The following is a 144,179-nucleotide window of genomic DNA, read 5'->3' on the forward strand; positions in this document are numbered from 1 at the left end:
TCAAACATTTGTGTCTATATAGCATAATGGCTGAGAAAATGACACAGGGTGAAACAAGAATATACCTAAAGTGTCAGCAAACTCATCACATTTTTTAAGGACAGACTGTTTACTAGAGCTGAAAGGAACATGACTACAGCTACCACTTCCTTTTGAAAGAGACAAAACTGAGATCAAGAAATTTGGAGGAATTTACCGAACTGGTTTCAGAGTTTATTGAGAAACTGACTCTTAACTCCAAGTCTGCTGATTTTACCATCAAGACTTCATTCTAACTACTTAAGACACGAACAGGTGGAGAGAGAAAAAAGAACTTCTGAAAGGTGTTTCCTCCCATCAATCTAACATATTGCATCATTATTCCTGATTCTAAGTCCTCGGGCAGAATGATCAAGGCTTCTTCCCTCACCTACAAAGATGAGGGTCAGACCTGGTTATAGCTTTAAAGAAAGTTCAGTTTTAAACACTCTTCTCAAATGACGCGCCCTTCTCTTCTCTCCTGATGACTTGCACCTGCAGAAACACTCCAGCGCCCGCTAAATCTGCCCTTGGTCAGTATTCCTACTATAATGTGAAATGTGTTAAAGCACAATTCTGAAACTGCCACTCCGCTGCTCACTCAAAAAAGCATTCAGCCTGACCTGTGGTGGCGCAGTGGATAAAGCATCAACCTGGAAATGCTGAGGTCGCCGGTTCGAAACCCTGGGCTTGCCTGGTCAAGGCACATATGGGAGTTGATGCTTCCAGCTCCTCCCCCATCTCTCTCTCTCCTCTTTCTCTCTCTCTCTCTCTCTCTCTCTCTGTCTCTCTCTCCTCTCTAAAAAACATGAATAAATAAAATAAAAAATTTTTAAAAATGATATATTTTTTTTAAAAAAAAGCATTCAGAGGCTGCTCACAACTGCTTCCTAGCTCTGCAAGTACTTACTAATGTTTTGAGTTTTATTTTGCTTTTTCCTTCACCTAAAACCAAACCAAAACAAACAAAACAATCTCTCTCTCTTTAACATGATTCTCGTCAAAGCCCTTGAGTTAGTTTGCCAGGACTGCCATAACAAACACCACAGACTGGGTGGCGTAAACAAAGTGCTGTCTCCATTCTGGATGCTGAAACCTCAAAATCAAAGTTAGTGAATTTTCAGAAGTCTCCAGACGTCCCTCGGAGATCTGTGGGTTGGGTTCCAGATCACGGTAATGAAGTGAGGGTGGCGATAGAGCAAGTCACGTTTATGTTGGTGAAGGGCGTCGCCTCTCATGTGTAAGAAATGCAACACCTGTGAGGCACAACAAAGCACAGCGCAGTAAAAGGAGGTCAGCCTGCATTTGGCCGTCTGGTTCCCTCTGGGAGCTTTGAGGGACAATCTGTTGGAGGTTCTCTCCGAGGTCCTGCTGGTTTGCTGGCAATCATTAGTGTTCCTTGGCCAGCGCAGCACAAATCCAGTTTTTACATGGCGTTTTCCCTGTGTCTCCTGTGTCCCCCGTTCCCCTTTTCATAAAGCCACCAATCATATTAAATGAGGGCCCACTGTAATGACCTCATCTTAACTTGGCTACATCAGCAACAACCCTGTTTTCAAATAAGGTCGCATTGTAAGGTTCATGGGGACTTTAATATGAATTGGAAGGGGAGATACAATTAAACCCATAACAATCCCATTTGGGTTTCCTTATAACAAGACTCCTGTCTGTGAAATGTTTTTCTACCTCCAGGCTGCGGGAGTGTTTCCCCAAGCTGAGGCCTTTAGTGACAACTCCCTCTCCCCACTTTAGGGGCAACTTTCTTGATTTCTTGAAATCCGTATTTTTCTCTACTTGCTACTTATTCCCAAAGTCTAACATGCTGCTTAACGTGTAGTAGACCTCCCGATAAAATGTTGATGAACGGAGGAAACGGTCTGCACCCTCTCGGGTGACAGGAATGTTTACGCAGTTGGGAAACAGGCAAGGGCCCGCCATCTTCCGGTAGACATTTTCCCCAGTGCTCAGACACAACACCACACTGTGGTGAAAAGGATGGACTAGGTCCAAATACCAACTGTGTCATTTCTGTTGGTATGCAACCTAATGATGTTAACCATCTGCAAATTGTTCTCAAACTTCCCCATTTATAAAACATCACCTCTATACCACGAAGAATTTGACTCAAAGTAAAGGAAATCTGTGCAAGCTCCTCAATCATGGTAGCTAATAATATTGTTGTGTAAGACAGTTACCGTTTAAAGGACTGACACATTTTAAAGACCTGCAAGAACTTTTTAAAGAATTTAGCAGGACTACAGTTCTCATAAAGGCCTATATACACTCACAGAAACATTTTCTTTTTTTTTTTGAGCCAAATTTATGGAGAGAGAGCGAGAGAAAAGAGACACTTCGTATAACATTAAGGAAACAGTGGTCACTACTGGTCAAGGAGAACAGACAGTGACAATGCCGAATAAAGCTATAGATCCTACCTTTGACTTTTCTGTCACACCACATAGCCAGCAGAGCCGTTTTCAAATATCAAGGGCAATGCAAACAGAGTTATTTTCACCACTCACTCTTTAAAGCAGTGACCTTTACTTTAGGCTAGTTTCTTTGGCAAGGAAGTTTGGCATGAAGCTACTCAAGTAACCTTAAATAGCAAAAAAAAAAAAAAAAAAAAAAAAAAATCTGTTTTTGTAACTATGCCCCTTAATGGCAATTGAACAAGAAACACCTAACATCAGTCTCAGAGGTAAAAATACTTAAGATAACCCACCTGAGACTCTCGGGCAGCCTATTTATCAAAACGAGTTAAAGTCACCTTCTGAGTAATTGCTGTGGAGGCGGTTTAGCATAGCAGACAGGCACATTTTCTGTGGGTTGAGCGATTGATCACTAAGTTCTAGTAACAGGTGCATCTTGCTTCTGGGGCCCTGAAACATGACAGCCTGTAGAAAGACTATTAAAATTGCTTTGCTAACAAAGAAAAATCAATTGTTCTCCATGAGGAGGTGCCCGTCGGCATAATCAATATATAATAGCACAGTGCTGGGCTGTAAAGCCAGTGAACAGATTTAAGCTTTTGATTAGGTAAAAGCGAGAAAGTGTAGCTGTTTTTCATCTCTCTGTTGGGCTAAGAAAGATGTATTTTGCTGCAAATTGCATTTGGTTTTCTTTCAGTTGATCAACTTGTTGAAAGGATAGTTTGGGGGTTTTTCTTTTTTTTGTTTTTAGAGCAATTCTTTATAAAATATCATTTTATTTGTTTTTAGTTCAAAGTATTTGGGAGAGACTCAGAATTGGTAAGAGACATACTTATGAGGTTATTACAAGAATAAAAATGGAGAGACACGTGGGAACATTGACATTGTCAGTGCCATTGCTAGGAGCTGTAGTTAAATAGTACATATTTGTGATTTTTTTCTGCTATATGTTGGAGATATATGAGTTGAGATGTCAGTAAGGTCTTGATACATTTTGTGCCTTTTTCTACCAACAAATCAATAATCACTTGTCATTTATAGACACATTTCAAGAGTAGAAAAATGACATTTTTGTGGCATTTACAACCTCCACATATTTTTTTCATAGAGCTTTACCTGGGTGCCAACAATCTTTGAAGCAGGCTCAAAACTCCAAATAAAACTCAATTCAGGCTGTTCAGATGGGGGAAGCAATTCACAATCACAAAGAACTTTATGCTGAGAACATCAAGTGCTTTTTAACTCAAAGGAATGTTACAGTTGAATAGTGCAGACAAAACCCATTGAACAATTGTCAGCAACTTTTTACACTTATCTAGAGTGTGTATATGTTAACAGATTTGAAAGTTAATGTCAAAAAAATGTTAAATGGTCTTGGTGTTATAAAATCAGCGATATAGTTCAGTATCTTCATAGAAAATTATATGCATGGATTGAGCATAAAACAGAAATAAAAATATTTTTTAATTTGCCTAGTGTTGGGAAGTATGTACTACTTAGAGGGTAATTTTTGCTCAACATATGTCAGCTAATAAGTATCATATACTAGAACCTCCAACCTTGTGAGTTTGAGTTTAACCACATTAATCTCTAATCTTCTCTCTGTGAGGCTGTTTTGGCCACAGAGAAGTCAAATAACTTGCCAGAGAGAAAGCAATGTGGTTCTCAGTCTATGAATCCAAAATAAAGAAAGATCTGGAAATTTGACAGGTAGTGTTAAGAGGTGAAGCCCAAATTTAAAGACAACAGAGTGCACTAGAGTCAAAAACCAAGAGTGCTCTGTGAGAATGTTTGCTCTAACATGGCTGACTGCTGCCAGCTGTTCAACTGGAATGAGTTAGATATAGCTATGAATTATCCCTGACCTGCATCTCCAGAAGAGAGCTCATTCATCTCTGATCAGACACTCTCATTGTCTATACATCTTCATAAATTCTAAAGGAAGGTCTTTAGGCAGAGAAAATTGATACAACAGGAAAACATAGAGATGAAGGAACAATAATTGGGAGAGCAATATATTTAGAAAGTTATAGGCAAAGCTAAATGAATATTGACTGTATAAAACAAAATGATTTAAGTTTAGATGATAGATAAATAGATGATAGATGATAGATAGATAGACAGGTAGGTGGATGGATAAATAGATAGATAGCTTTAAGGTCTGTGTATTATCTGGAAAATTTTAAAAGTATTAATTTACATTTGACTTTAATCAGTCTAAAAAATGTTATCTCTGGAGTTAGATGTTAATATGTCAACAAATGTTATAATGGTAAAAAATAGTATAAGAATGTGTAACAAGCTAATGGGTATAGAATTTAATAATTAAAAACAAAAGAAAAAACAGACTTAGAAGGACAAAAAATACATAGAACAGATAGAAAAAATAGAAAACAAATTGTAAGATAGTAGATTGAAACACTGATATATTAGGCAATTCATTAAATGTAAATGAAATGAAATTGCAAGTAAAAGTTGAAGAATAAAACACTTTTAAACACTAAACTCCAATCAACATACTTTTAAACACTAAACTCCAATCAATCATTTAAGGGACACACTTTTCTATATTAAAATTCAGAAGAGTTAAAAATAAGTGATACAAGAATTAATGAGCAACATTAAAAAAAAAGCTTTTGAAATTACACCTGATACTAGACACAGCAGACTCAAAGTCAAGGTGCAGTATAGAAGATCAAAGAGATATTTGACGATGATAAAAGGGTAAAACCACTTGGAAAATATACCTCTAACTTTGTCCACACTAATAACATAGCTTCAAAATAAATAGGAAGAATTCCCAGAGCTACAAGGAGAAACAGTTACACCATTCTACTGAAAGACTTGAAAACATCTCTCAGTAACGAATAGGACAACCAAATAAATCAGTAAGACTACAGAAGAGTTAAGCAACCTAATTAACCAACTGGACATAACCGGCAGATATAGACTATCCAGACCAACAACTACAGAATACAAACTAATTGAAGCTAAGAATGAAGGGAATTCACTGGCTTGTTATCATTTATAATAACAAAGGGATCTTCAGGATTCAGACATCATTGGACTGAGGGAGGTAAGAATTTCTGTAGCAGACCTATTACAATCCCATGGAGCAGGAGAGGAATTGGAGAAATAAAATTGTTTAACGTGGCTGTGTAAAAGACATAAACTTCCATCTTCCCGTACTGTGAACCCAAAGAGCACCTTTGATGTTGGATCAGAATAGAAAATTCACAAGAGCCTGACCTGTGGTGGCGCAGCGGATAAAGCGTCGACCTGGAAATGTTGAGGTCGCCGGTTTGAAACCCTGGGCTTGCCTGGTCAAGGCACATATGGGAGTTGATGCTTCCAGCTCCTCCCCCCCCTTCTCTCTCTCTGTCTCTCCTTTCTCTCTCTCCCTCTGTCTCTCCCTCTCCTCTCTAAAATGAATAAATAAAAAAATAAAATAAAATAAATAAATAAATAAAAGGAAAAAAAAAAAAAATTCACAAGAAGCAGTATAATTGATGCATTTTGAAATACAAATTCATCGTTAAAAAGCTTTAGCCAAGGGAATAAAGTGTTGTTGTTTTTTCTCTTTTCTCTTTTTATTTGGAAATAATTTCAAAATTTTATTGTTTTCAATAACATTAAAAGAACTCCCTTATGTTCTTTACCCAAATTTGCTGTTAACATTTAGTCCCATTTCTTTTGTTTGTCATTGTGTGTATGTGTGTGTATTACATGAACTTATGTTTTTAACCACCTCGAAGTATGTTGCAAACATCATGGCCGTTACCCTTCTCAGCACTCATTTCCTAAGTACAAGGACATTCTTTTATATATCATAGTACAGATGTCAAAATTAGCAAACGTAATGCCTATACAATACTATTATATAGTGTACAGTTCATATTCAAATTTCTTCAATTGTTTCAAAGTATTTAACCGATATTCCAAACTTGGATATTTAGGTTCCTCTTTTCTTCCCATGCTCCTTTTGATCATCTACTTTCTGAACATGTGTAGCAGACCATTTACCTTGTGCCTCTTTTGTCTTGTCGCCCTGTGTTATTTTCTGTTCTCGCTCCGTCCCTGTGTTGCCTCCATGAGACCCAAGCATACAGTTAGTGTGTCCTCCTTGCTCCTGCCATACAACTAACTACACCACAGTGTTTTCCCCTTCTGATGCCAACAGTTAGGCAAATACTTTGGGATTCTATGAGTCTATGGACATGAGACATTATTCATCCTAAGAAATATATTTTTCTTCAGAAGTAGAAAGGAGACGATGTCCCCAGGTCTCTATCAGTGTTCCTCCCAAGTTAAGAGTATATTTACATCTTCCTGTAGCTGGAAATAAGTCAATTACGCTAATATTCAATAAACCACCCTGAACTTTCAGTCACTTACCTTAACTGAAACAAATTTCATTGATTTGTTTTTGCATGGTTACCTTTTGTGCAGGAATATGGCTTTTTTATTTTCTCTAAAATGACCTTGACATGTTTTTCTGCTGGTTGATTAAACTTCAGCAAAAGTTAAAATGATGGCACAACAGCATATCCTGTGACCCAGCACTTTCACCCCTAAGAGTTTAACAACAACAATAAAAGAAATCTTATGTGATAAAACTACCAAGATAAATCTAGCTGAAATTTATAATGCAAAACAAATGAAAAAAAAAACCCTAGAAGTGACTAAATGTCCAAATAGGAAAACTGATTAAATAACCTATAGAACAGTGCTAGTCAACCTGGTCCCTACCGCCCACTACTGGGCGTTCCAGCTTTCATGTTGGGCGGTAGTGGAGCAACCAAAGTATAAATAAAAAGATAGAGTTAACTATAGTAAGTTGTTTTATAAAGATTTATTCTGCCAGACTTAGCAAAAATCCAACATAAAGTACTTGGTAAGTAATTATTATTATATGCTTTAACTTGCCGTGACTCTGCTTTATAAATTTTATAAAGTAAAGTTACTTCCCTACTTTATATTGTAAATCACCATTACTGTGGAACTGGTGGGCGGTTAAAAATTTTTACTACTAACAGAGATACAAAAGTGGGCGGTAGGTATAAAAGGCTGACTACCCCTGCTATAGAACTTCTATACAATTAAGTATTATATAACTTTTAAAAATCACTACATGCAGTAGTACTCAAGATCTTAGAAAGCTGTCCAGGTCAATAAATTAGTTATGAATGATTATTCTAGGATTACTCCTAGATTAGGTAGCAAAAGCTGGGATCAGATAGATATTCTCACTGTGGAGACAAAAGGAAAACAGAGCCTACAGAAAAAACTGGAAATGTTCTTGAGGCAGACTGTCGATAACACATGAACTTCAAGAGACTTTCTGTTTTGGGGGGGGCTGAAATCAGTCCCGATACGGTGACCTGTATATTAAGACTCTTCCATAATACTATACATTTTTTTTTGGAGAGGAAAGAAAGAAAGGGAGATAGAGAGAGAGGCATCAGCCTTTTGCTCCACTCAGTTGTGCACCCATTTATTCCTCCCTCATGCTTGCCCTGACCAGGGCTCAAACCATAAAGCCAGTGACCTCAGCACTCTGGGAGAACACTCCATCAGCCAGGGCAATACTATCCATTTTTAATAGCTTCCTCAACTAATTCAGCCTCTGTGTTTGCCACTTAGATTCAACTCCGAACCTTACCAAACTCAGTGGGAGAGCCAGACTGTCTCAGTAGTGTGTATAGTGTATACTGCTCTTCTTTAACACATCACTTAAGCTCTAGCTATCCAACCTAAGTATAACGGTGAAACAAACAACCTAACACAAGTCTTTCCCTTCCTCCATCCAATATGCAAAGTTGGAATAAACCCTATGCCAAACAAAAGTGACTGAGTTCTCCTGAAGCAGAAAACAGTGGACATATCATGGGCTCTGCAGCTGGTATCCTGGGCAAAGTAAAGAAACGTCAGGTCTGGTTTGACATGCGCAGTCAACGCCGTTTATAATAATTCTGCACATGACCTTTATAGCTTTTATCTTCTGCTTCTAGATGACAGAGACAGGGGATAGTAACAGACTGGTCAGTGCCTTACCTGGACCACATGCAGAGGTAAAGCTTAGCTCTAGACTGCCCGCCTCATTTATACCCCAGCTTGTCCTTAGGTTTATGTACATAAGATATTCAAAATTCCATTGCCTCTGTGTCCTCCTGCGTGTTTATCAAATGAGCATTAGAACATGGTTATTCAGCCTGACCAGGTGGTGGCTTAGTGGATAGAGCGTCGGACTGAGACATGGAGGATCCAGGTTCGAAACTGCGAGGCCGCCACATTGAGCACAAGCTCATCTGCTTTGTGCAAGGCTCGCTAGCTTGAGCCCAAGCTCACTGGCTTGAGCAAGGGGTCACTCAGTCTGCTGTAGCCCCCTGGTCAAGGCACATATGAGAAAGCAATCAATGAACAACTAAGGTGCCGTAACAACAAAGATTTGATGTTTCTCATTTTTCTCCCATCCTGTGTCTGTCCCTATTTGTCCCTCTCTCTGTCTCTGTCACACACACACACACACACGCGCGCATGTGCGCACACACACACACACACACACACACACCATGGTTATTCAATGTTTGCTTACCTTTCATTAAAATATATCTTGTGGAAGGTCAAATTTAAACGCATTATCTCAATCACTTATGAGACACTAACACAGAAAACAGATAGAATAAGCAGGGAGATAGTGGAGTGTGTTTTAGATGATTTTCCAGAACAAATGTTTATAGGGTGACATCAGGAACTGGTGACAGGAAAGAAAGGTGTTTTAGAGGATAATTATTGGGTGATGTCTGGGACACATTAAACATGAGGGACATGTGGAAATACCCAGTTTGAGTTGTCCAGTAACAAAGTTGAAATTAGGATTTGGAACTGGGGTTAAGAGTTAGGTTTTTAGAATAAGTGCTGTAACCTTCAAAGGCTTCAAAGAGATAATCCAGAGAAATGCATACAGTGAGACTACCAGGAAAAGGTCACCAGAGCAAGAATAGTGCATATAGGGGATTGACGAGGTGACCAAAGAGTTAGGACAGAGCAATACTTGGAAGCCTCATAAAGACAGAAAAAGTAACCAAATGTTACAAAAAGGTTTTGTTTGTCTCTGAGGCCCATGTGGGTCATTGCAGAACTCAAACCGATGTAAATACTAGGAGTATTTTCATTCTAATACGCCCTCTCTGTGCGGAGGAGAAATTGCCTGTTCTGTTCGGAAGTATCTGATGTATAAGACGGCTCCTTCCAGTCTTCCTTGATGCAGCCTGTCTACACGTGCTGACTCTGGCTGTACTCAGACTTGAGGTCCTGTTACAATCCTTCCCGCTCCATCAGCCTCTGCTCGCCTTGCTGATGGGCCTTGGCCAGCTGCTGCTCTTGACTGTGGCATTTTGCTTCTCACTGTTCTCATTCATCCTACCATGCTACCAGACCAGTCTGCCACTTACCTGGTGTCAGTGGCCATCAAAAGTGTTCAGGTGTCCTGTTTCTCAGTGCAAATTTTTCTGATAGGCTCCAGGTGATGCAGGCCTGAGCTATTGAAGGCTACTTTTGTTCTTTTAGTTGGTTTTTAATCTTCTGCTATTTATGACCTATAACTGGGGATACTGGTAACAGAAACTAGGTTGATACACACATACACACTCTCTCTCTCTCTCTCTCTCTCACACATACATATATTCAAATATAGTGTGTGTGTGTGTGTGTGTGTGTGTGTGTGTATATATATAGTATTTTTCTGAAGCCGGAAACGGGGAGAGACAGTCAGACAGACTCCCGCATGCGCCCGACCGGGATCCACCTGGCACGCCCACCAGGGGCGACGCTCTGCTCCTCCGGGGCGTCATTCTGCCACGACCAGAGCCACTCAAGTGCCTGGGGCAGAGGCCAAGGAGCCATCCTCAGCGCCCAGGCCATCTTTGCTCCAATGGAGCCTTGGCTGCAGGAGGGGAAGAGAGAGACAGAGAGGAAGGAGGGGGTGGGGGGTGGAGAAGCAAATGGGCGCTTCTCCTGTGTGCCCTGGCCAGGAATCGAACCCGGGTCCCCCGCACGCCAGGCCGACGCTCTACCGCTGATCCAACCGGCCAGGGCCTATATATATATATTAGATATTCAAATCTAGTCAAAGACACTCTGCTCAATAACACAAAAAGGACCATATTCTTTGAGCTCTAATCTCCAAAATCTCAACTCTGGAATTGTCTACTAGAGAGAGCTGATGGATCATGATGGATAAAGAGTAGAGGAACACCTCAAATGCCCAATCTTCAAACCCATGCAGTACTGCACAATAACTTGCAATAGTGAAACACTGATTAAACAAACCTGTCTATCTAATCTAGTCTCTTCTGTCATTATAAGGAGACAAGATGCTATTATTGAGCTGATATTTGGGGTAAGTTTTAAAGAGCCTCCAGTCAGCTCTTTTCAGATCTGGGTATACGACCTCCTCCAGCATCACTGGGTATGTATTTAAAAGCAGTCTCTCCGCACCAGCGCCCCTCTGCTCTTATACAGACCACGCCTACATGCAGCATCTTTCCACACACCCTTCCTTGGTTTATTTCTCCCTGTTATCTGGGAATGTTAGATTTTAACATCCTGGAGAACAGATGTGAAGATGGTAACTGTGTTCTCCATTTATTTCCTTGTGCTTTTAATATAGAAAGAAGACAGCAATATTGGGTGGGGGGCACAAACCCAGGGCCCTTCTCTTAGGGTCTTCCCAGAGGAACCCACAATTTCTAGAAAACTAGGCTCCAGGGGCTAATTACTGTCCTCATCCATCTCTTGCCCCAACTAATTGCATCCTAATTCATCATCTTGTCTCCACTCTTGATAACCCCAGTATACGCTACACACATCTACAAAAATACATTTTTAAAACAAAAATATCACCTTTCACAGTTTTGCTTAACAGTCATTGAGGACTCACCTTAGCTAAAAGCTGAGTTTCTAAAACTTGTTTTCTATTAACAGTCACTTGAGACTCTTAAATTTATTTTATGCATTACATTAGCATACATTATAATTGACCTTTTTGGGGGGGTTTCACAGTTCTTTAAATTTTAATGCATGTTGTGGTAGGCAGACCAGTGGCCCCTCAAATTTAGAGGTTCCCCTGATCTCCTTATCTTGCCAGAGAAGAATGCCAGCCCTAATTGCAGTTTCTTTCGATAACCACAACCGCAGGCATAAAGCCTCCTATCTTCCAGTACACAAAAGTCAGGTCAGAGCATCATCTGTAGCTGAATGATACAGGATTAGGATTCCTGGACTCTATGGCAGGCTGACTAAATCTGAAACTCAAGAATTTATTTCAAAACAAACCTCAAGTGACTGTCATGTTAAAGAACCCGGCTCTGTTGGAACAAAATGTGAAGTAGTGATGTTCTCAGAGTTGAGGGTACCTTAAAATCACCTTGGAAGCTTTACCAGAATGCATATGCCTCCTGATTTTTCCTGTTGTCATTGGGAGTTGGGGGAATGGGGTGCCCAGTTTAAGAAAGTTCTCCAGAAGATTCTGACAACCCCAGATTTCTGTTCTCTCCCTCCCATCTGCCAGTCCCTATTATCAGCTTCAAATTGTCCACCAAATTTATAAGCATGGGTCATATATTATTTTATCTATAAAGACGTTTCCATATCCATATTGGAGCAAGATTAACTGCTTTCATGAACTCAAGTTCCTACTAGAGTTATAGTACAGAATTTCACACACTAAACTATAGAGTTGGTGATCTGTATATTTCTTGTGCACTAGCCTGAGTTCCTCATTAGAAGGAGCTCTGTCTTCATTTGTGTCATCTCCAGAGCCAGTACCATATATATTGAAATTATTAAGAATCACATGTTTTATTAACACAACAAAACAAAGACCTTAGTACCAGTAATAGGGAAGTAAGTGAGATGAGTATACCCTCTCCTCTCCAGAAGACTCTGTATGACCAGAGGCAAAGCAGTTCCGTTCCACGTTTTCCTAAAGTTGAGGTTTTTTTTTTGTTTGTTTGTTTGTTTGTTTGATGAAGGTCAGTGTAGTAATCATAATTTTCTTTAAAGTTATTATTTCCACTCTAGGAAACTTTATGATGAATTCAATACATTTCCCTGAAATTCAGAAAGACTGTTAAACACTGAAGGTAGTTTGTTGATTCATATTCAATGCCCTTTTCTGAAGAAAGCTTATATATGCCCACTCTCTGGAATTCCAGCATGGCCAGTTGACATTCTTGGCCAATGACTATGAACAGAGGACCTGGTGTAACTTCAGAACAGCTCCAAGAGCCAGCAGATGGAGACCATGTTCCCCTTCCCAATGCCATAACTACCACCAATGTTTTGGCTTGAGATTTTACCATTAGAAGTCTGAATCAGAAGTACAGCCAACCCATGGTAGATATGTAGACAGAGAAGGAAACTTGGTTTTGTAAGCCACTTAGGACAGTCTTGTATCTCCTGACAAGGGTCTCGTGACATTGGACTCTTGAACAACCATAGGCATCTTAGAATTCTCAAGCAGGTGTGACTGTAAATCTGAAATTGGAAACCTTAACTATTGAGCTGGCTATGGTGAGTATGTTTACAATTTTTCTGGAGCTTTTCTCAGGTAGAGGGATGCCCTTAGGAACACTTAAAGATATGTGTGTGTGTACGGTAGGTGCTATTTAATATCCTGGAGACTTACAGACGTAGTGCCTGGGGTCTTGAGATGTTAGACATGCACAGAGTCTTGTTCAAGAACTGTCTGGCCTAAACACCCGCTGCTCTGGCGGAAAGACAGAGGATCAAGCCACTTGAAACATGAAGATAAATGATCCCTTGAGGAAAGGAAAGAATAGAATGAAAGAGAGAGAGAATGAACATGCAGATTCAATAGTTATATTTATAATGAATATATGAAAAGTATATATTAGGATTTGAATTATTTATTTATTTATTCATTTTTAGAGAGAGAGGAGAGAGAGAAGGGGGAAGGAGCAGGAAGCATCAACTCCCATATGTGCCTTGACCAGGCAAGCCCGGGGCCTCGAACCGGCAACCTCAGCATTCCAGGTCAACACTTTATCCACTGTGCCACCACAGGTCAGGCAGGATTTGAATTTTTATTCCAATAGGTTCAATCTGCCAATTTGTCAAGATGATTCTTATGTTCTTGGAAAACCAGTTCAGAAAGCCATCACATTTCAAATTTTATGGCAAATTTTTAAGTCAATTCTTTAATCACAGGGTGAAATTTAAAGATTCATTCCCAGATAGTCTCCCCTTCTAAGACTTTAATTTTCATTAATGCGAATATAAATGTATTTATTTTCAGTTTTCCCAGGGAAGTGTTTTGTTGTTGTTGTTTTGTCCTATAGAAGATATTCTGTTTTGCTTCTTAATGGATGTTACACAATTGCAGACTAACTTTCTAGTTCCTTTTCCTTTTAATTATACGGTACACACTGTTATCTTTCATGAGTGGAACCTGCCACTTCATAATCATCCCTTGTTGCTATGCTATGCTCTGATTTTCCTTTGTACCTCTTCGTTATTCTAGAAAAGGATGTTTCCAAAGAGAAGTAACCCAGTCTTCCAGAAGGGGCTTAAGCAGCATATTTATAAACAGATAAATCGTCCTCAAATTCATCTAATAGATCAAACATCCTGTTACATTTCTTGGATGCAACTTTGGAAACTCAGAGGCAAGTTGTGTGTCCTGTCACTGTCCCTTTATTGCATCCTCAGGCATCGTTGCTGAATGTTTTTCTCCTTTTCCAAGTTACTCTTGTGCTTTTCATTTGATATATGCATTTCTCAGTTGTGCTGGGGTGCTGCTTAATTTTACTAACCTCACTGCTTTTTAGCAGAACCTCCCAACTGTAGTTGAACTATGAAATTCATTGGAATGCTTCTACCCCTTCCTATTTATTTAATTAGATATACTTAACTCACACTTTGAGGGCAGGATCTAACATGAAACCCACACACCATGGTGGAATTTGAGTTTCCTGGACACAAAAAAAATACAGGCCACCTGCTATCTTCTTCATGAGTCTTTAGTATAAGGCCAGGCAGATTGGGTGACTTAAAAGAATTGGCTTGTTCTGAGTCGCAGAAAAATATCAAATAACAGCATCAGAACAGAATCTTAGGGCATTAAGTGAATTAAATGATCCAGTGAGATAAGTAACTATTTGCAAAAGCATCAAAAATGTTTGAGGCCAAATCTATTTCCTCCTCCCTCTCAATCTGAATGGATTGTGTATGATGTCTGAAATCATGGGGTGCGTTCGGAATCTTTTATTCCATTTCTTTCATTGAGTCTGAGAAGCAGTGTGAATGTTAATATGTGCTGAATAAATCCTGTGATCACTGTAGCACCTTCTAACGATGTGTTCCCAAGCTGCCATATCACAGTCGATTATTACTTTTTTTTTTCTTTGCAATCCTTCATTTAATTTCCATGCCTCACCCTGGTGTGAATATTCCTGACGATTTGAATTCATTTTAAGAGTTCATGAGGTGCTGTATCAAATGCTTTGCTAAAATCCAAATGCACTGCATCTCTGACATTGCGTTCATCCACTAATCTTGTAATTCAATAAAGAAGAGCAATCAGATTTGTGTGGCATGATTTGTTCTGTGTAAACCCATGCTGCTCATTGCTCAATGGTGCTTAAATGATAAGTAGTGCTCAATGCAAATGTCCTCATCTAACTTCTCATTTTAGCTCAGAAAAGTCTATAGTATTTTTGTTCATAGATTTTTTTTTCCTGGCATATAGCTAGATTCTAGGTCCTAAAAACCAGAGAACAGAAAGGACACACTAGTTTTGTTATGGTATCATTTTTTTCTTAATGTTTTTATATTACTCATTTCCCCCAATTATTAGCTGTATATATTTTTTCATTTACATTTGTATTAAATTTATTTTGGGAGTGATCATTTTTATTCCCATTTCCCCATAAAATCTTTTTGGAAAAGTGTTTATTGATGGACAGACAAGACTATGAGAATAAAATTGATTTCAAACATCTGTATTGGGAATGTAGGGTAATGCCTTGGTTATATTAATCCAATGTTTTTCTCCTTATTTGTTCATGCAATATAATAAAGATACAGCTGTAATCATCTCTTGAGTCTGAATCTCACAAGTAATGGATGAGTCATTTCATTTTAACAGAGCCTTTCACTTTCACTTGATCATAATTTAAGTTCCTGTTCTAGGTCGAGTGTGTCCTCACCCTAAAACGGTATGTGGAATCCTAGCTGTAGCACCTCAGAATGTGACCTTATTTGGAGAAAGGATCTTTACAGTGATGAGTTAACAAGGAGTCATTAGGGTAAGCCTTCACCCATTATGACTGGTGTCCCTCTGAAAAAGAGAAATTGCATCCAGGGAGGACAGAGGAAAGAGGATGTGAGGAGACACGAGGAAAAGGCCAACAATAAACTAAGGAGGGAGGTTTGGAGCTAACCCCACCATCAGAAGGTACCAGCCCTGTCAACTCCTTGATTTTGGACTTCTCATCTCCAGAATTTGATATAATAAATACTATTTAAACCACCATATTTGTGCTTTGTTTTGGCAGCCCTAGCAAATGAATACTTTCTCCTATATGCATACTGTCATATTGTTTCATTCTCATTATTCCTCTTAGATAATACTTTTCTTGTTAACTACTGCTTTTACACATGTGTGCCACCTCAGTGGGCTTGAAGGAATCAAAACACTCTTGGAGAAAATAAAAGAACAAAAAGGATATCTTCATTCAGCAGTTTTCCTATTCTGAAGATAGATGATATTATTTTTAATCTGTAAGAAAGACTAAACAGGCAGCCAAGAGGCAATTCTTTTTAACTCACCAATTACTTAAGGGAATTACTTCCCATTTCATGCCAGGACTCGATAGGATTATAAGAACGACCCCATTCTCTTACAGGCAAAAAGTTGGGACATAAACCAAAGACAAATTCGTGGGTTCTCTTCTTCTGGGCTATGAATATTGAGTCAAGTGATGCAAGAATTGTAAGGTAGTTGGTAATTATTGATTTCAGTAAAAGACTGACGATTATTTCTTGATATAAGGATTTTTTGAAAAGCTAAGTCCTTTATTATTTCCACCAGTATTGCCATCTACTCACTATCCTTCCACAAAGTTCCTTTTCCACTTAAAACAATTATAGCCATGATCTATTCAATTTCATGAGAACATATCTAAAATTCATAAACCTGAAAATGTATCCACTTGAGCCTCACAAAAACCAAGATAGATGCCTATGTCCTTTATTCTTAGAAACTTGCACCATTCCTTGACTGTAGTTCTCTAAGTATGCGTTAGATTCACATGTGCTAGTCTAACTATTGTGGAGGAGGGGGGAGAGTAATTTGAATGTAGAACAAATATAGCAACTGACTTTAAAATTGTGTTTAATACCAACTTGTAGAAGACTCATATATAGGGATTTTAAAGGATTAGATCACTAGATTTTCTAACATAAAACAAATTGAAATAAATCATCCAAAGTCCATTCTGAATATGAGTAACTTAATATTCATTCAATGAATAAACCAGTGGGCAGTGCATTCTTTGGGATCTAAATTTTTCAAATATTTTTATATTTCCCTTTGTTTTCATTTTAGAAATACTGCCTCGGGGTTTCTACGTGATCACATTTTTTTAAAAAAAACACCAAACAGTAAATTCTGGAGAAGTCTTTTTTTTTCCCCAATTGATTCTATTTCATAATATTTTTGATACTGAATTTCAGATGGAAGCAAGTGAAATAAAATGACAATTTTAAGGGTTATCTGTACCATTTCATATTTATATCTGCAAAACCAGCTCTTCATGAGACAAATACGTAAAATTCAACAAATTCGGAATGTATCACATTTGGGCCTGGTATTTTTTACCTGAGAAAAAAATAACAGAAACTTACCTTTTCAGACGCTGCCTTTTCAATAATAAACCAAAAGTTTATTCCATAAGTGAATGATTCTAACAAAGACACCTTGATCTGTATGTGATTAAGTACCGTATTTCAAGGAACAGAATTTGAAAGGAACCTATAAGAGATTTGAAAAGTCACAAAAAAATATTTGGTTTGTTTTTAATTTAGGAAGTTCTTAGGTTTTACACTAAAATACGGTGAGTGGGTGGTGGGGAGTTGCCCAATATATCTTGACAACCTAATTTCACATTAATTAAATACTGTTATTAAACCTAGCATGTTTCTGTTTAGAAATTTTCTCCATAGAGGTTATCTGAAATTACCACCGTTTAAGCATAGCTTCTGTATGTGTTTGTCTTGATGACACATTAACAAAATTTCTCATCGAAACTAAATAAATATGAGTGCAAAAGATCAGCTAACTGACATAGCTTGTTTTAAGGGGCATTTTTATTTGTTAATATATTTAAATAACTGAATTATTTTTAAAACATTCAATAAATAATTACCGAAATTAACTTTTTTCCCTACAACAATCACTGGGGCTTTGTGGAAATAGTATTTATACATAATGTTTATTTTTCTTAAATAAAACTATTAAACTACACTATAAAATCAAGGTCAATCATTAATAAAGAAACCATAGTAATGTGAATTACTGGAAAACATAAAGTTCTTTTTTTACATTTCTAATTTTAATATACGAAAGTATCTCCTATAGCACTTTAAATAATACTTTAGGAATAAGGTAATCTAAGTGTGTTAGAAATAATGGTTATGGTTGCACAACATTATGAATGTAATTAATGCTACTGAACTGTATACTTATGATTAAAATGGCAACTTTTAGGTTATATATATTTACTATATTTTTAAAATAGGATACATTTAAATAATTTAATATTTAAGAGTAATTTTAAGTATAAGTAAAATATTTCTGTATTATCAGTATTAATAGGATAGATTTTACAGTTTAAAAAGTGTCACATGCATTACCATTTTTCCCCACATTTTTCTTCTGCTGTTAAATTTACATAAAACTTTCTATAGGACAAATCGCTTTACTGGCTATACAGAAAACTAAAAGGGGCATAAGATGTCACTGTTGACTTTGCAGCAATATGATCATTTTTAAAAATTAAGATTTCTTTATAAAGTAATTTTTATGCTTTCATTTTTACTTTAAAAATCCATCTGTTGTTATCTTCTCAATCATGTGACTTGCAATCTACCATGCTTTGAAAGTTTTCTGGGAAATTTGTTACTTTTGGAAGTCACGTCAAACAGTGTAAGTCGTGAGGGCAGTCTGTACAACATTCTGAAGAATTTGATCAGGACATATATCTTTTCCAGAATCATTAAGCTGTATCTTTCTCCAAGAGAAAAACAAAATGGCATTTCAATCATTTTGATTTCTAAATTCTTCAAGACTTAAGATGAAGAACTATAGACACATATATGTACCATGGTTTGATTCTGCAGTTTTTTAAATAGTACTTCATTTCCTCCGCAGATTTTCTATAAACACTATTCAGAATGGTTAACAAAATATATTTTAAGTCAGGCTTTAAGCAAAATGTGAGTCATTGTTACATACTTTTGGTTTATAAAAATCTAAAACTAGAAAGAGGCTAGGTCCAGTATACACAAAAGTAGGGTTTATTAGTTTGCCCGTGATCACAAGACATCCACACAATGATGTTCTGGTTGTCCACCCGCCTCAGCTTCTCAAACAAAGTCAATACGCTATATCAGCTGACATATGGGAGTTACTGAAATAATTTAGATAGTTCCTTTACCAAAATTTCTTCCTTAAGTATTTAAAGGGATTAGAACATAGAAGTGTTATCAGGTGTCCTGGGACCTTTACCAAAATGAGAATAATACCTGGGAATTGAGAGCAGTGAAGACATTACTCAAGAGCCTTGATCATAAATTAAATGGTTATGATGTTTCAGATGATTGAAGCAAGTAAAAAATTTAGACTACATTCATCAGTTTTTTTTAATTTTTTTTTTTTTAGATTTTATTTATTCATTATAGAGAGGAGAGAGAGAAAGAGAAGGGGGGAGGAGCAGAAAGCATCAACTCCCATATGCGCCTCGACCAGGCAAGCCCAGGGTTTTGGACCGGCAACCTCAGTGTTTCCAGGTTGACGCTTTATCTACTGCGCCACCACAGGTCAGGCTACATTCATCAGTTTTAAAATGTGCCATCTACCAGAGTGATCACGATAGTCCAATATTTTCCATTTCTGGGCTTTTATTTTAGATTTAAATTTTGAGCATATTTATTTTGCTATAATTACATAAATTTCATAGCATGTTTTCTCAAACCATAATTTTAATACATCCAAGTGAATTAAAAATATTTCCCATAGAAACAAATAGAAGTTTAGACTGGAATAAGATTAGAACCTATATGCAAAAAACAACAAAAAACAAAAACAAAAAAAATCCACACCCTATCTTACATATGAATTCATAAACCATAGCTATCCTATATATACTTTTAATAGAACATTCTAAAATTATTAATATTTCTATAAAGACACCCACTACTCTAATCAAATTCTCTTCTTAAACTATATTTCTCCATAAACTGATTTTTTTGTAAATAAATCTTTCTAAACAAATCATATATCTATGAAAAGAAAATCAAGTCCTAAAAGTACTAGTTGCATTCTGAGTAAATTGGGCCAAATTCTTAAGAATCATGTCCAACTGACACCTTATGAAAACTTGGCTTTTATGCCATTCTTATCACAACTGGTCAATATTTCCCCTTGCCTCTTTTAACTTCCTTTTATTATTTTTACCCAATTTCTATGTTGTTGTTTTTTACCTCCTTCATATCAACTATAAGTGGAAAATAGCTCACACTCACTTCTTTTAAGTTCTAGGTTTTCTTCTTTAAGATACAATAAGAAACATTCAAATGGTCTTTTCCTCTGTAATGTTTTGTCATTATAATCTCTGAAAATGTTGCTTCTGATAAAGTGGCTCATTTTAGAAACAGCTATGATCTAGCCAAATACTGCAATATTGGGTAATAGATTTCCTTCCTTGTCATATAAAGATAAGTTGACTCATATTTCAGAATTCTTTTTAATAACAAGAGATATTCTAGGTGTTACTCATACCTAATTGAATTCCATTGTGGACTTTAAGGTTGTGTAGTAACAACTCATACTAGCACCAAAAGAAATTTACTTTAAAAACCTGGCTTGGACAACAGCATTAAATGTGCTACTACTCTGTAATTGTACCTTTTCCTTCCCCTCTCATTACATGTTTACATGAAGGGGACTTAAATCATCTAAAAGCTTGATGTGATTAGCAGTTAATTTGAAGGAACAGCTGACATTTAATATAGAAGGCTTTCAGTACCATTTATGCAGAGTAAAGTAAGGCTATCTCTCTGGTAAACATAAAATGTTCAACAGTTTCTAATCAAAGCTCTGTCAATAGAACATTTGTCCACAGGTAAAGCCATTGGTATTTTTCTACACAGTGCCTTCATCTGTGGTCTGAATAACAGCACCACCCCAACCCCCATTTATATTCATGTTGTGGTCACAGGAACTTGTGAATGATAACTGATCTGGCAAAAAGGGGCTCTGAAGATGTGATATGTGATTAACTTAACGATCTCGAGATGAGAGATCATTGGGTGTTATCTGGAAGGACCCTAAATGTAATCACAGGTGTCCTGATAAAAGGGAGTCAGAGGGAGATTTGACTACATAGAGGAGAAAGCATTGTGGCCACAGAAGTAGAGGTTGAAGTGATGCGGCCAGAAGCCCGGATCCAGGAATGTCAGCAGCCTCTGAAAGTGGAAGATGCCCTGGAAACTTCAGAAGAAACAAGATGAGCAGACACCTTGGTTTCAGCCCCTTGAGCCTCAGTTTGGATTTCTGATCTCTAGAACTGTAAGAGGATAAATGTGTGTTGCTTTAGGCTAGTGAATGTGTGGTAATTGGTTACAGCATCTACAGGAAACCGATACAGGCATACCTCAGAGATATTGCGGGCTCCGTTCAGACCTCCGTAATAAAGCCAGGGACCCAATAAAGCAAGGCGTACTCTTTGTGCTGGCGGAGGGTCGCGCCTTCAGTTTGTAAAAAACCAACACCTGCGAAGCACAGTAAAGCGAAGTGCAATAAAGCGGAGGTCTGCCTGTCCAGTCTGCGACAAGGTTAATTATACGACCTCCAGGATCCTACTCTGATGTGAGAAAACTGCTCTGTACCGTCAGCTTTGGGGGGTTGTTTTTTTTTTTTTAAAGCATTTTTAATGGGCATAACTTAAGATTTAAAAATAGTTTTTCATTCATTATTTGGGATGCAGTGTTCTTTGCTGTCATTTGTTGGGTATTAGCATGTCATCAACAAGAGGCAGCAAACACTAGACAGATAGTTCTTTAAGTTATTCTTACAAAGTTGAAGGAAAATGTTATCATATGATTTAATTTCTGTTCGAGTAGCCAATTCAGTTAGAAATTCAGAACACAAGATTCTTGCAGAAATCAGCTGCCAGATTTATTCATCTATCTGAAAGTAAACACACAACCAAACAAAAAGGAGAATAAAAGCAGAACTTAAAAAAAATAATAAAACCTTAGACACATTTTCTAAGAGTTTATAATGCGATGTTTTAAACCCTTCTGTATCACGAATATCCTTAATGTTGGCCAATTCCGTATTTCGTTCAGTGAGTCACTACCTTAAACAGCAAAATATATAGCTTGTCCTTAAATATTACATAATGAAAACCAATTCTTCCTTTGATTCCTTAAGATAATTCATAGCCCAATTCTTCCCCAATGACAAATAATAGAATTAAAAAACTAAAATAAAAAGGAAGAAAAGAAAGAGAAAATAAAAAGGAACAGGCTCCTCAATACAATTTTCATTAAGATCATATTTAAAGACCCACTTTCAATTTCTACAAATATGTCAGTTCTCTTTCCAATAAAACTTTAGCTAAATATTTTAAAACCTGTTTTCTTAAATGGCCACATGAGCATACTGAGGGGGAGGGGATAGTTCTGATATTTAAGGCATACTTATTAGCCCACAATGGGCCTAATGATAATGATATATAATGTATGTATAGAACAACCATGGGACTTACAGGTTACATACATATGTTGAAATTAGAATTTTTGTAGGATTAAACGTAAGTAATATCAATTATGGTATGTGGATTTGCCGATGATTGTTTCAATTAGAGATGTGTGGGAAAATGGGTAGCAAGGAGATTACTTTTCAACTATTTTTCCTGTGCTCAGTGAAATGCTTTCAGAGGTTGATTTCGGATTTGTGTTTAGGATTTTCATTTATAACATTTTGATATAGACTCTTTAAAAAACATTTGTTCCTCTGGGATATTGATGGACTGAACAAATTCACGTTGCTTGCTTGTGTTGTTTAGCAAGCTTATTCAGATACTATAAAACCATTTACTTATGTTTTTCCACGGTGAATGGTACAACACATCCTGCTTTCAATATTTTCTCCTAATGCAAGACAAAAACAAAACAATCACCTTTGAAACTTTAAATCTTTAAATCTTCTTTCAAACAATCCAATCACATTTACACGAGTGTCCAAAACAAGATGAGGGATAATATCAGTGCCAGCACTATGTCATACAGCAACTTCCTCATATACTTTGACAGTTTGTAAATAATTTTCCATTTCACCAAAAGTTACAAAAGTTTCCACAGTTTCCCTTAGCAAGCTGAAGCTTACTCTTCATTTGTCAATGTGCATAAAAGCTGCTTATAGCATAGCATGGTGTAAGCTATTTTTTAAGCAATAAATGGTTTGAGTCATCTATTTTGTCCTGAAATGCTATCTGTAGTGAACTGCATTGCTTATAAATGGTCATAGTAAATTCAGCATGAAAGAGAATATTACAGAAAAGACAGCAGCAGAAGCATTAGCATTATCTAATATTTATATATGTTATCAACGTAACACAGCAGTAAAAGGTTTAATGCATATCAATGGGTACCATCTCTAAAAATTACTATAGTACCTATTTAGTGTACTGAATATTCTTCTTAAAGGAGTGCTTGCCTGCCGTTTTTGGAACAGCATAATATGTGATTTAGTACAGTTAATTCTTACTGATTAAATAATGTTTTTATGTACTGAAACAAGTGAAAAGACAGATTTTTTGCTTCATTGTGATTCCAGATTTAGTATTTAAATGAAGATCTCAAGGACCATGACGTTATCATTATTTAACTGAAATGGGCTTCAAAATATTGAAACAACAGTATGATTTCTGTCTAAATAGCAAGGTGGCACCAGATACACATAATGCTACTGGCCTGTGACTCAGTTTGGAGCCAGAGTCCAAAATTGTGCCCCTCATTTACAGCCATGGTAATTAATCAATTTCAGAGAGAATTACCCATATCGGGGCCATCCTCTGTGAGTCATATATAAAACAAAAACAACAGCAAATGCAATCTCTCTAAATACCTTTCTACAAGAGGTGCAAAAAACAGTCATTTCTAACACTTAAACTGCCATTTACAGTAGATTTTTTTTTTGTACACCTTGCAGAGACTCAGAAGTAATAGGGGAAGATGCCCAAGGCAAAGTCTCCAAGTGGATATTTACACAATGTGAATTAACTGTACCATAGATACCCAGAGAAATCGAACATTTCCTTATGTTGTTATGAAATCAGATAGACATGACACAGCTTTGTCATACTTAAAACCTGTAGGACCCCATCCCACGCCGAAGTAAAAAGTCCTCCCCCGCTCCCTCCCACCTGCTGACCCATTATCTTCCTGTTACACAGATTAAGTGTTTAGATTATCCCCACCCACCCACAAATAAAGTGCGCAGTCCATGGCAGACCATAGAATAATGCAACAGGAAAAGCCCCTTTTCGTGTATTATTATTTAAAAATAAAATACAAACAACAAAAGTCAAACAAAGATGGAAGAGAATTCAGAGATTTCTCTGCATCTTCCAAAAAAAAAGAGAGAAAGCGTGGGGAGGCCCTGCTTGACTGTCACGCGTGTTAGTACACATAGCCTTCGTTGTAGGGGTGTGGGTTGCAGCAGCCCCCTTCGGGCATGTAGGCCATGCTCTCGTCAAAGTGAGACAGCGGCACCGTGTCCTCTTCGTTGATGTGACGTTCCATGTCCGTCTTCAGCAGCGGGCGCTGGTTATCGGGAAAGGCCATGGAGAAGAGGGCTTCGGGATCACACACAAATTTGTAGACATATCTCTCTCCCGCTACCTGATGACACCACGGAAGAGAAAAGCCCGTCGTTAGGAATGCAGTATCTGATATGAACCAGATTTACGGTGGTGATCGCGGCACCATCTTTCCACATTGCGAATCATTAATTATGTAGTTTCAGGCATTATAACATAATGTTGTGGGTCAATTTTAGCTCAGTAAACACACACACACACACCTTCACTACCCCAGATGGAAGACAGAGAAGGAAAAGAACAGAAACGTGGTTTAGGATATCAGAAAGGATGGATAACAGAAGAAAAAAATCACCAAGTATTAGCAGATACATATTAAATTTTTTTTTTAATTTATGGAATATATGATGGTTAAATTGAGAGAAATGCAAAATGTTGACCCTGAATAACATTTACATCACTCCAGATTTACCTAGAAAGCTGAAGTGTTTCCTTGTTTTTGTGTTGTTTTTTTTCCTCTTTTAGAGAGAGAGAGGAGAGACAGGAAAGGAGTGAGATGAGAAACATCAACTTGTAGTTGAGATACCTTAGTTGTTCATTGATTGCTTCTCATATGTGCCTTGACCAGGGGGCTCCAGCTGAGTCAGTGACCCCTTGCTCAAGTCAGCAACCTTGGGCACAAGCCAGAGACCTTGGGCTTCAAGCCAGCAACCTTGGTATCATGTCGATGACCCCACACTCAAGCGGGTGAGCCCGTGCTCAAGCCATATAAGCTTGGAATTTTGAACCTGGGAGCTCAGCACACCCGGTCAGTGCTCTGCCCATTGCACCACCACCATCAGGCTTGCTTGTGAGCCTGCTGGGAGAGAGGCCCAGAGGTTGTCTCAAAGAAGCACGGAGGTTGCTGGTTTGATCCTGGATCAAGGCACATTCCGGAACAGATCAATGTTCCTGTCTCTTTCTCTCTCTCTCCAAAATCAATAAAATATACATTTAAAAAAATAATATGAATGTAGACTTATATTGCTATTTTGAGGGGTTGGGAGGAGGAAAAATCAATGATTCATGCAGATATCTCACATGGAATTTTTTTTTCTGTTTTAAAATATATTACCTCTAGCTTGTAACACAACTGGACCTTCAAGATCTAGTGTCTCCCTCTTAATACTATACCTGTGAAACTGTAAAAAAAAAGTAAACTTCCAAGCCTTAAAGAAAAATATGTGTTCCTAACAAGCCTGGACTAGTGATTCACTGATTTGCAGGGTGAACTGTTTTCTCTTTCCTCCTGTGTATCTTATCAAACGAAAAATAGATACATGGCCTTATTTAAATGAAAGATGGATCTAGGGATGGCATAATCCTGGGCACATCAATTTTAAAAATGAAGGCACGATGCATTAGACAAGTTAAGGATGTGTGTAAAATGTTAAATTGAAGTAAGAGGTGCAAAAAAGTGAAAGGAATTCAAAATGCACAATGCATAAGGAGGAAATGAACAAAAGAAATGTGACAGCTGCTTGAAATAAAGGAGTAGCATAATTTGTAGGGAGTGACATGTTCCAAACTTAAATTTGGAAGAGTGATGCTTCTCTAGAAAATTACAAAGAATTGAGTGAAACAAATATTCCCTACCACCACCATTAATAAAGAATACTGAGGTTCTCAGTCGGGGTGGTGGGTGGTGAATGGATCAATACAGTTCCTTACGCTATTAACTTTGATAGTAAATTTTTAGTGTGTGTATCTAGAGTTCATTCATTTTAGAAGGGTGAAAATTAATCACCTCTGGGTTCTTATGCATCACAAAGGCACTGCTAGTTGCTTTGTGATGTCAGGGAATGGTGAATACATGGTTTATGGACTATCTGTATATGTTCAGAAAACAAACAGAACCACCAGAGAGAACTGGACTCAGATTTAGAATAAGTTGTCCTGTGCTTGAAACCCTATAAGAGGAAACTATTTAGAAAATCCTAATAATCTGAATAGCCTTAGGTTTGAAAATAGTTAATACTGAACTTGTATGGATTTGGATATATTTCTTAAACTGCCCTCAGTTCCCTCATTTTTTGTGTGAAATAAAGCCGACCGTAAGAGTGAGATGGAAGTCGCTTGTACACCGCAGAGCAAGCAGGGAAGCCTGGCATAAATTTATTCATTTTAGTCCTTAGAAAAAGGAAATTAAGTTCATAAAGGTGACATTACCATGAAAATAAAAATAGGCAATATCAGAAGCAAAGCTAAGATACTAATCCTAGTTTTCCTTTTTTTCTCTTTTAAAGCAATTTAAGGGGGAAAAAATAAAATAAAGGGCTTACATATCTCAAAGCATTTAATAACCTGCTTTGTTTCGTTTGAGGCTGTGGAAAGAAAGGAATTTGCTTTTGGCTACTAGAGTTCGTTTTGCCCAACCTGTTGCTACTGGTTTTCAGTAGAAATGATTCAATAAATCCATGTGGGCAATAAAAGTGTATAACTTACAAACAAGATTATAAAATCTAAAAAAAAGAAAATTATAGAATCTATTAAGGACTTTGCCTTGACTTACTACTCTTTCTCATTTTCTTCTGAATCAACATTTTTAGGGCTATTACTATATTTATTAGACTATGTCTAATGCTGCAGAGTTTACAACGAGGGCTGATAACGAATGTAGGTAAATTGCATCTTGTATTATTACTAAGACAATTATAATATGGAAAATGCTCTACATGAATACATGATGTACACCCAAAGTGCAATGCTGAGATAGATAAAACATGAATTTTGCAGGACAGATGGACTGCAATTTTACAGATGATATCTTTTGAACTGTGCTTTAAAAGACTAGATATTTAAATTATGTATTAACTTTCAAATTTTTAGAAGTAACACAGGGATACTGAGGAGAAATTAAAAATTACAGATTAAGCCAAAAGAAATAGTGATCTATCATTATATCATCCAGGACTAACCACTGTTAAAACATTTGTATATACCTTTCTAGGCACTTCTAAATTTTAAAACAGAAGTACACACATATTCCCTTTAGAGGGTATAATAAACAATTTTCCAATGTATCTTATCTCTTCCTAACTACTGAAACAATCAGTGTTTTTCCCATGTTTATAACCCCTTGGTTATTTTTATTTTATTTTCTACTTTCCTTTTATATACCACATACACACATAGGCAAATTTTAAATATAAACATAATCTTACACACTGAAATATATAATTCTACTGGGGCTGATGCTTGGACCAAATGAGTCACTGGCTGCAGGAGGGGAGGAGGGAAAGCAAGGGAAGAGGGAAGGGGGGAGAGGCAGTCAGTGGCTTCTCATGTGTGCCCTCACAAGGGACTGAACCCAGGACATCCACATGCCGGGCCAGCGCTCTACCCACTGAGCAAACCGGCCAGAGTCACTATCTACCCTTTATCCGTTATACAATGACACCTGAAAAATTCTGTCATATACAGCATCATGCTAACTAACCTATATTAGCTGATGAATAAACACTGTAGTTGCAAATAGTTTCTTCTGGCAACTATAGCCTAAAAGGGAAAAATGTGAGGAGCAATATTTTTATCTGTATTTCAATATCTATGCCATTATTTGATTATCTGATAGCATCTTGCCTTATTAATTTATTACAATAAGAGAAAAACAAATGAAATATAAGATAGCTGTATAAGTAAATATGGACATGGAAGCGGTGGTATCTATGATAAGGAGTATAAGTTTGAACACCCTTAAGAATATTTAAGACTAAGCACGACAGCCTGTCACATGCTGTTTCTAAAAGTTGAGGCATAGTTAGAGATTTTATCACATGTTTTGGCTCTCTGTGAATGCTTCCTTTATAGGGGAAGAGGGTCAAGACACAAAAGCTAATATGCCTTGGCTTACACTGGCTTCTGGGTGTGAAACGCATTGAGCTTTCATTTGTTGACAACTTATTTTTATTCCAAGTATAATGCGAGTATCTCAAATCATTGTCTTTTATATATTGTAACAAGTCTATGAGGTGAGGATACACCAGTTAGCAGGAGAAGCAAGCTATCTGCTCAAAATGCTCTAAAGAGAAGATGCATGCAAAGCTAGAACATGATTGCATTTTCTTTTACTGCTGAGAAGGATGCCCAGGTGAACCGCTGAACATCTACTGTGCAGCCCACCTGACATGCAGGAATTGGGCAGATGGTGATGGATGTGAAAGGAATGTGATGTATCTGAATGGATTTGGCTGCAGGTGAATGAAAAAGAAGAATGAAAAATGACTCCTGGGTTGAGATGCAGAAGATGGAAGGAGCAAATAGTGAATGGTTATACATTTTGAAGGTGAGATTCAGGGATGTAGGAAGCAATTAAGAATTTAATTCAGCCTTATCATTTAAGGATCTTGGATTTTTTTTTTATTCATTTTAGAGAGGAGAGGGAGAGACAGAGACAGAGAGAGAGAGAGAGAGAGAGGAGAGACAGAGAGAGAGAAGGGGGGGAGGAGCTGGAAGCATCAACTCCCATATGTGCCTTGACCAGGCAAGCCCAGGGTTTCGAACCGGCGACCTCAGCATTTCCAGGTCGACGCTTTATCCACTGTGCCACCACTGGTCAGGCCAGATCTTGGAATTTTTAATGTGTAAGCTGGCAAACTCTGGATCATTGATTTCCTTGGGTACAGGAAACTCAGCAACGCTATCCTCCTCTGTTCTAGTACGTTTCATATAGCCACTGGTCCAGTTTTTTTTTTTTTGGTATAACTATGGTGACATAAAAATATTCCCAAATCTGTAATACATAGCTATGTTCATGTCCTTCCAAATGGACAAAGGATGCATTATAAAACTGCAATGTTCACAATGGATGACTTGCAGACTTAGTTCAGTCCAGACAACTGTATACACACGCACGGCTGATAATGTAGTAATAACAAATACCCATATATGTTTATCTTTACCTATTCATTTCTTCAAAAATTTTATATTATGTACTAAGTATAATCTATTTGTTTTATTCATTCTTTTTAAAAAAATCTACTTTCAAATACTAAAAAAAGTTTATTTGAAATAAAAAAAGACATTTAATTTCATTCTACCAATAAAATAAGGTCAAATGCTTCTTTTTACTAAATGGTTTAGGAAGTTAAGCTCTCTGGTAATGAAAGTAGGCAAGATTTCATGCAAGAAAAGATATTTTCAGACTGAGAATAAATGTCGTGAATGCATTAAGAATCAGAATAAGGAATAAAAGTAAGAATTTGGTTAGTATTAGACTCTAAAAGCTACAGTATTTCAGAATATAGATGGATATAAACTTCTGGGGATGAACACAGGAAATATTAATACAGAAACAATCTTTTTTTTACCAAATGCAGCAAAATAGAAACTTCCAGAAAGTCTACTACTTTCTGTATGATGTTATTTACACATTTCTCTATGATGCTCATAAATTTATAAATAGAAAGGCTTATAATACCAAAACCAAGTGCTAAGCGTATGTTAAAGTGAGTGAAAACCTTGCTTCAGCAATGCAATAATATGTAGCTTTTAAAGTATGACATGCAGATTATGTGCAACATTTCGATGAATTCTAATGCTGTATTAGCTGCTCACCTTTTGCATGATACCTTTCTCATAATAATAGCGGAGGGAACGGCTAAGTTTATCATAGTTCATAGCTGGCCTGTTTTTCTGAATGCCCCAACGTCGGGCCACCTGCCATAAAAACAGAATTACATTGTAGTGTTAAACAGTAACTTATTAAAATATTTCATGAATTATAGCTAATTCATTAACAGCTTCCAACCTCTCCAAAAACACATCCAAATCAAAGAAGCAAAAGCCATAATCTGAATTTCCTGTGTCCTGGTTTGCTTTTTAAACCAGGCGTGCGGTAATCATTCTGAAACATCACAAGAGAATTCTTTGTCACCATTGTTTTGGATACAAAATTAAATGGAAATATGGGAATGTGTTTACAACTGGAATGAACAGGCTGCAATTCACCAAAATGAGGCAAGTTTCCCATTCTGAGATACACTGTGGTTTTTTTTTCCTTCTTGGTTTTCAGATAAAAACTATAGATTAAGAGCAGCTTAGTGACCTCTTTGTAAAAGTGTTCTTTGAGATTACGAAAAACCAAAGAAAAAAGATATCCTACTTGATGCTTAAAAAAAAAAAAAAGGTGAACAAATGGCATTGTGTGTGTAGCAGAGAAAACTATATACAAATTAATAATCTGGACTGCAAATAATTTTTATTGCCGGCAGCAGCATCAGAATAAAATTGTAGCCAGTAGTAAACTGGGGAATTAAACATTCATTTTGAGAACAGTAATTGGAAACTAAAAATAAGAAGGAAGTGGAAAAGGTCACCATGTATATGAGTCCACAACTAAAATCTCTAAAGCAGAATGTCCACTTTGTTATTCAGTGAAAAATCATCAGAGCTCTTTATAATGTACATAGTTCAGGAGGAGCAACTTATCTGGCTGAGAGTGTCTTCAATGGAGCTTTAAGAAAACCTCCTTCCTCAATGTGTGTGTATCCTCCCAGCTCAGCACCACCCTGGGCTGGCTAGAGCGTTATACAGAACAGCGTTGCTCAAGCCACGTTCTCACTAATTTCTACTTCTACTAGTCTGAGCAGCAACTGCAGCGGCCACTCACGCCAAGCCCACCCCAAGAGAGCCTTGTATAATAGGGTTAGAGCTTTCTTTTGGGTCCATGAAATTTCAAGTTGTTGTTATGTCCCGTATATACTCCAACATTAACACTTTCCAGAGAGCTTGTTCTGTCTCTGCACTTTATTAGCAATAATTGTTCTCCAGGCTTCGTTTGTTTGTTTTTCTTAAAAAAGACTGACCCTTGCTATTTTACCTCTCACGAGTTTGTATTTCCTGAAGGAAGATACAATGTAATCTAATCATATGCACCAGTAGCCTTTTCGATGGGCACAGAAATGTGCTGTAACGGGGACATGACCACAGAGCCAAGCAGACAGTCACAGTGAAAGGTGCATCTTAATTTTCCAGAGATAAACTTCATTTAAATGTAAATGTCCTGAGCAACAGTGAAATGGGAAAGTGGAAATAAAATAAAGGTTATACATCCTAAATAAAGTGCCTTTTAAGAACCTAACAATGGACATCAGTTAACAGGCAAGGCCACTCAACAGCATGCCAACCTGGACGGGACATGGAAATAAAGTACAAATATCTCCTTAAATTAAACATCAACTTCTGGATACTTATTCACTTATAGATAATAATTTTCTAGAAACTCACCAAGATTCACCTAGAAAGTAATATATTTGCAATAAGCTTTAAGACAACATAGTGGAGATCTCTAGGAGAGAAAGATGATTTTTTTAAATGCTATAAATCAGAGTTTAACTTTTAGGATACCAGTTAAGTCCCAGCACTGTGAGTATCAGTAAACATTTTGAAACAGCTCTAAAAATATTTTCCATTGTTTCAAGGTCACATTTGTCATCAAGTTGAGGGAAATGGGACATACCAATATGCCTATGAGATAAAGACAACTTAAAGAAGATGGATTGCAAAGAAGTTCTAGAAATGTGCTGTACAACACAGTGCCTATAGTTAACAATACATATCAAATTCTGATGAAGGTAGACCCCATGTTAAAGTGTTCTTCACAACAGATCATTCCCAGGATAGGTTAGACCACCCACCAACTAAGAAAGTCCATCAGCCCTGACATATGACCCACGCCAACACCACTAAAAACCAAGAGAGAAATAATTACAGTGATTTTCTTATAAAACTCCTTCAGATGAAAACTTTGGCTATTAGTGAGGAGAGTGAAAAGATGATGGTAATACAGCATTCAGTCTTACTGTCAAATGTCATAGGTCCAGTACTATTCAATTTAGTTTTAAAAATCATGCTTGACTATGTAACATTAAATAATAGAAACAATCAGGGCATGGCTCTCAGATGTCCTGATGACTCTTCTACCTCATGAGTTTGAGTACCATCAAAAACTTCACCTCCGAGTCCTATAGATGTTTTACTATGCTCGGATCCATGATTGATTAAAAAATAAGATTTCATTATCGTAAATATCTCAAAAAGGGAGATGTAAGGATTATCTGCTTGATAGAGTTTTCCAAATACACTGAACAGATAATCAGTCCAGGTCTGCTGTCTCACTCAGTGTCATTTTAAACTGCAAGAAGAAATATAAAAAATGGAACCCATGAGTAATTCCAACAAGCCACCTCTCATGAGTGTGCTGACACAGACTCCCAAAGATGTGCTGAGTAATAGAAAGAAGAGGGTGAACATCCTCTTCAGGCCACACAGGCTGAAGTAATTTCACAAGCACTTTCCAAAGATGAAATTTAAACAACAGCAAAGTCATGCCTGATGGAAGCAATTGCAAAAGTGAACAATGCGGCAATCAAAATCGGGATGTTTTGTTTTGAACAAAGGCCTTAGGACACATTTAGTGCTTGTCACACAAGCACCATTCAGTTAGTTAGTTCCCCTTTGGAAATGGTCTGCTGACTCTGAACTACCAAGCCCTTTTACCCTTGATGAGTCGGCTACAGAGAAGGTGTCTAGGTTGGTTTGTTGTATAGAATAGACGTAATTGTATTTCTTCCTTGCATTAAAAGAAAATCTCACAGAAATTCTGAATTTGACGGAACTTAATGGTCGTCAGGTTAAGTCTTCCACTTAATTTATACCTTGTCATCATAAAAGTCAACAGCTGCTATATAAAGAATTTAATCACCAGCATAAGAATTTTTACTCTTCTGAATGAATCAATATTGACATAATTCAATCATTTCCCTAACTTAACAAATACACAGAACAAAAAATTTCAAATCCATTTCTTCTCAACTTTATTGTAATCACATGTGGTGAGAAATAACTGTTTGATATAATTTCCTATAGAATGTCCTCAGTTATAGCATAAACCAACTTTTAATATGATTATTAACATCTTTCATAAGGTAAAAAGCACACATTCCCGTTATGTTAAAGACCTTTCAAGGGACTTTATGTTAAGTGTTCCCAGTCTCTATTTGTTAGTGCTTTGTATTTCTATGGTTCTTACATTTATATTATTTAAGTATATATCTACATAAAAACTAATTTCCTTTGACAAATTAAGCTTTGGATATACCACAAAATCCAAACATCTGAACATTTAGCCCATACTAGATAATGGATACTTTCTTGGTGTGGGACAAGGTCAGTGTTGCTATGTTATGTCACTAGTGTCACTAGTTATGTCTTTGAGGAGACTTGATTGTGCTAACCAGCTCTTCTGTCCCATACTTCTCTCAATAGGTATTTGTATCAGATAATCTCCTAAATCTTAATATGTGAACTTATCTCCTGGTTTTCAAATTGGAGCATAATATCTTATTATGACTGAATATATGTCCATGATGGCGAACCTTTTTTATAAAAAACCTCTCACTTTTGCAGTACTGGTCAACCTGGTCTCTCCCTTCCACTAGTGGGTGTTCCAGCTTGCATGGTGGATGGAAGCGGAGCAACCAAATGGTGCCGCGATTGGCCCACCATGAAAGCTGGAACGCCCACTAGTGGGCAGATGGGACCAGGTTGACCAGCACTGCAAAAGTGGTCGGTTTTTATAAAAAGGTTCGCCATCACGGGCCTAGATTGTAGATGTTCAGCCTATATGAAACTAATCACTTTAGGTTCAAAATCAGCTGAATAGCTTACTGAATTTTTCAACCGTTCCAAGGTGTTTACATGTTATAGCCAGTATGATCAGTCATACATAAGTATTTTAACCACAAGTCTTCCATTGCGTTCTTGGCTAAGTCAATTTTAATGATAACAGAGAAAACACTTTTAATAAGACACAAACATTTCATATAACAGTCACCTTTGTACACTGGGTCTGAAATGCTATTGGTGGGCTATACCTAGGTGGGCAGCCTTAAGCCTGAAGCTAGTCCTGGAAAAAAAATGAACTGAGAAGTTTTTCAGGAAAATACTCCGTTTATATGGGGGGTGTGGGATCTGTGGGGGGTAGTGGTCTTTGAACAGTTAGAAAAATGTATGTTCCATTTATCCATATTATCTCTATCCAGAGTCCTCTCATTTCTTTTTTTTTTTTTTTTTCACTTTTCTGAAGCTGGAAACAGGGAGAGACAGTCAGACAGACTCCCGCATGCGCCCGACCGGGATCCACCCGGCACGCCCACCAGGGGCGATGCTCTGCCCACCAGGGGGCGATGCTCTGCCCATCCTGGGCGTCACCATGTTGCAACCAGAGCCACTCTAGCACCTGAGGCAGAGGCCACAGAGCCATCCCCAGCGCCCGGGGCCATCTTTGCTCCAATGGAGCCTTGGCTGCGGGAGGGGAAGAGAGAGACAGAGAGGAAAGTGCGGCGGAGGGGTGGAGAAGCAAATGGGCGCTTCTCCTGTGTGCCCTGGCCGGGAATCGAACCCGGGTCCTCCGCATGCTAGGCCGACGCTCTACCGCTGAGCCAACCGGCCAGGGCCAGAGTCCTCTCATTTCTTAAAATTTCTTATGCATTATGGTGAGTTTTAAACTTTACCCCTACCTCCCAGTGGAATGTGCATGGGCCAGCTGACTTACAACAAATGTCATTAACAATCAAAGGGAAGCACTATTCCTACCAGACCTGTGTCTCCTAAGAAACACTAAAGGAGTGAAAAGTTCCCACTGTGGCTTCTGCATGCTGTTTTTTTCCCCAAACCCAATCACAGAGACTTTGGTCTCTAAATAGTACTCTCCAACCCCCTTAACAAAATCAAGGTTGTCCGAAGAACAACTGTTGATTCACAAGAACAATTCCTCCACACCCCAAACTATACAGTTGAACCTCAGAGACATCTTCTCTCTCCCCTAAATACCATCAAACATCTCAAATATAGATGCTATGTTAGAGACTTCCCAAGCCCTGCATTCTTGAATAAAGACTTAAGCTAATGATGCTCTGGTTGATTTTCTCCAACATCAATTTGGTAGGATGGTATTCAACTGGAACACGCATGCATATACTCATTTTATTTTATATGTATGCATGCTTCCCATCCCCCACACTTAATTTGGAAGGTTTCCCTAAAGTTTTAAAATTAAAAAAAAAAAAAAAAACACATATTGGGCATATTAATCACATAAGTTGCTGTATAACACATCTAATTTTCCAAAACTGAAATCGACTATACCCACCTCTTCAGGCTCAATCAGTTTAAATTCCATGCCTCGGCCAGTCCAGGCAATGAAGTGAGAATTGGAGGGGTCGTCCAGAAGAGCCACCAAAAACTGCCAGAGCTGCAGCGACCCCCGTCGCTGGTACGTGGGCCCTTCCCGGTACATTCCTGGCTCTTGTTTGATGTCACCTAAATTTTTAAAAATTTTAAGTTTCTATTACTCACAATATGACATTTACATAAACTTACATTAAATCAATGTTAAATGGTTAAACCACAAGCATTTTATCTATGTATCTATGAAATATGTTACCATTAAAGAAAGATTTAAAATACTTAGGGGGTTGAATATAAACCAGAAATCTGTTCTAACTTACAGACAACTATATGAAAGGTGAGGAATAAACCAATGGATATCATTTACTTATAAAATTCTGTATTATATTTTTGTTTGTATCCCTTGCCCTCCCTCCCTCCCTCCCTCTCTCTCTCTCCCTCTTTTTTGCTTTCCTTTTTCTTTTTTACCAAAGAGAGAGGGACAGGAAAGGAGAGTGATGAGCTGCATCAGCTTTTAGTTTTATCAGTTTAGTTGTTCATTGATTGCCTCTCACATGTGCCTTTGGGGGAGAGGTTTGCCCAAGTGAGCCAGTGACCCCTTGCTCAGCCAGCAAACATGGAACATGTCTATGAACCCATGCTCAAGCTGGTGACCCTTCGTTCAAGCTGGCGAGCTTGTGCTCATGCCAGCAACCTTGGGACTTCGAACCCAGGACCTATTAACATAGTTACAGAAAGAACAACACTTTAAAAACATAAACCAAAGTAAAATTATTGTCAGTGGGTGATAAAAATCATTATGTTGTTTTGAACTAAGATAATACGGAAGTATCTCTTTATATTTATTTCAATGACAATTGAATTTATCTGTTTTTCCTTCTGAGATTTACAAATTTTTCATTATGCAGACAGACTGAACACTGACAAATTTTACAATTGCTAGATTGCATCTGCCTATAAATGTGACTGATTGTACTGGCCTTGTATAACGAAAAAATTTATTTTTTGTTATTCTTTTTTCCTGTTCTGTATTCACTATAAAATATAAGACTTATACTATCTTCCAAAAAAATGTTTTCTTAGTATAAAATTGAGAATATTTAAAAGTCAAAGAGAATAAATAATCAAGACAGTGGCTCTGAACATTAGTATGGCATTGGCCTGTTATTATATCATAATCCTGTCTATAGATTTGAGCTATTTTTCTCCCTTATATGCCCATGTTGATTACCAAGATTTCTTAAAATGTTAAGCTCACTAATACAAAATGAAGTTATAAAGGTCATTTCAAGAAGTAAAGGCTTTATGCTTTGTCTCAAAAGAAAGGTTATATTTTAAGAATTGTGATGTTCTATTAATTATTTAAAATAACACAGCTCATGCCTCTGAGACTCAAAGCTTAAAACTAACATCTATTGTAGAGTAAAGCAAAAAAAGTGACCCCTATTACTTTTAACCCTGTGACCTTGAATGAATTTAGTAATTTAAAGGAAAGCGAAGGAAACGAACTGCCCAAGACTTAGCATCCCTTCTGAGAAGCCTAAGTGTCGCTGGAACCTTAAGAACAGAGGAGTTTGCAAGCAACTAATTAGAGATTGAGAAGCAATCTGAGCATGACTTTGCTCTTTAAATAATGACAATTAAAAACTTCTGAGAGCTATACCAAGTCATTACGGCCATGATCCCAAAAGTTCCTGCAATCAGCTAATCAGAGGGCCCTTGCTCATTTCCTGTTAAACAATCAAAGCAGGAAATATAGAGACCACTCTGAAGAACCAGTATGTCAATTAACTGTTCAATTTTACCAAGCTTCCTTGGACATGCTAACTTCTCCCACCTTTGTCGAGAAAAGAAGATTCAATCTAACGTGACACCCCTTTCTAACATCTAGGACCTTCTCATTACATCAGTGAGTGATATTAAATAGGTAATGCTTTTCCAACTTGCTTTTAAGCAATTACAAAGTAATGCCACATTAGGATGAACATCTTCCCAGAAAAAAAAACACAAAAGAAGGACTAACAATCGCCAACCAAATGGGCACTAGGTTGGTCCCGTGTTCCATAATGCATCATTTCATGAACAATAAAAGGAAAGAGGCACATTAGTCATCTGTGCATCCACAGTAGCATGCTTTCTGTTCTGCTTTGTTAATTATGGGATCAGCTTTCAATAAATCTCCAACAACAAGTTGCGTGTGCTCAGCAGGGCAACAGAAAGCCCTGTCTGACTCTTCACAAAGCTCCACAAAGAGAGAGACTCTGGTTATATCTCTAAAAATAAGATCTTTTGTGGGGGGAAATGGAGGAAGGAAAGAGACTTTATAAAAAAGGTGAAGTTCAGCAAGAGTTGAGTCTATCATAAGGGATGTGCATATAAATTTAAAAAAATTTTTTTTTTCTTTTTTTTTTGTATTTTTCAGAAGCTGGAAACGGGGAGGCAGTCAGACAGACTCCCGCATGCGCCCGACCAGGATCCACCCGGCACGCCCACCAGGGGGCGATGCTCTGCCCATCCGGGGCATCGTTTTGTCGTGACCAGAGCCATTCTAGCACCTGGGGCAGAGGCCAAGGAGCCATCCCCAGCGCCCGGGCCATCTTTTGCTCCAACGGAGCCTTGGCTGCGGGAGGGGAAGAGAGAGACAGAGAGGAAGGAGAGGGGGAGGGGTGGAGAAGCAGATGGGTGCCTCTCCTGTGTGCCCTGGCCAGGAATCGAACCCGGGACTTCCACACGCCAGGCCGACACTCTACCACTGAGCCAACCGGCCAGGGCCTGCATGTAAATTTTTAAGCCAGGATGTTGACTGTTTTCAAGAGAGACAAGAGTCATTTCTCCACTCCTACTACAAAAATCAAAAACCTGAAGTACAATGAAAAACCTACCATCGAATTTTTCTGGGACAACACAGGTGTCATCATAAAATTGCCTGGGGCCCTTTTCAAACATACAGCCTGTGGGAGAAATGAGATTAATTTAATCATGATGCAAATGAAGCTCACAAACGATTTAAAATAGGCACATTAACACAAAAATCGAGGTAGAGAATGATTGCCATTTTTCCATTTTGTGATGGGGGCACATTATTTAAATCATGTGCCTCAGTTTCCTCATCTACAAAATGGTAATAATAATAATAAACCATCTACCTTATAGGTATGTTGTAAGGATAAATTGATTTAATATATACAATTTAGAATAGTGCCTATTACACAGGGATATATCAGTTAGCTATTGCTATAATTACTAGTGCACACATAGAGCTCACATAAACACTTAAAACCTAGGATTTATAACATATCATCTCCTTTCCCATTTTCTTCCAAGTTTCGTTACCCAATGAGAAGAGAGGAAAATCAAAGTGAATTACTGATAACAGCCTTGCATTACTGCCCTGATTAACTGAAATAGATTAAGCTTAGCCCCTTCTTCCTTGGAGAACTATCTGGGCTAGCTTCCTCACATTTTCATCTCTAATAGCCACGGTAGTTAAAAAAAATTTTTTTTAACTTTCCTTTATTTGCTGTAAATCCACAGGGGGAAAAAATGTGCAAAATAAAATGACAGCTTTTCACACTCATTTTATCCTCTAAATATCCTTGAGTGTGGACCTTTACTTAATTGTTCTCTTTGATCACCAGGAAGAAATTTCATACATTCACGGTTTTATTTCTCAGATATATTGGCCTGCATTATGGGTTCACAATATTAACAACAGTTTCTATTGCATTTGTGCAGAAATTTTGGTCTCAAGTGTTTTGGATTTACTAGCACATTATACTATCCTTTAAACACAGGGAATCACTGCTATTCATATCATTTATACAAAACAACCAAAATTAGAACAGTCCTAGAAGGATACATCTGAGTCATCTCACAGAAAATACATACATTGTTTACATCCAGACCCATGCATACATTTCTTGAAATACTGTAATGTGGATGATATCTAGATAAAATCATTTTAATTCTTTTCTCTGCCAGTATCAAAGTCCATTAGACCAAAGCTTCCCCACCATGGTTACCATAAACACATCCATGATAAAAACTCCCTCTGTAGTCTTCTTATGTACATTTCTATCCTTAATTACTTGTCCAAAAATGTAAAATCCAGGATATTTAAAAGCAAATACATTTATATCTACTGTATTTTATTTTTAAAGCAATGACATAGGTCTGAAAAGCAAAACTGAAAATACCTCAAAGATACATTTCAGTAGAGAGCAGTTAGATGCAGTAATCTATAAAGCATGTGTTCTATCTGAAAAAGATGTGGTTATTGGCAAAAAAAAAAAAACCCCAAAACCCAACAAACCACCCAGAAACCCACTTTCCAGCTGTTTATAAATGCCCAGCTCATGTTAACAACCAAATATATGATATCATGACCTGAAAAATCATCCTTTGACTTTAAAAAGATAAAGGTTAAAAATAATGGTTTAGGGAAATATAAGTCATTTTTCCAATAAAATGCAATGATGAATTAAGTGACTACATCCTTGAGATGTGTGATGATTCTGACAGGTATTTTACAGGGAATTGCAATAATGGAAAACTTAACTTCTGTTCTGCTGGGATGAGCCAGGAAGCCTTCTTGCCTCATGTAAATTGAGTGGCAGCTAGGCACTTCTGAAAGAAGAAAACATTGGTCACAGAGAAGCCTGGAGCTGAGGACTGCTGTTATCAACAGACAGAGTGCAGATAAAGGAATAGAAATTGACAGAGTCTACACCAGGGGAACTTGTCAACACAGTTAACATTTCAGGCAAGGCCCACATAAGAAATGCAAGAAGGATATTGAACCGATACTCTTGAACATGCATGGGAATTCAGTTTTTCTGTATCACTCTTGCTAAAGGTTGACTCTACCCACACGAATATGATGGTATTCCTGTAACAAACAGTGTCGTGAGTTGAAATACATCTCAGGTCATTTATAGAATAACTGTACATATCCCACAGCACTCCAAGAAAAAAATCAACAAAAACTATATCACAGCTTATTTCATGAATACTGCATAGAAATTACTATGAAATGATGAAATTGCTAAATTTCTTAAGATTACACCAGTCCTTTAAGGTAGCTGCTATTTTTCCTGCCCCGATGAAAGCATGACTGGCTTTCCATGTTGGTAAAGCCCACAGGTCATATTCAAAACCAATGAGGCTATAAAACAGAACTCCAAAAATGTCATAGCAAACACTATTATTGCCCTAAGAGTGAGGCCTTCCCTGTGTGACCAAGTTAACTGGGAAAATAAACTTGGTTAATGGTTAATCTTGAATCATACTGATGGCGGTATATTTAGTATGTATTGGTAGTGGCTTAGATAGGGAGAAAAGAAATATGGATTATGAAACTGATTAAAATCCAAGTCCTTCATTTACTACAAATGAAGCTACATGCTTTTGACACAACATTTTGTTTTTATATTGTTGTAAAATAAATGGTTGGGGTCAGATGTTGTCTAAACTCTATTACAGTCCCATGTTCTTTGATTCTGAATACAGAAGTTCACTTACATAATCTGAGGTGGCTTCAGGTGAAGTTTAAACCTTAAGGTCCTGCACTTTCAAGAGTCTCTTTTGAGCCCTGAACCTATTTTTTTTTTTGTATGTGCAACTTGATTTTCTTTTCCTTTAAGAGGGTTCCCAAATTTTTTAGGCCCCACAAACTTGGGCCCAAAACTGCATATAACATATAAAGTTTTTTTAGGAAGGTATGAATATATCTGATTAAGTTAGTTCTCCATCTCTTTCTGTATTACTAAAGTTTTTTTAAAACAATGTATACAAAAGTAAATTTATAAAACATACATGACAAGTGTACTATTAAATATAAGGCACCCTCATTTTTACCACTGATAGGAAGCACCTTTATACCTGGTATTAAATAAAAATAACATGAAATAGCACATCAACGTACCATTGGTTAAAAAGTTGAACTAAAATGTGTCACCATTTAGTAACCTAGAAGTGAATTGATATCAGAAAACAAGGTTAACCCTGCAAGGTTAACCCTGTATATATACCAGGTATATATACCTAACCTAACAAGTAATCAAGAACATTTAAATGAATTGGAATCTAAAGACCTTCATTTCCTTTTTACTATTGATCTTAGACTTTCATGCCATAGATATTTAGCACTATTTGGCCCCCAAAGTCATCTTTCATAGGTCCAGAATGTTCCATTTTTAAAATAGGATTTATTTTTTAATTTGTGTGGTGATGAATGTCAGCCAAATACGAAGCCTTCTTTCCACGGGGAAAAAATGTTTATCATATCTGGTTTTAGTCAAAAATATTTTAATGGCAAGCCATACTAACAATAACATTTATCATCAGGACTCAATAGCTTACAAGTTGAAAACAGTAAAAAATTCTTGATCAAACCGTTTACGACACCATGCCTTGTTTATACAAGTATTAGGTAGTATACAATTCTGTCCCTACAACATGCAGGGTTAACCTTGTTTTCTGATATCAATTCACTTCTAGGTTACTAAATGGTGACACATTTTAGTTCAACTTTTTAACCAATGGTACGTTGATGTGCTATTTCATGTTATTTTTATTTAATACCAGGTATAAAGTCCTTCGAAGCAGTGGGCCCAGCAGAGACAGGGTTAGAGACTCTGCCTCCAGCTCAGCAGCTGCTGAGAGGCAAGCTTTTTGTTGTACCAGTGTTGACACTCTGCCACAAAATACTTTTACTGTCGCTGCCCAGCTGGAGTGTGGCTGCAGAAACAGCTGGCTAGCTCTGACGGCAGCTAGGGGAAAACACATAGGCTAAACCGAAACCCTATTATAGGAAGTATGTGTGTGGCTCAATGCAGTCTCTCCTAAGAAAGAGAAAAAAAATGCAAGCATTTCTGAGAAAACCACTATTCCAAGTCGCAAGAATATCTAAACAGTGTTCTAGAATAATACAAAATGAGCATAATCCTGAGAAACTAGATATTTAATATCAAAGATAGGATTTCATGGATAATTTCATGAATACTCATATAGCTATCGCACTGGCTGCTTTTGTGACCATTGTACTTACTATGTAATATTTATTAATCTGTGACATTTAAAGTACACTGATTTAAAATAGAATAAATTAATCATTTATAATTAAGGTTAAAAGCCAGAACTTTCATTACATTTCCAAAGGCCCAACTTGTGATCTAATGTCTAAAAAAGAAAGATAAAACCACTGAACAGCAATTTAGGAAAAAATTTCCTATGAGAATATAATTGTGTTCTCACCAGTTCTTGATACTATTTATTATACCTTAGAGTGAATAAAATTAACATTGAACTCTTAAAATTGACACTCGGCTAGCGTTAAGTCCGGTCTATCTTTACAATCGGTGTCTTTTATATGGTCCAGAGAAGCCTGAAAAAATATGACTAGGAGGAGTTTATTCCTCTAAAGTAACTAAAGTCATGTTATCCTAAAGTGGTATCAGTTAATTTATGACTGTCAGAGTAGGTCAGACTCTAATCAAATTGTAGAAACATTTCCAAAGTGATTATTCAATCAAATGACTAACATGGTTAATTAGGAGCCATAAACATTGCTCTGAAGTTCATCAAAGTAATGACTTGCCCAGAAAAATTACTGCTAATTAAATTGCCTGCTGCTTTCATTTCTACCTTATCTAATAAAAAATCCAGCCAATGAAGTTTGGCATTACAGTTTAACTTTTGTTAAATGCTCATCTAAGATCCCAACTAGCTCAGCGGCGACTTCAAAGGCAAATGTTTTGTGCTGAAGAAGGCAGGCATTGCATATGTATTCAATCTATTTTTCTATGCACTAAAACAATAATGAGTTGTAGTTTAAGCTATGCACAAATGACAGCTTTTTTACACTGTCCTTGTCCATAGATTATTCCCTTAAGATCATTAGTAGTGCACCATGATTACAAGCGTGTACCTTGTCATTTAATAGACCTGGTTTTGCATCTCAGTTCTAACATTTCAGGGTAGTTATATAGCAGGGGTCGGGAATCTTTTTGGCTGAGAGAGCCATGAACGTCACATATTTTAAAATGTAATTCCGTGAGAGCCATATGACGACCGGTGCACACTACGCATTATCCAATAAAAATTTGGTGTTGTCCCAGAGGACAGCTGTGATTGGCTCCAGCCACCCGCAACCATGAACATGAGCGGTAGGAAATGAATGGATTGTAATACATGAGAATGTTTTATATTTTTAACATTATTATTTTTTTAATTAAAGATTTTTCTGTGAGCGAGATGCAGCCATCAAAAGAGCCACATCTGGCTCGCGAGCCATAGGTTCCTGACCCCTGTTATATAGCATCGCTGACTCTCAACCTTCACATCTGTAAAACGAGAATAACAGTGATATCCTTCAAAGGGTTGCTGGGAGGACCATATGGGGTAGGTTCTGGGCAACATTTCACCCAATATCTGCAAATGGTGAGGATTCAGTTGATGGTTATTATTACTAATAAAAAGATCTATTTTTACGTGAACCTCACAAGTATGTATTTAAACTGTATGAGTTACAGTTTCTTAAAACTAGAAATAATTATGTATCTATATTACTTTTCTATCTTGATTTGCTGTGCTTAAATCCCTATCTATTGGTCAATTTGTTGCTTATCAGTGTACTTACTCTGTAATGTTCTTTACAAATCAACTAACCTATGATATTTTAAATATATCAATTTTAAATTCATTATAATTTTATTATTTATAAGGTTTAAGTGAGAATCGCAATTATATTTAAAAACCACTTGGAGGAAACTTTTTTTAGCTTGTTTTCACAACTTCAACTCCTGATATTGAGAACTAAATAACTTTGGTTTAAAAGTTTTAAAATCAATCTGTAAAATTGAATTATGCAAATTTAATTTAAGAGAAAGGATTTTTTATTATTTTGAGACTTATGGATCAAAGAGCTGACATTAGTGTTGGGCCAAATCAGCTGGTAGAAACAAAACTGCCTATAATTTGTCACAGATGAGTTCATGGTGAAAGCTGGTTTAACAGGCTGCAAAATTTCAAAGTGGAAAAGACACTGTTGTCATTTGAATGCACTAGTCAGTGTAGGGGAAGTTAAGAAGAATAGTAAACTAACAGTCCAAACCACTGGATTTGATTAGTTTTCATAGGTAGTAACATTGTTAAAATTCTCTTTAAATTAAGAAATGCAGGAATGAAACTGAAAGGTTGGTTTCTGTGTCTGGGGACTTGCAGAGGGCGAGGGGAACTGTCCTGGGAAACGTAACACCGATTTGGAAAGCTTTACCAAGCATTTGACCACAATCTGTAGTTTTGAATTTGCACATATAATAATACTGTTAGGCACTCCTCTGATTTGCTTATTTGCTGCTCAGCAGTACAGAATAAACGTTTCCCTTCAGGGCATGGTTTGCCTACAGTTTCTAGGAGCAAATCAGGACAGATCAGAGAAAAAATATTTGTCATAACCACCCGAGGTATCCCTGTAATTTGTTGAAATTACTTGTTATCAAACAGTTACAAACCTAGATACACTTCAGACTGTAAACTCTGAACAAGGGTGGTAGGGAACTCCCTTCTTTCATTTGATGCTACTGGTTACATTCCCATAGCAATAATCAGTGTGATAACTTAAGTCTCTAAGAGTAAATGAGAAATCCCAGTAAAACAGGAATACGTATAAATGTACTTTAATGAGATTTTGCTTTCATATGTACGTTCAAAGCAGTTATGTGGAGTATATACACTTGGCTAACTTTTTGAGGAAGTGATGTCACAAAATAAAGTCCACCTAAACTTGTGTAAACTATTTTGACTGTGGAGGAAAACTTTACATACTAAATTTCCACAGCCAAAATGTGTGTGCTGATAACAATCTCAAATTACCGGATCCTTGGGAAAAAATGAGTGTGTGTGTCTGTGTTTATATGTATGTGTGCATGTGTGTATTTCAATATGTATGTATATAGGAGCTGTAACAAGATTTTTAAAATCATGTACCTATTATCTAAGTAAATACTGAGTTGTATCAGGAAAGAATTAATGATATCAATCTCACTCAAGATGAGTATAATGGCATAATTCGCCAAAGTTTTATTTGTTCAATGTTCTACTTCACAGTTGTGTTTGTATTTCTCACTTCCTGTCAATCTCACAGTTTAATGTTTAAAATCAGGTTTTCCAAAGTACATAAATAACATGGGCTTTATAAAGATACATTTAAATGCAAATGCATTCAGACATCCTGGTACAGCATCCTTTTACTCTGCATTTCTCCTTGCCACATCAATAGAGTTCATGTAGCTAATTGAGAAGGCCTTATTTTATAATGTTTCCTGAAAAGGATGCTAATGGGAGGTAATTTTTTATACTCCTATGATCCCGGGATTGTGGATCAATCCTAAAAGTAACTAAGTCTAAAAATAAGGCCTTGATTTAGTAGGTCTGGATTCACTTGAGAAATTTGGCAAGTGTGATTTCAAAATAGTCCACTTTTATAAGGTCTGCTTGTTGTCAGTCACAAAAGCTTTATGGGAATATAATATCTTATCTCATGTGCAGAAGCCAGAAAGTTGGGAGTTGGCTGAAATGTTAAAAGAGTGATAAATATAGTATTAGGTCATTCTCACTTACATGGGAACTTTCTCATTAGGATTTTTAGTAAACTGTGAATATACACAATCTGCAGATATCTCTCTTCACCACAGCTCAGATGTACTGAATCTGCTTTTGATAGACTTCGAGGACAGATAGAGAACGACAGTAGGCTTTATATGCCTAGCATAGTGTTTGTAAAATCTTAAAAGGTAATGGACCCCCTAGTGGGCTTGCCAGGTGGATCCCAGCCCAGGGTGCATGTAGGAGTCTGTCTCTCTGCCTCCCCCCACCTCACTGAATTAAAAAAAAAAAAGTAATGGAGTTATCTGCATTGAGATGCTTTTAAAACTTCAAGACTACATAGTGTGAAGTAACAGTGTAGAATTTTACTTACAAAACCACAAACTTCTGGAGTTATTTTTTTTTGGGGGGGAGGGACAGTATCCCAAACAAATAATGACCAGAATCAAACAATATCCGTTTATATGCTCTAATAAGCTCACAATTTTACAAGTTTTACAAGCCTGTGAAGGTTTTTTATTAAGTTAGAGTGAAAAAGTTGAAGTGATGGAAAACATAAGCACAACTGTAACTATTTATTAGATGTTGGTATACTCAAGAATTGACAGGAGATTTTTATAAAAGAAAATATGAGAAAAGATACCATTAGTTCCTAAAACAGACCCCCCCTAAAAAATCTCAAAGAGGGGGAAGTTTTAATGTTGGGTTTTAATACTAAATCATTCACCATCTAGAATCTACGTGATTTAAAACAGTGGTCCCTAACCCCCGGGCTGTGGACCGGTACCGGTCCATGGGCCATTTGGTACCAGTCCTCAGAGAAAGAATAAATAACTTACATTTTTTCCATTTTATTTATATTTAAGTCTGAACGATGTTTTATTTTTAAAAAATGACCAGATTCCCTCTGTTACAGCCGTCTAAGACTCACTCTTGGCGCTTGTCTCGGTCACGTGATACATTTATCCGTCCCACCCTAAAAGCCGGTCCGTGAAAATATTTTCTGACATGAAACTGGTCCGTGGCCCAAAAAAGGTTGGGGACCACAGATTTAAAATACATCATGGATTGCTTTTTCCTCTCACTTTCATTTCTCCTTGGCTCACCACAATATTCAGACGACTTATCCCACTTGCTTTGTCCATTAACAGTACTATTATTTAGAAGTTCAGAAACAGCGTAATCGTACAATGCCTTGTTTGCCTTGCACAAATGATTATTTTCAATATTAAGAATATGTCTCTTATTTTGACCTATCTCCTCTAGCCACCAAAATGTATTTGTAATTAGGTATAATAATGGCATCTTATTCAAGGATTATTTTTGAGGATATCTCTGGAGGTAAATATAAAAATCCTAGCAACAGAAATCCCTTATTATTGCCACTCTCCCTAATGTTAGATTAGTAACTTTACATATAAACGTAATCACACTTAATCCTTATACAAACACAGAAGAGTATGAAAACTATTCGGTCCTTCTTATAGACAAGGAAACTGAGGGCAGAAGAGGTGACCAAACATTCTCAAGGTGACACAGTAAACAGACATCAGGCCCAGGATTCGGTACAATACCGCCAGTGTCATACAAAGTGGGTGGTTTTATTTTTTAATGCTAAGAATAACAAAAGCATGTAGACAGGGCAGTGACTGGGGCTGGACCGCACACTAGAAAGAATCATCAGAACAGAGCATTCAAAGATACTTTTCCAAATTTAAGAGAATAGTCAATTAATCACATTAACAACAAACTTGTCAATCTCTCGGTTTTGTTTCATTTGTTTTTCCTGTGTATCTTTCAACCTCTTTCCTCGCAAAAATTTTCAGAATTAGAAACATTTGACTAGAAAAGTCTCACACGTGCGAACACATGATAAAAACAATAATCCCCTATTTACACTGACAAAAATCCCTTGAAAAATATTTTAATTAAGTTTTTCATATGTACCGTTAAAGCTGTTCTTTAAATAAAGTCTTTCTTTTTCTCAACCATTAAATAGTTCTCATTGAAGTAGAGAAATCATTTAAGTGTCGAAAAACTCTATAACGATTTCCTAAATCTAAAATATATCCTCCTTAAAAATCAATAATATGTATCCCGTGCTCCTGTTCATTCATGAAACACACACACACACACACACACACACACACGAGATATCCACATAGGCACCCTTAAACTGTTTTATTTAATTTCAAATCTTAGCTGCACATGCAGAAACAGCTGTATGTTCACTTCACCCACGAGCAACAAGCAGTTTTGGGGCCTAAGCGCCTTGCTTGTTTTCTTTAAAAAGAAACTAAAATTTCTCCCACTATAAAAGGACACTCTCCTCCCCCTTTCTAATTCCCTTTTTTCAAGCTCGTACAACTCACAAACAGATTAGCCCTCCCTTCTCCCTTTCCTGCCAGTAAAATCCAAGTTAGACAAACACTCTGTGGCTGAAATGACATATTTGAATGGAATTCAGACCCACCAGTTCCTGTTTATGTTTCTGATTTGAGAATGTTGTCTTCTCATTCACTATACATTAGGATCTCTGCAAGGCCATAAATAGTGTCAGGTTACATTCAGGCAGGACCAATGAGCATTAATCATTACTTCCAGTCAACTGGCCAAAGCAGCAGCTGATGGAACACTACACCCTTCAGCTCTGTATAAATGAACATTCCAGAGAAAGAGAGTGAGTGTGTGTGTGTGTGTTTCCTTTCAGTCTCCATTTTATGAATGAAACTTCAGGCTCTATAGAGTCCATTCATGTAAGAGAAATGCTTAGAGGGCTCTGCCCCTAGGGATCAATCCGTCATGGGTAAAACTGATGTGATTGGCTTAAGACAGCCTTCAGCCTTCCATTACTGACTTAAATGCAGTCCCTGTCCATTTGACCTGCGTTAATGCATAAAGAGTAAATCCAGACCCTAGTCTCAATTCTCAAATCAAATCACTAGCCAATACCACTTACTGTAACTGTAGATTTAGAGCATATTCAAGTATTTCTTAGAAAAACTGATATAGTGAACCAGTGTCCTTTTTTGGGAGATTTGCTATTTTATCTCAAGAGACGAATGAGGAAAACCCATGAGATATGCTAAGCAATAAAAACAAACAAAGTAAGGCTAATCCATGGCCTCTGCTAGAATAACGAAATCAATTAGGAAGACAGCACTGTCACTTTTCACAACTGAGCCACCTAAAAATTGGAGATTAAGCGATCTACCAGTCCACAAATCATTGGCTGAGCAAGAGAAAATCATCTTTATATGTTGGAGAAACAGGTAAGATGTTAACATTTTCTGAAGGATCAATAGCTCATTCCTTTAAATTCCCAAGTGATTCTCTACTTCAATTTCTTGAAGCAATAGTTTTAAAGGTAGGAGAGGAAAAAATTAGTGGCATAAGCAAATGATTCTTAGTAATGGGACAGGACCAAGGCTCCGCTTAGGGAGGGTTACGTTTCAGGTACAAAAAGTCACCGTTGCCTGACCTGTGGTGGTGCAGTGGATAAAGCGTCGACCTGGAATGCTGAGGTCGCTGGTTCAAAACCCTGGGTTTGCCTGGTCAAGGCACATATGGGAGTTGATGCTTCCTGCTCCTCCCCCTGTTTTCTCTCTATCTCTCTCGCTCTCTCTTTCTAATAAAAATGAATAAATAAAATCTAAAAAAGTAAATAAACAAAAAGTCACCGTTCATGAAACCGTAACCATCACTGTCCTAGAAATTACTAAACATGGTAATACTAGAAATATTTAGGGTTGTGAGAAAGATAAAAAGTTATTACTAAACAATTATGGGAAATATTTCTGCAGAGTTTGTCCTATACAGAATAGTGTGAAACTTACAGACATCTGTAACTTGATCTTTGACTACAGAGAAAAGAAAACACTTCTCTTCCAGTGACCTGCAGCCATACGGGGAAACCAGTTGCAGTCAACAATCCCAATAGATATGTCAAAACTATTTCTTATGGGATCTTCACCCATAAGAACGGAGGAAAGAAAAGAAACATGAAAAATGCCTGTTCTCTGGTTTTTAATATGTGAAGGGTTGTCTACAATGGTGTTATAACAATTCATTATTTATCTTCCACTTTTTAATATCTGGTACATAAAATGGGAGAGGATCAAGTTACCACCATATTTTGCAGTTCAAAGTTAAAACGCTTGCCACACAGCTAGGTGGGGAGATGATAAGGAATGCTGTAATCTAGTATCCAGAGAAAATATGGAACAGAGCAAGACCACTGAAGAGTGAACAAACACTGAATTAATAATTTCTAAATATTCTGTTTTCAAGGCTTTAGAAAAAACTTCGGTATTCTTTCAGCGGTTACTTTTCAAGGTGGTTCAAAGATATGTAAATAAAAAAATAATGAGATAAAAACGGAATGTTTTCAAATATGATATTTCATATTAAAATCATAATTACCAATCCTGGGGGCCTTTCGTTTTGAAAAGTACAAGCTGCTAGTTTATGGCAGCCTAGATGTTCAAAATAAATATCAGTAGCCTTTACTTCTACTCCCTCCGTTCCATCTGGCTTTAATTAATCATTCTTCAGCAGTTTCCTTTTGTAGGCATTGCATTCCATGTGTTTCTTGAACAATATGTTTCGGTTGATTATGTATGTGTCACTCAATTGTTCATAAAGGATGTAAGACAATTTGTTAGAAAATATGTGTGAGTTTGATTTCCCTACAATATATCTCCTCATATAAGTAAGAGATAGTTTTTAAACATAATATACACTGAAAACAGAATTTCTGAGATATTACTATACTGACAGTAGTAACAAACTAATTTTAGCCTTCTGAATTTTGTTTTTAATTTTGTGCATGTTGAGTCTGTCGACTGAGGTCCTTATAAACTATCCTCAAACACATAAAGCACTATTTATTTACACTGCTGACAAAAAATTAGGGGGTCGGGGGCCCTGGCTGGTTGGCTCAGTGGGAAAGCGTCAGCCTGGCATACAGGAGTCCCGGGTTCGATTCCCGGCCAGGGCACACAGGAGAAGCACCCATCTGCTTCCCCCTCTCCTTCCTCTGTCTCTCTCTTCCCCTCCCGCAGCCAAGGCTCCATTGGAGCATAGTTTGCCCGGGCACTGAGGATGGCTCTGTGCCTCTGCCTCAGGCACTAGAATGGCTCTGGCTGCAACAGAGCAACGCCCCCTGGTGGGCATACCGGGTGGATTCCAGTTGGGTGCATGCGGGGAGTCTGTCTGGCTGCCTCCCCGTTTCCAACTTCTTAAAAATACAAAAAAAAAATTAGGGGATCAGGAAATGTGCAGATACTCCATACTTTCAGTTTTTTGTATAGTGCATTTTCACCAATGAAATAAAAGTTGATTTTGTATCTCATTTGCATAATTGAACAAATTTCTTTGACTTGTTTGCTTTTCTGATGTTCTTATTTAATTAAAAAAATCAAATGCTTCTTTTTTTATCACTTCATATTCATTTTAAATATACCCTAATTTTTGTAAGCAGTATATTATTTTTTGACATTTTACAGACAGCTAATCATTCTCTAAATTTCAAGTTTTATCTATGAGCCTTCATCAAAGTCCCAAAGTGATAAAGAAGTATGTGAGGGACTTGAGAGGGGTTGCTTGGCGACCTGGAATGCTGAGGTCGCCAGTTCAAAACCCTGGACCTGCTTGGTCAAGGCACATTTAACAAGCAATCAATGAACAACTATAGTGAACAACTATGAGTTGATATTTCTCGCTCCCCTACCTCTCTCTCTCCTCTCTGTAAAATCAATAAATAAAATCTTTTTTTTTAAAAAAATGTAGGATAGAAAAGGGCCATCTTATTCTCCTGAATGTAAGCTTTTCTTATTTCTGTTTTATATGCTGCAGTCTCACTTAAGCTTTCTGGTGAAAAATGGATTCACTAACAAAAGTTTGAAAATGACAGCTCTAGTTAAATGATAAGCCATCAAGCTATCAGAGGTTTTAGAAGAGAGTGAAGTCCAATAAGAAGGCTCAGACCAACTCAAAGTTCATTTAATCACAGAATTTTAGATCTGGATGGGCCATTAATTTGCCACTTTTCCTTTTAATCATTAATTCAGCCTTTTACAGAAGAATTATTATGAAAAGTCACTTCCTTAACAATCTCAACTCTTGTGTATGGCATACTTTAAAAAAGAAATAGAATGTATTCTAAGCCCAAATGTTACTTGAGATCCCATATCTTCCTATCTTCCATCAGCTAACACTTGACAGTACATTTGACGGCCAGCTAATGTGAAAAATGTACCTCCATCCTAGGAAAAGCATGCCTTTGGTCATAATGCAGATACTTTTATTGCCATGGATAATACAGTTTTTAAAAACTATATAGAACCTGACCAGGCTGCGGCACAGCGGATATGGATAGAGTGTCGGACTGGGATGCTGAGGATCTAGGCTCAAAACCCTGAGGTTGGCAGCTTGAGAGCGGGCTCATCCAGCTTGAGGGTGGGGTCGCCAACTTGAGTGTGGGATTCATAGACATGACCCCATGGCCGCTGACTTGAGCCCAAAGATCGCTGGCTTGAACAATGGGTTACTGGCTCACCCGAGCCCCCCCCCCCCCGTCAAGGCACAAATGAGAAAGCAATCAATGAACAACTAAGGTGCTGCAATGAAGAATTGATGCTTTTCATCTCTCTTCCTTCCTGTTTGTCTGTCCCTGTTTGTCTCTCTCACTAAAAAAATCAAAATAAAGAATAAAAACCATAAAGAAATATTTAGTCCAAATATGAGAGAAAAGGATCGATAACATATGTGACTAATTATGGAGTAAAGTACTGGCCACCTATATAGAAAGATAGACTGTGAACTGGGCACTGAACTAAGAACCAGGAAACCGGTTCTAGTTCTGGCTGTTCCACAAATCATCTATGTCACTAATGACACGTTAACTTGGATGAGCCTTGGACATATTATCTGTCTAACTGGGATGTAGAGAAGTAATATGAACCAAGTGACCTCCAAGAGCACCTAAGTTTAAAGACTTAGAAGTCTATGAAACAACTATTTGTATCAAGTTCTCAGCTTAAAATAGTGCTAACAACATTTGCCACCACATAAAGGTTAGCATGCCCCCAAACTGAAAAAAATACCTCATCAATACCCGCAGGGGTGGCCCATAAAACACTCTTTAAAAATCCAAAAATATTTTCTTCTGAAAACATATGCCAGCTTCTTCCTGCACCTTCTCCTTCTCCCTCTTCTGACTTCTCGGTTCAGCAACCTTCGCTGTGTCCCGGAAAGTACTCCCTCCAGTCTCTATCCCCCACCGGCTCTTTGCTTCCTACTCTAGTTAGTTTAAAAGATGCCTCCCGGTCATGAAGATTTTGTTTCATTTGCCCACCACTCCCTTAAAAACACTACACAAAGCTAACAAAAGAAAAAAAAATTAATGAGGCATAAACAAACCAATCAACTAACACAACTCTAACAAATGTTACGATACTCTAACAAATGATACTAAAATATCTGCCACACAGAAGCAGCCAAACCTCCCAGGCAAGCATGAACATAGGAAAATAACTCTGCTTCTGTGAAAACGGGCCCTGCATTGGGCACGCCGAAGGAAGCACTGAATGCATCCAACCCCTTTTAGGTAGTCAGTCGGCCATAGGGGAAGAAAGAGAAAATCACGGACACTTCAGGAAAATCCATCCAACCAACAGTTCATCTGAATACTGCTTTGAGCAGCACTGTTAAGCTACACATTAAGAGAAAGAAAACAATGACAGATGTAATCAGACGATTTAGGATTTAATATCATAAAATAATCATGGTCACATGTCCTGGCTCACCCAATTGGCCCTAAATGTCAATTTCTTATCTCCTCGGTGTCTTCTGATCTAAGTTTGCTTTTTTCCCCTCTCTTCTCTTGAATAAAAATTTCTACTCCAATATTTTGCATTTTTTATCTTAAATGCTTTGCAGTTGAAATTGCATTCCTGTAATTATAATTATAACTAATAGACCTTCCATTTCCCATGTCATAATTAATGTCAGGCTTTATTAGAAGTATAATCATGCAGCCTTTTCATCACTTATAAAGCTTCTTTTATTTTCACAACTTTTATGTTATACTGAATTAAGCAGTAGAGAGTTTAGAGGCCTTCTGAAATTGGACAGCCTTTGATCACAGAGCTGAGTAAACTAACTATGAAACATTTTTTTACATTGTTTTTAAATCATATAATTTCTAATGTGTGATTTGTTCAATATCAACATTGAACCAAGAAATCAATGCTTCAGTGATAAATACATTAGCTATTTACAAAGGTCATTTACTGTGCTCTCAGCAAGGATGAAGGAGCTACTGACAACAAAACAAAATATCTGGAGATCACACTTATCGACTACAAAGTGTGACATAAAGAGATGTGTCAACTTATTGCTGCAATTTAGTGGTTAGTAAAATACATTGGTACCTACTGATTTTTCACAGGCCCTGGTTACATTATTGCTACAGTTCTTTTTAGCCCACTTCCAGACCATGTAACTCTACTAGTCAACTATTCAAACTAGAACTGTATCCTACCGGCACAATATGGAAATTGGAGTTCAAAGGTGTCATACAACTTGAGCAATTTGAAATTAATTTAGAGAAGGAAAGAACAAATTAACCATTTATCAAATATTAAACAAGTATGTTGCCTGTCATTTGCAAGGTAAATGGTCCATTTACAAGAGATGTCCTATATCTTTTTAAAATAGGATACTGGACTGTTTATGGACTGAATGATTGTGTCCTCCAAAATTCATTGTTGAAGCCATATTGCCGGATGTGACAGTATTTTGTGGTATGGCATTTGCAAGGTAATTAGGGTCAGTTTAGATCATGAGGGTAGGGTGACCGTGGTGGGATGAGTGTTTTTACAAGCAGAGAAAGAGGACCGGACTCACTCACTATCTCTCTCTGCCATGTGGAAAACTGGCCATCTGCAAGCCAGAAGAGCGCCCTCACCAGGAACTGCTGGCACCTTGATCTTGAACCACCCAACCTGCAGAACTATGAGAAATAAGTGTCTGTTGTTTAAGCTTCCTAGTTGATGGTATTTTAGTATAACAGTCTGAGCTAAGACATGGACTATGGTTTTCAGGTTATAAGTGACTGAATGTGCTTTTGAGAGCGACTAACTCTGAAGTTCATATTCTGTATGGTCTATAAATAATGCAATTAAATCTTACAGCACAAACTCCTATTTAGGGCCTCACTGGATTACTTAAATTGCTTCCTTGTTTGGCTCACACCTTCTCAAAAAAAGTGATACAGCCTCAACACCATGTTGCATACAATTTTATATGTACTTAAAATGTGAAGATATTATATATAACCTTCACAAAATCAGGAGAATGGTTTCAGCATTAATCTTGCTGGGACTATACATTTAAAAAACATTTCCACAACACACAAAGAGACTTTTTAAATACTATACAAGTGCCTTTGAACCAATCATCTGAACTATTTTATAAGACATCCACATAAAGTTTCTTGAAATTATGGTAAATTCAAAAAACAATGCAGCAAATTAAAGTGTCATTGAAGAATAAGGATAACATCAATTAACAGAATCTGAAATTTACTGAAAAAAAAAAAAGAATCCTATCTATAATAAAGTTCATTGTGTTGCACGGTTCTTAATTATGAATATAAATCATAGAAAAGTATAAAAAGTAATAAACTGAACCCAGAATGGTACATTTCAGGATTACCTCCAAATAATAAGAGTCTGGGGTAAGATTCAAATAAAGGTCCTTGTATCATATACCATATTTTTCGCTATGTAAGACGCACTTTTTTCTCTCAAAAGTGGAGGCGAAAATGCCCATGCAATTTATAGAGTGAAAAATACGGTATATTATTAAATATTTTAACACACCATTTGGTTCAGAATATTGGTTTTCTTATTTTTCTGTTTAAAACCCTAGGTATGTCTTATGGTCAGGTGAGTCTTATGGAGTGAAAAATATGGTATTTAATTTTTTGAAATGATAAACAAACCAAACAAGCTGATAAATACACAGGCTCTCTCCTTCTAGTCCTTGAATATATACCATCCTAACAACCTGAAAAGCCAGGTCAAACTTAGAACTTGCTGGAATTTCTAAGGTTAGTCAAAGAATCAGATGGTATGAATGCAGCCTCCGGTCTTCAGAGCCCAGCCCACCCCTCTTTGTGCAGGTCTTCCTATCCTTCAAGCCCAGACTGTGCAACTAGCTCCATGAGGCCTCCCGTGGGAGCATACGGGATCACCCACGCTCCGTCCTCGTCCTCCTACAAACAGCTGCCCCTTAGCTACCTCCTTAAACCTAGGGAGACACACAGGAGCGGTGAGCTCGACCTTAAGAAAAGCGGGCCTGGAAGGCTGGATGGACAGAGACTTCACGGGTCTTGGGTAGCTGGTGCGCTATCTAGAAGTGGCGGCATGGCCTCTGAGTGGGCAGTTCTTCTTTTGAGTTTCTTTCGAATTTCTTGCCCAGTGAGGAAGGGTAGCCGGAGGCCAGAGCGGGACTCTCAGTTATAGAGCTCCCTCCTGCCAAGATTTTAAGGGCAGTTTAGAATAAAGCAAGTAATTTTACGCAAGTTGGAAACTCAAGACCCGGAGACAATTTTCTTTCCTCAAATAGAAATGATAGAAAAACTTCAGCCGAGTTATTCTTAGAGAAGCAACAGTTTCTTCATAAAGAACATCGTTAACTTTACATCCAAACAAAAGGAAATTCCATGGTTTTCAAACAGTTCCAAGTCCACAGTCATCTACTGATCAAACTTACAGTGTTAATAATATCTTGCAAGTACATGGTGCCCTTCTTTTAAGCATTAGCTTTTATTTTATACTTAAAAAAAAAAAGTTCCTGAGATGTCTGAAAAGCAGATGTCCTATTTGGAGACTGTAACAGGAGAAACTAAGCACAAATGAGTGAAATAATTCTTTTAAGGTCTCAAGGTCAAATTTGGTGGTAACATCTGTAACAGATTTAAATTCTCCTTACTTTTAAAAGAAAAACTTCCTTCTTTATCTTTATATACTACTTTGCGGGGCCGTTCTGCTTCAATAAGAGTAAAAAGCTAAGCTCTATGAATAAACCATAAATCTGTATTTTTGTATTCCTTTCCTAGTATGTAACAATCTTTAATTCTGGAATCTTAGAAACTTGCCAAGAATAAAGGAGAAACAAACAAATAGTTAGAAGCAATAAGTGACCTGGTACAAAAGGACATTATACTTTCTGTAAACACAGTTATTAAATCGTGCTGTAGTAGCAAATAGAAAAAAGCCCAGAATCCAGAAAAGAATTACAAGGTTACTTACTCTCTTGGGCTGAGAGTGTGTCTAATTTTACAAATTGCACTTCTTTTTAGGACTGGTTTCATGTCTAGACACTATATCAACTATCAGTTCATGTCAAAACAGCTTGATAGCCCCACCCTTCACATATAGAGAAAGATTCAAAGAAGGAATAAAATCAGAAAGATTCCACACAAAAAAATAGTCAAGAGCCACCCAGTCTGATGCCAACACTAATCAAAGTGACAAACCAGTGAAAAGATTTCTGAAATGTAACTTAAAACATGGGCCTACCTGAATCATATGCAAAATCTCTGGGTTCCTGTTTAATCATCAGAGGAGGGGGGAAGCTTTGGCCCGGCGCACCACCAACCATGGTGTTGTGTTCATACACTGGGTCGTGGTACTCCTGCTTAAAGCCTTGAGGTGGGAAGGGGATGTTGGGCTCAGACAGCTGCCGTTGGTACATAGGACGTCCTTCCCTTGGCATTGTCGGCAAAGGAGGAAAGGAATTACAGGGTTCAGAAAGCTGGCGGCGAAATCTGGGAAGTAAGAGAGCATGTTTCAAATAAAACAATAACAAGGAATTCTCTTTAAAATACTGGTACAATTTTTTAACTGTTTAATGAACATGATATGAACTCATTCAAAGTGTAAATCTTTAACAAAGATTTCTCCTTCCTGGGTCACTAGCACTGTGCTTTTTAATCATAAAATGACAGGTGTTCCTCTCCTAAATAGTCCCCTACAGCACTATTTTAGGACAATATAGTAAGACAAAGGTGTGCTTTTCATAGAGCTAGAAAAACAGTGCACTATTTTGAGGAAATACAGTCCCTTACAGTAAAAATGCCTAGTTCTAAATCAATTGGATCATTTCCCAAATTTTCATATTAAAAAGGTCCCCAAACAATTATACTAGGGGGAAAAAAAGAACAGGACAACACTAAAAAAATCAACTCTCAAATGACATCCTCTACCTTTTAATTCTGTCACCAAACTAATCCACAAACAAACCAAAACAATCAATCAAATAAAAACCTACCGACTGGTTTTCCTTCCCCCACCACCAGTAACTGAGAAAGCAACACAGGAGTGACTGTCCTCTCAAATGGGCAGGGCTCTTAAATCTTTGAGAATGTCCTACATAACATTATGCTCTAGTGATAAATGAAACTAGAAAATACAGAGACAAATCCAAGCTGGTGTTTACAAGACTATCTTTTGACTGTGAAACAGCAACCCAACACATTGGCTTCCATTAGCTTCAAACAAAATCTCAGGTCGATAAACAGAACATATACAGCAATGCCTCAGCCATGGAAATGACAAGGTGAATGGCATAGAGGTAGGACAGGTCGTGCTGTTAGGTCATGAAGTTTTGGGGCCTTGGCAGAAGGCTGAGAGTGAGTCTCTGCTCTGTCCTTGGTGATACCCTGTACCAACCGGCTAATCACAAAATCGTTCGGTTCTGTGTCCCATCCATAATATCACTGACCCGCCCCAAAGATGCGGACTAATTAAAGATTTCAAAGAGCTCTAAAAATGCCCCGGATTGCTTCAAAATAACCTACCCAACATTACTATGAGCAAATATAAGCCTATTAACTCCCTAAAAGCATTCCAGAAACTTGAATTTGGAAAGTTAGCATTTATTTTTGGTAACATTAAACGAAAACAAGGTAAAAATAAAAAAAACCCGCAAAGCAGTTGCTTTAGCATTTCTAAGAACACTCCATCCTGTGACTTCACTCGAGCCTCCCTCGCTGCCCCGGAACTCCCCCTCCCCCTGCAGAAAATAAACGTAGAAACTCCCATATTGCAGAACAGCGAGGCGACTCCTGCACCACGTTCCTTTCCCTCCCCTCGCTTATTTCATTAGCCAAAAAAAGAAACAGAAATTATCATTAAGAACTGTCAAGGAGTGAATCAGAAAATTGTAACTTGAAGTTAAAATAAGAAACCAGCTCCCTCCTGCACCCTTAAAAGGGAGTTAATAATAGGTGTGCTAAAGGCTCTGTAAGGAATGGGAGCTGTTGTTTTCAGGAATCCCCCTGATTCACGTCGGCACTTCCCGAGGACCGGGTTTTAGATCAAGCACGCATGTTTCGTAGCTACAAGTTTTTGGTGTTATTCTTATGAGCTGCTGGCCTACTGTAAAAAGAATGGGACCCAAGAAGCTTCTGGAAGAGAGTTAATAGGTTAAGGTCAGCATGCTGATGAACTCTAGCATAAAGGAAAACAGCCTATAAGGGGCGGGAAACATTGAGAAGAAAAATAACAACAACCATGCTCCTTCACAGCGGGTGCAAGAAAGAGTGCCAAAGGGCTGGCCCGAGGTGCAGCGTGAGCCCGAGGAAAGGAAGCAGGGGGCAGCCCAGTTGGCCGTGAAGCCTTCCCAGAGTGAGGTGGGGTGCCCAGGCTGGAGGGGGCTATTTGGGGAAAGGATCTGTTCCCAGAGCAAATCTGCCATTTATAACTGAGGGACTGTCATTTGTTGGCTGGAGCCCTCCGAGAAATCCTCCTCAGAAACATACGGCTTCAGAGATTTTCCTGGGATTGGCCAGCTGGTTCTGTCCTCAAAACCCAATGGGGGGCATTGGGAAAAGACCCTGAGCTTCCCTCTTCTAGTTCCGGACCGGCTGTTCTCAGTCTCAGAGATTTGACTTCAAGTAGAGAAACTAAAATGGGTTCTGCTAAAGCGTTTCAAGATAGGTCACCTAAAAACGGGCATCTTGCTCGTTCGCCAGCCACCTTCTATAAGAAAGAATGGCTCTGCACAAAGAGACAACTATATATACAACCTAGAATTCTGGCACTCATTTAAGGAATGAGAGACGCATGGATCAAGAACTCTGGGAAGTCACCAGAAGGGGACAAAATGAAACTTGCTCCTTTTGTGCACTTTTTCCCTTTTAGCCCTGCACAATGTGCATCTGTTTAACGGCCCACCCTGCAATGAGATCTCTTTCATCTGTGTTTACAAAGCTGTTTACACAGATGCACATACCATTGTGATCTGACAAGGTCTCCAGTCTATGGGGTGAGAAGGAAAAGATAATTGGAAGCACTTAATAATTAAAGCTGAAGAGGACCCGGTGATGAAAACAAAGATAGGGAAGATACAGCTTCGTTTCACATTGGAAAGAATGCTTTCATCTTATCCCTTCACACCGAGAGGGTTTTACTACATTTGAGACTGAGTTGGTTTCAAGAACCTACACTAAGCAGATCTGAGTCCTCCCTTATTTTCAGCAGGTAGCAAGTGGCACATCTTCCAGTTTCCTCTGTTGATCCAGAGGATGCCATTGGCCGAGTTAATTTTTTAGCAGAGTATCAGAAATTCTGTGAGTCAGTTGTTAAAGACACCCAACAAGAAGTACATTATGTAAATTTATCATTTTTTTTAACTATTAAAAAAGCAAAGGCTATTAAAACTCAAAACTCCTTGCTTCCTGATTATGGTACGACATTTACTATTAATTATGCTGAAAGTTATGACTATAGTATATGGTAGAAATACTATAAAATGGGAGTGTTACTGCACATCTCTTTCCAATTCCACAATGTCACATTGATAACTTGGAGTCAGCCAGGGGTGGGTGGGGGGTGGATATTTATATCACAGACTCATCAAATGTCTGTAGATCAGGGCTTCTGGATTTTCTCCATAGAGCCTGTTGTTCAACGTTTACGAGCACACCGCCAATTCTTTGTAAATACAAAGTAGAAGGGGAAGAAAGAATGCTGTACTTAATCTGTTTTAAGTCATAGTGTTAAAACCTCTAAAAGTCCCCCAATATTTTATTTAAATATAAATATATTCATCTCTAAGAATCAAGAATCACAGCATGCCTCCTTGCTCCAGCCTCTGGCCCTGGCCTTGCTCCTTTCCAAGTAATAATAACTTAGTCTTTATCTCTTTAACTTTATATTCTCAATGTCCAGAGTCAGGCGTTTACTGACATTAAATATTCATCACATGGTAAGGATGGAAAATGGTTTTAATCAAATCAGTTCTATTCTGCAAAACTGTGTACAGCTACACCATTCACTCTAAGGTAAAAAAAAAACCTAATTCCATAAGCCACCTACTAAAATTAGTCTCCTTACTTTATAGAACAAGTACACACATATGCTCATAAAAAATGGGATGATCTGATTTAAAGTGTAAGTAAAGCAATTTAATTCAGGCAAAGCGAAAGGGAAATGTTGAAATGTCAGTATACAGATTAATTTTCCATTTTAGCAACAAATTTAAATGCTTTTAAAAGGCCTGTTTATAAATGACCTTCCCCACAAATAATTTGTAACTATAGATAGAGCAAGCTCTTCCCAAAAAATATTTTGCCCAGATGTGCACAATGAATATGCTCATCTTAAATCTACTATAGGCCTTAGGAATTCGTAACAGAATTTCTTCCAAGAATACTCGAAGCTGTTTTGACAAGAACAGGATGTGCAGTGTACCTGTGGTCCATGGGGTATCTGCTGTCCTGCATGGACTGTGACGGAGGGAGGTGAGCTGGGAAGGCGCGGTCAGGTTTCGGAGTGTGAGTCGAGTTTGGAGATGCATGATGTAATGGGGACACTGGAGTGCTGGACGGGGTGGGGGGGTTGGAGGGCCTCATTCCCACTTGTGGCTTCTGATCATAGGCACTAACCAGAAAAACAAAAAGACAGAGAGAATATTTCTTTCTTTGGAGCAATTAAAAAAAAAATCTAATCCTAAGCAAACAACAACAAAGAAAACATTTTAGGTTTAAGTCAGGGGTCCCCAAACTTTTTACACAGGGGGCCAGTTCACTGTCAGACCGTTGGGAGGGCTGGACTATAAAAAAAAAAAAAACTATGAACAAATCCCTATGCACACTGTACATATCTTATTTTAAAGTAAAAAAAAACAAAACAGGAATAAATACAATATTTAAAATAAAGAACAAGTAAATTTAAATCAACAAACTGACCAGTATTTCAGTGGGAACTATGGGCCTGCTTTTGGCTAATGAGATGGTCAGTGTCCGGTTCCGTATTTGTCATTGCTAGCTGTAACAAGTGATATGACGCGCTTCCGGAGCCGTGATGCGTGCGTCCCGCATCACGGGAAGTAGTACTGTACGTGAACTATGCTGCCAATGAAAGAGGTGCCCCTTCCAGAAGTGCGGCGGGGGCCAGTTAAATGGCCTCAGGGGGCCACAGTTTGGAGACCCCTAGCTTAAGTCATAAGGAAGTTAAAATGTTATGTCCTTTGGTGTTTGCGATTCTAGAACATGTAATCTTCAAAGTTGCCACACACTGAGATAGAAAATAGGATAATTAATAAACTGGAAACAGCATAAATGTAAAATGTATACATTTTTAATGCATATACAAACAACTTAGAATAAGGAACAGCACTATCTATGAAAGAAATGGCATTACATATCCATCTATCCTGGATATGTCTCCTTAAGCAAGGTGTACAGATCTTTTCAACATCATTAAATAATTCTGATATTATCATTCTTCTATATTACATTAGATTTTAGAACAAGAACATCAGTTTAATAAGATGAAGACTAAACCTGGCTTGACATTATTTGTGGTGGAACTTTAGGAAGGTGATGCTTTTTGCCTTATTTTCATTTTTTTATGCAAAATAAATGATGCTTGGCATTGACTTCGTCACATGGGATAATAAAGATTAATGAGACAAATTAAAACCTCTCTGATAGATTTAAAGTTTCTTAGAGTGTAAGTACAAAATAATGTTCTTAAGAATAAATCCCGGGGGATGTACTGGGGAACACGGGAAAGGGGAGGATGTATTTGGGGGAACACTAGAATCTATGTAAACACAATAAGTTAATTTATAAAAAAGAAAAACTCCTATTGTCATAGTCTAACTTCTGAACACACATACAGGAATAAAATGAGTAAGCTTGTTTATGAATTCCAGTTGATTCCCTATGTGTACCCTTCAAGAATGTGATTTAACTAATTTTTGTGATCTAAAAAATATTTCATTAGCCCTGGCCGGTTGGCTCAGTGGATAGAGCATCAGCCCAGCATGCAGACATGCTGGGTTTGGTGCCCTCAGGGCACACATGAGAAGTGACCATCTGCTTCTCTTTCCCTCCCTCTCTCTCCCTTCTTGCTCTTTTCCCCTCTCACAGGCAGTGGCTGGGTTGGTCCAAGCATCAGTCTCAGGCACTGAGGATAGCTTGGTTGATTCAAGCATCAGCCCTAGATGGGAGTTGCCAGGTGGATCCTGGTCAGGGAGGATGTGGGAGTCTGTCTCTATCTCTACCTTCTTTCACTTAAAAAAAAAATCCTAAAAGCATATTTTACTTATTTTTCAAATGAAAAGATGTTTTTAGGTTAAAACTACTATATTTCCTTATAAAATAAGAATTCATCAATTCATATTTTTTCTTTAAAAAAGAAGCATTTCTTTTTTGCATTAACTTATGTAATAATTTTTTCTGTTGCACCATCTATACAAGAGAATTACATCCAAATATAGAAAGACTACAAAGTGAGGAAGTATATGCTGTGTAAGTCTTAACGTACAGTGAGTGGTACTCATGTTTTGTTCTACTTATGTTCTCTAACATTTCTACATGAGAACCTTTTATAAAATGGTTTACCTGACTTAATTCCATGTAAAAAAAATATATGATGCATCATCTGCCCTAGCATACTGCTTTTTCCCACATGAAATGCTGCATTTATAGTTTGTAACAAGAAGTTGTTACCAGAATTTAATCCATATATCACTGTGGGAATTATTGGTCCCCAGGAAGAATTTCCAAATATTCAAGCAATCCCCCTACTGTTAATTTATGAATATTAGATATGCAATATAAACCAGTGGTTATTTCATAACCACTCTTCTGATCAATGCTAAAATTCAGTGAAATTCTGTATCTAATTGATAAATTAATTAAATACTCTTCAATGTTAAATAATTATTCTGTGAATACATGACACTTAAGGGGAAAATACAAAAACAAGAAACACTATAAAATGAAACTCAGATCAATATTGTTTTATCTAAACTGAGTATGCTTCAATAGTTAACTTCACAAGAGATATTTTCTATAAAAGCTTTGTAGTTTTAATTGAACTGGCTTATAATTTCAAGGTCTTATGACCCTCCTAGAAAAGCAAAAACCCTCCTAAAACACAAGTCTGAGTTTGCAAGAATAAATAGTAAGAGAAAAGGCAAGTACTGGTCAGTTGCTGAGAGATTGTACACACCTAAGTTTCTTGAATCTTATATCCTGATATAAAATATAAGTAGTAAAAATAGGAGAAAATATAAGAACCATTTGGATCCAAATATATTATTAACTTGAACCAGCATAACTTAAAAAAATGCAAATATTTTTAATCAGCTTTTAAGTTTCCAAATTAACTCCTTTTAAGAACTAAGATTCTATTATAATTGAGAGTAATAAATATTCAACATACAGAGCCAACTTCTTCCTTATGCAATTAGAGGCCAGTATGAAAAGTAGCAGAATGCAATTTACTGTGAACGGTTTTTAATGAACATGTATGTTATCAAATTTTCTAACAAATGAACAATGTACTTTTATTGCTCCACCCTTTATCATCATCAGAAGGAACAACTGGCTTTTTAATAGATAATAGCCTCTGCTAAGCCTTATAAAATTCTAACTTTATTGCAATTGTCCATGAACGCATCTTATAGATCATCTGCCAAGCCTGTCAGATAACTAATGTACTGTTGAAACATGCCAAATGTTTCATTCTTTTTCCTACAAACTCTATCTGAAGTGCATAATGCATTCATTAGAATGAGAATTCTCAATTGCTGCTCAGGCCAAGTCAAACCCTCTTTTCAAACCCAGGATCACTCAGTAGAAAAGCAACCAATCAAGTGCATGAAAGTTATTGCTTTAAAATTATTCTTAAAGTGTGTAACTGGATCATAAATGTTTACTTATTTATTTGTTGGGTTTTTTTTCTTTTAGGAGTTCTTCTACACACATTATCTAATTAGCTTGCAATATGCTTAAGATATAACTCATACAACTTGACTTGTGGCCCTGGCTGGTTGGCTCCATGGTAGATTGTTGGCTTGGCACATGGATGTCTCGGGTTTGATTCCTGGTCAGGGCACACAGGAGAGGCGCCCATTTGCTTCTCTACCCCTCCCCCTCTCATTTCTCTATCTCTCTCTCTCTCTCTCTCACTCTCCCCTCCAGCAGCCATGGTTAGATTGCAGCAAGTTGGCCTTGGGCTCTGAGGACGGCTCCATGGCCTCTGACTCAGGCGCTAAGAAGAACTCAGTTGCTTAGCAATGCCCCAAATGGGCATAGCATCGCCCCCTGGTGGGACTTGCTGTTTTTGTAAGAACCATCATCCTCTGTATAAACACCTGAAGGCTTTACCTGACATTGTACAGGCACTTTTCTCCATAGCTGAATTTAAAGGGCTGTTCTTGACTGCAGGCAGAGCCGAGTTCTGAACATGGGCTGTGGGGTTCTTTCTTGATTTTCAGTGGTAGGCCATGAAAAGCCACTAGAAAACAAACAAACAAAAAAACTCAGAAAAATGAAATGCAACTGAGAATTAGGTATACTAACCTCTACTTCATGTGCTTAACTTTTCATATTACCGTATTTCCCCATGTATAAAGTGCAACTATTTTTGAAAAATTTGGGGTCTAAAAACTGGGTGTATCTTATACAGTGGTTGTAGATTTTTTTTTACTTGCATTTCTTGCTTTTTTGGGCTTGTTTTTGCACTTATTGTTGTAGATGAATATCTCTTCAGATCAATAACTTTATGTAATTTTTTTTTTTTCAAATTTTGGGCCTCAAAATTAAGGTGTGTTTTATACATGGGAAAATATGGTACCTCTACATATCAGAAAACATTTTATGGATTTCATGGAAGAAAAGATACTGGAGAATCCCTCTATCTGCCATTTTTGTTTAGTGTTTAACAAAATACATGCTTGAACTCTCATTACCTAAAGTGAACTGCTTGTAATTTGCTTAGCTGTTATTAATAGACGCTCAGTTTTCAGAAAGTGTGTTTTAAAAACATTTCAGAAAGATTTCCAATGATTAAAGCAGAAAAACAACAGGACTGAATTAACTGAAGACTGAAACATAAAAAAAAGTAAAAGAATTAACTGGAGACTAGAATATACTTTAAAGAATTATTGAAAGAAAAATACCTCAAATCCATCAATAGTAATGATTTAACCGAATGACAACTGAACTATGAAAAAGAAAATCTACATAGTATAGATCCATAGGAAACTGATGGTAATTTAGACAAAACTCTCAACATCATTGAAGGCAATAGTCATCTATAAAATAAGAGGACAATAAGTACCTGCCTATCTGCTTACCAGAATTGTGAGGATGAAAATAATATGTGACAGTTATTTATCACATGTAATCCACATAAACAACTTTTCTTTACCACATGATGTTTTCTCCTGTTTCATGACTTAGTGTATGGTTATACTTATATTCATTAATGTTAAATATAATACAAAAACCATATTAAATTGGAAGGCTAAAAGGTAGATGTATATTTGAACGGAATCAGAGCTTTAAAAACAATAAATAACATGTTTTACATTCTTATATATGAAAATGAAAAACAAAATCTATTAGAGATCCTGTCAAAATAACTGAAGTGTTAGTATAAATGGAAAATTTAGTATGAATGGAAAAAGATAAAGAAAATATAGATATGAGAATGGATTTTACTTTTATGTACAATATGCACAAGTATTACTAATCAAGGGATAAACACAAGAAGGACATACATTCTGGAGATTTAACTACAATTAACACTGGAATTAAACCACAAAAGATTAAGTCTGTATTCTATAAACAAATAACAAGAGAAACCTTGTGATTTAGATACCATTCAATCTTGATTATGATATTATAGCATTATAAACTTGTACTAGTTTAAATGTCATGTATAATTGATATAAATATTTGATATCAAGAACTACCAAGCAATAGGAAAATGAATATTATTTATTTGTTCATGTATATAATTTTGACAGAATAGTTTATAGTGCTCAAGACCTATCTGACACATCATAGAAAACAAATTTGCCAAAGAAACCAATTTTGCCTAAATTAGCTTCCTAAGAACACTTAATAAATAAAATATAATAATTTCACTGGGTGATCTATTTCAAAGTATTTTCATGATATAGCATGCATTTGATACACGTATTCAAAGCAGAGAATAGAGACAAAAGAGAAATTACATGTCTTCATATGCAAGGGTTCTTTAACTTTATGCATGTTCTTTAACTTTACACCAAGTGAGAAAGTCATTGTTTATTAACCATTCAGTTAAAAGAAATTTTAAAACTTCAAGAATGAATTATAATATAAAGAAGGACTTGTTAGCATTCTGATTTGAATAACCAACTAGAAAAATACATCTTTGCAACAAATAAATGTGAATATGAACTAGGTATTAGATATTTTAGAAATCAATGTTAATTTTGTTGGATGCGATAATGGAATGGCAGTTGTATCCCCCCCAAAAAGACTTAAAAGTTACAGATTTGTAAAGTTCTTCCAAAAAATAATATAATATGTCTAAAATTTTTTTAAAATTGTCCAGAAAAAAGGCCCTGGCCAGTAGAGCGTCGGCCTGGCGTGCAAGAGTCCCGGGTTTGATTCCCAGCCAGGGCACACAGGAGAAGCACCCATCTGTTTCTCCACCCCTACCCCTCTCTTTCCTCTCTGTCTCTCTCTTCCCCTCCCGCAGCCAGGGCTCCATTGGAGCAAAGTTGGCCTGGCCACTGAGGATGGCTCTGTGCCCTCTGCCTCGGGCGCTAGAATGGCTCTGGTTGCAACAGAGCTACGCCCCAGATGGGCAGAGTATCGCCCCCTGATGGGTGTGCTGGGTGGATCCTGGTCAGGCGCATGCGGGAGTCTGACTGCCTCCCCATTTCCAACTTCAGAAAAATACAAAATAATAATAATAATAATAAAATAAATTATCCAGAAAAAAGTGATATATGAGGGATAGATCGACTTAGAAAAATACTGATGAATATATAGGTGTTCATTATATAAATATTTTTCTCTTTACTTTTATTTAAGTCCCAAATTAGCATGATGAAAGTCTTTAAAATGTGAAAATGAAAAGATTTAAAGTGGCCTTAGCTGGTTGGCTTAGTGGTAGAGCATTTACCCAGCATGTGAAAGTCCTGGGTTCAATTCCCAGTCAGGGCACATAGGAGAAGTTGCCATCAGCTTCTTCCCTTCCCCTCCCCCATCTCTCTCTTTCTTTCTCTCTCTTCCCATCCCAGACTCCCACAGCCCTGGCTCACTGACTTGAGTGTGTTGGCCTTCAGGCACTGAAGATGGCTGGTGGAGTCTCCACCTCAGGCACTTAAAAATAGTTGGTTGTGAGCATGGCCCCAGGTGGGCATAGCATTGACCCCAGACAGGGGTCATTGAGTGGATCCTGGAGGAGCACATGTGGGAGTCTCTCTCCCCTCCTCTCACTTAAAACAAAATAAATATAATTTTTTTAAAAAGAAAGAATTTAAAATAGTATGTGTATGCGCACACATACTCTACATCCTAGAATAAGAAATATTGTATATGCAACCATTAACCATACCTTTTTTATTTTTATTTTATTTTTTTAAGTGAGAGAGACAGAGATAGACAAACAGGAAGAGAGAGATACAAGAAGCATCAACTCGTAGTTGCGTCACTTTCAGTTGTTCATTGACTGCTTCTTGTACATACCTTGACCAGGGTCTCCAGCCAAACCAATGACCCCTTGCTCATGCCAGCAACTCCGTGCTTCTAGCCAGTGACCTTTGGGCTCAAGTCAAAGACCAGGGGATCATGTCTATGATCCAACACTCATCCCGGAGACCCCATGCTCAAGTCGGATAAGCCTGCCTGCACTCAAGCCTGGATCCTCAATGTCCCATGTCCACACTCTATCCAATGCACCACCACCAGCCAGTGATTTCTTATTTTCTTAACAGTTTTCAACTATTACTGCTTTGAATGTATATAGTAAAATGTATATCCTCAAGTGTAGCACTTTGGATTAAGTATCAGGTTTTACATTTTCCTAAGAAAAAGATTTAACAACATATAAGGAACTCAATTTGTTACACAAAGAAGTAACATATTATTATACCTGAGGGATCAGATCTAACTTATAAGAATAAAGGTAATAAGATCTCAGAGTGAATAAATATGCAATATAAAATGCAGTTTATCATATTTATCAAAATATCAGGTATTATCAGTGAGTAATATATTCCATATTACTGTTTCTTTAAGAGTGTTTGGGACCATGAGGTAGAATATAATTAGTGAACCAAACACAACAGCACTATCCATAAAGAAAATCTACAAATTAGGCTTCAGTAAACTAAAAACTACTCTTCATCAAAAGACACTATTAAAAGAATGCAAGATATGCTACAGACTACAAGGAGTTTGCAATGGAAAAATCTGATAAAGAACTCACAGTCAACATGACATAGAAAGAGTTGCTACACATAAGACAAATCTAGTAACCCAATTAAAAATGAACAAGACAGGAAGTTTATAAAAGAAGATAGCCAAATGGAAAAACAAACATATGAACAACACAAAAAACATATGAAAAAGTATTCCAACATCTTCACTCAACAGAAAAATGCAAAGAACACCGCATGAGATTTTCACTATACCAGAATGGCTAAACTGCAAAAGATTGGCTTCAAGATTGAAGACCTAAAGCTACAGGAATTTGTATCAATGCAACTGAGGTTATAAACTGATACACTTTGAAACACTTTTGGCAGTAGCTACTAAGGCTCAACATAAATCTACCTGTGTCTAATAATACTCTCTTAGGTATATATTTATATATATATATTTTTTTTTCAAGAGAAAGGATTGCATATGCTCACCAAAAGACATATATATGAATGATCAAAGCAGCTTCATTCATAGCACCAAAAACTGAAAAAATTCAAATGTTCATTAGCAGGTAATGGATGAAGAAATTGTGGCATAGTCATACAATGAAATACTATGCAGTAAAAACAAGGAACAAACTACTAACACATGCAGAAACATAGATGGTCACACAGTTGTGAGTAAAGGAAGCCAAGCACATAAGAATATGTTGTACCGAATATGAATTTCAAGATCAGACCAAACTGACAGTGAAAGAATGCCTTTCTGCTGATAGATGAGGGAATGTTACTGACTGAGAAAGGGCACTAGTAACCAGCTATGGTACTGGAAATATTTTATATCTTGCTCTGCGCGGTGGTGATTTGACCCCATACATCTGCAGAATTCACCAAGCTGTACATCTAAGATTTTTGCATTATAATATGTGCATATCCACTAAAAGCTTTAAAAATGTAAGGGCGTCAACCAATGGTATACAAATTAAAATATTTGAACAGATCTGGCTTCCTGTTTCAGCAGACATTGGAGAATGTGTTTCAATGTCATAGGATAAATAGTTCCACATGAGTGAGGGAAGGAATGACAAGTTTGGGGCCCCATCAGGAGTAGTTGCTAGCACGACAGTAACCTCCTATCAAAACATCCACTGGTATCAAACTAGAAGCAAAAGGTGAATTCCATCCTAGTGGCTACACTGTCTGCCCGGAGCTTTAGGGCCTTCCGATAGACTCCACGTACTTCCTAAAATGACTTTAGAAGAAAAGACATAAGGATTTCCAAACTGCTATCAGAGGCAAGTTGATCCCTAAACTCAGGATCAGCTCCCAATCTGGCCAAAAATCTAATTACTCGGGCAATGCTTGAAAACAACACAGATTCCTAGACCCCCAGTGCTATAGGTTGAATTGTGTCCCACACAAAAATTCATGTATTGAAGTCCTAACCCCAGTACCTCACGTGTGCCCTTATGTGGTAGACTAATTAAGACGTCATTAGGGTGGGATCTATTCCAATGTGTCTAATGCCGTTATAAAAAGGAGGAATGAGGATACGGAGACACTCTCAGGAGAATGCCACGTGAAGATGAAGGCAGAGATCACAGAGATGCTGCTACAAACCAAGGAGGGCTGAATGATTGCCGGCAAGCCCCCGGAAGTTAGGAGAATGGTAGAGAAGAGATTCTCTCTCACAGCGTGCAGAACGCTGCCCACACCTTCACCTCAGACTTCTAGTCTCCAGAACACTGAGACAATAAATCTCTGCTGTTTTAAGCCAACCAGTGTGTGGTAACTGATATATATAAACACACTACTCCCAGAAACTCTGACTCCATAAGGCTGGGATATATATCAGGACTCTCTCCTTTACACAATTTCTAAGGTGAATTTCAAATCCATTTTGACTCTTTGCACCACTTGGATCCAGTGTGAGCAGCACTGAAATGGGTTTGGTACTTTAAAAAGCTTAATCAGAAATAAAAACCAACAATGTCTTCCTTTTTGTCAGATGCCAACACTCAAGAATTCTCACAGGTTCCCCACTTCCAGAAGATGAGGGCTCCCCCAACCCCTTCTCCCTAACACAGTCAACGTGTGTGGGCCTCTTTATCATGATGGGCCTGTGATTTTCTTTTTCTAATCATAAGCCAAATAAGTAATCCAATGAATTTGAGTTGGCTGGGATTTTCTTTTCTTTTTTTTTTTAATTGCTTTGTGTGAGGAAAACAAGGAGAAGCCACCCTAAAGATCTTCCACATTTTGCCCAAGGACCACGCGCTCCTTCATTTTCCTCCCTCTCGCTTTCCTGCTTCCTGGATATTCAAGATCACCAAAGTAACTTATTTATTCTTGAATACGGGGAGTCCCGGCCCGAGAGGGCTGAGCGGAGACCGTGTTGGGTATCTCAGCGCAGAGCTGAGCGTCTGCTAACAGGCAGTTTTCCAGCTCACTGGCACCGGCACCAGGGAAGGCAGCACATTCATTTTGTGCAATTTGCTTTACCTTCCCACATGGAGTTGGTGCATGTAAAAGGCTGTTAAGTACTAAATTATTCCTTATCAAATCACCATCATCTGGAGTCATGATCAACACTAATTAAATTACTTTCGCTGAACACGGCTCCAGCCTGCTTGCTGGGGCTGCGAGACATTTCATTTCGCTTACTGTACTGGCCTCGCTGGGTCTGGAACAGAGGGAGAGCTCCCGGCATCTGCATTGTTTGTAGTTTTAATTAAAGTGCATCCTTCCTTCTGCAAGTGTATCAAATCAAGTCAGTTAACTCCTTCATTTCATTTACAAAGAAGTGATGGTTGGAAATGACATTACACTCGGTCTTGATCCCAGACTTTAGACTGTTCAGGTAATTTGTCATCTGCAAGTCTTCCCAAGGCCATTCCTCCAGCACCTTTCCACGCAAACCTGCATGACCCACGACTGCTCTGGACAGTCAGCTGTCAGGAGGAGAAATGGAAAGAACCCTGGAGAGATGCATCTTGCATTTTTTTCTTTGATGGGGGCTTGACCTTTAAAACCACATCTTAAGGCTGACTAATGATGGCCGAGTTCTTCTCATGGTTAAGTTTAAGGGCTCCAAAATACCAACCAGCACTTTAAAAAATGCACTTCCAAAATAAACTTAAACCACCTATTCAAAAATGTGCTTGGGGTCGTCGTAAACTATTTGTTAAATTAGTAATTGTTTTGATATTAGATTTATGAACCATGAGACATCATCTTGCTTCTATTTTTCCACTGACATTTCAGAAGTAAGGCAGAAGCCTGTGCTGGTTCTACTGGAGCATAGATGTGCCCTGGGTTTTGAGATGCAGTAAAACTGGCATAGGAGCACATCTTTGGTTGAGGGTAGACACATAATAAATCACATTTAAACACCTAAAAGATAGATGAAAATAATGAACTTTAAAATTTGCTCTTAGTAGAATAACTTCCTAAACAATTATGACACAGGCCTTTTTTTTTTTTGGTACCACTAAATTGAAAACAGACCATGTTTGTTGTAAATGACTGGTTTGTCTTTCGTCCAAAGAATAAACAATGAAATCTATGAATCGAGTTTTGGTTTATATTTCTACAGTAAAAACAATGGTGACTTATAAATTTAGAAGAGACAGTATGTTTAACTGTAGGTGCTGACTTCCTGAACAGAGGTTGTGCTTGGAATTTTAAGAGAAGCAGTGGCTATGCTTAAAAAAATACCCTCAAATTTACATAGTATTATAATCTTTACCTATTGTATTTGATTCTCATTATTCAAGACAAGAAGGATATTTATTTTCATCTCCCCATTTTGCAAACATTTTTAAAGCATAAAGAAGCTAGGCTTATGGTAAACTAAAGATCTAGAACTAACTTGTAATAGATGAAGAATTACAGTGCTGGCTGCAATTCTTGAACCCTTGAGCATGTTAATTCAAATTTTTATATTTAGAAGAAACACCCTTATACTTTCATGAATGAGCACCACTAACAAATTGTATCAGATGTTTCTTTATCATTCATTTCTTCTTTAATTTATTTATTTGCTATGGCCCAGATACTATGCCAGCTGCTGGGGGAGGGGAGGAGATAAATATGGAGCTATAGAGAAAAGATGAAAAAATACATACTTACCATTAAGAGCTCATAGAAGTCCAATTAGAGCTGTACTTAGTTTTAATTGTTTTTTTTTTAAATTTTCTCTAATAAAGATACTGGCAAGTCTTTTTAAAGTTTGATTAATTTGGATGTGTGCAATACATATTTCTATATACACGACCTTAATAATATATTCTTGGCACTTGCATCTAAATGAAAACAACGTCTCAGAGCATTTGTGCTTGCTTTTAGGCATTCTGCCTTCTCTCAATTTATTACTGTGACCAAAGGCATTTAAAAATTCACACCACTCATATTCTACTGAAGGAAAAATGTTGCTAGCTCTCCAGCATCTAAAGTTTTCCCTAGACTCTGGTAACCAAAATGTCATCAGTGATGGGCCCCCTTCTGTATGTGGACAGTGAATGTAAATATACTGATTAAGTTGTCATGGAGTTGACCTTTGATTCTGCTTTCCTCTCAACTCATCATAAAATTGAAATAGAGTCGCAATTTGTGTGAGTACAAAACAATTACCCAGGGCTGAGAAAACATAGCACATTTTTAATTACTTCTCTAAACAGAACCAAGTCTTTGAATCAAATCTGTACATTTTTAAAGCAAAACTAGCTAGAAATACAGAACCTTGATGGCCGTTTCCTGATTTTAATGTTGAGATTTCTTGTCTGCTCAAAAAATTCTGTTTTAGAATAACCTATTTTATAAATGTTCTAGAATGGTGGTTGATAAATTAGCCTGTGGACCAAATCCGGCTTCCCACTCTTTTATCAAATGAAGCTTTATTGGAACACTGTCCCACCGTTTGTTTAAGGGTAGTCTCAGGGCTTAAGGATAGTCTTAGGGCTACTTTGAATATCAGTTGAAGAGTATGTAGGACAGAAACCCTATGACCCGCAAAGCCTAGAATACTTATTATCTGACCCTCTACAGAAGAAAGTTTGCTACTCCTTGTTCTAGGTCAGGGGTCCCCAAACTTTTTACACAGGGGGCCAGTTCACTGTCCCTCAGACCGTTGGAGGGCCGGACTATTAAAAAAACTATGAACAAATCCCTATGCACACTGCACATATCTTATTTTAAAGTAAAAAAACAAAACGGGAACAAATACAATATTTAAAATAAAAAAACAAGTAACAAGAAACTGACCAGTATTTCAATGGGAACTATGGGCCTGCTTTTGGCTAATGAGATGGTCAATGTGCTCCTCTCACTGACCATGAATGAAAAAGGTGCCCCTTCCGGAAGTGCAGCGGGGACCCGATAAATGGCCTCAGGGGGCCGCATGTGGCCCGCAGGCCATAGTTTGGGGACCCCTGATCTAGGTGATGGTCTAGAATGAAAAAAGAAAAAGAGAACACTTAAGTAGAAGAATGGGATAGTGATATCTGCTAATGACAGAGTCCAGCTAAATTGGTGAACAAAGGACATTCAATTTTGCTTTTTTTTATTAACTATGACTCTGAAAATTTAGAGTACAGCCTTGTGTAGTCAATTTATGGGGATATACACAAACAACATGATGCAAAACAGACACAATATTGAGGCTCTAAAACTCAACAAATTTATGTGCTTTGAAAATTTTCAAGGCATTTACTTAGACCATGGTTATGTATAATGTGGAGAATTTTTTACACTTGTCTACAAAACACAACTGAGAATGTCAAAACAAATCATTCTGTGGACACTGAAGTGCTTGTAAAAATTTTTTTCACTTGGCTGTAGCAGTGAATTTTTAAAAAAAAAAAATCTCTATAAAAGGGTAAAAAAGTAAATGGTGTACATAAATTAGATTATTTAAGACCAGGTACAAGCATGGCATGAAAAATGCATGCAGCCTTTTAGACAAACACATGTAGTTAGGAATCCACTCACTAGATGAAAAGCATTCACTCTAAGTTACTATCATTTCCATTTCAGGTGATAGATGGGTAGCAATGACCTCAATTAGTGCTCTGTTAAATTCCAGAAGCAAAGGGGAAGGCGTGTGTACAAATAAAGACACCAGTGTCACAGCCTTTCCCGAGCCATACAGGCAAGCAGCGCCATTGCTGCTGCCTCTCAGCCTCTCAAAGGCTCTTTCCAGCGCGCGTTTACCTCTTCCAAGCCCTCCCCACCCCCTCTGTGCACACACACCACTCACAAGCACACACCCAACATCCATTACTAAGGGGCCTAATCTCAGCTATCAGCAGAGTGCCTTTATGGGGCCATTAAACCATTTCTCTTGTTTACAGTGCCCGAAGAAAGATGTGAATTATGTCTGTGACAAAACAAGCGATAACATTTCTAAACGGCTATCAAAATGCAAACCAAAATGCATTTAAGGACAGAGACCCTGATTCAAGTTTTCACGACTTTCCATTATTTGAAAGCATCTGGAAAAACAATCACCTATATTTCCTAGACAAATTTAGACCAAGGCACAGCAAGCTGATGTTTATTTTTCTTTTCTTAAATAATATTCTTTAAAGTAGAGCAGTTCTAATATAGACGATACAATGTGTTTAAAGGAGTATTATCAGTTGGGGCTAAATCCCATCCCTAGTTCATCCTTTGATGTTATTTTGGCAACACTATTTAGTAGTAGAACAAACGCAAAGCAAGGGAGACTCTCGCCCCTTATGAAGCTTGGAAATTTTTAATCGAAGAGAACATTAGATATGGACAAGTTTCAGGGTTTGAGCTAATGTTTGTACTCAGCTTTGTACTAAAGGAACCAAAAGTGGAAGCCTGGAGGGTAAAAAGAAAAGAAAAGCTACTGGTATTAGAGGAAAGCAGAGCCATCAACATGCCCCTAACTTGAAAGTAAATACTCAGTATCTAAGGAACTTCCTGGGCAGTTTGGAAACCAAAACTGAGTTTTGGAGAAATCAGGCATTTCTCAGAAAAGGATATCAATTTTTTTATCCCTAATACCAAATTCCTATCAGTAATAGCAACTGCACTCTCTCTTGCAGGGACCCCTGATCAGCCAGCCTTGCCAGGGGCATACCTGAATAAAGGAAGGAATGCAGTTTGAATGGCTTCCAGGGCTGATCCTGCACGGCACAGCCCCATCCAGAATGGATGTCTACAGACTTGGAAACTAGTGCTGAGGACACAGCAGGAATCAAGCCGGGAGTCCTTCTAGCCTACAGGGGAAAGCCTTTCGATTTCTGTGACAGCCTCCCCAGACAGTGATTTTTTTTTTTTTTTTCTGAAGCTGGAAACAGGGAGAGACAGTCAGACAGACTCCCGCATGCGCCCAACCGGGATCCACCCGGCACGCCCACCAGGGGTGAGGCTCTGCCCACCAGGGGGCGACGCTCTGCCCCTCTGGGGCGTCGCTCTGCCGCGACCAGAGCCACTCTAGCGCCTGGGGCAGAGGCCAAGGAGCCATCCCCAGCGCCCGGGCCATCTTTGCTCCAATGGAGCCTTGGCTGCGGGAGGGGAAGAGAGAGACAGAGAGGAAGGGCGGGGGGTGGAGAAGCAAATGGGCGCTTCTCCTATGTGCCCTGGCCGGGAATCGAACCCAGGTCCCCCGCACGCCAGGCGATGCTCCACCGCTGAGCCAACCGGCCAGGGCCCAGACAGTGATTTCTTAAAAGTACACTCAATAATTCAACTTTCTCTACACTACAGAGTACCATTACGCCACCAGGAGAATAATCTGTAGGGAAACGCACCTTGACAGAAGGAAGAAGTAAGCAGTGTGGTCTGGTAGAAGGAGCACTGGATTGGGAGTGAATTAATCTGTACCTAGTACCTACCGCACCTTTAACTAGCTGTGTGACCATGGGCAAACTAGGCAACCTCTCTGGGCTTGGCTTCCGTCCCTAATTTACCAAATCAAGGCACTGGACTAAGCAAACTTTCCTTGTACCTCTAAAATTTAATGCCTGGGTATAAGTACCCACTTACTGATGTCAGAGAAGAGAAAAATGGAGAGATCTGATAAAAGAATTTAGAGAGCATAACTCTGAGGCCATTCAGAGTTCTACACATAACAACAACGGAGGACATTCTTGCATTTTAGCAAACAACGGACACTGAAATTCAAAATAATGAGCCTTAATTGTCACTAAAAAAAAAAGGCAAAATCAGGTATAATCTACTATATTCAAGGAGGGAGGGTACATAATGCCCATTAGGAAGGTGTAAGCAATATGGTTAACATTTAAAAACACTTGGGGCTCTCAAAGGTGTTCCACGGACCACCTACGTTCCAGTCGATGTCAGAAAGTAATGTTATATTCATAAAACAAAAAGCAGAATCAAAGAGAGTGATTTTCCTAATTTTAAAAGCATCACAAGGACCATTAACTGAAAAATAAAGAAGCCAAGTCCAGAATGTGTTGATTCATTCCTCTGAATTGTAAAGCCCAGTGCCACTCTCATTGGACATTGGCAGCAGCGGTACTAAACGGTCCTCATCTTCACAGTCTAACTGCCGGGAGAAAGTGCCTGGGAGGACACCGGCGCTTCCCTCTGGAAAAGGCTAAGACGAGGGAAGGAAAGGCCTAATGTAGGAACAATCCAGATCTAATCAGTTTTGCATTTTGCACTGGCTCCGAATCAGATCTTCCTACCCCTACTGGTCCAGTAGATGGAAAGCAGCACGACGCTATTCTTTTGGAAACGAATTTTGTACAGTGAGCCCAAACATACAGCACTTCACATCCAACTGGCAGAAACAGAACCTGAGCGAGCCGCAGCTATGTGAAAAACAGATCTCATCAACTGCAATGAAGTTCGGAGTCAAGATGCCCACCCAAACCCTCACCTCTCAAAACCTGCTCTACTTAATAAATTACCTCACTGGGACTTGTAGAAATAGGGAGGACACTTCTTCTGCAGAAATTATTTCACTTTGCTTTCATAGAAATGCTCCTTGCAGCCTTAGCAAAGTTACAAAACTAAATATTTCTTCTTTGCCTCATAGTTCTGTAATTTCTTATAAATAATGGCCAACACCCTTTGGAGAAGATTTTGTAGTAACTATTATTTCTAGCTGAGGAGGGGCTGGAAGATCTCATCACTCCCTGGTGTTTCTCAGTCTAGCACAGTGGTAGTCAACCTGGTCCCTACCGCCCAGGAAATTCCAGCTTTCATGGTGGGTGGTAGCGGAGCAACCAAAGTATAAATAAAAAGATGGATTTAACTATAGTAAGTTGTTTTATAAAGATTTATTCGGCCAAACTTAGCGAAAATCTGACATAAAGTACTTGGTAAGTAATTACTATTATATGCTTTAACTTGCTGTAACTCTGCTTTATAAATTTTATAAAGTAAAGTTACTTCCCTACTTTATAAATCACCATTACTGTGGAACCGGTGGGCGGTTAGAAAATTTTACTACTAACAGAGATACAAAAGTGGGCGGTAGGTATAAAAAGGTTGACTACCCCTGGTCTAGCACAAAGAAATTCTGAAGAATGCCATGACAGATGGTTCCTGTAGAATCGGCAGACACCAAGGGGCTAAGTCATTGCTACTGTGTAACCATGAAGACAGGTCCCTCCTCAGTCAGAAGGTGTACGAAGGTGGGCTTCTCTCGTCATGCATCCCCTGCCTCCTGCAACTCTCCAGAACAAAGCCCAGAGTTCTCCCCCTCTATACCTTCTGTAGAGATCTCTAAGAAATGATTCAGCAAAAATGGGATAGAAATATGACTTGAAATCCACTGATACAAAAAAGAAGGCTGATAATAGGTAACAGAGAAGAATCAATGCAGGTTGGAGCTTATCAAAATATTTTACTTTTAAGCCCTGGCCGGTTGGCTCAGCAGTAGAGCGTCGGCCTGGCATGCGGGGAACTTGGGTTCGATTCCCGGCCAGGGCACACAGGAGAAGCGCCCATTTGCTTCTCCACCCGTCCCCTCCTTCCTCTCTGTCTCTCTCTTCCCCTCCCGCAGCCAAGGCTCCATTGGAGCAAAGATGGCCCCGGGCGCTGGGGATGGCTCCTTGGCCTCTGCCCCAGGGGCTAGAGTGGCTCTGGTCGCAGCAGAGCGACGCCCCAGAGGGGCAGAGCATCGCCCCCTGGTGGGCAGAGCATTGCCCCTGGTGGGCTTGCCGGGTGGATCCCGGTCGGGCACATGCGAGAGTCTGTCTGACTGTCTCTCCCAGTTTCCAGCTTCAGAAAAATACAAAAAAAAAAAAAAAAAAAAGTTATTTTACTTTTAAGTAATTAATGATAAATGTGATCTTGAATTTACCTTCTTTATTGAATCACGAACACAAAAATTTCTACCTACAGTTTTATATTAACTACTCTACAGACCACAGTAACAGAAAAAATGAAGTTGAGATAATATTTCATTGCCAAAGACTGCCAATTACTAATACACCTGTCATCACTCGGAAAAGTAATTACTAAAAGGACCAGTGGTTACTATAATGTGTAAGTAGGAACAAGTAGGTAAACAAATGTTTTTATGAAATAAAGGATAACCATTTTCTCCAGTAACTTTTTAAATGAAATAAGTAATTAGTGATGCAACCACTTGCTTAAATAATAAAGTAATGAAAGTGAATTTATTACTGTGGTCTTCAGAACTAGAGTAGTATAATTTGGAATTTAAAATTCAACTCAATGCATTAGCGTGACCTTGAAACGTCTTTAAATAAGCCCAGAGGTAAGAGAAATGGTACATGGCCTACAGAGTCAATATCACCCTCAAGACAACTAAAACTTCAAAGCTATATACCATACACCAGGGGTCCCCAAACTTTTTACACAGGGGGCCAGTTCACTGTCCCTCAGACCATTGGAGGGCCGGACTATAAAAAAACTATGAACAAATCCCTATGCACACTGCACATATCTTATTTTAAAGTAAAAAAACAAAACGGGAACAAATATAACATTTAAAATAAAGAACAAGTAAATTTAAAACAACAAACTGACTAGTATTTCAATGGGAACTATGCTCCTCTCACTGACCACCAATGAAAGAGGTGCCCCTTCCGGAAGTGCGGTGGGAGTCGGATAAATGGCCGCAGGGGGCCGCATGTGGCCCGCGGGCCGTAGTTTGGGGACCCCTGCCATACACGCAAGTCTAACAAAATCCTGTAGTTCCATTTCTTCAAATGTGTATGCTTTACCTGTTATAATATTTACTTCTAAGTCCTGGCCAGAAGGTTCAATGAATAGAGTGTCATCAGCCCAGTGCAATGAAGTAGCAGGGTTGATCCCGGTCAGGCCACAAATGGGAGGCAACCAATGATTACACACCTAAACTGAACAACTAAGTGGATCAATGAGTCGATGCCTCTCTCTCTCTCTCTCTCTAATCAATGGAAAAATTTATATATATCCCTAAAAAGAATCTTTCCATCTTGATTTGGTGAACTTATACTGCTTGAAAAATCTTATTTTCTTTCAAGTTAGTGAATCCTGATGCTTGATTCAGAATTTCAACATACTTTTTCTCCAGGCTATATGTGAAGAGAGCCTGCAATTTTCATGGCCTTACACTGACCACTTTAGCATCAAAATGGCCCCACAAATAAGTAGGAAGCACCACTTACATAGCTGAAGTACACCTGTAGCATTCTGAAGTCACTCTACTGAGGACATGTTTCAGATTAATTCAGATATTATTGGCCACTTGGCTCCTTGTTCAAAAAGACCCCAATGGTAGACAATCCAAGTTGAAAATATGTTCTTAATACCAGAGATAGAAAAGTTTGCCCCCCAAAAGAAAGCCAGCTGCCAAGGCCAAAAAAAATACCTTTCAGTAAACGCCAATAAAACTTTACATTCTGCCAAAATAACAAAGGAAACTTGGAAATTTTTCTGACAATAAACACTTCCTTAAAAAGAAATTATCTGTCACCTGGGCTCAATTGATACATCTGTTAATACTAGCTAGGGTAAATCCTGAAAACATATTTTATTTAAACCAACTACTAATTCGGCACAAAATAGAATTTCTTCCCCAAAATAAATGTAAAGATTTTCTTTAAAATGGCTTGTAATATTTAATTTAATGTACACTAGAGCAGTTTCCATGAGGAATCACCACTCTTGCAGAAAAATTTTACCCAAAATATTTTGCCCTTCTTGAAAAATGTTCATTTACCCCTATCAGATTAAGAATCCACTCAAAAAAATAAGGGAGATGCAGGAGGTGTAAAAGTAAAAAAACTAAGATTTGGGAGCTGCATTTTTTAATACCAAAATAGCCATTGAGAAGGGAAAAAAAAGTTGTCATTATGTGGAAACATTTTAAAAAGTGCATTGTTCTTCATACAGAAGATAGTATTGATATTGGCCAATATCATCTCCAGATGTCAATTGAGCCATTTTGTCTTTTTTTTCTTTTATTCAGTGAAAGGAGAGGAGGCAGAGCCAGAATCCTCCATGTGCTCCAATTAGGATCCACACGGCAAGCCCACTAGGGTGCGATGCTCTGCCCAGCTGGGGCATTGGTACATTGCTCAGCAACCAAGTTCTTCTTAGCACCTGAAGGGAGACGATGGAGCTATTCTCAGCACTCAGGGCCAACTTGCCCCAATGGAGCCATGGCTGCAGGAGGAGAAGAGATATCGAGAGGAGCGAGAGGGGGAGGGGTGGAGAAACAGGTGGGTACTTCTGCTTGTGTGCTACGACTGGAAATCAAACCTGAGACATCCACACGCCAGGCCAATTCTGTACCATTGAGCCAACTGGCCAGGGCCACGCCTTATAGTTTTGATGTAAGTTCTAGCTGCTAGTTCAAAGGACATCCATTTCTTTCTTTTTTTTTCCTATTCTAGAGGCTTCCTATTGCACTGTCCCACAAATACATGCCTGAAACTACATCCCAGGGGACAGATCATTCTGATCCTTCAGGAAGCAGTCAGGCCCAGTGATGGGAACCAAGGCACCTCACCAGTTACTAAACTTGGCTCCACAGCAACAGTGTCATGGCAACATTCCAACATATATCTTTTTACTTCAACTAGCTAACTGTAAATAAGGGAAAATTAGAATATCACATTAAAAATAAAATGTAGCCCTGGCTGGTTGGCTCAGCGGTAGAGTGTCAACCTGGTGTGCGGAAGTCCCGGGTTCGATTCCCAGCCAGGGCACACAGGAGAAGCGCCCATCTGCTTCTCCACCCCTCCCCCTCTCTTCCTCTCTGTCTCTCTCTTCCCCTCCCGCAGCCAAGGCTCCATTGGAGCAAAGTTGACCCAGGTGCTGAGGATGGCTCTGTGGCCTCTGCCTCAGGCACTAGAATGGCTCTGGTAGCAACAGAGCGACGCCCCAGATGGGCAGAGCATCGCCCCCTGGTGGGCATGCTGGGTGGATCTCGGTCAGGCACATGCGGGAGTCTATCTGACTGCCTCCCCATTTCCAACTTCAGAAAAATACAAAAATAAAATAAAATAAAATGTAGAGCATAACAAGGTAGCATTGTTTTATAGGTATTATTGGAAATAGAAAACTGCAGCAGGGAGGCAATAATAGTTGAAGATTATAATTCTTTTTACTTCTATCTTAGGTAGAGCATTTCCTCGTAACATCAAAATACTTATCATATACTAATCCTCGCACAATGCCAGCCTTTATCTTGTTCATTATAAAAGATGTACTAACTGGGAAATATATGCTGCATTTGAGTTCATGTCCAGACAAATCTCAATTAAATAAATATTAACATAACTAATCTTTATGGGTTTTAAAAATTTAGGATAAAATAACTAGGATGTAAAGTATATATAAGTGGATCTCTACTCTTAAGTGAGGTGGTATATTCAAACACTCCACGCATTCTTTCTTTTAAACTGTCAAAACTATATTTACTGCTATGTCAATGTGACATACCTATTTAAATTTAACCTCTTGAGACAATTAGATATGAACAACATGCCCATAGGAATGCACAGATATCATAATGCCAGCTGCAGATTACAGAATATACAGGAATAATCATTTTTCTATAACTTGGTGATCAAAGACGATGATACACGATGAGGACAAACAGCATTCTTTCAAGCCTCTTAATAGCAACGTGGGTGTAGAGTGGATTTTGTTTTATATTTCATTTTATTTTATATTCTAAAATATCATTTCATCCTTTAGAACACGGAGCTCCGCCAATGCATCTGCTCTAACTCCAGGTGGAGGGTGACTATTAGGTGTGTGTGTCAAATGCTGTAGCCAGCTGATACATTCAGCAGCTTAGACTCGTGCTTAAACAAAGAAGATTAATACAGACTTCCTTTGTCAGTGAGTTCCAAGAAACTAGAAAAATAAGAAGATAAAAAGAGTCCTTTGCTCTCCCCCTTCCATGTGTGCAAACTGAAAAGATGAGCTTTGGAGAAACACATGGATGCCACCTGCAAAACAATTGTATGCTCACAAACAGAACAGGCCTGCTTTGCATGAGCCTCCTTGCCCCTTGGAAATTAATAGGAGCTTTGTACATTGAGGGTGTGCATAGGGATAAACATTAAGTCAGATGAAGCTTGGTTCTCCTCTTCCCTTACAATGTGTGCATAAATTCTTAGCCAGTGCACATTTCTTTGGATTACATTAGATTCCACTGACATAATTATAATGTCTGATACATATGCATTATTTAGTAGGTGTCTGTTTTAAATATGGTGTACTCCAGTATGTCTGCATGCTAAACCACCTTTACCAAAAGTATGGCGCGCTCTTCGTGTTCTCTCTCCACTGTCTTCCACAATAATGTGAGATCTAATTTGTCATACTCAGAAATGTCCAGGCTGGGGCGTTTATTCTTGGGAATAAACCTCAAATACTCCTGATTGACTTTTGCAGACTCACAGAATTTGACTGACTCTGACCTTTCAAACCCTCTATCACTACCAGTGCATATACCTCTATCTCCAAACACTGCCTCTGGCAGTGGGCAGACAATGCTCATGGCCACTTCAGGGCAATTGACACCTGGTCTTTATCTCATCTGACTGGCTCTCCCTTCATCAACAGGTAAACCATACAAATCTTTGAAGTGTAGGAAACACAAAGTAATGAAAATTAGGTACCAATAAAGATTAAGTTACACTTGTCTCATCATTACTACAGTAATAACTACTTGTCACTTTGGGCAAAAAAAAAAAAATACAAGATAAAACTCTTTGGCCCAACCAACTTATCTTTAGCACGGAGCTCTATCTAAAACAGTGGAGCACAGAAGTTAGTGTGTAAACTCCATATTCAGGTCTGCAGTTTGGTCACATGACCGCAAACATTCCGTTTACCTATTCTGTGCCTCGATTTGCTCATCTGAGAAAAAGGAGGTAACAGTTCCGACTAAAGAAGTTTATTGTGAAGACTGGATACAAAACGTTCTAGATAAAGTGCTTAAAAAAGTACGTAGCTCACAGTGAACGTAGGCCAGTACAGCTAGTGCTCGACTTACAACCATGATTGGTTCCAACAGACCAGTTGTAACACCATTTGGTCGTAAGTTGAGTAGGCTATATGTACAGTACTGTGAAATGATGTTATAAAAACCTTTAAGTCATATTTTATCATAATTTTCTTTGTTCATCTTATGCCATTAGTATCATGTCTACACCATTTCGTTTCTTATTTTTACATTCGTCAGGTTTAAGTAAAACACTGCATTACCAGTACAACTGGTTTAATATTTGCAAAGACAATTTCCTCTTGGTAGACATCTTGGGAGGGGTTTGATGAAAAATATCCAAGACACAAGACACAAAACACAAATTGCTGTACCGAGTCTGGGATAACAGTTGAAATGGTGCACACGGAGATGGTAGTGCTGCCGGACGTGGAGCAGCCGTGGCTAGCGATTGTGGTCGTAAAGTCGAATGGTCGTAAGTTGCATAGGTTGTAAGTCGATCAATATTTGTATTAGTTATTAGTGTTCATTAAGGTTGGATCATTTCTGGGTTCATTTCACTTATAATTACTTCATGAGCATGGGTTTCCTTTGTTTCTTTTTTTTTTTTTAAAGTGAGAGGCGAGGAGATAGAGAAACAGATTCCTGCATGCACCCCCGACGGGGATCCACCCAGCAACCCCTATCTGGGGCCGATGTACAAGCCAACTGAGCTACTGGCTGCGAGAGAGGAAGAGAATGAGAAGGGGAGTGGGAGGGGAAGAGGAGCAGACAGTCGCTTCTCCTGTGTGCCCTGACCAGAGACTGAACCTGGGACATTCACATGCTGGGCCAACCGTCTATCCAATGAGCAAAGCAGTCGGGGTCAAGCCCAAGTTTCTAGATCCAGCTCATGTTTCATTTTCTTCATGAAGCCATTCTCAAATCTTCCAATCTACACTGATCTCTTAATTTAAAAAAAAAACAAAAAACTATAACTTACTGTCTGTAACTTTAAGTTGTAGTCATATATTTTTACTGTTAATATTCTAATAGTAATGGTGCTAATATTTATGAATGCCTTGACTTATTTTATTCTTGTTCCACATCTATGACATCCTTATTTATGGGGAGTCCCTTGTAAACTGAGAAAATGAAAGTATTGGGTGGTTAAGTGACTTAGCAAGGTCATCCAGCTAAGAAGTAGTAGACAGGGACATGGTTCCTGACTAGCAGGAAGGCAGCCCCTGTATTCTTGGCTGCTATGGTAACTCCTCGGTACTGTAGCTTACCTAGCCGCAGCACGGATTCCCTCTTCTTCCAAACCTCCCAGTCGGCTTCTTTGAAAACACACAATTATGTCTTTGTTTTCTACATATTTTTATTCATTAACTATATAAATACTTAAACATTTTTCTATATTTATATTGACATTATAACTATATGAGTAATATAATTTTTTATTTTTATTTTTTATTCATTTTAGAGAGGAGAGGGAGAGACAGAGAGAGAGAGAAGTGGGGGGGGAGGAGCTGGAAGCATCAACTCCCAAATGTGCCTTGACCAGGCAAGACCAGAGTCTCGAACCGGCGACCTCAGCATTTCCAGGTCGACGCTTTATCCACTGCGCCACCACAGGTCAGGCCATTAATATAATTTTTAAAAGAAAGAAAAAAAGACTCTAAGCCATCGTCTAAAGATGGTTTGGTCTGTTTATACCCTTTTACAGGAAATACTTAGAACATTGTGTATAGACAACCTTCATACAAACTGGAGAAAGAACAAGGACTTCCACAAATTTGTAATTTATATACTGCCATATCTATACTACCAGCATGTAGTAGGTAACAGGAATGATATCACAAACCAATCATTTTCACTGCTAGGCCAATCAAATGCACTCATGTTGAATTATTGTTAGCTAAATTACTGGCATTACTATATGCATTATTGGCATTACTATTCTGAAACAGTTACTATAGCTTATTGAATCCTGTGGTCTCAAAACAGTACATATATTAAATAGATATTGATAATGTCTTACTTCCATAGAGCCACTGAGTTATCAAACATTCTCCCGTGTGCCAAAATCTTGACATGAAATATCTCATTTAATCATCACTTCAATCCTTTTACTTACAAGGCTTAAAGATGTTGGATAACTAGCCCCAAGACCACAAATTGGGGAATTAATATTTGAACCTAAACATAATGGACTCCCGAGCTGACATGTTGCCTTCTAAGGTTATAGCTACTTTAAGATCTTTACTTCAGCGCTAAACAATCCTGATGTTAGTAATTCCTTTTTCTTTTTTTTTAAGAGATGCAGCTGGAATCTACTTTTCTTAAATTTAGCATGCAGAGTCCAATTGTTGGGTCAAACATACCTGGTCTTATATAAATAAGCTCAGCCACTGCCTACTAATTGATTCACTGGAGTAGTAGCTATTTTATAAGGATGTTCTCAGGTCATTCACAATTTAAGCAGCCAATTACTTTTAAATGAGCTTCCAGAGGCCACATCTAGAGCTGAATACAATTTCATTGCAAAGTAGTGTTACAGCAAAGGTCCTATGGATTAATTTTTATTATTTAAATAAGAGATGATCATAAAATTAGCACCCTTCTAATATAGTTCTCATCTTGATTATGCTATTTAACTAGTGAATTTTTTTTCTTCAAGCTGAGTGAACACTATAATTATTATTGCTTTGCATTGGAAAGGTTGCATCTTAATTGAAAAATCAACACTTTTTTGCCTTTCAGTGAACACATCAACTTCAAAATGAACCAAAACATTAAAGATGCAGGCAATTTTGCTAGAACCACAAATTAGGGTGTCCTTGATCAACCAAAATTCATAACCTAAACATAACATGTTAACTGTTTCTATAACCAGGCCTGTACTTTGAATACCGGATACTTCCAGCTCAACATTCTGTTCATGAATCCTTACTGTCAAAACGACAACTGGTTTCAACAGCACTTTTGAGTGTCTTCTGACAGTACCCTGTGGATATCTACCACACTGCCTAGCAGTCAGTAGTAAAAGGATCAATTATTCTTGTCACTATTTTATAGTATGTATAGATACAGCCTTTAAGTCAGGGGTCTCAAACTCAACTCAGCATGTGGGCCGCAGAGCAAGATCACAGCCGTTCGGCGGGCCGCACTAGGTCTACAAAAGGCAACTGTTACGCAACACTTTTCTCACTGCAGTTGAAAACAAAAAAAATCAGTACAACAAGCACAATCGTACATGCAGTTTACTCAGTGTCACAAAACGACCAGAAACTGTAGTTCGCATCACAACTGCTGTTAACTAAGCTAATATCTAGCTAGGATGCTAGAGAAATGAAAAATACAAGTAGGCCCCTAGGCTTACTTAATTTTATCCAAAATATTTTGAACTTCGTGGATTAGTCTGCAGGCCGCACAAAATTGTTCGGTGGGCCGCGAGTTTGAGACCCCTGCTCTAAGTTGACACCTGCAGATAAAATTTTCTGAACATGGCAAAAATAAACAAACAGAAATAACACAAAGAGTTAGGCTGATCAAAATGAATGCATTTATGATACCTAATAATATAAATTATGTATTTTATATATTTCATACATATCTGTGTATATATAAAGTACGTAATAGTGCTGGACATATATATCTCACATAAACATTCACGTTACCCTAATACCTACATTATACAAGAGCAGTGATTATCAACCTTTTTCATCTCATGGTACACATAAACTAGTTACTAAAATTCTATGGCACACCAAAAAATATATATTTTTTGTCAACATGACAAAAAATAGGTATAATTTTGACTGATTTATAAAAATAATATTAGTAATTACCTACCCTTTCAGCTCCAAAGTGACTTTTTAAAAAATCAGGTGCCTATACTTATATATAAGAATTTTTGGTACCAAGAATTAACCTATCAGATGTAACCATATTATGTGACTTGACCAATATGACCTATGTTTATGGCTGAAGACAGGGCATTTACACCAAATGGCTATTGTTGTGTTTGCTATCATCAGTTTTTTATTTAACAATCTAAGTGGAAAGCGGTCAGTGCCCCTGACTAAATAGTCAGGCATTGCATGTTTTAAAATTTCTTGTGGCATACCAGTTGAAAATCTCTGTCCTAACGAAAGGTAACATTATTCCTGTTTTAAGCAGGAAGAAACTGAGGCACAATGCTCTCAATCTGCATATACAAGATCACACATCTATACAGTAAACAGCAGAAATTTGAACTTGACTGCCCTAGGTCCAATACCTTGCTCTTACACTGTATTCAGTTCCCTGAAGGAATGACATCATGTTTTTATTATATGGCTTCAGTTTCTACAGCATTAATACTATAAAATAGCATAGATAGATAGATGATAGGTAGATAGATAGATAGATAGATAGATAGAATAGATAGATGATAGATAGATAGATAGATAGATAATTTAAAAAGTAGCTTCAGACGAAATGCCAAAAGCTACGTTTAATTAATTTCATTATAATGTTAGCAAATGTTTCTGGCCAAATTATACAACGTCCAAAGATCAAGTGTCCCAAACCAAAATTTTAAAATCTTCTTTTTTTTTTTTTTTTGTATTTTTCTGAAGCTGGAAACGGGGAGAGACAGTCAGACAGACTCCCGCATGCGCCCCACCGGGATCCACCCGGCACGCCCACCAGGGGCGATGCTCTGCCCCTCTGGGGCGTCGCCATGTTGCGACCAGAGCCACTCTAGCGCCTGGGGCAGAGGCCAAGGAGCCATCCCCAGCGCCCGGGCCATCTTTGCTCCAATGGAGCCTTGGCTGTGGGAGGGGAAGAGAGAGACAGAGATGAAGGGGGGGGTAGAGAAGCAAATGGGCGCTTCTCCTATGTGCCCTGGCCGGGAATCGAACCCGGGTCCCCCGCACGCCAGGCCGACGCTCTACCACTGAGCCAACCGGCCAGGGCCTAAAAATCTTCTTTTTAAATGTACATTGTAATGTACAATCTTCTTCAAATGTACATTTGAGAGCATTATTATTTTGTTAAGCAAACGTGCAGGACCCCTGAAGCTGAAGGCTCGTGCATACACGGGACTTAACCACCCTTCTATATTCAAAGCGTGAGGACGAAGATTTTCATAGAGCCATGGGGAACTTACAGGGTTGCCTATTCCAGCCTTGCTTTCCATATGTATTATTTTGTACAATATATTCTAAATTACAAGAACTCTATAAATAAGATTTTTTGAAGTTTTGCATATTTTCTTTATGCTAATATACAAATATATGTAAGTGAACAGGCATGTGGAAAAATACTTCTATGTAATTCATTCACTTGCATAGTCTTAGCATTTCAATGAATGATTATTACAATAGTTCGCACGTTTTGCTGCGATCTGGGCAAGAGAAAATGGTGCAAGCTGAGTGTTGGTTCTGCCGCTCACCACCTGTGAGGCTTTGGAAATGCCACAAACCTGTGTGAGCCTTGTCTGCCCCGCAGACAGGAGATGTGGGATGTGAAAATAAACTATGAATTCTAAATTGCTAAAGTAATATAAGGGATGAGTGTTATCATTAATATCGTTTGTATCCTTCACTCCATAGCATGTAGTACGGTGCCTGGCACTATGAATGTTTGCTGGCTGGCTAAGCTTATTTTTTATTATGGGGGGGGGGGAGAACCATTGCAGGAATTTAACCAAGCGAACAAGCTGCATTTTACCAAAATAAAGATGCCAAATCTAAAACTATTGTCCATTTAACTATAAATCATGAAAATAAGAGGAAAGAAAAAGAGTAGATCTCTTTCCCGACTTTATAATCGCAGCATTTAGCCTATGCCACTCTGTTTACAGTGACTGAAATCCACATTAGGGGTTTAGGAAGCATTTTAATACCAGTCCTAACAAAACAAAACAGGTTTTAGAGAATTAGAGAAAAAGAAGTGTGCTGATGTAATATTACCATCTGACACCAATTTTAAGTGAGAACACTTTATTTTTAATAAAATAAAGATGAAGGCATTTGTATATGTGGATCTGCTTGTGTACACAACATACTCATAAATTCATGTGACTACCTCTAAATGTACATTTAAGGATAGGTCTATACGTTCCATAAGGACATTGTTCAATCCTTCAGAAACTGCCATTTAAAAGGCCCTGGTCAAGGCACATATGAGAAAGCAATCAATGAACAGCTAAAGAGATTAAGGAGCTGCAACGAAAAACTGATGCTTCTCATTGCTCTCCCTGTCTGTCTGTCTGTCCCTATCTGTCCCTCTCTCTGTCTCTGTCTCTGTCCCCACACCCCCCCCAAAAAAAAGCTAAAGGCCTAAATTTCCACCTTGATCAATGGAACAGCTTTATCACAAGATGGGATGACTGAAGTTTATTGATTAGCTGATAACCCTCTAATGCACCAGCCTTTAATCTACAACAAAAGAGTGAATGAAAGTAGAGCTTTCAGAAAGAAAAACGGGGTTTGATTATCCTTGAGGAAACAAGAATGTGGAGAGACTCAAGAAGACAGAAACATCCAGGAAAAAAAAAACACACACACCAAAATAACCCAGAATAATGACATCCAGTTCCTTGGCTTTCCCTGCAGAGCCCTGAGCTGAGACAACTGTGTCACCTGACATTCTAGGGGGAGTGCCAAGGACTAGAGAGTCATATCAAATCAACATAATAAGGCCCTTGTGCCCAGGAGGATGAAGAAAAACAACCTTGAAGAGGCAGTGCAAGTTCATTTCACAGCATGATCTGCATTTCAAAGGTAAAGCTAATGCTATTAAGGGTTTACCTCAACATTATCCGTATCTCAACAGGAATGAGTCACTTTTAACCAAGTCCAGTGGCCTTGACAGCATTTGACAGAACTTTTACTGACTCTGTGGCTGGAAGTACATCTAAGAAGACCATCTCATAACTCAAGGTCTGTGTTGAAAAGTACAGGGGAGAAAAGTAGAGAAAGGGGGCTATGCAGTTCTCTGGCCAAACTTCATCCAGAAATGTGTACTGATTTAAAAAACTTGATCATGCTTAATATAAAAAACTAATAGTAAGCTAAGAATTATGCAGAGAGACACTAAAATTGGTAAAAGAGATAATCAAAAGCCTGGCAAAAAAGATATTTCAAGCTGGATTCATTCCTCCCCCCAACAAATATATATTGTGCAGTGAGGAAGCCGAATTCGAACGTATGCTTCAGCCCTGGCCAAGCAGCTCAGTTGCCTGGGTAGTCCCAATGTGCCAAGGTTGCGGGTTCGTCACTGCTCCGGGAACATACAAGAAGCAACCAGCGAATGCATAAACGAGTGGAACAAGAAAGCAATTTCTTCCTCTCCTCTCCTCTCTTTGCTTTCTCAAAGCAATAAAAAAAATAAAAAAATAAAATAAAAGTTTCCATCTTTAACAAAACAATGGCTGAAAAATATTTCTTATTCCAGTGTTACAAATAGAGATTTTTGACAAATAAAAGGTCACTAATAAATTAAAAGTATCTAAGTTCATATGACTCTTATTTGCTATTTTCCCAGCATACAAGTAATATCCTACAATCGTTCTTTTAAAATCAGAGAGTCCAATAACCTTTATGAATTTCACATTTTCATCTTTAAAATGAGAGTTTTGACATCGTTACTCTACAATGTCTTTTCAAGCTGCAACTTGGGGATTTCCTTGGTACTATTGTTCAGAATAGTAACTAGTAATCTACTAATATTTCTGCCACTACTAGACTATTAGTGTCCTAATAACACCAACAGATTTCCCCACCATTCCCAGTAAGAAAAGTGTGTCACGCCCGAAACATTTCTGAGGTCAAAAACTGCACTTAAAGAGCATGCAAACATACAGTGGTATAAATCTCTCAAATTCTGGATAAGTAGATAAAATCTTTGAAGCAGGGGAATGCAAGCAGTGTAGCCTAGATGGGAATTAACAGTTCCCCAATACCAAGTCCTCCCATTTTGCTTTTCTACAGCTATTAGCTCAAACAAGTTCACAAAACTTCTTTTTCAGAAAACTCCTACTTTTTTTATGTCCTAGATTTTTCTGTATCTAAAAATGGGAATAATACCAAGGTATCTCAGAGTATTTGTGCTAAATAGTGATTACTGAGAAATGTATTGTGGATCTCAAATAATATTTATTAGAGAGCTCGAATCTGATAACTGATACTTAGATCTAATGTTACATAAGTTCAAACAGATTTCCACTACCCCTTAAAGAAAAATGAAACATGAGAAAAAAAAACAGATATGTTTATTAGATTTCTAACAACTTACGCAACCTGCACATGAAATTAAATTTTAAAAAGATTCTAAATATTCTATAAGCTATTTATTCAATTCAACTCAATATTCACTGAACACCTACAACATGGGAATTATACAAGCATGAGTAGGCCACAGTCATTCCTCTACAAGCCAACTGAAATAGTTTTAAAACTGAGATGTATATAAAGCTCTTATGAGAAATCATTAATTCTGACTAAAGTATTCAAGGTGCAATGGGATCAGAACTGAATCTCAAAGAATGAGTATAATCTTACAAGGTAGAGTAGGTCAATATTTTGTATATGTAATTATCGCTAGCGTACATAATTTTTAAGAAGCCAAAAGACAGTCTTCTTATTTCCTCATCACAGGAATTCAGGTATAGGCTAATCAGGGGTGTGAACACAAACACTTATAGTCATCCACCTGGAAATTCGGTGGCCACACCTTTGAGCATTGTGCTTTTTGTGAAAATTAACGTAACACAAACCGAAACAAGCACTTTTTCTTCTCAGTAGATCAGCGTGTGAATACACAATGATTCAGCACACACCCTGCCCCCTGTACAATTTTACATCCCTTGACATGGTATGAATACGACTATCAGTTACTGACTTGTTGTGGCGCAGTAGATAAAGCATCAACTTGGAATGTTGAGGTCCCTGGTTCAAAACCCTGGGTTTGCATGACACATAAGAGGCTCAAATGCATTTGTTGTCTAAATAAACTATTAGGGTCTTATAAACCTACTTTTTATCGGTCTCAAAAAATATATACAACTGTAGAAATATGTATTAATAAGTAGGTTAAACTAAAATCTCAAGTAAAATAAGAATAGTTGCACTGTTAAAATTCATTTTCACTATTTTTAATCATAAAAGTGAAGATAATGGAGCCTGACCTGTGGTGGTGCAGTGGATAAAGTGTCGACCTGGAAATGCTGAGGTCGCTGGTTCGAAACCCTGGGCTTGCCTGGTCAAGGCACATATGGGAGTTGATGCTTCCAGCTCCTCCCCCCTTCACTTTCTCTGTCTCTCTCTCCTCTTTCTCCCTCTCTGTCTCTCTCTCTCCCCCTCTCTCTCCTCTCTAAAAATGAATAAATAAATTTTTTTAAAAAAGTGAAGATAATGGACATGGCTCACATTTGTAAGAAAATGAACATTCCAGTTTTGGAAACATATATTATTATAAAATTTTCCTACATTAAGACAAAAATAAAGGAACAATCACAAGTCAAGCCTCTTTTCCGGGATCTAAAAATCACTACTAACAGGACTGTAAAGCCGAAAACTAGGAGTAACTGTGAAACAAACCTTTGAATAGTTTAACAACGAAGCATCTATAGCAAAATGAACTTCTTTGCTAAGCCTTAGATTTAAATACAATTCAAAGAAGATTGCATACAAAATGATTACACAAAATTACTTTTAAGTGTAACCAGACATTGTATAAACATCACTTTTAACCCCTGATAAATCGTCAATAGTTGAGTTCTTGAATTAACATCACCCTCAGGTAATGTCAAATGAAAGTACTAATTGTTGGGGTATATAATTCATTAGATTTTAAAAAACAACCACATCAAACCAACCATTTTTACTTAGTGAGACACAGCACAAACTCTCATTAGGAGAAAATTCAATAACAGACTGAAGCAAATATGCCCTGTGCATATTAAGTACACATTCAATGTGATAAAAAAAAAAAAAGTGAAAAGAATGACATAAAAACCCATAAAAACACTAACCATACAATCATGTCAAAGACTCAGTCTAGCTTGGAGTTTTCTTCTTTACATCTAATTTCAGGAAATTTACATACTCTATGAAATAGTGGCCCCAAAAGGTACTTATTTTCATGACTACTTTGGCTTTATTTGCAAAAACCAACAAATGTTGTTTTTGCATTTTTATTCAACCACTATACAGAAGCGTATGTGTATACATATTTAAAGTACCGGAACAAAGAATATTTGGTTCTGTAAATAATTTTCCACCTTCATCCCTTACCTAATTTTCAAACAAATACTGTTTGGCTCTTAGACTGATAAGTCCAGTTACTGCATAACAACATACGCATTTAATATTGAGTAAAGTTCAACCATAGATGGCGCAGACCCCTTTTCTCAAAATAATTTGTTACTAATTATAGGCAGGGTGAGTGGAAAGTATTTGTTGACATACCTCCTTTGAGCATGTTTCTGAAGTCAATTTGTAGGATAATTTGTTTTGCTAAAGGCAAAATTAAAGAGGGTAAATAAAATAGGAAAGAAAAAGTATAAACTTAGGTTGAGATATATATAACTTTAGCTTTCAGCTATTGATAGAATAAACCCCAGTTCTCTGGGGAGGGGGGGTGTCTGCTTTGCTATGTTTTCTTTAAGGTTTTCACTTTAACATTAAGTCTGAATGATCTTACCTGAATGAACTAGTAAATTCAAAACTTTTAACAGGATCTACTAGAGCAGACGTCATTAAAATTAACGTAATTTCTAGCTATCATATAAGTATATTTTGATTTATAATTTTTATTTCCGCACTATATGTATTTTTTTAAGTCCACTTTTAAAACGGTGCAGGAATTCACCATACTTAGAGGTTATCCTTTCTTTTTTTTTTTCCAAGTGTGGAAAAAGTTACACAGGAAATCATAACACAGCTACGTCTTGGGCCTGAGAGATTTCTTTGTCATAAGTAAATAAAGGTTAGCCGACATGCCCAAGGTGTACGAGGTAGACTTTGTTCCCTCTTTTGAACTTGATCAATTTTGGGAGGCGATCTAAAACAAAATTTCCCCGCAAGATGTTGCTTTTTTTCCCCCACTGGGTTTCTATTTTGATTTGAAAAATGTGTGGCTTGTGAAACAATCAAGCACTACACTCAACTGTCTGTTTTGCTGAAAAGGTGGCTGCTGGATCCTGTGACAGGCCTGGGGCAGATGTGTGCCACCCACGGGAGAGCAAACTCTCTGATGACAAGACTCCCTACTGGAGGCACCTGGAACAGGGTGGAGCCCCCCCCCCCCAGTGCTTGATTCTAATCGGCATTGGCAAGATTCACAATTTACTAGCTGTCCTTACTAAACTAGAATTGATTCTAATCCAACGGAGACCAACAACAGCCTGCGGCGACTTTCTCATAGCTACAGGTAAGAGAAAACGTAGGAATATAGTCTTTGGAATTGCAAAATACAAATAACCCTAGCTACGGTGACAAAAAATTAAGAAACTATATATACATCATTTTTTTTACTTCCCCGATATATTTAAATAATTAAATGACAACATATTGCTTATATAAAAATTTCAGAATGTCTATCTATTGCATAATGAATTGTATGTATGTATGTATAAAGAGTATCGTCCATCATACAACCTAACTGCAGAAGAGTTACAAAGACGTCTTTATTCTATGAATAAGTAAATGACAGTCTAGGCAAAATGTGTAGCCTTATGTACCATGAGAAGTCAGCATCAGAATCATCTAACAGTTCCTTAGACATACAGGGCCCTAATTCCAGACCTAAAAAGTCACGCTCTCACAGGACAGGGAACAAGAAGCTGCATTTCAATAAACTTTCCAAAGGATGCTTATTCACACAGTGCGAGTAAGATCACTGGACTCATGTACAATTATATGACTTAATAATTTAACTTGTCCAAAATGCTTCTCTATCTGAATTGGGCACAGATAAAATCTAAAACTGGTAAGTCAAGAAGTTGCAATACACACATATTATTTCATCTATGGGACAATTAGAAAGGGAAAAAAGTGCTGTTTCTAGAAAATAGGATTATATAAAATGGGGAATAATCTTACTTGTTTTTTTTTTCTTGAGTATATTGCTTTAATAAATTATTTCACCTGTAAAAAAGAAAAGAAAAAGACAAAAAACAAAGCAACAAACCAAAACAACAATAACAACATACAAAAGGAGACAGAACCTTCCGGAGATGATCATGGCTTCAATCTCAGGCATACTATCTCAGATGAGGCAGGCAGCAGACGCTTCACCCTCGAATGGATACTTTGAGTCTGACTACAGTGACATGTTTCAATATGGCTCCATTTTTTACAGTCAACAAAACACAGTTGCCATTTCGTGTTCTCAAATCGCAGCAATGGAATTTCTCTTTGAACACGTGCCCATCCTCTCTTAAAAATAATCAAGAGGGATAAAAGACAAACTCTTTCTGGCCTAGCATAACCCAAAACTTAATCAGGCAAGAAAAGTTCTAATATTAGTATAGAAAAGTAAACTTTTATAAAGTACTCACATGCACAGAAAGGAATAGAGTGGAGGAAGCTAGTTTAGTAGAAAGGCAGAAAATGAGGAAACAAATCATAGATGGAACTTTCCTCTCTGGGGCAAGTACATATTAATAAAAGAACTTATTCGGTCAGGGTCTGCATAGACCTGTCTGATTTCAGCTTTCTAAGGAGAAGATAAGTAACAGTAACTCCACATATTCCCCACTTCACTGTTAAAAAAAGACCCAAAGTACTATTTAAAAAAAAAAGCCTTAAAAACATGAAGCATAGCAATGACTTTTATCTACCCATGTAATAGTGGCTTTAAACAGTTGGGGGCCCGCACACCAATTTGTCTTATTTTCAGATGGGTCACTAGAATTGTATTACAAATTTCAGTTAAACTATTGAGATTTGCATACTTTTTATATTTAATTTCATATATATATATATCAGAATTAAGGTTATTATTTCTTTAATGGCATTATTCTCATTGGCTTGTATTCCAGTGTTCTTTCTTGATTGTAAAAGAAAGGAGAAGGCACAAGGGATTTATCCTGCTGGGCATTTTGCAGAACCCTAGCTATACCCTTGGGAATGTCCTCAGAGGATATACCATGTAATTGTGAACATCAACTATTACATGAATCACTGAAGGAAACTAATGGCAACAAATGGACACAAACAAGTTAGAAAAATAGCAACACATAACTTTGTAATCAAGAAATGAGAGGTGGTGTATTTAAAAAGCGTAGTGATATACCTAAATTGAAGTGTATCATTTAAGGCCTGGTTCAGTCAGATCACTATTCCGACACACCCAAGGTTGTGGGTTTGATCCCAGGTCAGAGCACATATAGGAAGCAACCACTGAATGCACAATTAAGTGGAACAACAAATAAATAAAAATACTTCTCTTTCTCTCTCTCCCTTCCTCTCCCTTCCTCTCTCAGCAATTAAAAAAACCTTGTTTTTTAAATAAAAATAAAGTTTATAATTTGAAATATAAGCTTATTGATGATATTAAATTTAAAACACAGGATTTAGGAAAATTCAGTTTATATATAAATTTGCATCTACTTTGATAAAATAAGGCTCATCTATGTTCTAAATACCTTTTAAATTATCTTTCTGAAAAGACAAAATTCTACTTCTGCTGGAATAAAGGATATCCTAAAGTAATTTTTTTTTTCCAGCAGAGTGCCTGAGTTCTGAAAAGATTTGTTCCTAAGAAGCAATTTGTTAGAGCCATGTAATTGTTCTGTTCCTCTTAGCCTTCATTCATATCCTGGGATGTACTTATTTAGGGAGTTTTTCTGTTTGTTTTCATTTGTTTTTTAAGTATCTATATGTGCTTTAAAGGTTAGCATCTTTCAAAGGTTAGCAAGCTATATATGTACATCCTTTGATTTTACATTTCCAATTGATATATTTTTTAAAATAAAAATAAATCCTGGGAATGCTTTTAGAGAGTACCCAACCGCTACGGTTTAATCTCATTTTGACAGTTTCTGAAGCTCTATTCTCTCCTCTTCTACACATATGAATCCATGTTACAGTCAAATCTCTGTTCTATCACTCAGTGTTGAGCAGAACTTTGCAGTTCATTCTCCTAACCTACATTTACCAAAGGGCTAAAGCAATAAAAGCAAAAACAGACGCATTTTATTTGATTGAGGTATGTAAGGAAATCTGATTATTCACATTTGAAAAGATAGCCCCATAGAATTTATAGACGGGCCACACAGGGGGATGAACCTTCTATTCGCAGAGATAGGATCCCTCTGCCCCACTAAGCATTCCCAGACAGACGAGAATCAAACATTTGTGAAGGGCATTTAGGAGACAATATAAGCTTTCAGTTCCAATATTTGATAACCTTCTCCATCCAGAAATCCTTCTTAGAATCTAATCCATACACCCTATTCCTCTTTTTAGACCATTCCCTCTTCTTCCGTCCGGAATGAAGACTGAAACTAGCTGGTCACCATCGTCTGAACAATAGTCCTTTCTGTCAGAGAAAACTTGAAATAAAGCACACCTCCACTTTCTTTTTATTAGACTATTTCAGATTTCTTTCTACCTTTGTTTATAAGTCGCCTTTATATTTAGGTGTTTTATTCACAAGTCCCAGAGCCATATTTATTAAACTGCAAATATTCACTAATTGAAGTAAAATATAATTTCAGCATTCTGAAAATGTTTTGTTAAACACTCCTGGTTTCAGCAGATCTTTTTCCACAATAAGACTAAATATGGCTTTAAGGCATGATCGTATACTTCTACCTTAAGAAGGGAAGAAGGGCTTTGAAAATACCTAGAATAAGCAGTAGGTTGCTGATGGTGATTATGATAACAATTTTAATTATTGCGCTTCTAGAATATACAAGGCATACTGAATATGACATGCTTCTAATCAAAAAGTTCAAAGTCTTTATCAATAGACATATCAAAGAAAGACATGTATCTAAAATATTGACACGGACAACAGTGTGGTGATTGCAGGGGTGGGGTGAGGTGGAGGAGGTTAAGGGGAAATAAATGGTGATAGACAGAACCTTGGCTTGGGGTTGTGAACGTACGATACAGTGGGCAGATGATGGGAAGGACTGTGCTGAAACCTGTATGATTTTGTTAACCAGTGTCACGCCAATTCAGTCACTAAAAAGAAAATAAAGTAAAATACATGAAATACTATAATATAATAACACCAGAGACAAGATGTTATATAGAGTTTAACTCTGCAGGGTAAGGATGGCAAAAAGGTCAAGAAAGATTTCAGTTGCGCGGAAGTCTATGCCGAGTCTGGAGCAGGCGGTTCACCAGACTGCGGAGCAAGAGTAAAAACGATGAAAGATGACCCTGTGCAAAAGCAAAGAGGCATTGCGAGAGTTTGCCCTGTTGGGAGAACTACAAGATTAGAAGGGCTCAAGCTCAGAGAATGGGGAGGGACACGGTGCTGGGAGGGCAGGAGTTAAAACTCAAACAGTAGTCTGGGCTTCGGTTATAGAACAACGTTCTGTCTGGTTAAAGAATCATGACTTTGTCCTGAAGGAAGCTGCAGCAGAAAAGTAACAAGATTAGAGGCTGGTGTGTTAATGCCTCTGCAGAGAGTGGATTGGAAGGAAAAAACTGAAGGCAAGGAGACCAAACGAAAGGCTGATTTATCCAGTGGATAAAGCGTCGACCTGGAAATACTGAGGTCGCCGGTTCGAAGCCCTGGGCTTGCCTGGTCAAGGCACATATGGGAGTTGATGCTTCCTGCTCCTCCCCCCTTCTCTCTCTGTCTCTCTCTCCTCTCTCTCCCTCTCTCTGTCCTCTCTAAAAATGAATAAATAAAATAAAAAATCTGTATGTAAGAAAGGCTGATTCAGAAGTCCCGTCAAGGCAGAAAGTGGGCGTGAACTAAGGCAGTGAGTAGAGATGAGAAAGACCATGAAATCCAGATTATTTTGAAAGGTAGAATGGACAACATGGTAAGCGATCGGAGGCTAGTGGTAAAGAACTGGTAGGGCTCAGGATAAATCAGACGTTTTCACCTTGGATGGTGACACGTGTCATCAACTTAGAGACGCAACAGAAACAGGAGAGATGTTGGTCAGGGAAAATAACAATTTTAATGTTGGTCCTGCTGAGCGTGAACTGTCTGCGGGCAGCAGATTGAAGACTGGAGATGATGTGCAAATACTGTTTTATGCCAACGCTTCGCTGAGGGCTGAAGGGGTGAATCCAGAAATGCTGCATTTTTCCAATTGCATGAGGACCCAGTGTGTATCAGGGAAGAAGTTCAGTAGACCTGGCACAGTGGAGACGCCGGCTAGAGATCACAACCCATGCGGAAAACATAGCTATACAGAACTGCACTGGCCACTACAGTAGCTCATAGTCACATGTGTCTATATAAAGCAACAATAATTAAATTTAAAAATTCATTTCTTCAGTCCCACCCACGTGCTTGATGACCAATGTGATCAGTGGCTACTGTATCGAATAGTACAAAGATTTTTCCATCATCACAGAAAGTTCTATGGGATTGTGCTGCCATCGCACATGTAAAATAAGAGGGAAGGCTTGGGGACAGAACTCCCGGAAAGAGAAGTAAGGAAGATGAGTGGAGTGAGAGGGAGGAGTCAAACGAGTAAAAAGAGAAAGGAAAAATCATAGCCCTGCGACCAAGAAAATAGAGTTCATAGAGACAAAATATTGAAGAATAAGAATAACTAAAAGGGGTCAATTAAGAAAAGGAATTTTAAAAAATTACTTTAAGGTAGTTATTGTACCCTGGCACTTGACACAATGTTGGAATCATTACCAATTTCTTCAGATGTAAAATGACTCAATGAGATGAATTCTCCCACTCAGATGACAGGTTTAGCTTTTAGAAAGAATTCAGAACCCCACAGGAAGAGAAACGTTGGAAATGTGACCATTCTCTTCCCACACTGTAATGAAGGGGAGGCCTTGCCTAGCTGTCCTCCTTCGCTATCGTCCTTCTGGGATTTTCTAAGAGTCTCTAATTAAGGTCTAAATCATTGCTGTATAGGTTTCTTGAAATCGAGTATCTAATAATTATATTCAGACATCAAACAACACAATTCTCTTCTCATAGCAAAAATCAAGCTGATAGAACAGCCGTGACAAGGGCAGGGGAAAAGAGCAAGCAGTTATTTTTTTAGTAAGTATAGAGTTTCAGTACGGGATCCTAAGAAAGTTCTAGAGATGGGTAGGAACTGCCCACATGGGAAACTGCGGAGACCAAACAAAAAAGTAGAAAACGCTCGCAAACATCTGTTACCTAAAGTAACATAGGTACAATATTTGTATTAGATTTATGATATTAGGTGTGAAAATATGGGTTTGATAAATCTGTAAGGTATCAGTGTATTTTTTTTGCTGTTGATACTAACTCCTGTGAAAATGTCAATAGTCTGGAAAAATGAAACAAGTTAGAGCTTTCAGTGGTGCTAACAGAACAACAATATATTAGGTCAGTTTCATAATCAACAGTGGCACGTATACCCTTTCCTTTCCTTTACTATTTGCACCTCAGGTCAATAGCTGCAGTTAGCTTGCTGAATGGCAATGCATAACTACCGGAAGTTGACCCTGAGGCAACCGTGTTTGCACAGGCAAAATGCTCACTCTGCAACTACAGGAGAGGAGTACTCGAGATTCACTCCTCAGGCCTCTATGGTAGTCAAGCCCAGCAGCAAGGCTCAGAGAAGGAAACTCTGAAGGGACCCTAAGAGAAGCTGATGATGGCTGTTTCCATTTCTGTTACTGCCCCAGGAACAAAAAGTGAAAATCAAAGCAGGTAAAAGTTCACGAATGCAAAAAAATACAGTAAGCCAATAAATGTTTGGTCCAGAATTGTTAAAAATTATACAGTAATAACGTCATATGGATTTTAACTACTACTTGTCTCCCATGAACATCCAGACTTTCCCTTGTGACCGTATTTAAAAACTGGAAGCAACCACTTGCATATTCATGAACCTACCCCCATTTCTTCTCCAAAGATACTGACCAAACCCAGGGAACAGGACCATCTTTGAATCAAATCAGTTTTTCTTAGCTACTATCTGGAGCTCTGCTCAAATCATACAGCGGAGTCAACTGATGTCACACCATCACAAATAAAATCATCTCGTGACAGTAAGCCAAAAAGGCACCAACCCAATGCAAGAACAAACACTGGAAGTGGAAACCAACCACAGAGAAAGAATAAAAGGAGGAAGGAAGACAGAAAAATTGAAGAAACGAGTCATACTGTACTTACAACTTTCAGCCTGATAATCTGGCACAAACTGCTCATCATTGTCAGGGACCTGAGCTGGAGGAAAAATAAAAAATAAAAATTAAGAGGAAAAACTGCCAAGACATAAGGAATGTCAAATAAGATCTTATTTGTAAGAGCTTTTTAGACTGAGATAAAATGTTATTATTTGCAGATGGGCTTCTATTAAAAATGATATAGACAGCAATACCTGGGAGGGGAAATTGAAGCCATCGTTAATGTCAAATAGAAAACATGTATGTCAGAAATATAACTGTGGCAGTCCCTCTGAATTTCACCGGCCAGACAGAAAAGACACGTGCAGTGTTTCTTTTTGCAAGTAAAACGTATACTTTTGGAGTAAAAGGTATTTCAGCTCACCCACTGCCAGTGTGTAACCAGCCCCATTTAAAGTAACCATATAATTCTTTCAAATAATTTGCAATTATCACACACAGGAATGCATCTGCTTTACAGAAATGTCTGATTTTGGTATGTTCCATCTATAGCAAATTTGACTACCAGAATTAAAAATGTTTGCCCTAAATTTGGCCAAAGTAAGCAAAAATGTTTCTTAAATTATTGTCATGGATTTTCATCATATATTATATAATGTTATAATTCAATGATGATGGTTATATTAACATAAATAAACTCCATCTTTCCAGGCAAAGTATTTTCCTGCAACTATTTAGCATTGATTAAAAAGAATATCACTATTTCATCAGCCCTGATGTCAAACAACTTCCCTATTTTTGTTTTTTAGTAAGGGGAAAAAATTACTGAATAGCAAAGACTATATTCGGCAGCAATCAAAAGCCAAGTAAACTTTTTCACTTCTACAATATTTTTTATCATGGTTGATTTAGACATCAAAATAGCCTGTTCCAAATTGACAAAGACTATTAACAAAAACAAGTTTTCACATGCACACTCACACACATACAAACTCCATAAAATAGGAGTTAGGGTACCTTTAATTTGATAAAAATGTAATGAATTATCATCCCAATTAACTTTAGCTGTGATCTGATTAGCTAGTACTTTTTTATACTATTATCTAATACTGAGACTTTTTATCCAATCAAGTCATATTTAACAAATGTCAATTTTTTAAAAAATGTCTTTTTGTATGAGGGAATGTTTATTAAAATAATCAGTTTCAGTTGAAAAACTTTTGAGATTTGTAGTTCATAAATTAAGAAAAATTCTGCATAAGAAATTTATTTTAAAATTCTAATAAAAAAGGATTACAACATACATATAATTAAAGGTTCTTTTTACCAGCTTATTTAATAATATATTTAAAAACAATTATTTGGCTAAATAAAATTTATATTATTAAGAACAGAACCAATGATAATCTTGCCTATTATCAAAATTTATAGTCTGACATATATTTTCTAACAACTTTCTCTGTACACCAATAGTTAAGCTTATTAGAGGCAAATGTCATCCTCTGCCACAAAATGAAACCAAACAAATTAAGAACTTTTTCCAAATTATAACTGATACTTGTTTATTCACCCTATATTTGAATAAGTGTTTTCTCTTTGCATTCTACTAATATTTGATATCTAACTAACTAAACTCATGCAAAACTTCAAATCAGAGTTCTATGACTTGTTAGCTTGCTTGTGTAACATGATTTAATCTTTGTCCATTTTACTCATCAGTTTAATAGTGATAATAGAGATTTTCTGTGAGGATTAAGTGAAATAACCTAAAGAAAAGGCCAAAGAAGGCCAGATAATCAAGAAATGTTATTTTCTTGTCTCTACCACCCACCCATTTATTTTCCATTTCACAAACAAAATAATTACTTCAGTCATTACAATGCAAGTTTAATATCTTTACTTCTAATGAATTACATTGAATACAAAAAAAATAACAGCTACAATTTGCATATTAGCATTCTCCTATCTATAAAAATTATTCTTGCATTGCAGTAAGCTTGAGTTTTCCCACAGACTCATAATTCTAACTGGAGGAGTACCCTTTAAAATAAGTCTCCACACCAAAAAAATTACAAAAATGTTTCTAATAACTGTTTAATAAATAACAGCAGGTAGACAGAATCAAATCCTACATATTTTTTTCATTATATCCACATGTTTTGGTTTTCCTTCTAAATTAACAGTTACACAGACTTAACTATTAAGATGCAAAAATGATCAACCATAAGCAATTACTATTCTTTTAAAAGGCCAACATTTATAAGAACCTAATAAAAATGTAATACCCCTTTACAGGAATAGTTAAAAATAGCTGCTGAGTAACAAAAGTATATTTGTAACTGAATATGCTCCTCTGAATGTCCTAAAGGCCAGACTTTTTTTTTCCTTACTATCACGAGACAAAGTTACAACTCCATGATATATATTACTTCAGGAAAGGCATGAATATCTCCGATGGATGAGTGCTGTATGGTGGGACATGTTCCCAAAGAAAAGGCAAAACTTTAGGAGCAGAAAAAACTGGACGTTATACTTCAGAAAATAGCTCCATACTAGCAACTCGGAAAAAGAATAAAAATTGCTATTTCTTTTCTAACTCTTTAACATACTGAATAAATACTTCACACTTATGCTTGAACATATTACAGGATTTTAACAAAAAACATATGAGTCACATTTTTCACAGAAGCTAATCTTCAGAAACCGAATAGACCAAATGAAGCTACTTAAACAATAGACAAAGGCTGAAGTCTACCTCTAATATGAAGTTAAGAGTAGAAGAAAAGCAGTTAACAAAAAAAAACAAAAAAAAAAAAACACAAGTTGGATCTGGACAAGGAAAATATGACAAAGTATTGCCACACTCGTAGTATACATTTCCTCCCCCCCCCCTCAATTCACGGGACTTCTGTGAAACAGTGAACTAGAGCTGCCTAAAAATTTGTGACAAGCCATACCAACTCTAAGGTAGAAAATTAGCAATAGATGTCAATCTAAAATAATAATAATGTCCCTACACACACTACTACTACTAAAATATGCTTGGAAAATCACCTTTGAGGAATGAAAATGTTTCCCCACACTCCGTAATTAAAGAAGAAGGGGAAGAATATGAAAAGAGAAGGGGGAGGTATGTACCAAAAGACCAATAAAAAGCTTTCAAGAAGATTAAGCATATGGATTTTATTGGTAATAGCTGGAGTGACTCTATCAGATCATTGTACATTAATAGACAAGTTGCCATCAAGTCTCAGGACTTTGGCTTTAAAAGGAGAGGATCTGCACTCTCAGCTATTTGCTTTACCTCGATTATTATTCAAAGTTGTTTCTCTCTCTCTCTCTTCGCTACATAGCAACACGTATCATGATAAAGAAACTGATGAAAATAATCATGACCCATATGTCACAGAATCACTAACCCTCATGTCTAATTTTAATACACTTTCTTAACATTTCCTGGGGGTGGGCAATTTTTAAATAGTTTGCCTTTATTTTACGCATTATTTTAAACTTTCAAATCAAATACTATCATCACTTAAGGAAGAGCAGGCATGTAGTATGTTCCAAGTTTAACTGCAGGCAAAAACAAACAAACAAACAAACAAAAAACTACTTTCTTACAAACCAAATGCCTGTTGGGCTTTCTCTTAAAGCAAGGGAAAAAAGTGGAAAAATTACAAATGAAACAAATGTCAAGTATAAAAGGGGTTAATATTTAATTAAAACCAGTTCTATCCACTGTAACAATGACCTGGAGCCAAACAAGGCGGAAGATGTATGAGTCATTCTTTCTGCCCGTGAATGAGACAGCTGATCTCCTCAGCAATTCCTCCAGACAAGCAGGCAGAACTGGAGTTCTGCCTCCATTCACAAAAACACAGTCCAGCATGAGCCATGTGGCCCAACCACAATCTTTTCATGTCACACCCTTCTAGAGAGCTAACGCAAGTCAGCTTGAACTTGCAATATAAACACAATTTTATTGCTCTCTCTCAAACACAGTTCAGATACATTAAGATACACACTGAAAGAAATAACAAGTTTACAAAATGAAGTCCCTATATTTATTATATTTAACCCATCCTACTTCATAGAGTAACCTGTCACAGAAACTGAAATGTACAAAATAAAAAAGAAGGAATGAGGCAAAGAAAAAACGAAAGAATGGAAGGAAAGAGGAAAATCTTTAAAAAGTGCCTCATTCTTGGATGAAGGTTATACCATATTACTGTTGACTTTGTAGCATTTCACTTTGATCAAAGGGTTAAAAATAACTTTCTCTGAAGAAATTTTAATTTTAAGATAAAGTTAAACAAGAAAATCAAACTTCGCCTAGCGGTATTCTGTTTAATGCTAAAATAAAGCCTCAGGCCATGGAATAAAATAATCATGAGGCCACTAAGCCTGGTTTTATACCACATCCGCTTTTAACATTAAAACGACTGAACCAATGTATAAGCATTAATTAATGCAGAACTATAAACATATTTAAACAGATAAAAAAAGGGAGCTAATTCCCCATGACTGAAACATCTTTAATACTTGATAAAGACATTCCATATGTCCTAAAAGAAAGAAAACAGTAAGTTTTAGTTATCTTTAGTCTCCAATTAGCTTCAATTCCTAACTCTAAACTGAGCTGAAATGACTTAAAAACTGAAGGGTAGCTCAGAGCTATTGTTTCTAGCCAAATATTTTCTCTAGTGCTTTAGAGGTTTCATGATGCTGCTGCTGCTGATGATGATGATGATGATGATAATAATGATGATGATTTTAATTATGAGTTTATAATAGGTCAAATAGTATAAAGTTATATTATAAATTTCAAGAAACCAGACAGTTTTTGTAACTGAACTAGAAAAGCTTAGCAGTATTTCATAAACACTTATTACAGCCCTCTGGAAAAACTGTATTAATTTACAGTAAATCCAAATTCTATTCATAAAAACTATTTCTATTTTGCAAGTAGACCCTACATGAAAGATATTTATATAATTTCAATGAATATTTATAAATTAAATAATTACTTTACCTGCTATCCTTCAATTAAGTACAAAGGAGAAACCTTTCACATTTTAGAGAATTTCCTGGTACAATACAAAGATGGGTAGTAGCAACCCCTAAAATAAATAATTCTTACTCTCAATTCTAAGAAATAGTATAAACTTCTGTAATTTACTGCTTGAATTCTCAATTCCTTTTTTTATGTAAACCACATAAAAATATTGTTTTTAAAGCTTTTATTTCTTGTTGCATGCCATGAAAACAAAAAGCATGCAAGAGTACATCCAATTTGTATTTCTTTATAAAAAGTTACAGTATAATTTTTGGAAAACAAATCAGTACATTATGACTGTTAAATATTGTTAGATGATAATGCATATAACATTATGTAAGAAGCTTCATAATAAATGACTGAATACAAACAAGCATCTGCCACTGGCCTGAACTGAGGAGATATATTCTCTAATTTTAAAAATAGATACATTCCTACTTTTAAGTCAACTGTATTGTTAATTGAAGATTACATAAAAAGAAAAAAAAAAAGAAGAAAACGTCCTCATCTGCATGAGGAAAGGACCTTCAGTGTACAAAGTTTATTCTTGGAGATAAAATTGACTGAAGTGTGGTGGCAGCAGGAAACTTGACTTACTACAACATCATTGAAAAACACTTTACGGCCATGGCTGAGAATCACTGACTTTTTTCCTTCATATCCCTGTCAAAACGGAATCTAGACCAACAGCAAAATTAACGTGCCAAAGATGCTAGGTATTTACATTAGGTGCACATGAAATTTATTTTTTCTCCTTTGCTTATGTTAGTAGGTAAGCTTATATAACAAACTTTAGTAGAATGCAATCCTTTTAACACTCAGTTTACATCCTTCACCTTCTGCGCCCCAAACCCCTACAAGAGTCCATCTTACCTATTACTTTCTAGGACACCAATTCGCTGAGGCACCCCTTAAAACAGGTTGTTAAGAATAAAACATTACCATGATGTTGATAGGATTGATATCTGAACTCATTATTTCATGGGATCAAATAATTGAAATTGCCTTTCTGTCAGTTGCAATCTAATTTGAAAGCCAAAGAATCAATAGAGAATGGTATATAGTTACAATAACAATATAAAGTAGCTATTAGCAAAATTTAAAATAGGCACATTCTCTTTTGTTTTAACTGGTACTGTGTCACTGAAAGCATTACCTTTTCAATTTATTTTAGAATAAAATATAAATATTTTAAAATGTGGAAATACAATCTTTAAACTGCAGATGTTAGTATTTGGAAAATGATACTAATATACGGTTATAGTTTTCACAAATATATTTTTGACCTCTGGAAATGAACTTTTTGAGAGAACGGAGTTCTATTTTTAGAGGTAACTTCAGTGAATTAAAAAAAAAAAAAACAACGGGTTCCAACCCCACCCTCAAATAATTCTGCCTTATTCCAATTTCTCCTTAGACATAAAGTACATTTATTACTGCATAATGATCTCCTATGACTAATCCATATGTTGCACTTTGCATCTAATTTATAACATTCTTATAGGGAAAAACAAACATGCTAGGACATATCATCTCCCAAGTATTTAGGGACTTTGATCATTTTTTTAACATGATTTTTATATGATACAGGACAACTAACTTGACTCTCAGGTTCTATAAGATTTTTGGACCTGTTTAACTTCCCAGTAGGATTCTAACTCATGGGAGAAACTTGATTAATTGCCAGTGATCTTTATTAAAGGGGTCAAGATGCTTTAAAATTCCATGGTCAGTTTCTTGGCTACAAAGCATTATGAAAAGAAATATGTAAACGGTTCATATCAGCCAATTTGGCAATGTTTTAATTTCTGGATGTCCAGAGGGACATAAATGGAGAGATCCAACTACAAATAAACTAGTGTAATTTTGAGATCTCTCCTTAACTAATGTTGTTCAGGACACCAATAAGTCAAGTTAAAATGCTAATGCAAACATATTTATATATATAATTGCTAAAAATAAAAATATGCTGCCTATTAATATATAGTAAAAAAACTACTTCTCACTATTAATACTTTAAAAACCATATTAAATTTTTGCATAATCATGCTAGGATAAATTAATGTAACCTCTCTTGAAAATGTTAAAATTATTCTAAAATGCAATCATACCCATAGCTTGTAAAATAACAGTCCACCTTGGTATTCCATACAACAGTCTGAGGGTTAATTCCTGAACTTACTTAACCTCATTAATTATTCTCTCAGTAAAAGTCCATATTCCCCCAAATACATGAGTCAATTTTTCTAGGTTTATTTTAAATAAAGCTAATTTTTTAGATTTGATTTACAGGTATGTGAGTAACTATGAATAAGAATAGTCAGTACAGAGTTTTGAAAGATTAACTCAGATAAATTATTAAAATTTCTTATCCGAGTGACAAAGAAACAAAACAAGTTGAAAGTAAAAAACTGTACTGAAACTGATTATAAAATGGTAAGAGTCTGTCACAGATTCCACATTAAATTCCAAGAACAGAGTGGCTATGCACATTCAAAATCTGCCAGCAAGTGCACACTGACTTGGGCTCAATGAGACTTAAACATCTTAAAGAACAAATCAACTCTCCAGAGCAATTAAAATGGATGTTTTAAGTTATTTTAGATAAGCGAGTAAGTTCCCTCATAAGTGTAGTGGTCTCACAAGCCTCAACTTTGCAAACTAACAGAATAAAGTTAATACAGAGAAACTCTGTGCAATTTTTGTCTTGAAAAAGTTGCATTGAAATAGATGCCTTATGCTGCAAATAATAAGTAATCTATTGCAGTAAGTTTCATTTACAAAGACAAGCAAAATGACCTTTCAATATAACTCAAATTTTTAGTAATACTTACCTTTCATTAACATAAAACACAATCACCCTTTTGGAAGGGCTACCAGGAAAGCTATTAAACTTACAAAGATTTCAAAAGATTGCAAAAGCTCTTTGGAGAACTAGAATATCAACAAAACAAAGAAACTTATTTTACATGCTAACAGCAACTTGATCAACTGCTAGCAAGACCACTGATAAAACACAGCAGACAGCCCCAAATAGCAAGAGCTACACTTGGTTTCCACTTAAACAGACCCTCTCTCTTCCTGTAACCATCTTAAAAATCTGTTCCAAAAACTGCAGTTCCCCATATATCGTAAAACAGAATAAAAACAATTATACTCAGTGCTTTAATATCTATAATTTTCTGTTTCCCATCAAACACATGACAAAGTAAAATTAATATTTCACATTTATTAGGACAAGTCCAAAAGAAAAATTTCAAATTATAAACACCAACCTAAGTCCCTCAACATTAGGCATTTCTCAAATTGTATAAAGCTGTATTGAAGCAATATCTCATTGTTCCTATAAAGTTTACAAAATAAAAGGTACAATAGATTTTTAACACAGAATTCTATCAATAGAGCAATCAAAAATAAAAGTAATGCCTGTAAATGTCTCCTTGCTGTATTAAATAAATTCCAATGAAAGTAACATAACAGCAAAGGTCAATTTCAACAAACATCACATAACAGGAACAAATAGAAAAACATTTTAAAATTCCTCCAAGCCCCCAAACATTTACTTTAAAGCCATAGATTTCCTAAGTATTGGATACACACCTATCGTTCTATGTTGTGAACAAGGTGGAAAGAAGACACTTGCACTTAAATCTTGAAGCATCCCGTCCTGATGAACCCAGAGAAACTAATTTCTGCCATCAGAAAAGTCCTCCACCAGAACACCCAATAATGATATGCGCTGCTCTAAAGGAAACAGCGAGCCGAGTTCTGGCTAGGAGGTCTCTCGAGGTACAAGAATATAAACCTGATCAATTGCAATTAAAATCGGAACAGAGGCTTAGAACTTGAAGTCTTGGTGCATTAGTTCTTGCCCAAAGCAGATGTGATTGTGAGCTGGAAGCAATTTCTCCTGGTAATTTGTGATGACACTGGGTAGTACAGCCCCAGATTCCCCAAAGACAAACTCATCAGAGGCTCTAATGTATGCATGACACATGAGGTGGCTCTTTTAGAGCTCAATTAATTGGGCTGAACATTAAGACAGCAAGTTCAGGACTTTTTTTTCCCCCCTTCTAGAGTTGCTTTGCCCCTCCTTTTAAAGCAATTTTTTTTGCCTTACCTTCTGCAAGCCATGTTTCCTGTAATTGACTTAGATCTTGAAAGAGTTCTAAAAAACAAGTCAGAGACAAACAAAAGGTTTGCAAAACTTTAGGTTTCATTAAATGTACATGTTTGGCATAACATTTTGCCACATATCAATTTAATTTGGGGAAGGGGCCAATATAAAAAAAAAAACAACCCATAACTTATATAGCTCAATAATCTTGCTCATTTTTCAGTATTATTTTGCAGGTTACTAAGCAATATTTTTTTAGGGAATTCTTTCAGTCAACTAAATAATAAAGTCAAAATCTCTTCTGTCCCCCTCACCCCTTTTAACAAATAGCTTAATAAGTAAGCTCAGGGACATCAAACACAATACAATGGGGTTTTTTTAAAGCTCAGGTCAAGGTATGTCCACAGAACCTTTCTTAAATATATTCAACTCTTATAAAATAGTAGGAAAAAATTAGAAAGACTGAAAAACAGTTATATCTTCTGAAATTGACATAAAAGATATAACAATACATGGCATAATTCTCAAAGTAATGTATGTTTTCAGTTTCAATGCATCAAAGATAGAAGGAAAAACTTTTAAATACAAATTTCTAGAGGAAAATATCTATATTAAAAGGTTTACAAAAGTCAAAGAATAATAATTCCCTGGCACCTGTTTATTACTGAGTCTCAACTTTTGTGTTTTGACATAATGGGAAGGGAGATATGTCCTATAATATGAAGATGTGAAGAAGTTTCAGAATCTCATGGATAGGGCCAAATGAACTTTGATAATTCAATCTAGTGCATTAATTTTATTACTAATGCTCTCATATGGCTGAAATAATTTATAATATATTGACTTCCTACAAACTGTTCATAAAAAGAATCTGTAACCAGGTTTTCCAAATAAGTAAATTATAATTATTAATTAGCTCTTAATTGTAAATGAGTGAACACTTTAAGATCTATCAAACAAGATTTTATGTCCTCACCGGGAAATCGTCAAAATCATCCTCCAAAAGTTTGATAATTGTGTATGGTTTTCGAATAAAGGAAGGAAAATCAAATAATCATTTACACTGTTTAACTTCTAATAAAGAAAAAATTAAGCAGTGTACATAGTTGCTTAATTTGTCCCACTGGGTTGGGTATTTTTAAATTATTACCTCAGTATATGGGAATACTTATAATGCCATATGGACAGGGTATTTAAACAAAAAAGAAGGATGTCACTGTAACTTTTTCTTTCCTTCTTTCATTAGTTTGTGACAGGGCCATAAAATATCCACCAGTGCAAACTGTCACATTGTGCTCATTGCTCCAAGAGTCTTAGTTAAATACAGTAATTTGAATGTTTATTATTTTTAAGCTAAGATTGCTCCTCTTCTCTGTGGGGTGGAAAACATAGGCAAAGAGGGGGGCGCTCAGCCCCAAATCAAACCTCACCTTCTGAATCATGAGCCAGATCTCTGTTAATGAATTTTCTTTTCCTGACATTTGTTGGTTTCTCGTTACAATTTCTCCCACGCTGATTCTACAAAGGGAAAGATAAAATCCTTTAAAAGAATGTAAGCCTCAAAAGTCACACACACACACACAAAACACATGCATACATACGTCTACAGGATCCTCTCTCTAAATATAAAAATCAAAGTCCACAGTATCAATTCTAATTTTCATTTTCTGCATTCATTTCAAAGGGAAAGCTTGTGCTGAGAATTTAACAACCAGGAAGAGCTGTTTCCCAGTGCCGATCCTAACATACTACTTATTAGTCATATATTCATAGTTATCTCAGCATCAAAACAAGCAATTACACTTTAAGTCGATTTTACGCTGGATCAAAGCTAGGTTAAAATATAATAAATTTATTCTGATACTCCCCACTCAAAAAAAAAAAAAAGATAGAAGAGTGGTAAAATGAAAAATATAAGAGAAAACGCGAGGGGGGGGGGACAATAACACTACATGTAAACAAGAGGTGTCAGCATTTCTCTCAACTTCATTCTTTTCAATGTGGCAGACAAACCCAGCCAAAAACTTTGAGAGCAGCAGCTGCTGCTGCGCTCCAGCTCCTCCTCCACTCATCTTGGGCCCTTTAATCAGAAAAAGGGGTCTTAAAAACAAAACTATGCCTTATCCAAATCACTGAAAGGTAAGCTCATTTTGAAGGCTGGGCTTCTAGAAGCAGAGTCGCCCTACAGTGGCAACAAAGCAGATAAAGTATCTGCAATCCCAACCTCCTTACCCCCTCCCATCTCCTGCCCCCCCACCCCCCCTCAGTCAAGTTTATAAACAGCAACTCTCGAACTGATCACTCACATTGGTGACCATGTAAGGCACTTGCTGGTCATAAAATCCATCCATTCTGCTGCTCTTCGCAAATCTCAGCCCAGTGGTTTATATTTTGAGCATTTAGCTGGAGATTTCCTCGGAATCTGGACTTCTATCAACCTAGAGGGGAACAAGATGGCTTTTAAGCTAAAAAAAAAATCATGAATGAAGCTTTTTAATTTGCATAGCTAATTACCCTCCAACTGTCCCATTCACAAAAATAACCCTCCCTTCACCGCCTCTTTCACCTGGATCCAAAGAGAGCCAATAGAGTTCACAATTTACATATTTCGGCAGTAGCAAAAATCCGAACTAGAGGCAATGTATTTATTTACACTCTCGATGCTTCCCTGCGCGGTTGGTGTACCCCAGGCAGCTCTGATTCGCAAACGTGTGCAAAACTAGCAATGGCGATCAACGAGACTTGCTTTGCACCTAACGGGACTAAAGAGACGGAGACACCTCTTTCATAAGGATAGTTTTTGCAACCCACAACCATGCAGTTATCTGGAGAGACATAAAAAGTTGTTGGAAAGACCCACCTGAAGGCCACGCTAGGCGAACTGCTGCAAAAAATTCCCTCCAAATTTAATAAAAACATTAATTATTGCCCAGCACTTCCCCCTTGGAAGCCGAAAGCGCCTCTGACAGAGCTCAATTCAGTGGTTTTTCCTCTACTTCTCCTCCAGGGGCCTCCAATCCAAACTGATGGATCACTGCCTCCCATTGGCTCCGCGTCTCTTTCACAAGATCAGATTTCGGGCTGTCAATCAGGCGGCTTGCTGCCCCTGCTCCCGGATCTCCCTTGCCCCTTTGCCCAAGCGGGTGCTCGGAGGGCTGGCGCAGGGTCCACAGGCTGGAAACGCCTTAAAAGAAACGGGCTGCATTCCTAACCCGCTGCTTATTGTTAAGGCGCCCGGGGACACTGAAGCCATGTGTACTGAATCGCCAGTTCTCCTTACTTGTACGTTTGGTCCATTCTTGGGCCGATTTCCTGAAGCACATTTGTTCAGTTCAGATATATACTCTGAGGCATGATCCGCTAAGCCGGTGCCTCCGTGCCCCCCTCCCCCCGCAAGAACGCCAGCGCCCAACCCCCACTTTTACCCTGATAAGGAGCCCACCTAGCTCAATAGTTTCGCTTCTACTAAGTTGTTGGCCCAAGTTCTCCTGCCTTTTTATTATTAGTAGTAGTATTTTTAATACCCACCACCATCATTCAGGTTTATCAAAAACATTCTTTAAATAGCCTTCCTCAAATAAGATCCAAATCATTCACGGGACAATAAAGACTATGGGGGAAACACCTGGGAAAAGCAGAGAAATAGCTTGTTAGGAAGGGTTACGTTGGGAGGGAGAACTGGAAAGACTACGGAGCAATCTAGGTGAGAAATATAAAAATCAAATTTCTCCCACGTGTACACTGGTACAAGGTGCTTCCAGTCCACTGTGAAGGTGGGGAGGAGCAGGCAGGAGATGGGCTGGCTCGGATATCCTAGGGACATGCACATTTCCTGAGCTTTTGTTATGTATACAGGGAGACGGAGGGTGTCACTTACTGTACTGGATGCTTTCACTTCCTCTTCTGCTTTTACACAGCCACAGCCCAGAGTTGGGGGGTGAGCGGCCAGAGGGCTTGGATTTCAAGGACAATGAGAAGGGCGTTAAAAAGTGAGGGCTGCAACTCTGAAACCACTTACTTGCCCTGACCCTCCTGTGGGGCTTGGAGCTGTAGAGTCACTTAAGAAGCTGCGGCCCAAGAGAGCACGGGAGGCCGCGGGGATGGGACTAGACTACGAGTAGTGCTGAAATTCACTTGTGATCCGGGTGGCAACCAGAGCTACAGACCAAAGGAAGTTTTCGGCAGCTGTTCCGCTCGTTGAGAAACACGCTTCAGTTCTCAATTTCTATTTGAAACTTTCCTTCCTTAAATGGACCTATATGGAGACGCATTAAAATGGAGTGTGAGTGAACAAGATTCCAAAGGAACAAGAAAAAGAAAAATCTATGTCAAGACATTTTTTTTTAATTTTAGAAAAACATTACTGGAGACACACCCAATAATCGTGGACAGCATGGACACACAGTGTGCATTCCCTGAAACGAGTAAATCAATCAGAGTAGCTGGAACTAATGCACACCTATAAGCATTTGGAGCGGGAACTGCACTTTAACCCCAGGCAGGGAGGGTTTCCGGGCTCAGCCTGGGCCTCGAGTCTGGGATAGTGAGGCTCTTGGCTATTTTCTGAGGGTGCAATCAAATGGGGAGCCACTAGTATGGGTATCCCGCCGCCCAGCACTCCGGGGATAACCCAGCCTCTGTAATCTGAGCAACAGTTTCCAAAGACCTCTGCAGCTGGAGCCTGACAAGGTATCCAGGGTAACCGGGAAGGGGAGGAGTTTCAGTGTAGCCCCCCCCAACACCCCACCGTGAGGTTCTTGCCGCAGCCAATAACATACCGTATGTTTCCAGCCCATTGTTGTTTATTGCTGACCCCGCAGCGCTCCGCTAGGAGATTGGCCGCTTTAGGGATAAGGGCGGAGCCTCTCCCGCCCCTGCAGCCACCTTTCAGCTCCATTCACAAAATTCCGGACTCTCTTTGGTCACGTGGTTGGGGGCGTGGCGGGGCAGGGGAAATGACATAACAAAGGCCCAAGTTTTCCAAACCACAAAACTTTTTTTTCTGCCTTGCAACCTCCTCTATGTCCTGTCCCAGAATGAATAACAGAAGATGAGAAAAAGGAGCCTTAGGTCTGGGAGCAACGCGGAAGGGGTGGGCGTGGGGGGAGAGGTTGAAATTAAAAGAAGGCTCACAAGGGGATGATTCCAGGTTGCACTGCAAACGAGAAAAACTGCTAAAGATGAAAGGAAGAGAATTAAGGAGAGTGGGGAAAAAGCCTTAAGGACAGACTAGTAACTTTTGTTTCATGCTTCTTCAAGTCATTGCTTTTGAAAGTGCAAACCACTCTATTTTTTCTTATTAACGTTCTGTAATTTTCGTTTCTACCTTTGATTTATCGCACAGGTTCGTGTTAACTTTTCAAAGCTTCTTTTAAAATAGTGCAGGTTCGCTGGCTGACAGTTTTAGTTTCCATTTCCCAAATCCACACTCACACACAGGCCCTCAGAGCAGGCTGGCAAACAGCAGAGGCGCACTAATCCTTCCATTTTACTAGTCTTGCATGGGCTCCATATTCCCCTTTGGATTCTTTTAATGAAATCAGCATTTAACTATTTGCTATAAATAGTAATAGAAAGTTATTTTATATCATAAGCAGACAGCCAGTCTTGCTACAGCTCAGTTTTGTTGAAACAACATGAAATTTTGAGATAAATGTGCCTCTCTAGCACCAAGCCTCTCTCTTCCACTATCTCTTCTGTTTGTTCTCTTTCAATCATTCTTGTGCTGCGATAGTTAGTGAGACACTATCTTGTAATTTATCTTCTGTACTTGGCACTGGAAAAAACCAATACACCGAGTGGCTAAAGACGTTGGATGGGCTAAAAATTCGTTTTCAGAATGTGTTGCCATTGTGAAAAATGTCTACAGAGGAGTCTGTTCTAGCCACAGACAGGGACGTCAAAAGTTGCATAAAGTTTCCACTACTTTTGAAAGTGAGTCTTTAAAAAAAAATCAACTTCGTAAATGCCAGTTCTTGAATGGAAAATTTCATTTTGGCAGGATTTCAGGCATAGAATGGCAGAGCAGAGGCCAAGAGGCTTTGACATTTATTTATTTGTATTTTGAAACCCCATTTGGGTTTTGAAATAAGAGCTCTTGAGAGAAAGCCACCCCTCCAAAAAAAAAAAAAAAAAAAAAAGATCCATTTCTAAGTTTGGAAAGTTTTTAACTTGCATATAAAGCTATTTATATCTTTATAGTTCCTTTGCTGTTATTTAATAAAGTAAAATAATATTCATCAGTGGTTTTTCTGCAGTTAATTTATTATAGCATTATATTGAAAATGCATGCTGTTAAATAAAACAAATTCTAAAAGCAGCAAATAAAGGAGAAAGCTAACATGAAAATAGTATTACTTATTTTAAGTGGTTAATATGATCAAAATTTAATAAAATTTGTTCAAATTGGATATATTCTAAAGTAAAATAGTAACTTTTATAACTGTTTTTAAAATAATACTCTATAAAGCAAATTGTTAATGGCCTAGTTTGTACTGAGCTACATTAAATAGATAAGGAAAAGACAGACTACTGAATAGTTAAATAGGCAAAGAAAGTGAACAGATAAATATAATTGCAAAGGAAAACTTAGAAACCTGCCAGAATGGCAAAAAAACAATTCATGGTTTTCACGGTTCCCTGTAGAAAAAGAAGTAGTTTTGAGAGAGAGTGGAACCGAGGAAGAAGGTCAGGGGAACAAGGAAATGAACACTGTGTAGGTGCTGGCTCGCACCTCAACCCTGACTTTGTCAGCTGGGGAATATCCACAAATTCCCCAAATAGAGGAAATGCAAACATGCGATAAAAAAAATTAACTGCACTAGAAATAAATATATTATCCATTTTTTTAAAAACAGAGCATTTTTTTATCCCATCAAATTGGAAAAACATTTTTAATACCCACAATTGTCAGTGTTGTGATAAGGGTACTCAAATACTTCTGGTTAAATTGTGACTTTCTGCAACCTTTTTAAGTAAGTCTACAATATCTAATAAACCCTAAAATGTGCAATTTGTATTAAACCCTCTCTAAAATTAGACCAAATAATCCTCATTGGAGAAATCCATCCTATACTAATAAAAGCAATGTGCATAAGAATATTTAACCTGACCTGTGGTGGCGCAGTGGATAAAGCATCGACCTAGAAATGCTGAGGTCGCCGGTTCGAAACCCTGGGCTTGCCTGGTCAAGGCACATATGGGAGTTGATGCTTCCAGCTCCTCCCCCCTTCTCTCTCTCTGTCTCTCTCTCCTCTCTCTCCCTCTAAAAATGAATAAATAAAATAAAATAAAGAAATTTTTTAAAAAAGCCTGATGGGGAAAAAAAGAATATTTATTCAAGTGCTTTTTATCAAGGGAAAGATTTAGAAGCAACTTCAACACCTACAAACAAGGGAATAGTTTTAACAAAGTATGATGGCTTCATACTTTAGGCTTTAATTATGGTAATTTAGCTATTAAAGAGTAGGCTTTTCTTGGTTCTCAAACTTGAGATTACATAAGAAACTCCTTGTTAAAAATTCAGGTTCTTGGGTGGATCCATAAAGTTTGTGATTCAGTAAGCCTGAGCTGGTACCCCACAAGCACATCACGTGGAAATAATGTTATGGAAGATTTTGTTGTGGTTGGTCTCTGACTTTTTTTTTTTTTAGAAAACTTGGATTGGAATTCTTCCAGAGGTCCAAAGGAGGCCTACAACACTTAAAAGTACAGGCATATTTTGCATGACTGATATATGCTGACCCTTATGGGGGATTCATAGTCAATGTTTAAAATACATATTTCCAGTTTTGTTTGTGAAGTCAGAGAATATGATAACACTGGACCCAAATTCCCACAGGGCAGCCATCAACTGAAGCTGAGTTCTGTCGCTACTGCTGCCTCTTGTAAAGGAGCATGGACTCTCAACTGTGCCATGGTCCACACTATTCCCAGTCCCTGTTTTCCTTGTTTATGTTACCCACCTGAGCCCTGCAGGCATTGGCTGGTGTCAACCTAACTGACATGGGCTATAGTATGTTAAATGAAAAATGTAAGAAACAGATTAGAGTGTCACAGATCTTGTTTTTGTTTACAAAAATAGTGTACATAAAGGTATATGTATATGTACAGATATATCAATGTTCCTCAACATTTTTTCATTATTGACCGTAAGGAGACTTTCTGGACTTTTTTTGTGTGTTTTTTGTTTGTTTGTATTTTTCTGAAGCTGGAAACAGGGAGGCAGTCAGACAGACTCCCGCATGCACCCGACTGGGATCCACCCGGCATGCCCACCAGGGGGCGATGCTCTGCCCATCTGGGGCTTCGTTCTGTTGCAACCAGAGCCACTCTAGCACCTGGGGCAGAGGCCATAGAGCCATCCCCAGCACCCGGGCCATCTTTGCTCCAATGGAGCCTTGGCTGTGGGAGGAGAAGAGAGAGACAGAGAGGATGGAGAGGGGGAAGGGTGGAGAAGCAGATGGGTGCTTCTCCTGTGTGCCCTGGCCGGGATTCGAACCCGGGATTTCAGCACACCAGGCCAATGCTCTACCACTGAGCCAACCTGCCAGGGCCTTTCTGGACATTTAAATTAAATTTTTCTCGTTGTAATAGTTTGTCACAACATGCATGTATCACAGTCATATTTTGCAATCCTTTAAAGGGAAAAAAAACAATTAGTAATTTATATTGAAGTTAGTTTTTAAGAACCACCGATATTTTTCAGGAACAAAACATAAATCATTTACCTTTCAAGAAAAAGAATCTTGCAGTTCTTCTAGAATTGAAGGCATGTCACTGGTAAATTTCAAATAGATGGTAAAATGTCAGCAGAGTTCGACCATCGCTGCTCTTGTAGAGGGCTGGACCACAGGGGCCAAATACAGGTACCGCTGCTGCAATGTACTGAAAAGTAAAAGACACATTAGTAACAAAGGTAAAAAATGATTCTGAAAGTACATTTTAGAAATAAAATGTTATTTTCTGGGATACAACTTGATTTAGAATGATCTAGTAAATCACTAACAATGAAGTTTATCTTTTATGTTTATTATTTCCATGCTGGCTTCCCAAAGTACCCTTTTGGGGTTCAGTCTCTTCCTGGAAATAGTTTGCTTCACCAGTTCTGAACCCCAAAACAGCATTAGGGGAATTCCTTATGGTAGGCTCTATAAGCTGGCATTTCTCCATAGCTCTAAATTCGATCTAAAAGTTTATTACTGTCCTTCTTTGGGTAAACTCCTTAGGACCTTAGTGACAATTGTGTTCTTAGCCACCAGCATATTGAAACTGCTTAATGTTTGTTGTAGGACAAATGAATCTGTGAATTGATAGCATACTTCTAAATTGCCTTGCTTTACCGATACAAACACACTTCAATATTAGATAAGTAATGTTGCAGGCAATGGCTGTTCAGAAAATAAATGAAAATTAACTGGATAACTGAGTAGGGCAGATTACCCAAGTACAAATGGCTTTAAGCTAAATGTTGGTTCTTAAAATTGTTGTCAAAAACAAAATTAAAAGCTGCACTGAGCTAAATATATTTGTCATATACTGTATATAGAGTTCTTTCTGCTTTTTTAACACAGAAAAACATTCTTTGTGATTTCTAAGAATATGATATTTATGTCACCAGCTGCAAAGTTTCTGAAGCATATACTCCAAAATCACAACTAGAATTATTAAATGAAAGGTTTGTACTAGGTGCTTTTGAGATTCCTTAGGAAAGGAATTACATGATTGTCTTATTTATAATCAATGACTGTGTTGAACTCACTCCTAGAAAAAAAACAAATAAATAAATAAAGCCTGACCTGTGGTGGCGCAGTGGGTAAAGAGTCAACCTGGAATGCTGAGGTCACCAGTTTGAAACCCCAGGATTTCCCGGTTAAGGAACATAGAAGCAGCTACTATGACTTGATGCTTCCTTCCCTCTCTCTCTCTCTTTCCAAAATAAATAAATAAAATCTTTTAAAAAAATAAATAAAATTAAAAGAGTTCAGTGGAAAGAGGATTAACATCATACAGTTGGATTTGAATGCTGGCTTCAATACAGACCAAATTACTCCATCTTTACGAGTCTCAGTTTCTACATCTGTATAATGGATTTGAAACCTTTGAGGCAGAAATGAGCTAATATATTTAAACGGCCTAACAGAGTTGATACTTCATACAAGTCACCTTTTTGTCCCTTAGACCAGTTCTCTAACATAGGATCATAGATCTCTCCTTTTGAGGTCAGTCTTTATTGGCCTGATGCTATAAATATATTCCTATGACCTTCTGGATGACTTTTAGAAATGTTCTTAACATCTAGAAACAGTCAGCTCGACTTCCTTACCATGATTAAAACAATTTTCTAGCTTTCCAGTTGGCAGGAGTCAATTCCTGTTCTTCAATATTTGTCCTGTTCAGGCAGGGGACTGACACATAAGACTCCTCTCCCTGGTCCCTGGTGGTCAGCTGACTCAGTGCCTGACACAACCAGTCAGTTTATCTGGCAGTTAAGATCTCCTGACCTGGCTGGATAACTCTGTTGATTAGAGCTTCGTCAGGAAACTTAGAGGTTGCCAGTTCAATCCTAGGATATGGCACACACAGAACAGATTGATATTACTCTCTCTCTCTCTCTCTTTCTCTCTCACTTCTTCTTTTTCTCTAAAATCAATTCTTAAAAATCTCTTCAAGATTTCCTTACTGAGTTCAGCACTAGTGGGATAGCTCTGTTGGTGGTCCTCCCAACACACAAAGGTTACAAGTCTGATCCCCAATCAGGGCACATACAGGAACAACTTGATGCCCCCCCCCCGTCTCTCTCAATCTCAATCTCCCCCCCTTCCTCTCTCATTAAAATCAAATTTCTTTTTAATTTTCTTACTGAGTTCAAAAATTTACCAGAAGGAAGTATGGGAGCAGGTAGTAAGGAGTAAAGGGAGCCAGATATATGATGATAGAAGATGGTTTGACTTTGGGTGGTGGACACACCATGTAATAAACAGATCATTTACTATACAAATTTACACGTGAAACTTATATAATTATACTGACCAATGTCACCCCAATACATTTAATAAAATAAAACAGAAAAAAAATTAGCTAAATAAAAAAAAATGTCTATCATAGTAGTTAAAGAAGACAGAAAATGGTGTTTGATGAGAATGCCCAACATATGAATTAGTCCTAAGAAAGGAGAACAGTCTGACCACTGGTGGTGCAGTGGGTAAATTGTTGACCTGGAATACTGAGGTTGCCAGTTCAAAACCCTGAGCTTGCCTGGTCAAGGCACAGACAGGAAGCAACAATGAGTTGATGCTTCCTGGTCTTCCCCATCCCTTTCTCTCTCTCTTTCCTCTCTCTAAAAAATCAATAAGTAAAATCTTAAAAAAAAAAAAAAAGTAAAACAGAATAGTGGCCCAAAACATAGCAGTTTCTAAAAAGGGAGCAAAAAAATTTAAAAAAAAATTAAAAAATGACCTCATGTTCATCACTTCCTTAAAAGCTAGTCTCCCCTGAATGAGGGTCTCTAATGATACTTAAGTCAATTTCTTGGTATTTGAAGAAAAATATGTCTTTGAACTTTGTAATAGTGATTTCACTTCTTTGTGATCTCTCTCAGTTCCCTTTTATATTTAAAATGTTCCTTTGTCCTGAATTTCTTCTCAAGTTTAAAAATAACCATTTGACTATAGGCATTTAATGTGAGCACATCAAAGAAAGCTACAAATCTTTGTATCAGTATGAGACATCCTAAATAAAACTCGGGTTTTCATTCTTGGTTCACCTTTATATTCTAAATTAAAATTACTCCTTGTTTCTATTGTGTCAAATAATATCATTGATTTCTTCAAATATATTTGGAAGCAACACAGTCCTCCCAGAAATTAAGTTATTTATGAATGAGTCTTAGTTTTGTTAGGAAAGCTTTGGATCAGACAAGACACTGCTGGAATCATTTGAGTCTATAAAGGAAGACAATCAGGATGCAGAATCCCATTGCTTTAGGTATGTGTAAGGGTGATACCTAAAACATTTAGAGTTAAAACAAAGAAATCCAGAACTTTAACTTAAAATGCAATTTAGGGATTTAACATTTCAGGATTGGGGTACATTTAGTAAAAACTAAACTAAATCTCCTATGCTAAAGTTTAAATTATCTTCTCATATTAAATTCTTTATCATTTATCATCACAGTGTGCCAAGCATTGTGTTTTATCAGGATTACAGAGATAATATAGTATTCCACATGAAATGAAAAGCATAAACTGTAAGTAGAAATCTAACCACAGCAAAACAGTCCCTTTGAGGGCTCCTCAACTCTCATTCTACATATTAATAGGGGTTTTTTTTGTTTTTGTTTTTGTGTATTTTTCCGAAGCTAGAAATGGGGAGGCAGTCAGACAGACTCCGCATGTGCCTGACCGGAATCCACCCGGCATGCCCACCAGGGGGCGATGCTCTGCCTATCTGAGGCATCGCTCTGTTGCAACCAGAGCCATTCTAGTGCCTGAGGCAGAGGCCATGGAGCCATCCTCAGCGCCCGGGACAGCTTTGCTCCAATGGAGCTTTGGCTGTGGGAGGGGAAGAGAGAGGCAGAGAGGAAGGAGAGGGGGAGGGGTGGAGAAGCAGATGGGCACTTCTCCTGTGTGCCCTGGCCGTCATCATTGGTTTTAACTTGCTTACATTTACATATATGCTCCTGATTTCTGTTCAGTTCCTGACCCTTTCTTCCTCCTCTTTCCCCACTATAAAACATAAGCTCTAGCAATGTAGAGTGGATCCTAGTGGTCTTGTTCATTATTTTATTTACAAGCCTGTCTAGAACTGAACTTGGCTCAATCACACACTGAATGCATACAGTAAACTAGAGGTTCTATTACTAGGCATCTATTACTCTTTTCTGTAAATCCTGTCTTAGATTATCCATGACAAGGCCTAAAGTTTTACCTTTTTTCACTTATGCTTTCACTTAAGGTCTTGCCTCACAATGTTTTGATCATTTTTTTGTTCCTCCACCAAGTCCCCTTCTCCCAGCTTATTTTTTTTCAGAGACAGAGAAAGAGTCAGAGAGAGGGATAAATAGGGACAGACAGACAGGAACGGAGAGAGATAAGAAGCATCAATCATCAGTTTTTCGTTGTGACACCTTAGTTGTTCATTGATTGCTTTCTCATACATGCCTTGACCGTGGGGCTACAGCAGACCGAGTAACTCCTTGCTCAAGCCAGCGACCTTGCGTCCAAACTGGTGAGCTTTGCTCAAACCAGATGAGCCCGCGCTCAAGCTGGTTGGCCTCGGAGTCTTGAACCTGGGTCCTCCATATCCCAGTCTGGCGCTCTATCCACTGTGCCACCACCTGGCCAGGCTCTCCCAGCTTTTTAAGCTGTGGAGACATAACATGAGTACAACATTCTTGTGTGTGTTCAGTGATCCCGCTTTTATCATTTACATTACCTAATGAAGTTTGGAACTAAGTGATGTCCATGGGAGTTTTGCATGAATAAGGGCTGCAAACACATCTGTTCAAATTAAATGGAAATTAAAGAGACATTTTCAAGGACATCTGCTCGAAAAATTGATCTGCTTTGCAATTAGACTCATGTAAAATTATTTTTCAGTAGCCATGGAAATCGCAGGTAGCCCCTGAACCCGAGATGAGTAAAACATAATTTCCTCAGAATTTATAAAAACTTGGATGGGGAAATTTTTTTAATTATTATTTTTTGTTAATTTTTAACCATTTATTTGTAAAATGTAAGGGATGAGAAACGGCTTGGGGAAAAATAAATTTATTGAATTCTCTTTTTAAGCTGTGCATTGCATGGATACGCTGTATGGGTACCCTGCATGGATACGAGGCATGGATATGCGGCAGTAGCAGTCCAGAAATCTGATAGTCAAGAAGGTGAAAGGCATCACCTTCACCCAACGTCACAGAGCCAGCAAGTGGAGGAACAGCTGTAAAGCTCAATGCATTCGATTCCTGTGCCCCTCAACACCATGACTTGTTGCTGACTAATTGCTCAACTCTGATTTTAAGCGCTTTCTAACAGAGTCTCAACAACTGTGCTTACATAATAATAATGCTAAAAGAGCCCCCCAAGATTGGTCTTAAGGGAAGAACATCGTTTAGGGATACGAATAGATGCTGCCTGGGAAAGAAACAGAACACGTTGCCAGGGTGGGTTTGAAAGTATGAGGAATAATGAGTTGAACTGAACACAGTTAAATCAATTTTAAACAAAACAAAAGGAATCACTCTTCGGCAGTTATCAGAGATTTTAATGTGCTGATGTTTCCTGTTAATTAAATCAATTAAATCTAGGTGGAGGTGGTTTAGTGCCTCCTAGTGATGGGGATAGTGAGAGGGTTGCTGAGATAGAGTACACTATACTTTCCAAAAATATTTGACCATCTACCATTTTCCCTCCAGGTAGAACATTTTGTAGGAGTAAAGCTCTATGGACTATATGTTGTGAAATACTTTTGAAAATTTTTTGAGCAAAATCAAAACATCAACTTGAGACAGTTTACTACCAGGGCTGCTATTTATCCTTATTTAACATTAGCCTGTGGAACTAAAAGATATTCTTTCCTAAGAAAGGTTGTACACTGTGCCAGGTGGTGGCACAGTGGATAGAACGTCAGACTGGGATGCAGAGGACCCAGGTTCGAGACCCCAAGGTTGCCAGCTTGAGCACGGGCTCATCTGGTTTGAGCAAAGCTCACCAGCTTGGACCCAAAGTCGCTGGCTCGAGCAAGGGGTTACTCGGTCTGCTGAAGGCCCGCGGTCAAGGCACATATGAGAAATGAATCAATGAACAACTAAGGTGTCGAAATGAAAAGCTGATGATTGATGCTTCTTATCTCTCTCTGTTCCTGTCTGTCTGTCTCTACCTATCTCTCTCTGATTCTCTGTCTTTGTAAAAAAAACAGAAAAAAAAAAAAAAAAAAAAAAAAAAGGTTGTGCCTGACCTGTGGTGGTACAGTGGGTAAAGCATCAACCTGGAATGCTGAGGTCACTGGTTCAAAACCCTGGGTTTGCTCAATCAAGGCACACACAGAAAGCAACTATTATAAGTTGATGCTTCCCATTTCTCACCCCCTTCTCTTGCTCCCTCACCTCTCTCTAAAATCAATAAAATAAATTTTTTTCTAAAAAAAATAAAAAGGTCATAATAATGATAGTAGAAAATGGTGTCAATATTATCTGCAGTTTTAGGTGGAAGGCCCCGCCCCCTGCCTTCTCGCACCCTCGTCTCTGTTTCTCTCTGTAGTGCCCTAACTCTGCCAGGCCTCTATTTATAGCCTTGATGACCTTACCCAGGAAAGTGGGGAAATTGTTTCTCACTTAATATACCAGGAAATGCTCTTTATAGGGATTGCATGGTTCTTGAGTAGCTCCTCGGTGTGCTCAGATTTTGAAATGATTAAAAACAAAATACTATTTAACAGAGAGCTAATAACTCACTGTTTTGCCAGGTAAGAACACAGAAACAACAAAAAAGGCAGGGTGGAGTGGGTGTGGTTTTCAGGGGGGAGGTGAAGAGCGAAAGTCAGAGGCCCCACAAGCTTGAGAGGTTCCTAGACCAAACAGGAAGTTGAGGTGTGCAGGACACTCTAAGTTAAGAAGGAGGTGAGGCACCTTGCGGCTTCAGAGGTTATTGCGGGGGGGGGGGGGGGGGGCACACTCAGTAATTATTACTTTGCCCTACCATACAGATAGGTAAAAAGTCATTTCTGGTACTATCTCTTTTCGTGAGCCAGAATCTTAATTTAAATTCTTCTAGATAGTTAAGTTAGGGAGAGAGATTTCTCTTGAGCTCACCTGGTCTTGGTTGTCTTTGGCTCAAAATAATCCATGAAATGTTACTGATCAGGGGACCTGGCTCATCAGGTCAGCCCAGGGCCAGCTGGTATTGTGTGGGTTCTTGACTTTGTACAGGAAAACTTTCACAACACGAGTCCGGGTGATCTTCAGTGTACATTTATTAAAGCTGGGGAAAGCAAAGCAAAAAATAGCCTAGAACAGTAGTCCCCAACCCCTGGGCCGCGGACTGGTACCAGTCCGTGGGCCATTTGGTACTGGTCCGCAGAGAAAGAATAAATAACTTACATTATTTCCATTTTATATATATTTAAGTCTGAACGATGTTTTATTTTTAAAAAATGACCAGATTCCCTCTGTTACATCTGTCTAAGACTCACTCTTGATGCTTGTTTCGGTCACATGATACATTTATCCGTCCCACCCTAAAGGCTGATCTATGAAAATATTTTCTGACATTAAACCGGTCTGTGGCCCAAAAAAGGTTGGGGACCACTGGCCTAGAAGAAGCAAGAGGAGAAGCCTAGGCAGGGCTGCCTTAGTTCCCTAGAAACCTCACGGGAAAGAAATGAGCCTACATTGGGAAATCGGAGAAAAGGGGACCTTGGGGACAGTTTCAGGGGGTTAGTCCTGGACTAGTCGTGGCTGCTCACTGCTCCTCTGTTTAAAAGACCCCTGCAGTAGGCCCTGGCCGATTGGCTCAGTGGTAGAGCGTCGGCCTGGCGTGCAGAAGTCCTGGGTTCGATTTCCGACCAGGGCACACAGGAGAAGCGCCCATCTGCTTCTCCACCCCTCCCCCTCTCCTTCCTCTCTGGTCTCTCTCTTCCCCTCCTGCAGCGAGACTCCATTGGAGCAAAGATGGCCCGGGCGCTGGGTTTGGCTCCTTGGCCTCTGCCCCAGGTGCTAGAGTGGCTCTGGTTGCAACAGAGCGACGCCCCGGAGGGGCAGAGTATCGCCCCCTGGTGGGCAGAGCATCGCCCCCTGGTGGGCCTGCCAGGTGGATCTCGGTCGGGCGCATACGGGAATCTGTCTGACTGTCTCTCCCCGTTTCCAGCTTCAGAAAAAAAAAAAAAAAAAAAAACCCCTGCAGTTTAGGACATGCACACCTGTGGGGGAAGAAGGCAAGGCGGAAGGGAACGTTGCTGCCTTCTCCCGGGAGGGAGAGCAGGCTGGGTCCTTTGTTTTGAAAGTTTCTGAAGACTTGGAGTCTAGGGGAATCTTAATAGAATGTTCATCAGCTTTTCTTGGTGTGCCCTTTTAGGGTTGTGGTCTTTACTGTTGGTTAGCCCCAGAATAGGGGTTCATTAGTCCTTCTATTTGGTCCTGGCCTGAAGCTAAAATTCATCTAACTGATGCCTAGATGTTATCTCTAAGGAGGTGATGAGGTGACACTGCTTCTGGTTGATTGACTCAGTTATCTGTCTCAGTTTCTCAACATGCTACTTGCGAAGAAATTTCCTAGCTTCCAACTATTCTGTCTCAATACCACTGAGGCACAACTTTGGGTGGATGTTCTGAGTCCCAACGTGTGTGTATTTAGGCGTTTCACTTCGTCTTGTATTTGTGTCTCAGTCTGTTCTGGCTGCTATAACAAACATCATAGATCAGGTGGCTTATAAACAATAGAAATCTATTTCTGCCAGTTCTGGAATTTTTTTATACAAATATCACATGTTAAACCAGATACTCAGAATCATAGGGGAAAGACCTTTATAGACACAATAAAATGTAGCTGAGATCAATTTTCCACAAAGCATAGGACTGAAATTAAACAAATTATTTTACTTTGCCTCATTAAAATTAATGAAGAGCCAGATTATTTGAGGGGGAAGGGGTGCTGTATATATCACTGGTTCTAAAAGAGATGTTAAATAAATGACCATTGCCAAGAATGGCTGAAATCACATTTATATGCACTCCAATCATTAATATTTTCAGAACAAAATAATATTTGAGGAGTAAAATACAAGGAAAGGCCCGGATAAGTATGGGGCCCTGTAGCCTGACCTGTGGTGGCGCAGTGGATAAAGCATTGACCTGGAACACTGAGGTCACCGGTTCAAAATCCTGGGCTTGCCTGGTCAAGGCATATATGGGAGTTGATGCTTCTTGCTCCTCCCCCTTTCTCTCTCTCTCTCTCTCATTCTCTCTCCTCTCTAAAATGAATAAATAAATTAAAAAAGAGAACAAAACAAAAAAATAAAAGTATGGGGCCCTGTAAAGTGCTGAGTCCATTCTTATATGCGTCTAGATGCTTCCATGAGGGTCATGAGTTTCCCCGGTAACCTGGTGTGTGGATTATTACATTATTAGAGCAGATTATTAGAGCTGAAAACAATTAAAGCTCAACAAACTCATGAGTTTGTTACTTCTGCCTTTCCTGCCTAAAGAAATTAAGATAGTAAAGCATGCTTCCGGAAGCAAATCTTAGCATATGCCCCTCAGCACATGGGAATTAAGTGTGGCCTACAGGGAGGATGCAAGCCCAGATCTGTCCCTATGTCCCGTTTCTGGGTGAGCCTGAAGGAATTCGTTTACCAGGTGCTTGATTCTTGTCATTGGTTTATGAATTGCCTACCTTCCCTCCTTGGTCTAAGATAACATATGTACCTCATTGTACTTTACTGTCTCTGGAATATTCATGCGTATGTGAATTCCCTGTGCTCACCTATTAAAATTCAATTTTCTCATTATTTGCTGTATGTCTTATGAACTATTGGACTAGGCAGAGGAATAAAAGGTGTAGGGGAAAATTTCCTAGGCCCCAACCATTTATCATTCTCATGTATTCTGTTCTCCACACTTTTCAAAATGAAAGGGGATAAAATGTATACGTATATTTGGTATTAGTAATCTCATTCTTATGATTAGTTTTGTTCACAAAAAGTTTCTGGTTCAAAGAAGTGGCATATCTCTAATGGAAGAAAAATAGAGAAGGAGGATTTGCATTTTCTGTTTGGTACACATGGAATTTAGGAAGTGGCTGCTAAAATATTAGGGCTATATATGTATAATATGAAAAATTTGCATTTTAATTGAAATTCTACAAAAGGGGATCATTTGGGGGTATATAAAGGAAAGAGTTAAGAATTTTAAGTCATGAGTTAAAAACATGCTTACGTTAGGGTAAGTGTGCATATATAAATATACATTTTTAAAATATAGATGGAGAAAGAATATTTATGACTTGTCAATTTATATAAAGTTTTCCTATAATTTGACTACTTCGCTTATTTTTTGTGGGTTAAGGACACCAAGATGTGATTTCTTTGGTGTTTAGATGTCAAAATTTCATAAAGACTTTATAAGAGGGGCTATATCCCCTCCCCCAACAGTATGAACTATTTTTTATTATTTATAGACTTATAAATAATACTTTAAGAAGTAGGCATCAACTTGCTTTGTTGGCTAAATATTTTTGCACTTCAGTAAGTACGAACTATAGGCAGAATGTTTTACTGAGAGAATGAATTTATCTGACTTTACCTGTCGTCATCAAAACAATAACTGGCTTAATATTCTTTATGGTCTAGACTTAACATTACTACTCCATAACCTTGTGGAACTCAGTGATGTCTCTGCTTCAGTTCCTGACTATAAAATGAAATTACAACCTCACTCTTTCCTGCCCTCAAATCCTGAGTACAATTCAAAGTCTTTCAAGTTCAAGTGAATGCTTTCATTTCAGTCCCATGAAAATATTGCAAACAATTCCCACTGATAAAGGCTACTGTACAGAAAATTTCTAGGCACACTGTAATTGCACTGATTTCCAGCAACCATTCCAGAGCTTTACATTCAAAAGCATGCTGGCACTTTGATATTCTCGGTCTTTGGTTAGCAGTGGGCACATGTTCAACATCTGTCTCGAGAGAAGGGCACTTCTTTAAGAAAATCATAAATAAGGCAGACATACCTTCCTTGTATTTAGTGAATTGGATATAAGATATAGACTAAAGCATGATGCTTATTTCAAAGACACTGCCATTGCATGAAACACTTTTAGATCTCACCCGTTGTAGCTGGCATCAACGTTGGCAGCATATTCTTGTTGAATAAGTTTAATATAATAAAGTCTTTGTAGATTTTCTTTAAAACAACTTAAACGAGGTGGGTAGTGTTGCCTTTGTTCAAATATTGGTGTAAGTTTAATGCAGTAGCATTGAGATGTACTTCGTTGTGAAATTCAAATGGACTTTGCAGACAATACAAAAAGGAAATTATACTGACTCCCCTAACTCGCATCTAAATACATGAATGACAATAAAGATGGCAGTTCTTAGGATATTTGGCTAAAGCCCAGGGAATGAAAGTATTTGGAAAATTATTATTATAATAGAGAATTCAAGTTGGCTGAAGCTTTGGAATCTCTTATTATACTCTTTTAAATTTATAGATGATACCACTAAAAACCAGAGAAGTTAAGCAATTTAACTATGTGCACAGAACGAAGGTCAGAAATTGGAACTCAAGGATACTTGACACACGGTAGAGTTTTTCCCACTGTTAGATCATAAATGGTGACAAGTTCCCCAGGTTGTCTCTTGAAATAACTAAGCCTTGTAGAGGCAAACTTTTGGAATGTGCAGTGATATATACAAATAAATGCTAATGAAGTTCTGTTTTGTTTTGTTAATTTTTAGGTGTCTTCCCTTGGGTTCATAAAAACAAATTGGGAGCTTTAAAAATTTTTATGCATTGAAAAACCTAGAGAACTTTTAGCTACACTGATGCATTCTAACACACTATATCACTATTTTTTCTCTATTGGAATATATATATGCATATTTGATATGTATATAGGTTTAACTATACATTCAAAGAATTTAGAGAAGAAAATAACTCTAAATTATTTGTTCAAAATGATGTTTGTATTCATTTTCAAATTAATTTTTATGCTCAAAACTTGCTGCCATTATAATTTTCAGTCCCTAAAACACATGAGTAAGAACTGTCATGTTAGCTTTCTAGTCATTAAATTCAACTGACTGACTCCAAGCCTCTTCTTCCTTGGCTGGTAAAGATCCACCTTCCATCATTTGAGCAGCATTCATCTGCTCACACAGCAATCTAGAAGTTTTATAGGATGACTGGGAAATGGGAGAAACCTCAGTTCTTCAGCCACGTATGACTGCGATGACATGCTCCATAAACCTAAACTCAATCTTCTTGAAGATACGTGGTGTCAGTCAAAGGGATCTTGGTCAAGTTCTTCTAGACCAGCCTTCCTACTCTCCAGTATCCTCCCCCAGGTTCGTTCGAACTCTCAGCGTTTCAGTGAGTTTTAAGGCATGGATCCTCGTTAACCAGCAGCCCTTCACCCTGCCCTGTTAAGACTAATTTTTTTCTCTACTTTAATGCTACTGCATCTTGCCGCATTCCTCTGCCTTGCTCTACAGCCTCCAGCATAACCCCTCAATAAACGGAGGCTTGAAAAACAAAAGCTAGGAAGAGATTTGTCTGCAGGTAACAAAAGGAACACAAATTCTGACTACTTTTTGGAACGAGGAAAGGAGTAAAATAGAGATGGCAAAGTAAAAAGAGCTCTTGTTTTCCTAATCCTTCCATAGCAATGAAAACAAAACATAAATGAACATTTCAATAAATATCCTGACCCATGCTCCACATCTAAGACTATCATGAAAATACTCTGTTTTCATCATTATAAATATTGGTATATAAAAATAATGTCTAAGCACAATCCCTTATTACTACAGCATCCTATTATCAGAGGGAATCCAAGAATGGATGTGGTGCCATTCTTCATTTTGTACGATGTGGGACATCCTCATTCTTACCATTACATACTTTAGTAAAATTAGTATTAATTACCAGTCCAGCATACTTTTATTAGAAAAATTCAAATACTTTTTTTTTGAATAAGAATAAATAATTATAATGAAAGCCAAAAAGTTTTTAAAAGCACGAACACTGACAAGTTGACAAGAGTTTTAGAGTAATTTAGCCATAGCGCTGGTATGCTATAGACATGAACCCAAGTTCAAATCAATTGATAAAACACTCAGTAATTATATGTAAATAAACAACTTATTTTCCTTACAAATTACTTCAAATTAGAACATTTCTCCCACCTCTCCACCTCACTTCATAGAGACAGCATAAAATCAAAATATTTAAACAGGAATAAATGACTGTTGTTGTTTTTATTTTTTTGAATGATGTCATGATAGTTTTGGTGGCCCATTTTTCTTTCTTTTTTATTATTTATTTATTCATTTTAGAGAAGACAGAGAGAGAAGAGAGAGAGAGAGAGAGAAAAAGAGAGAGAGAGAGAGAGAGAAAGGGGGGAGGAGCAGGAAGCGTCAACTCCCATATGTGCCTGGACCAGTCAAGCCCAGGGTTTTGAACCGGCAACCTCAGCGGTCCAGGTTGATGCTTGACCCACTGCACCATCACAGGTCAGGCTAGGTGGCTGATTTTTCTATGTGATCTCTTTTACCTAGTCTCTATCCCTGGCAACAGCAAGCAGACGGAAAACATACCATAAGCGCCACCCTCTTTAGAACTCCTGGAAAAAATAGAGAGAAAACCATCAGTTATTAAGCTGTATATGACAAAAGGAAAACCAAGTCACAGAGAGAGCTAAGGATGTTGATAGTAAATACAAACAGATGTAAAATAACTGAGAGTTAAAGAGAATTCAGGATTGAATTGTTAAATTTGCTACAGTAACACGCTTTACTGAACTCTTCATCTTGAATTTTCAGACCCAAGCTTTTATACGATCTTTATACTAAGAGCGAAAGAAAAACGAAGAAACAGTTAAGCCCTGAATTCTTTTTATTTTGAGCTTTTCTAAAACTGTTTCATATTGCATATAAGGGGCTTGAAAGAAATTTAAGGATTTGACCCTTCTAGTATTATTAGCAGTAAGTTGAGCTAAATCTATACATTTTTAAAAAATAAGATTGCATAATATAGCCTAGCAAAGCGTTCTGATATAAAATTTTGCACAACTATTGCAATTACTGGAAAACACAGAGAGGCAAAGATGTGGTGAAACAAATAAATGTTGAATATTTTGTTGAATAATGTCATTTTCACATAGAAGTCAATTTAAATGTGTGAAATAATCTGTAGTGTACACACAAAAACATTCCCCATGACTTTTCTTTAAGAAAAGGTTTTCAGAAACTGATTTTGAGTAATAGGCATCAGATTCAACCATTGTTATTGTTAAAAATTCAGATCTTACACAATTTTCCAGTTAATATTATTACAGCAGATTAAAAATTATACATTTTCATTCTTTTCTTTAGTACAAATAGATAACAAAATCCAAATTCTTTAAAACATTTTATTCATTAAAATTGCTAGCATGAATTAAATCATTGGGGTTTTTCACACTAGAACTATGAATAATAAAGAATAATTAGTATAGATCCGTCATATACACATTTTGTCAAATGTGTGGATATGAGGACAAATTTAATAAATATTTTTCCAGTTTTATAATGGAGATATAGAAACAAATTGTACACTGGTTAATTTATACTTATTTTCTTACAAGTTGCACTTGTTACAAAGAATATTTCTAATTGTACCTTTATAAATGAACTATTTTGACATATGTTCTGATTTCAAATATCAAATTTAAATGTAAACAATAAAAACTAATTATTTTTTAAAGTTTTTATTTATTTATTTTACAGAGAGGAAGGAGAGAGAGAAAGAGAAGTGGGGGAGTAGCAGGAAGCATCAACTTGTGGTAGTTGCTTCTCATATGTCCCTTGACTGGGCAAGCCTGGGGTTTCAAATTGGTGACCTCAGCATTCCAGGTTGATGCTCTATCTACTGCACCACCACACACAGGTCTGGCAATATATACTAATTATAAAGACACATGGTGTAGGTAGATCATTGTTCTTAATTCTTCATTTGTGCTTTTTGCCAAGGGATTTTGAAATTCCCTCTTTAGAAGCATTGATATTGAGTTTGGCCAAATTATGATACTTCCTTTGGCCAATAGAATGTAAGCAGAAAAATGATAGTGTGTCAGCCTGTTTCTTGAGTTCCAGTGACATACTAAGAAAAAAAAAACCTTCCCCAGATAGCTGCTGACCCTTACTTTGACTCCAGAAAGAAGACACATGAAGAAAATCAAACTCCACAGTCATCTAAGCCCAGTTGACCATAGAACTCAAGATAGTTCAGCTGACACAGTCGATGACAGTCTCCTAAACATGAAGATCAATGCTTCTTGTAATATGCCAGTAGAACTACACTATTGTTAATTATACAGGATTGTTAAAGCAATAGAATAAACTTATATAAACTTATACAATATGCTTATTCAAAAGTATGAAATAAATATACTAGTTCATGATGAAATAAATGTATTTGGACAGAGAATTAGCCCAATGTCCTTCTGGACCTATGTCATCCTTAAGAGTATGATTCAGCCAAATCATTGTGGTTCTTAGATGTCTCAGCTAGAGTGTGAATGTTGGATGGGATGGTTGCTAAGATCCAAATACATTCAATGAAGAATATCTTTGGATTTCCAAGAGCAATTACAAAGGCCAAAAGATGAATATTTCATAAGGTGAGTGTCCCTAGAAAACCATTATTGCAACTTACGTGTTACTATCATTTATTCATCTAGGGGGTATTTTAGAATAATTAACTTGAGTCCAGAATTTACACCAAGCACCATAAGGAATGAAAAAGATAATCTGATACTTTGTAAGAAATGAAAATCCTAACAGGGGTCCGAATACAAAAAGAAAAACGTAAGCATTGTAAAGCGTTACTAAGGGCTTTAAAACGATAATCTCTTCCAGGTGGAGAGATTAGGAAAAGCTCTTGGGAGGAGGTGGCCTTCAAACTGGATCTTGGACATGATTTCAATGGGAAGAAATGTAAAGTCCTTTGTTGAGCAAAGGAAGGACACTTAAGCAAGCAGAACTGGTTCTTTAAAACAGCGAATTTTGCTCTTTCAGTGGAGTTTACTGAGATATAGAACAGAGATATAGCTGAAAAGAATTAGAGGCCAATTTTTGAAGATTTTGATTTCTATGTTCAGGAGTTTAGAATATATCACAGAATATGATTAAAAACTAAAAGATTTTAAAAACAAGGGTGCCTAATGAGGACGTCGGAAAGATGCAACTAGTAATGCGCAGAGACAAAAGAGACGAGATAGACTCCAGGGAAGCTGGAAGCAGTTGTGAATGGTCCTGAGCTACAGCGAGTGAGAGAAGGTGTGGGCACTTTAGATACAAACCCCAGCCATGTGCATTTCATTTTCTTCCAGGAAGAGAACGTACTGATGAGATAAAATGATGGAGTTTCAGAAGAATGACTTTATTGCTAGCTGATGAGAAATTAAGCCTTTAAAATAAAGTAATTAAAGTATATATTTATATATAAGTAATATTTTTAAAGTGCATAAAAATCACTTGAGGTTCTTATGAAAAATACAAATTTCTAGGCTTCACCCATAGAGATCTTGAAACAGATGATGCTGAGAGAGACCTAGAATTTGTATTTTAGTAAATGCTTCAAGTGATCATGACACAGGTCGCGTGCAGATCATTCTTTGACACTAGCTGGAAAATATTTTAGGGGGATTAGAATTAGCATTAGCTTTAGTTTAGGATAAGAGTTAAGATGAGCTTTAGTTTTAGGGATAAGGTTTGGGTTGAGATTATGATTAGGGTTAGGGTTAGAAAAGGGCAACAACAGAAGGAAACATTTATTGCTCACTCCCCTTGTGAGATCCTCACTTAAATACATGCATACAGTATCTTCTTTCACCCTCATTGTAAATTTAAAATACATATACTAATATTCTCCAGCTTACAGAAAACCAAGACTTAAGAGGTGCTCCACAGCACTTTGAAAGTCATAGAGCCAGTAAGTGATGAATTCAGGATATGAATCAAATACTGTCTGATTTTGAACTCATATTGGAGAAGTCCATGATATTAAAGACTGTCACTTTTGTCTTTCTTCTTTTACTTTCTCTTTTCAAAACTTTCAACGAATTGGGACCAATGCCACATTTAACAAGATTGTCTGATTAAATTTACGCCAGTAAAAAATTTCATGCCTAAGTAGAGAAAGACCAGCTGGAACATAATCAGTCATCATAGTGGGATGCCCTAGATATGAAGATGCCCATCCTACCAAGAATAATACATATGCACATAGCAGTAATTTTAAAACAAATATAGAAAATTTCTACAGCATGTGTTATTATAACCATTTAAGTAGAATCACAAGAACTTGAAAGTGGGACATTATCATTGCCTTGAACATTTTTCCCTGTCTTAAAATTGACATATAAAAATAAATTCACGATCTTAAAGCCTTATCAATTGCCTAAAGCAATAGTTCACAATAAAACACGCTGAAGGTCAGATTTAACTTTATTTTTCTTAACCATCTCTTAGCTCAAGCTACTATATATTTTTTAGATTGAAGAACAAGTTACTTATGGTTATTTTCCTAGTGGAAGCAGTGGTAGCTTATGTTGCTCTCAGAAAAAGAAATGACTTAAGTATTATGGGTCATATTCAAAGTTTAATAATTTCAGTATAGATATTAATTCTCTCCAATTTGAACAAAAAAAATTCTAGAGTTGGAAGAGCAATTTATATGCCATCAGTTGTACTTTTCCAGTTTTAAACCCAATAATTGTTCATTGTTATTTGTTCTTGAAGATGTTGACTGGGCAAAAGGTGGTATGTTGTCACTTTAAACTGATAACAGAGTTTTTATTTGTTTTCCTTAACAGTGACATTCTTTCATGCTCTGACCTTTCTCCCTTGCTCCTGGAAGATGATAGCATTAGAAAAAGTTCTCTTTAATTTCAAAGTTAATAATCAGTCAGTTTGTGAAGCTATTATTATTATTATTATTATTTTATTTTAGGCCTTTTAGAGGTGGCTTTTATTTAATATTTATTCAGAACTGACTACATCCCACACACTATGCTAAACTATATCCAAGGCACTAATGGTTACTGATTTCTCTGTTTTTCTTTCCATGTGAACACATCTTGCTGTATACCTTCTTATGTATCAAAAAACTTATTATCCATTAAAGAATAAAGAAAAAAATAGCCCTTACTGGTTAGCTCAGTTGGTTAGAGTGTTGTTTGTAAACCTCAAGGTTGTGGCCCCTGATCCCTTAATCAGGGCACATAGGGGATGCTACCAATAAATGCACAACTAAGTAGAACAACAAATGGATGCTTCTCTCTCTCTCTCTCTCTCTCTCTCTCTCTCTCTTCTCTCTCTCTTCCTCTCTTTGTCTCTCTAAAATTGATTTAAAAAATCAAAGAATAAGGAAAAAAGTAAAAGCTTACTAAATACCATTAGCAGAAAGTTTGATATGTGATACAGAATATATACTTGAAAAACACATCAGATCATATTTCCTTTTAAAGAATCATTCGTCACAGGTGCTGGATATTTGGCCCTGAGAGAAGAAACATCAGATAATCCTCTAATGTCCCATTCTACATATGTCCTTTGGTCTATACTTCAGCTTAAACTTTCTGATTGCTTGATAAAGTGGAGAGAGCCAGGTAGCTGTTTATAGAAATGAAACACTGTGAGACGAGTACAAAAATTATTTACATAGCATATGATTATTTATTGGGATATCAAAGAGAATTAACTGAAACTCTTTAAAACCAAGGTATAGCCTGACCTGTAGTGGCACAAGAGATTAAAGCATTGACCTGGAATGCTGAAGTTGCCAGTTCAAAATCCCAGGCTTGCTTGGTCAAGGCACATATGGGAAGCATCTGCTTCTTGTTCCTCCTCCCTCCTCTTTCTCTCTCTCTCTCTCCTCTCTCTATAATCAATCAATAAAATCAACATGTAAACACAAAAGTGGATACAAAAGGAATGTGTCTAAATATAAAATAATCTTGTATTTAATAAAAAATACTTTGAGAATATCATATTCCTAATAAAAATTTAAAAAATAACCAGTAATAAAACTTATAAATGGACAGGACTTATATATAAAAAAATCTATAGAAAACATAGAAAATTAGTATCTTTTTATATAACTAGTTTGCATAAATGGAGAGATAACAGATGTGAATACTCAATATTGCAAAGATGTCGATCCATTCCAAGTAAATCTATAAATTTAGCACAATTCTACTCAATATCCCAATTAGATTTTCCTTATAAGAACATATCCAAAATTTTTCTTAAGAAGAGCATTTGAGGTAAATTTAAAATGTACTTTTTATTATTAATTAATATATTGTGGTATGAGCACACAAGTTAATAAGCAGATAATTGGAATGTAACAGAAAATAAGAAATACAATCTAACGTATACAATAACTCAGAATATATTGAAGTAGTGCTTCAAGTAGAAGGAAATAGAATCAAATATTTAGGTTTTTAAAAAAAGCCTTTAAGGCCTGATCAGGCGGTGGCGCAGTGGATAGAGCATCAGACTGGGATGTGGAAGACCCAGGTTCGAGACCCTGAGGCTGCCAGCTTGGGTGCTGGCTCACCTGGTTTGAACAAAAAGCTCACCAGCTTGAGCCTAAGGTCACTGGCTCGAGCAAGGGGTTACTCGGTCTGCTGAAGGCCAGCGGTCAAGGCACATATGAGAAAGCAATCAATGAACAACTAAGGTGTTGCAACGCACAATGAAAAACTAATGATTGATACTTCTCATCTCTCCGTTTCTGTCTGTCTGTCCCTGTCTATCCCTCTCTCTGACTCTCTCTGTCTCTGAAAAACAAAACAAAACAAAACCCCTTTAAGATAACAGGTTAATTATTCAGAAAAACATACATCAATAGTTTTCAATCTCATATCTTACACCAAAATAAATAAAAATAGATTAAATAAAAATGAAAACAATATACAGTGTAACTATTTTTCTATTAATGGGATTTGGCAAAAAAAAGTGAGGGCAAATATAAATTTGTTAAAAATTTTGAACAAGGATTTTGGTAACAAGTTCAAAAGCTTTAAATTATACACAAAGACTAACAATTCAATTTTTAAGAATTTATGTTAAGAAAAAGAATGACAAGTGTCATATATGTATATGTACATAAAGAAACTGTATTTTATAACAAGAAACACAGAACTGATTAATGATCCACAGTTGACGGTTTATTTGATAATCCAACCATGCCATGGAATATTATGCAGTGATTTAGAACAATGATTGAAATGTTTATTTAATTTGCCATTATTTTTATGTGCATAGAAATATAAATTTAAAATTTAAAATTACACATATCCTGAAGAAAATATATAGAAAGTTTAATAATGCTTATTTCTTGGTTGTAAGAATACTAATTTTCCCACTTATTCATTCTGCTTCTCTGAATTTTCTTATTTTCAAAGATAAATATACAAATGAAAAGGAATAAATCTACTCTTGAAATGAAAAGGGAAAAAAATATGTTCATTATATCCTCTGCCCTGAAAAGTGAAACATATGAAAAATCAAGAAAATATATACCGTCTCATAACAGCTAAAATTTCATTGCTCCCCTGATGGCCTCGCTACTCACACCAATCTTGCAGTAATGAAATCCCAAGTTATTGGTACCAGAACTCATTCACTGACTTGTAAAGACCATTCAAAATCTCAGGCTAACACAGAGAAAGTGGAGTCCTTTTCACATGGAGGATCTTAGGAAGTGCTATAAACTGGATAATATCCATGTGCTGTGGGATTTGTATAGTACCTCTGCACAAGACAAACTTAGAGGGAACATACAAGAAGATTTGCTGGACTCATGATGGTGTAGTGGATAAAGCACTGACTTGGAATCCTGAGGTTGTGGTTTTGAAACCCTGGGCTTGCCCAGTCAAGGCACATACAGAAAGCAACTACTATGAGTTGATTCATCCTACTTCTCCCTCTTTCTCTCTCTCTCTTTCAAAAAGTTTTTTTTTTTAAACCTCAATATAAAATATTCTCCCCAATCTCTTCCAAATTTAACTTTTTAAAATCATAACCTACCTAACAAATGGGCAAGTTAAACGTTTTCTGATGTTTATCATATAGCAGACACTAGCTTTTCCTTGATATGTCAATGGCCATTGCTTGGACATCTCATGCCATGTATTTCAAATCCTAGATAGCTTGTTCATAAGGTGGTAATCACGCACAAAATCTCTGCAGCTAGTATACCTGGCTTTGCCTCTGAACTGGTTGGTTGTGCAACCTTGAGTACCATTGCTTCTGTTTTTCCATTAACAGACTGAGGATGTGTAGTTTATATGAATTTCTCTCATTTTCAATTCTAACTCACATCTCCTTTGTAAACACCTATATTGTTTAAACCTAGTACATTTGATGGTGGGTTTGGTCCATAGGTTGCCACATTAACGACCTCTTGGGACCTTCATAATTGATTTGAAACTCCTTGGTTTGGTATGAGACCCATTTTTGATCTGAACCTTTCTTTCCTCATCTACTTCTTCAAACTTCGTAGGCTGATCAGTTCTTTACACACCTCACTGCCTGTGCACATTTTACCTAAAAGTCCATCCCAACTTTTCTGCCTTCCTGAACACAGTTCTTCTCAAACATGTCCGGGAAGCACTCCCAAACCTTAGATTTGTCTGAGCTAGCTTCTTTTTCTCAATTTCCCCAGATTACCATGTGTGTTGCTCAATCATAGCACCTAGAAAATTAAGTAGTAGCTATAAATTTGTCTTTCTACCCTAAGCTACAAACTCTCTGAAGACAGGCGCTACATCTATATGCTAAATTCCTTGCTCCAAATAGATGTCAATAAATTTTTTGTCTTTTTTTCGCTTCTGACTTAGCAGTGATGTACATTCACACTCAAGTGATAATTTCTCACATGTCTTAATTGTTGCTCACTTTTTGGTATTTGTATTTATTGTGGGTCCCCTACCTTTTGTTAACATATAACACCAATTGCCAAATTCTTGTCATTTTATTACACTATTTCTTCAAAGCCAACTACTCCCTGCTCTATATATTTTATTACCCTCAAGATACACAAAGCATGAAGGAATCTGAATTTTTTAATCATGAACATTTTGTTTTTATATTAGCCATCTTCTTTTTTTGCTTTCCAGTAAGCTAATTGTTAAAATGTACAGAACCTATAATGAACAGGTAGAAGAGAGCAACTTGTAAGGAATATGTGTAACAGGGATCCAATAAATTGTCCTCAATCTTTCAGGACTAGGTACATAACACTTCTCAATTAGGAGTAAATATAGGTAGCCCTGGCTGAGTGGCTCAGTGGATAGAGCATCATCCAGATGTGCTGAGGTCATGGGTTTGATCCCCAGTTGGGGCACATAAGAGAAGGAATCAATGAGTGTACAACTAAATGGAACAACTAAGTGGAACGAGTTGATGTTTTTCTCTTTCTATCT

At 37.5% G+C, this 144,179-nt stretch overlaps 1 protein-coding gene across 10 annotated transcripts; it reads right to left on the minus strand.

Annotated features, from left to right (window-relative positions):
• Positions 1-19,652: 19,652 nt before the first annotated feature.
• ETV1 (ETS variant transcription factor 1) lies at positions 19,653-117,884 on the minus strand. Of its 10 annotated transcripts, none has more exons than XM_066238822.1 (14): positions 117,768-117,884; positions 117,156-117,244; positions 115,296-115,427; positions 114,420-114,507; positions 112,993-113,040; positions 103,863-103,916; positions 66,114-66,243; positions 62,182-62,370; positions 58,006-58,253; positions 40,367-40,435; positions 38,692-38,760; positions 35,772-35,941; positions 30,176-30,277; positions 19,653-24,662 (listed from the first exon to the last, which is right to left on the minus strand). In XM_066238822.1, exons 3-14 carry the CDS (start codon positions 115,338-115,340, stop codon positions 24,441-24,443), a joined length of 1,434 nt encoding a protein of 477 aa, XP_066094919.1. In that variant the 5' UTR covers positions 115,341-115,427; positions 117,156-117,244; positions 117,768-117,884; the 3' UTR covers positions 19,653-24,440. The 10 variants fall into 10 exon arrangements, with proteins under 10 accessions (XP_066094919.1, XP_066094918.1, XP_066094922.1 ...); XM_066238821.1 differs by having other exon boundaries at positions 117,008-117,244; XM_066238825.1 differs by lacking the exons at positions 117,156-117,244; positions 117,768-117,884 and adding exons at positions 115,556-115,751; positions 116,867-116,961.
• Positions 117,885-144,179: the final 26,295 nt, after the last annotated feature.

This window comes from Saccopteryx bilineata, chromosome 7, assembly GCF_036850765.1.
Source record: "Saccopteryx bilineata isolate mSacBil1 chromosome 7, mSacBil1_pri_phased_curated, whole genome shotgun sequence".
NCBI lineage: Eukaryota > Metazoa > Chordata > Mammalia > Chiroptera > Emballonuridae > Saccopteryx > Saccopteryx bilineata.

Coding starts and splice junctions, on each gene's coding strand:
- ETV1 (XM_066238822.1), bottom strand. CDS start 115,340: ATGGATGGATTTTATGACCAGCAAGTGCCTTACATGGTCACCAAT. Junction 113,041..114,419: donor TCTGGCTCATGATTCAGAAG/GTGAGGTTTGAT, acceptor CTTGTTTTTTAG/AACTCTTTCAAGATCTAAGT. Junction 30,278..35,771: donor AACTGATTGAGCCTGAAGAG/GTGGGTATAGTC, acceptor TTTTTATGGCAG/GTGGCCCGACGTTGGGGCAT.